At 37.3% G+C, this 144,179-nt stretch overlaps 3 protein-coding genes across 3 annotated transcripts; 1 reads left to right on the plus strand and 2 right to left on the minus strand.

The window, feature by feature from the left end:
- Window positions 1-4,898: 4,898 nt before the first annotated feature.
- On the minus strand, window positions 4,899-36,453 carry ASIC5 (acid sensing ion channel subunit family member 5). Its single transcript, XM_063336114.1, has 12 exons — window positions 35,361-36,453; window positions 21,629-21,667; window positions 21,453-21,502; window positions 17,483-17,789; window positions 15,817-16,048; window positions 14,556-14,675; window positions 13,464-13,613; window positions 12,725-12,872; window positions 11,135-11,191; window positions 8,679-8,847; window positions 5,768-5,859; window positions 4,899-5,098 (listed from the first exon to the last, which is right to left on the minus strand). The coding sequence occupies exons 3-12, from the start codon at window positions 21,490-21,492 to the stop codon at window positions 4,899-4,901; spliced, it is 1,515 nt and encodes a 504-aa protein (XP_063192184.1). The 5' UTR covers window positions 21,493-21,502; window positions 21,629-21,667; window positions 35,361-36,453.
- TDO2 (tryptophan 2,3-dioxygenase) lies at window positions 32,392-44,717 on the plus strand. The gene is made up of 12 exons (XM_063336115.1): window positions 32,392-32,544; window positions 32,905-33,004; window positions 34,144-34,234; window positions 35,066-35,136; window positions 36,809-36,936; window positions 38,574-38,760; window positions 39,964-40,071; window positions 41,046-41,157; window positions 41,271-41,328; window positions 41,856-41,935; window positions 42,551-42,641; window positions 43,846-44,717. The coding sequence occupies exons 1-12, from the start codon at window positions 32,510-32,512 to the stop codon at window positions 43,997-43,999; spliced, it is 1,215 nt and encodes a 404-aa protein (XP_063192185.1). The 5' UTR covers window positions 32,392-32,509; the 3' UTR covers window positions 44,000-44,717.
- A 203-nt stretch (window positions 44,718-44,920) lies between these two features.
- Window positions 44,921-56,025, minus strand: CTSO (cathepsin O). Its single transcript, XM_063336116.1, has 8 exons — window positions 55,614-56,025; window positions 54,481-54,586; window positions 53,366-53,499; window positions 52,019-52,186; window positions 50,399-50,520; window positions 49,029-49,192; window positions 48,479-48,571; window positions 44,921-46,631 (listed from the first exon to the last, which is right to left on the minus strand). The coding sequence occupies exons 1-8, from the start codon at window positions 55,824-55,826 to the stop codon at window positions 46,597-46,599; spliced, it is 1,035 nt and encodes a 344-aa protein (XP_063192186.1). The 5' UTR covers window positions 55,827-56,025; the 3' UTR covers window positions 44,921-46,596.
- Between the last annotated feature and the right edge of the window lie 88,154 nt (window positions 56,026-144,179).

The following is a 144,179-nucleotide window of genomic DNA, read 5'->3' on the forward strand; positions in this document are numbered from 1 at the left end:
TTTGGGAGTTTTTCTCTTCTAAAGAACCTTCCTTTCTTGTGGTAGCTTTGCTTCTAGTGAGGAGTCAGCAGAGGTGAGCTGCTTCTGGTGAATAAAAGGGACTTGCAGTGCCAAAGGGTTAACAGGACCAGGATGATCATAAGGAGCATCAACAAGATGTGATGCTAGCCCTGGATCTGTAGCAGTATCCCGTTCATACAGAGCTTGTCGTTTATAACCCAATCATGTTTCAATGTTGCAGTAACTAATTACTACAATATGAGGTTGGAGATATTTCCTGTATCCTGAGTTTAGTAACCACAGCTGTCAGCCTGAGAATGTGTTTAACTCGGGATACGGTTACAATAACTAGATGTATTGTTTATGGCGTAATAAGGGATAAACACGTCTAAAATACTGTGTACTTCGACAGGCAGTATAAGTGAACTGTTATGGTTTATCTTGGTCTGGGATTTTTTAGAATCATATGCTGATCTTTGGACTTCCAAAATTTGGAGCAACCCTGGAGCAGTGATAAACTGGAAAGGAGCCGTAAGAAACCCAGGGGCTGTGTCATGATGCCCTGGGGTACTACTTGGGTGAGGAAGACTGCTTTCCTGAAGCTTTGCCAGCACCAGATTCACACACAGTGCAAATACTTGTGTCTACATTCTAGCCCTAATACAACTAACTACCTTCAAACTTGAGTGATTGTATAGGGAAATTCCTTTTTTTCCTGTATAGCTTCAGCTTAAAGAATTGGTGAGGCTTAAGGAGAGTCTTATTTTACCTTAACCAACATTTTCTTAAGCAACAATAGATCTGCTGGCTTGTATAAGCTCCTTAAGAGATACTTCGATGAGCTTATTTTGATGCAGAATCGGGATGGCTGTGTATTTTTGTTTGCTTACCTCAGAAATGAATCTAAACCTTGTGTGGCAAAGATACTGTCGCTTAGCTCAGGATGAGTAAAGTCAGGTTTGCCAGCAACTCCTTTGTAATATTTCCCCAGCTCATTAACCATCATTAACCAGAGGCAAATAATCTGATTTAAGTTATACTGAGTAATTCTATAATAGGTGCTGAGAAATCAACTCCACCCACGAGAAGGCTTGTGAACAGAAGCCTGAGGTAAGTGGGGCATCTACTGGCGAGATGCTGCAATGAATTAGTCTACTGTGTAAAAGTCTGATCCAAATCCTTCTCCTGTACAGGATATTCTGTGTTCATTTTGCTTCGCCAAATAAGCAAGTGCCACGCCTGTGTCCTGAGTTCTTTAGCCAAAATTACATTTTCTTCTTGAATAAATCCTTACTTCCTGGCACTCCTTTAGAGATGTTTGCCACATACATTGCGATAGTAGTCCTGTGAAATATCTTAGAGTAAGAAAGGAAACGAGCTAAAGAAACTTGTCAAAAGATGTGATGCAAGTCTTTAACAACCTCCAACCTTTCCTCACCCCAGTCTGTCATGGCAGGTTCTCTGTCTGATAGATTATAAAGCGGTCTTCCTTGTACCAGGAGCTACTTTGATGCTCTGATCCACTGCCCAAGGGTGTGAAAATGAATACAATGCACAAGACAACGCAACAATACTCTACAGACATAAAATGCATGTTTTCACACACACAACCCAATTGCCTTCCTTTGTTCTTCAGAAAATGTATGCAACAGCATGATATTCTCTACAGTGCTAAATAAAGTTTAATGACTCCTGTGAAATGCATTTAAAAATATTTCCCATTTTTACCTTATTTGTTGTGCAAAACTTACTACTTTGGGCCAGTTGGAGGGTGTCATCTTCAGGCTGATGTGTTTCTAGCTACAAAATTCTGTGTTGGATCTCTGTACACATCAGACAAGGATTTGGAAGTAGCCCATGGGGTCACTAATTTAATTGTGAGGAGTAACATTTTAAAATCAAACAATTAGCATGGGAAAAGCTTGCTGATATCTGTACTTGGAGCATGGACGTGCATTTGTGAAAAGGAAAAGTGAACAAATCAGCAGCAGATTGATGCTAAACTGAGAGACAATATGATCAAACTGTTAAAGTATGTTCCTTCTGCTGCCCTTATAGGTACCTCATCTTTACCTACCCAGTAAAACCAAATATTTCCTGAAAACTTTTTAAAATTCAGTTGCCTTAATAGAACAGTAGTCATACATCAGAATATAAAAGCGCTCTTACTTCTGCTCTGCTGCACAGCACGCTTGCTATATTTAGCTGTGCTGAGCAATCAATTGCTTTATGTAATCTCATCACAAGCCATTGCTGAAAAAAAATAAAATGTCTGAGTCTGCCACTTGACCTTGGGCAAAACAGCAGTCTTGGTGCTTTCTCCAGAACTCCTTCTGCCACGTATGTTAGAAGAATCTGTAACCAAGCAGTGATTTCAGCTGTCCTTGTCCAAAGTCAGTGGAATAAGCAAAAGTCATTTTAGTCTTGTTAAACTAAGCAAAGATGCAAGAACCTTCCCTTTTTGAAAATTGGCTTTTTTTTTTTTTAGCTGATTCTTTAGCATGTGCTGTGTGTCATTTCACTTGAACTGTTGGCACAGCAGAAAGAATACCAGTTTTCTTTTGTTTAGTTCTTACAATGCTAATTTTCTTTTATTTAGCCCTTATTAGTAGAAGCAAACAAAAATAATCATTGTGATTGATAGCTACAAAACGCTTTGATCTCTGAAATACAAGGTGTGCTAGATCACTATGTTTAATCTTTCCCCTGCTTTTCTTTTTATCCAGAAGCCAGATAATACCCCAATTCCTACCTCCAAAAATGTAATTTCTTCTGGCTCCAGTCTTCCACAGCTACGAGCTGTTTGAGGCTGGGAGAAATCTTTAGAGAAATGTTGTAGTATGTTCACTCTGTTCTTTCCATTCTTCCTCTGTGTTGGCCAATACACACCTTGGAGAGTGGGGTTAGGTAGACCTTTTTGTATGGCTGTGGTTCCAAATGTGCTTGGTAATAGTAAGGGAGGGGAAGTCCCAGCAGAAATGACCAGTAAAAAAGAACAGAGCAAAAATCTTAACTTTAAGGTCTCTCAAGCCTGCAGTTACTGAGGAGTAAAATCAAGGTATCTCTTTCTAGAAAGCAAAAACATTTCCTGTATTTCCCAAATTGCTTATTTTAGGGTGTATGTTGAAGGGAAGCTGTTGCCAATAATGGTCAAACGATGGTCATTATCATTACTTTATATCTAACCTTAAGGACTTGGCTGCTTAGTAAATGCACTTACTACTGTCCTTGTAGAAACCGATTTATTATTAGTCCCTGAATTTGAGTGGAGGGTATGGAAGAGCAGTGTGAATTACCGAGGGTGGCTATGGCTGATTGCTCACCTGGAGTTTCAGGCGCAGCATTGACATTACTTCGGAGCACACAGGCATGCTCCTGGGCAGCCTGAGGGTGGCAGAGCCCAGGCACTGACTGGGCAGCAGTGGTTCAGAAGGTATAATGTTGTAGCCCTTGTGAGCTTTCTAATGTAAAAATGTTTTGATTAGCAAAGTCTAATATGGCACTAGAGAGAAGTCTAGACAACTGTCTCTAAGCTTTCAAATAAAGTGTTATCTATTACTATTATGTATAGTTAATTGAATAGAAGCGGATGTTTCAAATCAGGGTAATCCTTTACCATGTAGTCTTAAAATTAGTTATGGGTTCATCTCTTACAAGACTGCTTTGTGTCTACCTCCCCTAAAAGGGTTTCCATCCAGGCTCTGTTTGGCACCTCCAAATGCACCAAAAGCTGTGATTGATAGATTCTGGCAGGGGACTTGGGGAGGCATGGATTTGTTCAGAACTGTATTCAGAGACCTATTCTAGAGAAAGAAATGTACCATATAATTTCATTATAGAAAGTTAAATTATTCTATGAACTCTCGCATTTTAAAATGATTATGCTGTTTACTAAGAAGTTATACTTAAAAAGAACACAACACCCCCCTCCAGTGCACACTTCTTGTTCCGTGAGCTTGGGCAGGGGGAGAGTGTCTATTTACACTACACTATTACACATCTTTGGAAGTTTTTTAAAGAAGACTTTGGTGATTAAATACATAAGAGCATAAACCACTCCTGCTCCGTAGGCCCACACGGACATAGGAAAGCACAGAAGTTTTTCTGAACATTTTCAAATGAATAAATGTTTAGGAAGCCCGATTCAGCACCAAAGCCACGAAATTCTTATTCTCACTGATTTTTAGTAAGACTTAGATGAAGCCTTTATTCTTTATTATCAGCTTCCATGACATTAAATGCTGAACTTGGCCTATGTTTGCTCACTTGCCATCCCCTCAGATGCCCTACTGTTCTCTATAGTAGTTGGCAGACTCGTGAGATTTGGGGTTTTGATGTGTTTCAGACAAAGGGATAATACACTGTAGAAGTTACTGTTATTAGGCACACTCCTAGTTCTGATAGGCAAAGATGTGATATCCCTCACTGCAACATGTATTAGTGATAAACTACTAGCAAAGACTTCATCGTTAATAAGGAATCTTCTTTTTCAGCATAGCAATGCTCCACCTTTATGGTAGTTAAGAAACTTGTGTGTGTTAATTTGGCATGCATATTATTTCTCCTAACTCAAAATACAGAAGATAAAAACTGGGTCAGAAATGCTAAATTGCATTGTATGTCAGTATCACTTGCTATGCTATTTAAAAACATTGGTAGTTCTTTAAAATAAAATTTTAAGTAAAGATTACTTTTTTCTTTACATGAGAAAAAGAGCCAGACTTTCCAGAGTTCCCTCTTTAAAATGATTTAGTGCAGTTAAATAGTTCTAGGCAATAAAAGAAGCAGGAAGAATAAGGAGTGCAGGGAAGGAAGCAATGCAAAATATTACTGTCTCCTTTGTATCTTAAAAAGGACGGGAAGTTGCAGAAACAATTATTTTTTGCTTCTACAAGCCACTAACATTCTTGAATTCCCTTCTTTTTTTCCTTGTGTGTTGGTTGGTTCTGGGATGGATTGTTCCATTGAGGCATTTCAGGAGCTTTCAATAGAAGAAAGATGCACATCCAACAGAAGTTAGTAAAAATATACTCCAGCAGTTCTACAATTGTAATCATACTGGCACCACAAAACAATCCGAGCTGGCCACCTACATCAGCTGTGATACAAAGAAATAAACATATGTCATCCTAAGCATTTGGTTTAGGCTAGCAAGCAAACAAAACCCTGTTGGGTTCAAGTGTTAAATAAATTCAATATACATAACCCATCACTTTGAGAAAACAGAATTAATATTCTTAAGAATGTTTATTGGAGAAGACTAATGTGTTTCTTAAAATTCTAAATAAAGGAAGTACAACACAACACATCCTACTGTGAAACAGATACTTAAATTAATTCCTACTTCTATGCCTTTTAAACCATTCTCGTGCTTCTCCTCTCCATGTTCTCTGTCTCCCCTCCAAATCCTGTAAACTTCAGTATTCTTACAATCCTGTGTGTGATATAGCTGTAAAGTAGTGCCAAGCTTAATTCTTACACTTAGCTGCTGTCGATACCGGAGGTTCTTTAATGGACTGACAGGGGGCAGTATAAAAATGCCCATGAGGCAGACAGGATTATTACCATTATAATATAAAAGGTTTTGCTTTTTGCTTAGAATTCCACATAGGCTATGACTCAGGAGGGGAAATAATAATAATAAAAAAAAAAACAGGTTTGTTCGTGTGTTTGGTTTCGGTGTGTGTTTTGTGTTTTGTTTTGTGGGTTTTTTTAATTTTAGATTAATTATTAATAAGCAATAAATAAGTATTAAACATTCACTTACCAAGCAACTCAGATATAGTCAAAGCCTTCTGCTGCTGTGTTATTTTGTAGCTCAGGTCATGATATTTAATGTCAATACGCACAAGGTTCTGCCTAATGACAAATACATACAGCATTACTTGAGGCAGTCAGGACTGCTGTTCATTTTTACCAACGTTTATCAGCATGGACCAAGTTCAGGGAGAGTGATGGTGTCTTTTAAAGAACAATTAGATGAGAGTTAATAAAATTAGTTAGATGACTGAAGATTTAAAAAAAAAAAAAAGTGTCCTAATAACAGCAGTTATAACAGGACATTATCAGAGGAGTAGATTTTCAGGCTATGTTGAAAAAGTAATTCTAGCTCTGTACTATGAGATAGACGTGTACTATGAGGCAGACATATACTTTTTAAGGGTCACAGAGATAAGCTTGAGTGAAAGTGTTAGAGCATCCTGATCTACAGTGGATACAGTGCTTGGAAGTGTAGTCTACTACTCCTGTTTATGTGCAACTGCATATTTAATTGTGCTTATTTCAATGAGCATGTTAATGCAGAAGAGCCCTTGTCCTATACTTGGTTATTTAGTTCTATCCTCTGTTAGTAGCCTCGCTTACCTAATTATATTCTTGTCTGCTGCAAAAATAGGAGAGTAGGTAAATCTCAGTTGGAGCAAGACCTGTGGAATGATTCAGTGTGAGTAAAGAGCTCATCTTTATGATATCGTGTCTACAGAAAGATTCTGTGTAACTCCTAAATGGAATATAAACATAATGGTTGTGGAATAAAATAGACACAAAAACTGATTGCGCACATAATGTTGTGACCTTTAAGAATAAAAGTAGTAATTATTCTTCAGAAGTGTGAACAGTTACAGATTTTTGGGTTGACAGTAATAATGAGCTCATTAAGAATATTCACTGAAAATAAAGTATTTGATATACAAAATGATCACTTCTATCTCTTTAGGTGATAAGTCTAAAATTTCAAGTAGCACAGAGTAATAAAAATAACCTTATCCTCATGGCTTCTATTAAATAAGACTTCCCACCATTGTCATGGAGTTGCTAGCAGAACTGACCAGTAAATGTTTAACTTTTCCCTTCTTACATCTTCAGAAATCAATAGATCTCTACATTTTATAGTTCAGAATATGTACTCATTAATAAGTGGACAGGATTCCTATTGGTTAAGGCTTGGTAACAGGGGAATGTTCTGTATTTTCGCTTGCTTAATTGAGTAATTACTGGGTTACGTATGATGTTTACAGACAATAAAATAATCAACAAAGATAAAACTTCCTCAAAGGATTAATATCTTTTGCATACAACAACAGGTTTAATTGTCATAATCTTCACTGGGGACAAACTTTTAAATAGGGCCTGTAGTGATAGGACAAGGGGCGATGGTTTTAAACTAAAAGAGGTTAGATTTAAGGAAGAATTTTTTTTATACTGAGGGTGGTGAAACACTGGAACAGGTTGCCCAGAGAGGTGGTAGATGCCCCATCCCTGGAAACATTCCAGGTCAGGTTGAACAGGGCTCTGAGCAACCCGATCTAGTTGAAGACATCCCTGGTCACTGCAGGAGGGGTGGACTAGATGACCTTTAAAGGTCCCTTCCAACTCAAACTATTCTGTGATTCATATAGTTCCTGTTCTTGTATAAACATATGCAAACATTTGCAGACTGATGGCTTCAAGACTGAGAAAACTGAAGTCACTGAAACAATTAAATACTCATAGATGTTTCATTAGCCAAATTTTCTATGGTTTTTATAAACATAATTTGATGTTGTGGGTATAGTGAGTTCATGTAGCACCTGTCTTAATACTTATTTGTACTAGTAACATCTACATCTGTAAGGAAGAGGCAATTCAGTCTGTAACACTATTAAATGCTCTTTGGCAACTAGACTGTATCTTTCTAGCAAAAAAAATCTGGAAATCATTCTATTTTTGGATATATAATGCTTGTATTTGCAAGGAAATCTGTCATCAGTTTATTATATCGTAGCAGTAAGGCACATATGCTCTATTAAAGCATAAGCATATATGATATCTATTCTATGAATTTAGAGGTATGCAGATTATGTCAACTCAGCGCTACTACTAAGCGACACAGCTCTATGCATAACATAAGTTCAAACGTTATTTCCTGGATAAAATATGTAGTCAATACTGTTGAGATATGCTTTCACGGGTATAAACCTACTTTCTTTTGCTGTGTAGCATTTTCAGTCACGCAGATAGAACCATGCTATTTCACTCTTCTGCTACCTCATGAGATTTGATATTGTAACAAATATTGTCTAAATAACTCCTATAATGTAAACAGTATTAGTGAATTCTACTAACACTAGAAATGTTTATTAAACTTGTGACATTATTGCTACAATAAATCTCTTTAAATCTCTCTCTTAGTATTGCTACAATAACGCTCTTCAGTGCTTGTGAAGCTTCCTTTGGGAGTGGGTTGAGAGAAAGGAGAACAAGTTTGTATAGCACGTACTTGGGTTGTTCCTTGACTTCAGTTGTGAAAGGGTGAAGACTTGTGTTCTCTATTGGATGGGTTGCTCACGTGGATAGGTTTGATAACCCTGACTTTTCTTTACTCTTAATTGCAAAAGTGACTAAAAAACTTTGTTATAAGAGATCAATGATAGAAGGTAATTGAGAACATTACTTTTAAATTGCAGTATCTATTTTGATATCCACAGGTCTTAGCAGTATCTATGTATATTTTATATATATGAATATGTATAAATCTTAACCGATTTTGCCTCAGAGATTATTTTATCTCTCAAACAACATTATTAATACCACACATAAGAGTATTTTTTTAAAAGGTCACATTTACATCATACACTCTGTTAGCACACTTAGAAGTAATTGATCATTTCTTTATTAGACAAGGTGTAAAGCAAGATTACCTAATGTATTCTGGGCTTTTCTTCAGTTTTGTAGAAAAGTGTTTTATGGCTTTTTCTCCTCCAAAACTTGAATAGGTGATAGTGGTAGGATAATCCGTTTCTTCGCATGGGGTAGGGCAAGTGGAATTGTGAGTTCCTACTGTACATAATCCTTTTATCTCTATATCATCTGAAATTTCAGGAGAAAGAATTTGCATAATGTTGCTAGAAAAGCACATGGTTTTAAGATTATTTAAAAAAAAAAAAAACTCACAAAATTGCTTTTAACTGACATTGATAAAGATATGGGTTAATTATCCTTAGAAAACTGGATTCTTACCAGTTTTGAAGGAACAAATAAGTGTTTATAACTGGCATTCGGGAAGCTGGTGCACAGTAATAAGGGCTGAGATTTTTTGGGTCACTTTTCCCAAAGAAATTCAGCACCTCTAAGTTCTTCTGCCTTCATTAGAACTTTACGTGCCTATTATTCTCATCCACAGTTAAACAGTAGGACAACAGAAGATTTGATGTCTAAGACTAGTTACAGAAGATGTTCTGTGATAGCTTTCTGATTGCATACATATAATACATTTGTTATAAGTATATAATCCTTGATCTTGATACCTTGATGTTTGCCTAGCGCCTTTCAATGCACAGTAACAGCTTCCAGAGCAATGCCAGTTGTAGTTTACTGTCATCTGATAACCACATAAAAAATCTTGGTAAACTAAGTTTGCTTTGCCATAATCCCTGCCTGCCATTTGAAAATTAGGTTTAAGACAGCTAAGAGGGTTTAGGGACAGCTTTGTTTCTTCAAATACCAAAGAGAAGTCACAAAAGTCTGCAGGTCTGGCTGCTCATCAAAGTGGGGAGAAACAGAAGTCATTATAGAAATCTGTGGAAGTTGGAGAAAATTCATGTAGAAGAAAAATGGTAAGGCATAAATACTTCCTGAAGTAGAAACTATAACCCAAAGCCATCCGGTACTCTGTGATGAGTACCATAACCTCCTGCTTGTGATGCTCTATTTGCCCTGGTGTGGTGGTAGATGTTGTTTCTGCTCCCTCCGTGCTTGGACTTCTTGCTTTTGTAAACCACAGGGATGGCGATATCTCAGCCTGTTAGTTGATGATTTGAGGCACCCACCAGGTACGCTAGGGTTGTGGATTTCATTCTGGTTAGTCCACCTTTAGAGTTCCTAAAATAAATGCTCTTACCAGTGGTAGGTCCTGTGGATACTGAATCAGTGTGCTGTCATTTGAGGTTTTGTTATCGGGTGTCTATCCTCTCCTGTATTGTAAAAGGAGACTTGGCACTTAACTGGGGACCAGACACATACAAGCCAGGCTTTGTAGGTGGTTCACTGTGTACAGCACTGTGATGTTAGTTCCTTATGGGATCCAGCTCTGAATCCTATCCACCCTTGGTAGGACTTAGGGGTCATTTTTGTTTATTGCTCAGTTGTTTCTTTGAAACTTGATCACAGAATGTCCATTAAGTAAAAGAATATCTGTATTTCCACCACAACAGGCTGTCAAAGATCCTGATTATGTAAGAATGTGAACTTAGTGGAACTGATTTCAAAAAAGCCACAGGAAAAAGAAATAGTCATTGTTTATAGTAGCAGATGTTGCCTGAATGTTGCACACACCTAATCAAAACAGACATAAACCCTTGCACAGGTGCCCAAAACTTGTTAATCTACTTGGTATCTTAATCTTCCATTCCTTTGGAAAGGGAGAGTCATGTTACGTAGCAGAATCCAACACAATTTAAAAGGAGGCTTTCTAAAGTTCATGAGAAGTTACTTCCCATATTACCATTTGCAGTATTTCCCAGAAAGTCTGTTGTAGAGACTTAAAAATTTCATATCTACTGTGTGCAGATTACTTGCTTATGGAAATTAATTGTATTTGGAGCACTTTGACAAGATATAATCCATTTTACTTTTGTAAAGATAAAACCTTGAAGTCCAGTGATTTTTTTAATTATATTTTCTAGCAGTTAACAAACCTGTAATTACTGTGCTGTTCGCTTTTCTATGACAAACAAAAAGAATGCAACATTGGAGCTAGAAGGATTATACCATGAAGAAGCAAAACTGCGAGCCGGAGGCTTGATAATTGAAAACAGATTAATTGAGCATTCTTCCATTTTGAATCATTTCTGATTACTAAAATAAATGAATTCTTACTTTTTTTTCCTTTGTTTTGTTTTTTTTTTTTGTTGTTGTTTTTGGTTGCTTGGTTTTTGGTTTGGTTTTGTTGTGTTTTGGGGTTTTTTGTGTCTGTTTTTCTTATTTTTTTTAATTTTCATGCATTTAGTGGTCTGTCTGCTCTCTATTTTCAGAATGTTAAACGAACTGGGATGTACTGTATTTCACTATTACTTCCAGTATTTTTTTTTTTAACTGATAGATATTGTCTACTATTTGGAATTGGCTTAGACAAAATTAATATGAAGTTATTACTTACAGACTGCAGGATAAACACAATTGTAAAACTTCAGCAAATCACATTCTGTTCCATTTCCTTAAAAATAAACAAAAAACTTTAGGAACTTCAATTAACAATCTAACCCGTAGCTCTATTTGTACTAAATGAAATGCAGTGTCATCAAAGCCTTCTCACCACTTCATGTTTATCATTATACAACTGAGAAAACAATTCAGTTGGGCATAGTGCAGTTACCAACACCAAAAGGGGTACATAGTAAAAAAGAGACAACAGATCGAGCTGGGAGCCTTGCTGTTGGAGCAAATATCTTCATTATGTGTACCAGCCACTGCCTTTAAGCTTGTGGCTCGCTCTTTGTGTTAGCTTGCCAAGGCCAGGAATTTCTGGTTTTGCTAGTGGAAATGAAAAAAAACAGAGTAGGTAGATGAAATATATGATTATGCCTTGCATGCAGTTCAAAACTTTTGCTGAAAAATGTAAGAATGATTCAGAGACCTGATGGGTAAGATAGCACCCTGAGCTGAGAGGAAAATCTTCAGAGTTCAAATGGCCTCAGTTTCACTCCAGTTTATTTCCTTGAATGGAAATATTACTTAGCCTTTTAGCACATAGTTAGCGAAGGTGTTATCTAATTGCCAGTGGATGAAGCACTCACCCTGACTATGGGAGACCTAGACTTAATTTCCATCTCAAATCCCTTTCCACAAGAGTTTCCAGGAGATTGCCAACCTCCTTTCTAAGGAGTTGTCAGACAAACAGGCTGGAGATTATTCAGCGGGTGTCTCACAGTGAAAACGTTCTACCTTGCTTGAGGATATTTAAAAATACATTAAGTCAGAAAGTGCGGGCCTGACAGTGGTTTTCTTGCCCGCTAATTGTGAAAAGCAGATATTTGGGTTCCAGCTCTCGCTTCAGGGAGAGGTGACAGTGTAATCATTACCTTTAATGTTGAAAAGGTGGGAGGAATGAGAGTGGTCAGGGCTTAGAGTTACTGGTTTACATTTCTAGAGTGATTAAGATGCCTCGATTCTCAAGGGGAGTATTACAGCATGCACCTGTATGCAGCATTTCAAGTTCATTAGATGGCACCATGCAGCCTTTTGGCTTTTGCAGAGCCCTCTTCTAGTGACAGACTCTTTCCATGGTTTGTGTGGGGGACCTCGGTTTCTGTCTTCAGGCAATCAGTTCTGCTGTGGCTGCTGAACACCTGCAAAGTAGGTTTTCTGCAGTACAAGTGAAAATCTAGGACTTTTTATGGATTTATTCCAGCTCTTTAGGACATCAGGTTGAAGACTGCAGACTGGTCTTACAGCCCTGAGGCATAATCTTTTCTTTCAAGGTTTTTGGTCTGTATTCGAAGAACAGACATTGGCCAGATGTTAGATTTAGAGCTAATCGAATATCTTGCTTTTTTCTCTGAATTAAAAACAAAAAAACAAAACCACAAACAAACCCAGTGTATATATAATTTCAATTAATCACAGCTGTAGATATCCCTCAAGTACGTGCCCAATCTCTTTTGCTGTTCAATGAACAGGTGTTCAATAACATCCTAGCAAGTTGATCCTTAAATACAGTGTATGGTATTATGACATTCCTGTGAAATACCTGGAAGAATGAATGGCAAACAGCCACACCAGTCCTGTATGTACCGGGCTTTGCATTCCTGCAAACATCCATTAGTACTATAAATCTTGTGGTACTGAAGCTTTATATCAGGCTTGCACTCTCCCCATGGGTATTCTTGGATAATTGACTGTAGGGTAATAATAACAAAATATATAATTTTTTTTCTGTTTTTAAATTTAGACACTATTTTCTCACATTTTAAAGTGCTAAAGGAAGCCTGTGGAAGACATAAGCAGTAACGTTGTGATTTAGTTGGAGGCAATTACAGCGTGTGCTTTTGGGGTTATAAAACCATCTCCCCTCTCTTACAGCAAAACTAGGACACAATCAGACAGCCTAGCACAGAAGGGTAGTCCACTCCACTTGGATTCCACTAGGAATCTGAGACAACATTAATAGTAACAGAATGTGGTGGTGGAGAACTGCCGTGGTGTCCTTGTATCACTGCATGTCAGTGTGACTATAAGATGTTAGAAAAGAAAGGCTGACTTTAGTAAAAACAGATTTTGAAGACCAATTAATCCACCCCCCTCAAAAAAAAAAAAAAAAGCAGTAATCTTTTCTATATTGTTTGTGTCTGGAGGAAGTGTTATTTTTAGGCGTCACTTTGGCCTGATAAATACTTTAACTTCCAAAATTTCTGAAGCATGACAACGCATTAGACGAGTATTAGAGACAGTAAAGACCAGTATTTCCACTTGATTGACAAAGTACTTACCTTCAGCTGGCGGATTGCGACTTGTGCATGCGTGCCGACTGGTGTTAATAAACCTAAACCGTCAAAGCGTGGAAGCTCTTTGGGTGAATGGATAACAAAAGTTATACCAGCATCAGTATGACCAAGAGCAGGTTCATCAGTGAATTTTTCCTGATACAAAAAGAATAATGTAAAATAGTTTTGGCTTTGCTTACCCTTTGAAGCTTTATCTATATTTAAAATGGTACTATGCTTTTTTATTTGGTCTTGTATCTCTAGTTACGTTTTTTGGCAATTTAGACAAAAGTATAGAAGCAAACTGACTTCAATTTACTTTGTTGAGTTCCTCTGTGGGTATCTTTCCAGTTACTGTAAACTGTCAGGTTTTTTATTCCTTCTGTCGTCTCCCAATTTCAAAAGCAAGAAGGCAGAGATGAACTTTTACTCATAAATTGGATATTCCTTCCTTTCACTTGGAACTACCCATCACATTTCAGCAAACTTTCAATTACTCTCTCCAGAACCTGTCACTCCTGTCTCATAATTCCTATAGACCAAAAGTGCGTGTCTAAGGCATTTATCACGCTAGATTTTAGTATTCTTCTGTGATCTCGCATGGTGATATTCCCTAAGTTTTTGGGGTTTTGTTGGTCAAAGACAATTCTAATAAGGTCAGAGACTATTTACAGTGCAAAGACCAGATCTTAGCTGTCATTGAGCACTTACAGCCGCTCCAACTAAAATTCAGCACTACTTAGAAATTGGCACCATACAACATTCCCTACTGTGCCTTTTAATAAAATGAAATTATTTTATTCTGAAGTGCCTGATGATTTGTTTTGATTGTAGGTGAACTGTGTATATATACATATATCTGCTGATTCACAACTTTTAGAACCATTTAGCTGGGGACAGAGTCAATACTAATTCTGAGTTTTAAAATCTGTATTAGATCTTTCCTTTAAAATACCCTCTCCTTCAGAAATAGTCTTGATACAGAATTTTGTGCACGAAAGTCTGAAGGTCTGTGTAAAAACAAACCCAAACAAACACCTCTACTTATCTATAAGTTATTATATTATTTGTTGTTTATAATCATTAGGATAGCTGTACCTGTTGGACATCAAAAAGTAAATGTAAGCCTCTTCCAGACAAACTCACTCTTCTTGCTGGAAGGTCATTGTGATTAAAAGTAAAGCAGTTTCCGTATTCAGTGAAAACATGTTCAAAGTCCTTCAATAAATGGAAATAGGGAAGAAAGATCACTTGAAGTTTCATTAGCGAGTCACAATACAAGAGAGGGACTACTATTTTGGTTTGCTTTTTTCCCCAAAGGCAGGGCTAAATATTACAATAACAAAAGTGGTAATTGATGGAAATATTCAAAAGGATTTCATCCCTTTCTATAGGAAATGAAGTTTATAGGAGAAATTTCACGTTGTTTATTAATACCTATGAGCTGCTCAGAATCATTTAATGAGGTGTTGTTGCTTTTCTGTACCTGTTGCATTCTGTAGAAATTATACATTCAAAAAACACCTTGTTTAATTTTTCCAGTAGATGTTTAGTGAAGGCTGTTTCAAAACTAGATGTCGTGTTACATATGAAAGTACAATATTTGCATTTTTTCCCCAAAGCTACCTCATAATTTGACTGAAAACATTTGCTAATATAATTGCATCTCATTGCTTTAGTTTTAGTTATTAGCACTAGTGTCTTCCAGTTAAGAGAACTCTCCAATGCCTAATTTTAGAAGCTACAGCATATCTAAAAATTAGATTAATCTGAAAGAATATAGGGCTGACTTTTCTGTTCATGTTCTCTATTTAAGTTGGGAATTGCCGTATGGAGGAATCAACATATGTCCCAACAGAATATTATATTCTTCTGCTGTTGTCTGAAATTCCCAAAGATGGGCTATTTTAATCTCATTATTTAAAATTCCTGTGGGCTCTGCATATAGCTACCCTGGCTGTCTATATTCTTGCCTCAACAGTAAAACTATGCAACCATGCAAAAAACTCCATTCAAACTGACCTTCGTTATAGGCCATTTATGGAAAAGGTTGTTAGATACAGCCTGGAGGTTTGACAGCTTTCAAAGGCTGCTGTCTATGCAGAAGTGGTGCTAGGCAGAGAGCAATTTAGGCTGAAATCCCTTTTACACTTCAGAGAGTCCAGCAGGCTGACTCTGCAGGCAGTGGGAGAATTGGGGTCCTCAGGGTGATTTAAAGCAGGACTTTTTTTTCTCCATTGGCTGACTGTAAAGGGAAAACAGGGGGAGTGGCTGGCAAAACTAGATGTCCCGAGTTGAGTGGTAAGAATACATTCCCATCCCCTCTATGCTACTGTTTTAGTAAAATAAATATATTTACCTGTGGGTAACATGGCTTTCCAAAAAATTCACATTCTAGCAATGTGCTGCTGTTCAGGTAAAACCCATTTTTCCTTGTAAACTCTTTGATGCTGAAATTCTGGTTCCCATGGAGGAAATCATTTAGCTCTTGAGAATATTTATCTTCTGTAGCAAATTTTTGGAGAACTCCCGACACGATGTTCCAAATTACAAAAATGATTCTGAGGTTGCTTACTGCGTGAGTTTGAAACCTGTCAGCGGGAAGGAGAAAGAATTGCTTGGAGTTCTGCAGTTATAGGACTGATCTCAAGGCTGCTCTTGCCAAATCTGTGTCACAGTTTGTTGTCTGCTCACAAACTGTAAGTGATTCTTTGTCACCACTTTGCCCTTTGATCTCTACAACATGAATAAACAATATACTCTGCATTTCTAGGAAAGTATTTTCCATGCCTGAAAACAGACACCTTCCCAGGGCTATTCTGGCTGACTGTGTTAGAAACATTTCTATTGGGTGTTGTTGTTTATAAAAATAAAAAATAAAACAACCACAAAGCGAGCAGATTAGCCATCTGCATAAGCCAACAACCAGAGTTGTAGAACTGATGACAACCTGACCAATTGCATTTACATGCAGGAGACTAGCTGGGAGGAGCAGTTTCTTTCAAAAAAGCTGTCTTCCATTTAGAAAATTGATTTCTAAGCGCACTTGCAGTAGTCTCATGTGCCTGCTTTACTAAGGCACTACACCCAGCAAAGAGACAGTCTGCCTTCTCACGAGCTCTGTGGCTAGTGACACAGTGGTATAAACCAAGGGTGATCCTTACCCCTAGAATCCACTTGAAAATCTCAAACACATTGGTGCTGGGCTTGCTTTCCTAGATGTATAGCATTGAAGTCCTTGAAGTAAAGTGAGGGTTCACAGAACAGTTGTAAGAGAATAAAAATGAAACTGCAATACCATGTTCTTTAGAATTGCCATTTTATGAAATCTTATCTTTAAAAACATATCAGTGTATTTGTACAGTAGATCTTAATGCCCAAACTTAAGGAAGATTGGTAGGAACAACTCTGCACAACTCAATTTGAGTCAAAAACTAAAGACAAGGATAAATCTGTGCTCCTTTGTCCTGCCAATGAAAAAACTGGTTACCAAAACCGGGAGGGAAGGATAAGCACAGCATGAACGACTGATGGATATGACAGCAAACTGACACTTAAGCGGACAACTGCCATGGTCGGTAGCTGACTATTTACTCGCAATGTAGTTACAAGGAGAGAGAGATTTTTATAATACACAGCCTACTGTAATCAAGAGGGACGTCTGTCCGCAGTGCAGGATGACGCAGGATGACTTTATTCAGGGCACACATACACTTATACATAGAACAGCACCAGAGAGGTTTTTCTACTCAAAGTTATATTTTGAAACTTAAAAATCTGTAGTGCAATTGCTCATCTGAAGGAGGGAGAAGATTAAAAAAAAACAACCTCTCTTCCTTGATTCTCCTATTTTCTTCTTCATTTAAATGTCATATGGTGGTGTGGAAGACACACCCCTCAGAGCCATATTTTCCTTGATTTATGTGGGATCTTTTTTTCAAGAAAGTTGTGGAATCTTACTACTTTATATTATTCAAATAAAGAGGTGCTGTCTCTCAAGGGTGAATGACAAACATAACTTTTACCTGTTCAAGTTGCAAAAAGTCACAGCAGGGAATTTGACATTTTCCACATACTGCACTACCACTGTAGTTGTGGTTGGCCAGCTGAAGTAGTAGATGAATCGACAGCAGATTTGCCAAACAACAACAGCAAGACAGCCTGCCACTATTAACAGCCACAGCACTTTGCGAGTCTTGCTCCGTGTTTGGACAATATTATGCACTCCATGAAACGAAGTGGATGAGGCAAACTCCTGATGGTACTTCCTTCTGTCTTCCAAATGTGGCAGCAGTTTCTTTATTAAGTACAATCGTATCTTTTCCAATATTCCTTAATGGTGAACAAAGTGAAAACACTTTAGTTTTAAACTAGCATTTAAATGGTACTTAAGAAAGGAAAACATGTAATTATGATAGAGGAAAGCAATTGTAAAAATTCTCTTTAATTGCAAACTCTCTCTTTAAGTAGTGAACTTGCTTCTGAGGACGGTCTAGAGCCCTGGAAGAGTTGTGTGCTCAGAGACTAGCTCAGTGCTGGTCTGAGAACAGAATATACCGGGCAATATTTTAAGCACACAAATTTTTAAGCACATGAATATAAAAGAATAGTTCTACTTCTGTGGAAAAGATTGGGTTTTGACATACCTCAGTGATCTAAAACAACAGGTTGCTGTGAAACTACTGTAAAAGGCTAAGCGTCTGATTCTTACAGTAACGTACCGTTAAAGGCCTGGTCCTTCGTACTTGCTCTGAGAAATATGGTAGAAAGAGAATGATACGGAATTAGATGAAAGGGAATTTCACTCTTTCATCATTAAAAGTTTTTGGATAAAACTTGAAAGGTTACAGATTCAAAAGGAAATCTATTCTCTTTTCTTTAGGTTTGTACTAGCCCGATTCTATAACTTTGAAATGGGAATGATTTTAGTTTTCATTTTCCCCATGGTTTCTACAAACTGATATTAAAAAAAAATAGTCAACATTTTAAATTCTAAGCTTAAGAGCTATAATAGTAATGAATATAATCAATACCTGGAAATGTAGTAATTTTCTTACACTTTTTGCTGAATGATCTTTTGAGCATGGATTTGAACAGAACGTTCTCTCTCAAAACATCCAAATGAGGGAAACTCAGTAAGACCTTTCCTGCATCTAGTCATAAATGGACCAGTCTCTTTACAAAGTGCTTCATTTACAGATTGTTATCTGCTGCTTTATTCTGTCAATAAGGAAGCCCATAAGAACAGCAAATCAAAGAATGTTTGTGAGACAACAATAATTAGGATCTGAAAATACATTATTTAGATCAGTGTTTAACAGCAATTGAATGCTCCCCTAATTCCATTTTTAACCAAAAAAATAGATTTAATAGTGTGACATGTTGTAGGAAGAGAAGACTGTAAGACTGTAAGAAGTCCCTTTGTAAGACTGATTTACTTGAGGCTATTGCAGTTGGGCAAAGGAGCAAAGGGGTGTAAGAGTCATCTGCCAAAGCTATCGTGACCACATCAGCACTCTGGGATGTTGCTTTGGTCTCTGCACAGGCTCTGGACTAGGATAATGAAGTCCCAGATGGTCCTGGATTTCAAAATGTTTCTGAAGGGAAAGACTTTTCTTCATGCTGTTCTTTAAAGATCTACGTAAGAACTTTGATCAATACTGGTGTAATTTACTGTGACCCCTTTTTATCATGAAACAAGTTTCTGCTGGAAAACTTCAAAGTTTGTGTCCTAGCTCTAGTGACTATTGGATCCTTTTGTGAAGCTGTTCAGCCATGTGTGCTTTTGTACATCGCACTGGAATGGAGTGGATGTCTGGTTTTGCTGCACCTGAGATAGGTGGCATTCATAGGTTTCTCTCTCACCGGAGCATGTGCAGCAAGACAAGGACTTTGCGTGTTCCCTGAATAACAGGAGAACAAAGTACATTCCTGGCTTCTGTCTGCATCTGCTGCCCACAGACTCCAACAAGAGGCCACAAGCAGGTCAGAGCCTTTTCTCCTTTTCTGTGTGTGTTTATTCCTACTATACGCACTCTGCTAGGTAAGAGAACAGTAGCATGGCCCCACATGAAAGTCCACTGCCATCAAAAACCCCTAGTAAGCTTAATCAGCAGAAGTGTAACTTAGAATCTATGCAAATACGAAAATAAAATGTATTTTAGCTCTTGTGCGTGGCTACTATGGTAAATAGGAAATGATGTTTTATCTCACTGTGAAAATTTTGCTGTTAATACATAAGGTTATCTAATATCATACTGCTGTTTTCATACTGTCTTTCACCAGAGGAATTAAAACTGCTACTAGATGAGAATCTTTTAGTATCCTTACTCTTAGATTTTATTAGAGAATCTTTTAGTATCCTTACTCTTAGATTTTATTAGAAAATTATCTAATTAAAAAAAAATATTATTAACTACATAGGGTCAAGTAGTAAATTTCTAAGACGAAATTTCTCACATGGTGGACTGTAAAATAGTATGAAATGTGTAAGTCAGGACTAACCATTTACTTTGGCATTTGGTCTATTTATAAGGAATAGGCACCTTGCAGTTATATGATTAATAATAGAATGGTTATTTCAGATCTGAGTTAATAAAAAGTAAAATAATACACCAAAATAACATCAGTGAGTGTGAGATTATAAATTATTAACTCTTCATCCTATGCTCTGTAAAACTTGGGCTGTGCATATCTGGGCTAAGGCTGTATAATCAACAAAGCTGGAACAGCTGGGGGTGAGTGAGAGCATCCAAGCTGCTGCCAGATAGACGGTAAGGTCTTGCAAGACCTTAGACAGACATTAGGTCTTAGACATGCTAAACAATAAGGTCGTGAGAAAGCTATGTTCTTTTAGTAGCAACACAAGACACATTTAATGTGGGCACTACAGTAAAAAAATATTTTTGTCAAAGACGTTAACAAAAACAATATGCAAGATCCAATGATTAATGGATGGATAAGTAAAAAAGCAAGGATGTAACTAAATGAGAGGAATCTACGTCCAGGAGAAAACCAGGTGTTTGGAGCAAAATACAGAATGTTCAGGTAAGAACTACTAAGGTAGCTCATGTGTTCAGGATGAGCTGCAGATGCTTTTCCTCAGGAAACACTGTTTACTGGAGAAGTGCTAAGAACCATTGTGGTTAGTCAGATAAGCCTGATTTTTCTAGTCAATGCTGTTAAAGAAGAAATTACTTCCCTCCATATATAACCAGGAATACATGGCCAGGGGCATACTGTTATAAGCTTATCTAAAAACCTTAGAAATTCACAATATCTTTAATGTTAACACTGTATGCTAAATTTAAATTATTATTTAAAAAAAATCACAACACTTTAGTCAGCAGGTAATTGACCACAATCTATAACTACTTGTGCAGGAAAGTGAAAGATAATAATAATAGGCTCTTTGATCAAGCGAGGAAAAAGATGGCAACAGGACCCAGAAGGAAGAACTGAAGCTGGAAGCTAAACTCTTGCATAGCAGAAATACAGTACAACATTTTTATTTTTGCGTTCCTAAAGTTTAATTGTGATTGAATTTTCATTGATGAACATATTTAAAAATAATGCTTTAGCCAGAGCTCTTAACTGGAAGGAGTTACTTTAGGGAGGCTATATGTGGCCCCTGTGCAAGGATTAGTTAGTCTAGATAGATTTGTGATTTCCTTTTTGCCCTCATCTAAAAATCATTAAGTGTGGTATCATTCAGAGAAATAATTGCCTAGTTAAAACTGTTAACTTTATTCTAAATGCGTAAAGGACCAATAGCCAGAGACTTTTTCTCACTTTGTAAGTGTACAAATTTTTTTTCCACAAGCTTTTTTTCTCTCTCCCTTCTTTGTATCTTGAAAATGTATGCTGCTGCTATTTTTGGACAATATTACAAAAGAAAGGAGACAAATTTTTTCATTTGGTTGTCAATCCTGAGAAAAACTAACAAAATGTAACTAAAACTCTTGGTAAAGCGTTCTAATAAGTCTAGTTACATACCTTTAGCATCTGATTGAATGAATCTCCCAAGCTGGTCCATGAGGCTGTGCCTATTTCAGTAAGGAAGGAATGGGTAAGTAAGCTGCCTTATCACTGTGATCATTGCTAGGTAATGGCTTTTATAGAAAACTAAATGGGAGGCGATACTTGATGACACATAACACTGGGCAATTTACCTGCCAAGGTTGCTATGTTTTGCCTTTAAATAACATGGTCTGCAAAGTAAAAGAGAAGATTAGTTTTATGACAGGATCAGATGTAAGTATTTATGTATATTTCAAGTACATACTATACTAACAACAGCAAAAGTGCAGGCTTGTCTTCTGTGTTTCATCACCTTAAAAATTACTCCCTTTCATAATTTTTCCTTTTATTTTAGTAAGACCAGTCATCTTTGCTGCTCAGAACTGAATAGATTCTCTTTAAGTAGATAAGGAGCCCTTCCTGCTCTGGAGGGCAATAAATGTCTGCCACTAGGTTCCCACCAGCAGCAGGATGCACTTCATCCACACTTTGAATAGCTGTCTTCATAACCAGCTCCAGATTTCATGTTCTTGTGGGCTTTAGCAAAAACAAGCTGCTATTCCTGAGAATCAACCCTGTGGACAAGGATGAAAACATGTGCAGAGTCAATCACTCCAGTAACTCCTTATGAAAAAGGCCTACAGGAAGGATAGGGAGGGACTCTTTTTCAGGGAATGTAATGATAGGACACGGGGTAACGGCTTCAAACTGAAAGAGGGGAGATTTAGGTTGTATATCAGGAAGAAATTCTTTGCTGTAGGGGTGGTAAGACACTGGAACAGGTTGCCCGGGGAAGTTGTGGATGCCCCATCCCTGGAAGTGTTCAAGGCCAGGCTGGATGGGGCTTTGAGCAGCCTGGTCTAGTGGGAGATGTCCCTGCCCATGGCAGGGGGGTTGGAACTAGATGATCTTTAAGGTCCCTTCCAACCTGAACTATTCTGTGAAAAAGGAGAGAAACTGCTTTTGTGTTAGATGCATGGCATGATCTTGTTTGAAATTTGTTTCAAGGAAACAACTGAGCATCCAATAAACGGCAATAGAAAATACTGTGAAATTCAGACCTGGGACAGACTTGATTAATGCTTTAGGAAATAAATAAAAAAAGAAACCCTTCACATTCCCTCTCTGATCTGCGGGGATGGGAATGGCTGCTGTTTCTTCCATTCGCTCTCTTAGTAATGGTCCAGCTGACTGCCCACAGTGTTGTTGGGTTATCAGTTATATTGGCTTGCCGCCACAGTGCCTCCCTCTAGAGTTGTTTGCTGACTGTTTTCTGGCCATGTTGTTCGAGCTATGAACTGCGACGTAAAGCACTGAACTCCATTTAGTCGTTCCCGTGTGGCAAGCAGAAGATTTCTGTACTCAGCTTCTTGGAAATCTCTGCTCCGTCTGTCCCTTTTGCCTCACAGCTGAGGCTCTTTGCCAGGCCAAGCTTTGCGCAGCGCTTGTGCTCACTCAAGCAGCGAAGTGCTTAACAGAAAACTGGTTTTCAACATCTGTATGTAACTCAGCCCTATCTAATGCACTGCCTATTAATGCAAACCACTCTAATTCACAGTACCCAGACAACGCCTCTTGTTTGAGTTGTTTGAGTTCTTAAAGCAAATTATGTTGGTCTTTTATACTGCCATGTGCATACAATTAAGTACAAACTGTAAGTTGCTCTCTACACAGCAAATGTGATTCATCTTACTGTTTCGTTTTTTGTTGTTGGTTTTTGGGTTTTTTTTTAATTCTGTGAGTTGATGCCTTACAAAGAGTCTTTATACTTATGTAACACTTTAGATGAACACGAATTGTGTTCTCTGGTTGTGTTTTACAAAAGAAATTAATTTATACAATTTTCTTTCTTTTATGGTTGTTTTACATTAATTCTTAAGCTAACACTAGGGGGCGAGGACCAACCATCTTGTATTCATTTTTCCCAGTGTGTGTCTGGTTATCTAAGCGGCACATTCCCTAATACTTAATGCAGTAAATTTTAGGAAACCCAACCAATGACAGAGGTGGTCATGATTTTTTATACTCATACGTATTGTAAATTTTGTACTCAACCTCAGTGCTGTTCAATTCTTCTCTTTCAGTGCTAAATTAAACAAAAAATAATGCTGCAGCCAGCATAACTACATAGCTATTTGCTCAGACAAATAGCTAATGTGTTTCTGATAAAGTTATTTCTTTATAGTCTAGTTAGAATCATAGAATCGCTGAGGTTGGAAGGGACCTTTAAGATCATCGAGTCCAACCTTTAACCCACCCTGACAAAAACCACTTCTAAACCACGTCCCTAAGTACCACATCTACCCTTTTTTTAAACACCTCCAGGGTTGGTGAATCCACCACCTCCCTGGACAGCCTATTCCAATGTTTAATAACCCTTTCAGTGAAAAAATGTTTCCTAATATCCAATCTAAACCTCCCCTGACATAACTTGAACCCGTTTCCCCTCGTCCTATCACTTGTCACCAGGGAGAAGAGGTCAGCCCCCATCTCTCTACAACCTCCTTTCAGGTAGTTGTAGAGGGTGATAAGGTCTCCCCTCAGCCTCCTCTTCTCCAGGCTAAACAACCCCAGCTCCCTCAGTCGTTCTTCATAAGGTTTGTCCTCCAGACCCCTCACCAGCTTTGTAGCCCTTCTCTGAACACGCTCCAACACCTCAATGTCCCTCTTGTAGCGAGGGGCCCAAAACTGAACGCAGTACTCGAGGTGGGGCCTCACCAGTGCCGAGTACAGGGGGATGATCACTTCCCTAGTCCGTCTCACCACACTGTTCCTGATATAGGCTAGGATGCTGTTGGCCTTCTTGGCCACCTGGGCACACTGCTGGCTCATATTCAGCCGGCTGTCCACCAACACCCCCAGGTCCTTTTCTGCCCGGCAGCTTTCCAGCCACTCCGCCCCAATCCTGTAGCGCTGCATGGGGTTGTTGTGACCCAAGTGCAGGACCTGGCACTTGGCCTTGTTGAACTTCATACCATTGGCCTCAGCCAATCTGCAAAATATCTTGCAGGAATTCTTATGGGCTGCTGAGAGAAAATACATACATACATGCACACACACAGATATGGTGCATATTTAGCTTTCATTGGACAACTTTTTTTCCCAGAAATTGTTGAAGTGTTTTCTTCCAACTTGTGTTTCATTATATGAGGTTCTTTCTGGAAGTGCTGTATAGACATTAATGCTTCTTATAATGTTTTGTCTAGCTGTCTTTTTTAAGTAGAACCCTCTCAAATATTATCTCCTTTTAAGACAGAACAAGTAATGCATTTGCTAATATAGGGGAATGCAAAAACTTATACTCCATTCATGCAAAAATATTAGTGAAGAAGGAGAAACAGAGCAGGAGAACAAGGAAGTGACTACCATCTGGATTGTAATAATGCATTGTCATTGCCATTTCATGACAAATGCTGGGATATGTAGAAAATGGTAACTAATTGTAAATGCAAGCATCTGTCTCGTTCCTTCCTTCAAAGCACGTATGCCAATAGACAGCAATGGAAGGGGTTGCAGAAAAAGGGGCCCAAAGACAGTTTGAGGACTCATTTCGCCCGTCTCTGGCATCAAGGCAAAATCAGCTGTGCCTGGAGAAATTGAAAGGTCTCATGAATGTTTTCTAGTGCTCTGCAGATACTAGAAGTGTCTTTATTTTTTGTTTTCTTATGTCTGTCGTATCTTGCCATAATTTGAACTGGTTGCTCCTTTTTTCCATCCCGCTGTATATGGAAAATTATTTTTTATTCTTCCCTTTGAAGGATAAGTATTTATCACTTTTCCCCACAGTCTTCTATTAGTTACATAGGTCAAGTGTAATTCCCTTAATGGGCCATATTTTTTACACCAAACATTTGTTGTTCTTGCCATTCTTTTCTGATCTGTTTCCAAGTGGTCTTATCTTTCTTGAAGAGTGGTCCCCAGGACATAATACAACTGACAAATCCTTTCTGATGCTGGATGGAGAGGAGGGTTTCCATGCCATGTGGAAAACTTCCAGTATAAATTTTGTTCTTTTCACAGTTTTGCCTTTTGTTCCTTAACAGGTGATTTTTAAATATCTGAAATGCCCAGATAATTTCTAAAGAATGTCATATTTGCTGGTTTGGTTGTCACAGCTGAAGTTCAAAGAACTACCCTTTGCATCACTGAAGCTGCACATAATCTATTTCAGTGCATTAAGATAATTTTGAATTCTAGCCCCCATCTGCCAGCATGGTATTATACCTGCCAGGCTGTTCTCATTTGTCAATATAAGAAGTGTGCAACCTATTCCGTCATCCTAGCCATTAATGATAATACTGAATAGCATCAGATTAGCAAATTGTTATCAGCGTTTGTCCTGAACCAGCCCTTTGCACTTGCTAGCCAGCTGTGCCATGGGGTAAGCAGCAGCACGAATTGAGCCACGTGGAGGCATGGGGAGTAGCTTCTGGCTCCAGATTTTGATTTCACTGACTGGTACCTGACTGGTAACGAGGATCCAGGTGTTTAGGAGGGGAAAACCAACAGCCTTCCTATACTAAAGAATTGCAATTCTGTGGCTGCAAGGCATTAAAAGAGGATAGGTTGGCTTTGGGACAACTCTGTGGCATGTATTCAAGATTTTTTGTTTTTCCTGAGTTTATAGTTTTGGCTGATATTGATACATTTCATTGATGAAAGGAGGGAGTTTTGGCAATAACAGTGAAAGAACGTTTTATCCATAGTTGGGAAGTAATTATCAGTCAGAACATGAGGAAGATAAATTGTTTGTCTGGGACAATTCAGAGAGCAGGCTGCTTCACCGTTGGAGTACAGCTCGCAGGCAATCCGTGAAAGCACAATCAACATGAGTGCTGTATATTTAGAAAATACAGGTGTAGGAGGGACTGGTGGTAATCTAAGAAGAGTTCCTTTTTAAGCACAGGTTGGGGCAGGAGATTTGGTACCAGCATTAACAGGGCCAGATACCATGCAATGTGGTAGAAACTCTGCTGCATTCTGCCGAGCCACAAATGATAGATAGTAGGGGAGGGATTGTGCTGGGATGTGTGAAACGTAAATGGGAGTTAAAGGTATGCTGAGAAGTGACAACACAGTTATTTGTGTTTAAGAAGTAGAACAAATACAATATTAAAAAAAAATAAAATAAAATCCTTGCAGCACTATCTCTTCTCTTTGTTTGTAGTTTGCAAGACCTTGAGCTCTGTTCCTCCCCCAGATACAAATGTCTGATTGGATTATTAATATTGCATCAAGCTTAAGCTTGTTTGTTTTAGTCTTGAGTCACTAAATTTTATTTTTCTTAAAGCAGACTGTTAATTTCAAATGCTACTTAAATAGCAATTTCAGTTTTGAAAATAAGAAAACACTCATTTGAGCAGACGACATGTTCTGGTGACATATTTATCTTCTTCTCTTTACCTTCCTTTTATATGTATTTATTCACCTGTCTGTCTCTTGTTATATCATTAAATTGGCTGGGAAAGTGATTTTTGTTCAGTGTTTGTATAGCAGACAGCACAGTGAGGTTCTGGCTTAGGCTGGAAGTTCACCTGTGCAAATTGGGTGAACCTTGTCAACCAAAACCTACCAGTAGCTGCATTTCACTATTATAGTTGCAGTTTTATCCAAGAGACAAACACTTCATCAGTATAATATTATGGAAATAACTCATCTTGTATGCTCACATCTATAAATCAAAAAGATATTTGCCTTTTGAACTTTTCATCTCAAAAAGGTCGCAACAGAATCTGCACAAGTGCAGAAAAGGGTAACTGAGACTAAAAGGCATAGTACAGTTATTTCTCATAAGCCATGGCTTAGTAACTAATGGAAATTAAAATTATTTGATTACTTGGGAGGAAGTTTGAAACTAGCACAGGAAAATACTCATCCACATGATACATGCTTCAGTTATGGAACTCATTGCTGCAGGCTGTGGATTCACAGATGAAGGGTTATTAAATGCAAGGACACAAGTATTTTAGGAAGTCCTGGACTATCAGCATTGGAAAGTTAGGTGGAGATACGGGGGAGTTACCTCACTGTAAGCTTGCTTCTTAGTGGTTGGTTTTCTTGGTTGGGTTTTTTTTGTTTGTTTGTTGTGGTGTTTTTTTGGTTTTGTTTGTTGTGGTGGTTTTGCTTTTTTTTTTTTTAAATGTTTGATTCTTTGTTTTGTCCTAATAGCTCTTCCCAAGACACCTGCTACTTTCTACTAGAAAGTCTTCAGCATGGCATGACCTACTTGTATCTTTTATCCAACTCACTGCAGCCACTGTTATGTAGGTAGAAGCCATCTGTGCTGTAATTGTGGGACGACAGTGTTGGGAAGCTTCAAGCGTCATTTGTTTGTAGCCAGAAGGTCTCCAAGCTCTTTGTTCAAGTTAATGAACATTGGAAAAACAAATTTATCTGTGATGATTTTGTAATCAGAATGAAAGTTTGAGAAGAAGAATGTGTGACACCGTCCAAACCATTTATGTGTGCATTTTTAATTCTCCATAAGTGATTTCATGTAAGATAACTTGAGATTTGGCTTGGGTGAACAGGTCACTTCTAATTTAGCAGGAGGGAAGACTCTTGTTGGCTTCTCGATACTATGTAGGAGGTCATTCTTACCTACCTGTCCTCATCAGACTAATGTTTTAGACATAAAGCTCCACACAGTAAGAACATGCAGACTCTTGGTTCCATCTGTATCTACAAAATATGCTACAGGCTACCTCTGCCTTACATCAAACCTCTGCTTGGCCAGGCTAGAAGGACGCTCCTCTTTTTGCCCTTACAACTCACTTTTTCTGTCCAAGTAGGTTCAGTTATTCTCTGCTCTGTGACCTTATTACAGCCGAGATGAGCAAAGCTAGCCCAGCACCCCATGTCAACAACTGGGGAAGGGGAGGTAAACAAAATAAGAGGACGAGGGTGGATTAAGAAGGGTGCTTAACAATTCCCATACTTAGTTATGAAGGCCACGACAGTTCATTTGAAGGCCATGAAGTACAGTTCTGGGAAGCTGTGGAGTTTTTTTTCTGCTGTGTTTAACTTTTTGCCTTGTATTTGTCCCAGTCATGAAGCAGAATGTTCTCACTCTGCTGAAGGTTAGAGTTCTCTGATATATTTCTGGGATGAACAGAAGTCTCTCTGTCTTATTTTCAAGGATTAAAAGTAAATAAATAAATGAAAGCTCAAGGGTGTGCACACACTCTTGGTTTTCATAGCCTTGCTCAGTCATCCACAGCATGAACAGCAAGCTGCGTGTGTGGTTACATCTGCTCCTATGTGGTCTGAGCGTTCAGCATGAAAAAGAGAAATGGTGGCGCATTTTGAGAAAAAAGTAATACCATCAATTAAAACGAAGGCTATGTTTTGCTTTCAGATATATTCACATGGAAGAGTTGTTTCATCAAGACTCATTTATGATTATGTTACTATAAAGAGATGGCAAAGTAGCTGTAAAACTCCTGTCAGGACATAAAAGCCACTCAAACCACTCAAAGAAAACCCAGGTCCCTACAATGATGCCCAAATTTGAGCAGCACGGCAAAAGCACATCTATTTCTAAGGGTCTTTGCAGCCAAACCAGAGTTGAAGGCTCTGAGTTGACCCAAACCTGAGGGCTTCTTCAATCTGTGCTATCATCTACACTGCCAACAGGCAATTTCATAATCAGGTAGTACAAGTCACTCTTTAAAAATTCTTTTTAGTACCAAGTTCATTACACACTTGTGAAGCCTTACTGAGATCACATGAAGGTAGCCAGTAAGATCAATGAGTGATAGTTCTGTATTGTCTATGGGTTTATTTCAGGGGGTTTCAAGGTTTCTTTTTCCACTGCTCTTGGACAGTTTGAAGTCTGTTGTAGTTGGAATGGCCAGAGAGCAGAACTCAACTAGCATGAGATTATATTTCCTTAGATGAATGGTTGCAAGGATAATATTATCCATAATATTAGTCAGTTTTTCAGGAATGGTCAATCTACAGAGCTTGCCCCAGCTAGATGTGCAATGCAGGGCGGAGTTACCAACTTTCAGTCCCATACTTGCTTTTGCTTCTCTCTGTAAAAGATGAATACAGGGGTCTCATTTTGTTTGCTTGTTTTTGAGGCAGGGCAGGGGAGAGGTAAGGCTTTTACTCAAGAAGTTAACATGAAGCCACTTCCAACATTTCTAGTTTTCAAAATGAAACATGAACTGTTAAATTACTGCAGCATCAGACTGATTGAACTTATGCACATTTTATACTGAACATTTATTTCAGTCAGGGTTACCTATGAGAGGTAGAAAAGAGAGCAAATTATTTCTAGCTTGTGTGCAAAATCAAAGCCTTCATATGATTTGTCTGATAAACATGGTTTTGCATTCAATGAAAGAATGTAGTCTGTAGTATTCAATTTACAAAGTATATACAAAGTATATAGAGCATACACTTTAGATGCTAAAAACATTTTTAAACAAATTTACCAGATAGTCTTTTTTTTCTTAAACACATATTTGGTTTTGGCTTCTCATAAAAATACAGAACTTGAGCTTACCATCTTCATTCTGCATTGTGTATGAAAGTAAAAGCTTACTTATTTTTAATTATCTCTGCCATGGAAAGGAATTGTTAAGTTGTTGGGTTTTTTCCTAGGATCTGAGTGAACATTTTGGAAAGTGTTTCATGTATTGACAGTACTGCAAAAGATACTTTTGTGTCCTATTTTAAATCAAAGCATGGTGTTGTGGTTAGAAGAATGTATTGGTGGCCCAACTGTGGGCTTGAAACAAACTGCTCATGATTCTTTTTTCCAATGTCTTTGCAGTTTTCTGATGATTTGGAGAATGGTGTTTTTGAATCCTCTCATGTATATCATAAGATTCTTGGTTGCTGGTGAAATACAAGGGGAACTGATGGAAAGGCAGATATTGATGATAAGGGACTCAGAGACGCTTGGGAACGTCCCCTCAGCAGGAGGGTCCTGGGGACCGCCAAGCCTTCTATATGCACCCGTGCAAGAGAGTTTGACAGGAGAAAGTGAACATGGTCATCAAGCAAGAGCAATGAGTAGTGGATGTGTTTCATTTGCATTGTCAAGTTTCACAAGTGATACTAGGCTGGTGGTTTTTCGGATGGAGGTGCTTTGGGACCAATCAGCTATGAGGTCCCTAAACAGAGAGTTTGACCATGTTGGAAATACTGGAAACAACTTTCTAAATCATTGTATTCTGGCTGATTTATTTGATTGACTGAAGCGCGTCTGTTGCTGAATCAGAAGGGGGTTTGTATAGTGCTTGGTACAGATAGTATCTTCAGCTAGATTTTTGAGAGAGTTTGATAATGCTGAACCAATTAAGGGTAGTATTACTTCCCAAATAGGTAGTTAATGTTTTGTTAAGCACAGTTTAAAAGGGTTCTGAGACTTCAAAGTCCTTCTTCTACTGGGTAGGCAATACAAAGGCTGCAAGTCAGAGGCTGTTGCTCTGGAAGTTTTTTAATGCTCTGTGTCCCACAGAAGAAACTAAATCTGTGCAAGAAAACAGTCAGTAACTTCTTTGGTGAGGTTAAGAGTTCAATATTTTTCAACTGTCCTTATTTTTACTGGGTTCACACTCTTTCTTTGCTTGTGCCGTGAGAAAAGGCAACAGAAAGTTTGATTTCACTGTGGAGGCTCAATCTTGATGTTTCAGGTGAAGGTGTATAGAAATGATAAGGTAAACCTTCCTTGTCCATGCCTTGAGGTAATAGTATAGCGAGCAACTTTATTATTACATTTGTAATCAAGCTGTTTGAGTGCAAACGGGATGGTGAAAAGCACAGTTTTTAACATGTATGTGCCAGTGCACAGTCTTCACCTTCATCTCTACTTGCCCGTATGCTAAGCAGGTTTATAGATGTGTGTGGTGAGAGGATTATTTTACTCTGTCAGGTTTTACAGCATGAAGGAAGGACACCTTGACCTTGCTGACAGGTTGCCTCAGTGGGGTCCTACTTTTCTTGTGGCTTAGCTTAGTTTTAAGCTAATATTTGTCCAGCCTGACCTATGGCATCTGGCTTAGCAGGGTGTACATCCCATCACCCATGCACTGCGTATGACTTTTTTTATGAGCCAGCTACTCTTAAGTGACTAGAACAGCTGAAACCACCACACAGACATCGGTAAGCAGCGTAAGTCTTGCAGAGAGCAAATGGTCTGGGGTCACAGGGGCCCTGTAGCTTTGTTTGCAGTAAAACTGAGCATTAACTTTTTTCTTTTTTTTTTTCTTTTTTTTTTTTTTTTTGTTTTTTCGGAAAAGCCTGGCAAGCAAGAAAGAAGTGCACACTAGTTACATGTTAAACTGATGATTAAACAGAATTGGGTAACATTTGTCAACAAATGAGAGTGAAACTTTTCTGTGAGGAAATAAAAATTAAGAAATTTTCATGAATTAAACGACTGGAAAAATAGCATGGGATGTGCGTGATTATTTTTAGTTCTTTTACTTAATCTGTGTGCGTTTTTTGGAAGTATGTGTATTACTTGAGATCTCTTACAAGTATTATTCAGTCTGCCATAGAAATATGTTCTCCTTACCTTACCCTCCTCTTTCCATATGTTTCACTTTTTAAAACTAAAAGTATGTTGGTACAAAGGGCGGCAAATTAAAGACCGACTTTAACAATTGTTGAATTTATTAAATATTGCCTTTTTCTCAGACACAGACCTCTCATTGATTTACCCCTTACATCTGCCTCGGTCCCCAAAGAAGCAACCGACAGACACCTTGCAGTAAAAAGCACAAAAAGTGTGTGCCATAGGACAAAGCAAGTATGCCAGCCGTTCCCGTTTTGACTGTCTGGAAAAAAAACCAACACAAACCTGGAAAGCCAATGGCACATGGACTTATTGACCTTTGTGCCGCGATAGTTTCTGTAATTATTGAATAGCAGGGATGGGCTGAGGACTAAGGAGGAGAATCTGGGGGTTGGCCTAGGTGGTGAGATAAGGTTACATATAAGGCAACTGCAGCGGATTTGGGAACACTAACGGAGTACATTCCCTGGTGCGCAGCTCAGCGAGTTCAGGTCCTGGAATCATGAGCGGGTGCCCCTTCGCGGGGAACAGCTACCTGTGAGTCCCTCATCCCTGTATTTTGCTTCATAACTTTAGTTCAAATGATATAATGTTAAAATATGAAAGCTCAGAGAGGAATTAATGATAGACAGCTGTAGCTATCGCTAAAGGAAAGGAGATTGTACAAGGACTTGCCTGAGCACTTGTTATTTAATGAACTAGATGTAACACTACCAGCCATTACTGTGACAAGCTATATTTCTAAGTGAACTGTTTTTCTCAAAATCCTGCTTTAGTGGTTCATATTTTCAAAACAAATAATTGTTTGAATTGTAGATGCACCTGTTAGTAAAAAGGCAGGCATATTCATAGCCCTTTAATTAGATAGCTTATATATTTACTTAATTTTCTTCTTAGATTTAGCAAGCTATCTTTGGAAGATGAAAAAGATGATAAATCACAAGAAGGGATAAATAAAGCCAGCAGAGGTGGACTTGTCTATGGAGACTACCTACAAGTAAGTTTAAGAGTTGCATGTTTATCGCCCTGGTCTCTCTTAACACTTGAGCCAGGACCTGTGATTAATGCTTCTCCCAGCAGTCAGCCAGTCCCTAAGACAGGACCCCAAGAGCCCTTCGTCTACCTGAGCTCTCCATGTCTATTCATGGGCACAGGTGTCTGTCTCAACTGGGATGGTACAGGTAGACTGCGGGATGGCTTCTCAAACTGCAGGGAAGCTGGATATTTTGGGGGGGTTCGTAGGGAATTATTTATTTTGGTAAACCTAAAATGTGAAGTGGTGCACCACAAAAGGCTTTCTTTGGTCTGACAATCACCACTTGGCAATTTCTCCACGTCAGCAGGCCATGTGCAACTTCTCCGAATTATTGCGTGAAAGCCCAGAATGTTTGGCAGAAAAAATATATTGCAGAAATCTAGGGGGTGGGATGTTGACTAGGGGTGGACACAAAAAAACCTTAAACAAAGAACTGCAACAACTAGAAGTAATTAGAAAGAAGTAAAAATAAAACACCATAAGTAATAAAAGAATCTAGACCTTTTTTTTTCGGTGACAGCATGAACTGAAATGAGCGGAATTACTCTGTGCTTGTGAACAGAAGACTGATTTGTTGACATTCTACATGGAATCTTGCAAAGATTTATTTTTAAATGATTATGATTAGATTGTAAATTTGACTCAGTAAAAAAATCAGTAATACCAGAACTGAAATAACTGGTACAGCCTCAAATCAGAGCTCTTGTGTAGATGTTATTGCATGATTACCCAGACTTTTACTATAGGAACTCCATTGTCATGGAACACAACAATATAGATGCAAGATCTGGAAAACATGCTGGATATTTTATTTTCTCCTTTTTAGAAATAAAAATATAATTAAAATGATTTTCCAAACTTTATTACTTGAGGTACCTAAACTTTTCTTTTTAGGCAAGTTTTTTATTTTTTAAATTAAAAAGTAAAAATGACATCTGAGACCATTTAGTCTAACTTCTCATACAGCCTGGAATATGAGGCCTATATATGTTTGGGTTTTTTTAAATATTATCCTTAAATATTAGCTGTACACAGTAGGACTACCATTGCTATTAGCAGAATCGAGAGCTTTACAAAACAGTCCTGTCTTTATTTTTAAGCTGAACAAAATATTGAATGCTCAAGAACTTCAGAGTGAGAAGAAAGGAAAAAAAATCCATGATGAGCATCTTTTCATTGTGACGCATCAAGGTAGGTGGTTGGGAGAAGTTCGGGGTGGCTGACTGGTGTGTTTGCCACGGGGAGTTATTTGGTACTGAAACAAGCAATGCACAATTTGTTTCCAGTTTAGACACGATCACTACAATTGCTCTGTCTCTTATGTGCATTTATGTTTGTATGTATCCCTATATCGCTTGTAAGGCTGCAATCAACACTGCTTACGAAGCCATAAATATAAACTTTGGATTTGGTAAACTGTTCTGGTTCTGTTTCTAGAGAAATTAAGGTGGTGAAACACATTCTCTGTCTTAGTAACAAGCCACTGTGCAGCTTATTGTAGCCAAATTTTGTGTGTTGGCTTGTGCCCCCTCTGAAACTTCAATCAAGCTTTAACCATCCAAAGGCTGTCTAGAAGCCAGCATAGTGATTATGTGCTCCCTAATATCCACGTGTTTTGCAGGCACTGGCCTGATGACATTTTCCTGTTATTGACAGTAAACACGTAGGTGACATAAAGGTTGTAAGCAGCTCTGGGGTTAGCTTTTGTTGGAATATCAGATCTAGATTTTCTCTTCCCCCTTTTGTAGTGAACATTCTGTACATCAAATATCTGATGCGTAAGGCATGCTTTAAAAAATCTGTCAGCATTCTCAACATTAGATTATTTCATGTAACAATATAGGTAAAGGACAGCATACTGCAACAGGTAATTCATTTGTGTATCAGCATCTTTTTATACGCCAGCAGTGCAAATGTAGGCTACCCATTTCAAATCAAAATGTAAGTTTTACTTCTTAAACGCTATGAAAAAAAAACAAAGTAATGCTAAAGTTAATGCTAACAACTCCTTTTTTGTTGTAGCTTATGAACTTTGGTTTAAGCAGATTCTGTGGGAAATGGACTCTGTGCGGGTGATCTTTCAAAATGGCCACGTAAGTTAAGAGCAAATATTCATTTTAGGAAAAACCAGCCCTCTCTTGCCTCCTGCCTTCCAGCCTGATATATTTGGCTTTACTAAAGCAACATGTGCTCTTTTTTGAAAACGGCATTAAAAAAACCCAAAACCAGTGAAATCTGGCTGAGTGGCTCTTATATCCTAATTGTACAGACATTTGATCTGCAAAAACTGCAGATGCTGATAACTGGAAAAACTTACCTTGGGAATATTCTACTGCAGAAGAAGCATGCTCAGAGGCAAAACTGAAAACCAGAGGGCTAACAGATATTTTTATGTTGAAAAGTCACTCCTGCCTTTGTTCAACTTTTTGAAGTATATGACTATATCCTTCCATCCAATACCTGCTAAAGAAAAGGAAAACTCTTTTCAGTAGTTGTGTATCATGAAATCCAACAGAAAAGCAATAATCAAAATCAGAATGTACAATTGTATGATAATTTCTGAAAATTACAAATATAACAATAATACTTTGAACATCTCTAACCATCTCCCCAAAGCTAAACACACCTCATAACAACAGATAACAAAGAAAAACTCCTGACCTGATACTACATCCACAAAAAAAGGCTGACTGCATGTAATTTGAGGACTACCTTTAACGTCATGAGTGTGTGTATATGAAGAAAATTTGAAAATAGACCAGATTGAAAGAAGGGACCTTTTTATCATAATGTCCAATGAAAATGTTTTTTGTTGTCCTCCACATTCATAATTTTGTTGGCTTTTTAGTTGAACATTATATCAAATTATAACTGATCAAATAAGTTCCTCTTAAGTAGAATAATTTTTCATTATTTATTTTTGTGGAAAATGGAACATCGCTTATAATCAGATTTTGAAATGCCAATGTTAAGGCTAAGTAGACAGCAAAATGATTAAGGAAATGGTTATCATTTTTCATTTTTGTAGTTTGGTATTTTCTGGTTGCATGCCCTGATCTTAGAGAGAAATTTGATTCCAATTAAGCTAATAGGAATTTTAGCAGAATCCTCTGCAGGCAAAATGTTCAACTTTTGCCAGAAGAAAGCTTCTGAGTTTTCCATTTAATATTTTTAATATCCTACCAGATGCAGTGTTCTCTGTTTTCCTCTGCTTGCAAATGCACATCTCTGATGAACATCTTTTTAGATGCGCTCTCCTGACGTACCTCTCAGGAGCAGTATAATACCTCTTACTCTCTTTCTCAACCTGCTTTATAACTTCTTCTTTCACAGTAGTGGAAATGATTATAGAAGTGATTGGAATAGAAAGCATAATATAATTATCATATTATATCATATATCATTGAAAATAGCATTATAATCATTGGAACTGATAACGATATAAATGATTTTGGTGTAGAAGATAATTTCTTGAGGTGACTTTTGTTTCAGTCAAAAATGTTGAAAAGAAAAAAAAAATCCTATGTATTTGGCCTAGTTGTAATATATTATCAGTCAGAGAAAAACAGATTTCATTCTTTTAAAATTATAGCTTCACTTAAAAACAAGGCTCTCTATTCAATATGAGATTCTGCTGCTATGGATTTCATGTGGAAAGGACTTGTGAACTATAGTGATGTCCAACAATGAAAAGCCCTGAAATAAATAGGTAGAATATAAAGAGAACACCATTCTGTCTGGTTATGATCCTTATTTTTTCTACAGGTGAGAGATGAGAGGAACATGTTGAAGGTTATTACTCGAATGAACAGAATTTCAATGATTATGAAATTACTTGTGGAACAGTTCTCGGTTTTAGAAACTATGACTGCATTGGACTTCTTTGAATTCAGGTAAATATTTGTATTCCTCCATGGTAATCCACAAACTGGTATTTCCCATCCTTAGAACTGGTTGTGAATTTTGCATGTGCCTTGGCAGCTTCTAGTACGTGCATCATTCAGTAAGGTGAGAGCACACCTTAGAGAGGCAACCGTGACGTTAGAGTGCAAGGGTCAATTGAGAAGAAGCTGAGCTTGAGTGTGAGTCCAGAGTGCTCAGCAAAGAAGGACAAGTTAGTTGTTGATGTTTGTGTGGTGCTACTGAACGGTTTCAGAGTAAAAAGTTAAAACAATAGAAACAGCTCGTGGTTCCATTAACAATTTACTTTAAACTTACCTTTGCGCTGTTGCAGCCGTATTCTATAGCAAATCATAGAAGTGCTTGGGTGAGAGAATGCGCTCTCCCTAGATTATCAAAAACATATTTTGTCTGCCTTGGTTTGCATAGTGTTTCCTTGCATCGTCTTTTCAGTGTGTCTGCAGTGCTGGGGGCTTCAAGTGGATGAAGGAAGCATTGCTGACTCCTCTTCTTTCTCCTCAATAACCTCTGCTCTCCAGTAGCTGCCCAATGCATGGATGGGCCGGTGGTTGGTAGCTCTTCTGCCCAGGCTTTCTTTGGGATCCCTTGGCTTGCCTCACTTCTCCCATGGCATTTCTAACTCTTGCTTCAGCTATGACCTTCCACCACACTACCGTGTGTTACAGCTTTATCCGCTGTCTGCCTTCCTGTTCTTGTTCTGCTTGTGTCCCTGACCTGTCTGACTCGTGACCTCAGTGCCTTCCAGCATCCTATCCACTTCTGCATTGTTTTAGTACCCTTTCCTTTCTGCCTTTTAGTGTTTCCTAACTAAAAAGTACATGAAACTACAATTTTGCTTCTTGTGGAAGTCTGAAACACCTGTATCCTCTTACATTGCACTACAGCAGAGGAAATCCATGGGCTAATCCTCTGTTTTGGTGCATTCTTGCTTCTGCTTTTCAACAACATACTGTCATTCGATAAGAAAACATAAGATCAAACCAATGATTTGTTTCTGCCAAATATTACATTTCCAATTCAAAGTGCATTACAATTATCTAGGAATATGGGATTTCAGATTACTTTTATTAATAATTTTTTTCAGCATAGTCACGCTATTTAACTCTGAAAGAATCCCATTAATGAATCCCTCAAACGAAACCCACTAAATTTTTTTCTGAATGTTATTCTATTGTATACATAGCAATTATTCTGTATAACAAGCCTATTTAAAATGCATTCATTTTCACTTTAATGACAGAGAAAATTTTGTAATAGCTATTTGGGGTGAAGCTGCTTGTTCTGTCTGGAAAGGACCTGTTTCCTCCTTTACATCACACACACAAAGCTGCCATTTTAACACACAGTACAAACATAAGTGTGTGTATATATATCTGTGTATGCACAAACAATATATAGCTAGAAAATTAGAATATGTTATACATACATTCTAGTTGCATTAAAACAGCTTGGGTTTTTTTCTTAATTGCAACCATAAAAAATGCTCAGATATCTATTTGGTATTCTTCAAATGTGAAATATGCATTTTTTTATTTTGTTGAGAACCAGAAAACCCTATCATTGTAAAATAATATCCCATATTTTTGTATCTTTTCTTCTGTTCCCAAAGATACTACCTAAGCCCGGCCTCAGGTTTTCAGAGCCTGCAGTTCCGCTTGCTAGAGAACAAAATTGGTGTTCCCCAAAGTCTGAGAGTCCCCTATAACAGAAGGCATTATCGGGATAACTTCAAGGGACAGGACTATGAACTACTGCTTAAATCAGAGCAAGAACCAACACTACTGCAACTGGTGGAGGTAACAACGTCTGTCTTAGACTTTGCTTTGTTTTCCCCCATCTCCCAAGAATGTCCTTCATTGGTGTCGCTGACAAATTCTTCTTCCTTGAGAGAAGCAAGCATGCGGGCAATTTCCCAGTCAGTTGTGTTTTGGATTCTTACCAAATTTTGTATGAAAGAGACTTAGTCATTAGTAAACCAACTGATTTTTCACAGCATTTCCTCTTGTCTGACAAGTCTGACTGTTAACTAGTAAATTGCGTTGTGGAAATATGAGCTCAGAAAGTAAATGTACTGTTTCATTTGAATTGGTTTTCATGACTGTAAAGCCTTTTTAGAAGAAAACTTCAAAAATATTTCCACTGTTACTGATGGCTACTAGAGAGGTTAAAAAAAAGAAAAGGAAAAATGAAAACCCAAAATGGAAAGGAGAAAAGGTGTTTAACAAATGTTGATTTAATGACTTTTTCCTCAAAGTTACGAATGACTCACAGTAATTTCTCTAACTCCCTTATAATTTTCATACACAAAATTAACATAACTTTCTAAAGAATGATGCAGTATAAACCTCAGTAAAACCATCCACTCTTATTAGCCTTACCCATTTGTCTAATGACGCCTGATACAGAATATAAAAGAAATACCATACGAGAAGGAGCTAAATTAAGTGATCTCTAAAGTGAGAAAGATTCCTAATTTCTCCCCCCCCCCCCCCCCCCCAATTTCATTCCCAAAGGAAACCAAAGGGAAAGCTTTGCTAAGTGCCAAGTAAACTTGTGTCCTGTATCATCACATATTGTGGTGTAAGTTAATGACAGACTGCTTGATCACTATTCAGCCTGTCTGACATGATAAAAATGTGTTGTAGAGATGGTTCTGTATCCTCCTTCTGAGATTTATCTTAACAATGATCCTATATACGTGGAATAAGATTGTTTTCCTATACCTACAAGAGAGTTGATTTTAAAGATACTCTTAGAGTGAGACAGCTTTTGTCTTCCAACACCGGTCATTTAAACTGGAACCTGTGGGTGTGTTTGCAGCGCACCATTACACAGGTATAAGTCATCTCCATGGACATGCTCACTCCAGCAATAAGCACCTCTATGGGATATTAAACCAGAACAACTGCAGCAGTGTCATTTATGTTGTTAGAACTTGTAATTCTAGGGTAATGCGCTTGCATTGTTAATGTTTGAACACATCATTGTTATTATTGAAGGCATGGCTGGAAAGAACTCCAGGACTTGACGCAGAAGGATTTGATTTCTGGGGACAATTTGAAGTGAATGTTTCAAAAGGTCTAGAAGAGGAATTTGCCTTGGTGCAGGTATATATTATTCTCTTGATCTAGCTATAAGCAAAGACAGCTGGCAAAATGACATCCTGACATCAATTTGACTTTTGGCCCACTCAGTTTCTCACTGACTCCACTTAATCGTCAGCAGCCACTGTCTGCAAGAAGCAGAAAAAATTGCAAACTTTTCCAGGAAATCTGAATAAGTTTGGAATTTGATATCTAAGGTGGTTTAAAGCATGTGATACGTGGATTATTTTATTGCAAAAGGAAAGAGACAGTATCAATGGAAGGGCTGAAATTGATTTTACTGAAACTACAACTTTACTTTTAGTTAGAACTTGCATTTACAGTTCAGAGTAAAACTCCACAGAGTCTGTGCCCGTGAGCTGTGAGTATTCAGTGTCACTATGACCAGCCCGTTTCTATTTAACAGGATTTGGTGATTTGCTGCCATGTGATCATGTGAATTACACTAGCAAATAAGCACAAGAAAATCCTTGAATATTGTAAGACCTGTAGCTTTAGGTACATTTATAATGGGAAAAAAAGCACCATAACATAATAATTAATCGATTTCCTGAGAATATCTGTTTATAACTTTCTAATTTATCTAAACTTTTTTTATTTCAATTTTCTTACCCATAGCTGTGCAAGGATGTCATCTTTTTGCCTTGAAAAAAAAAATCAGACTTCAAACAAATGAAAATTAAGTGTTTTTAAGGCCTCTAGGCCTAAAGAAAAGTGATAAGCTGCCAGTCTGTTTGAACACTCATTCATGTGAATTATGTTGACAGCGATTTAATTGTACATTTTGTGGTAATTGTGTTTTTTAAAGGACAGTGACTCAATGACTCATCTACCTTGTTTGAAAATACAGTTCTTACATTTAAGATGTAAACTTAGAGAGTACTTACGATGAAAACAGAAATTACATCATGGGTCATTCAAGTGCTTAATTTTTCGTATTGAATACTAAAATCTGTTTTTTGTTTTAAATACCAAAGGCCAAACCAGAATCGGAAGAAAAAGATGACTTATTATCTGAATTCCAAAAACAGAAAGATGTATTACTTTCCTTATTTGATGAAAAACGCCATGAACATCTGCTCAGTAAAGGTAGATTTTTTTAATATACGTCAATATGCACTTTTTATACATGATACATGTTATCACATAATAGCATTAAATTTGTGGGAGAATCAGTAACTAAAGACACTTGTATTTTGCAGGAGAAAGACGACTGTCTTATAAAGCGCTGAAGGGTGCCTTAATGATCTACTTCTACAGGTAATGTTAGAGGATGTACCTTTAATGCTTACTGGCAGGAGGAGAGGTGAAGGTTAAGGACAGCAGCACAGGTTCATTTAGGTTAAAACGGGACTTGGAAAGTTACCTAGTCCAACCCTCCACGAAAACCCAGATCAGTTAGACCCAACTTGAAGGTCAGATCAGGCTGCTCAGGGCTGTGTCCAGTTGAGTTTTGAGTATCTTCACGGGTGGAGGTTACATGGCTTCCCTGGGCACACGCTTCATGCCTGACCAGATGCTGCTCCTCAGATTGAAACTAGCAAATGCCTTGTTCGAACTGCTCTACAAAATGTCCTAGAGAGATTTAGAGTATTTTTCCAAGTATGAGGGGAGAGGCACAGATCAAGACTTACGTGGCAGAAGCATTTGTTAGATTATTGACTGACATCTCAATACCAATTGAGGAAAAACATAGGTTAAGTCACTGTTATGCACTGGTGAAGTAAAACTTTGAAAAATACAGTGTATCAGAAGAGGTCTCACTGTTTTCCCTTTCATTTTCCAAGGGAGGAGCCTCGTTTCCAGGTTCCCTTTCAGCTCCTTACCTCCCTTATGGATCTCGATGTGCTCATGACCAAATGGAGGTGTAAGTTTCACTTTTTGATGGTGACACTCCCTCTTTTAGATGCAAGTCAACTGTTTTGTTTCATCCTCTTTGAGACAACTTATACGTAGAGTTTTAGAATTGAGCTTCTGAGTTTGTACTTGAGGAATGATGTTTTTTCGTTTGTACTTCAGCTGAGAGGAAAGATGAACAGCTGCTTCTGTGCTCGTTAGATACATAGGTGTAGCTATCACTTCTATGACATGCTTTAAGTTAGGTGAACAATTTTAAGGGACAGGTATGTATTTTTCCAATGTCTGCCAAAATGTCGTCATGACGACTTCATATGCAAACATTCCTTCTGCTCCTTCCCTATCTAGACATCCACAAACGAATTCATTCATTTCATATTCATTCTGTATTAACAGAGCATAATAATGGAAAATAATTAAGTGTATTCATTCTGTATTAAAAATAATTTTGTATTAGTTGACTGAAGAGTGGCACAATTAACTCCTGCATTGCTGAAGACCTAGTAGTTCAGTATCTCTGTAAAGCCTCCGTATGATCTTTAATATCCGTGACGCACCTTGATGTGACCCTTTGATTATGTCTTAACACCGAACATGCGCCATGTCCTTCTTTTGTATTACTCAGACAACCACGTCTGCATGGTGCACAGAATGATTGGCAGCAAGGCTGGCACCGGAGGCTCCTCAGGCTACCAGTATTTGCGCTCAACAGTGAGGTGAGAATAACGCGTTTCCCCCGTTACCTGCAATAATGCAGTCTGTAGATACTCTAACGCCAGGGGGCGGATTTCAGACGGCTCATCGGAGGCCAGAGGGCTGCTCTTTCTCTTCTGGGACTCCAGCGTTTCCTCCTGGCTGTTGTACACTTACTTATCAGGTTGACATGTATACATTTTAAGCCTTTTGAGGCAATAAGAACTCCTTTTGATCACTCATGCAAAGTGCCATTCATAACTCTCAGTCAAGGGATCTAGGCATTACTGTAATAGCAATAATATTAATCCTGCACTGTTTAGTTTGTGTGCAACCTAGCCCAAGCTAATGAGGGGATACGGGCTGGAAGTGAGCCCCGTCTACTGTGCAACTGATGACAATGTCTTTATTCCTTAGCGCCACCTCTAATCGTACAACCTACAGTACTTCAGAGTAGGATTGAATATATTCTTACAGCTGATAGTAATTAATACTCTCAAGCTGTGCAGGCAACAATCAGAAGCATGTTTCCTTCTGCTGAACGAAGCAAAAAAGGAACTTAAAAGGGATGGTTGGGGCCTGAGCACAGAACTCTCTGAACGGGTAGAACTTTCTTTACACCAAATGTGAGGATTCAGCTAGTTAAGACAATTCAAGCCTTATTCCTGCAACTATGTCCTGACAGTCCTGAACGACATCACGTCAAAAAGGCTGTTTAAAATATCATCTTCTAAGAGGACCTTCTTTGAGGTTTGTTTTCAAAGAGAAACCGCACATAGCTGGTGACTGCCGTGTATGGCTGTGGGCAACGATTCCCATCACAACCATCAGCACAGACAGTGGAAGAGAAAGCAGTCGGTTATACTGAATTTGAAGATTAAAGATTCACCATCTTTTTCAGCAAGGCTTCTCACTTCCTTAATTTCAGGTTAACGTTCTTCCTCGATAAACTCTGTTTCATACCTACCACAAGAGTGGAGGTCTGGAGATTATAGCCTCTCCATACTCCGCATTTTCAGAAGATGTGACTATAGCAATCGTATCTCCTTTAAGTCTAATCTGCTATGCCCTAGGAACAGTTAGGATTGGATTTTTTACTTCGGAATATTCAGGAGGAGGGTTAGTGCAGAAACCTCATTAAATAAATAAAAGAGATGGAATGATTCCTGAGGATTTTGAAATTCATGCTGGTATCACAGTATTAATTGCTCCAATTGTCTTTTTCAGTGACAGATACAAGGTGTTTGTGGATTTGTTCAATCTTTCAACGTTTCTAGTGCCAAGACACTGGATACCAAAGATGAACCCGACCATTCATAAATTCCTTTACACAGCAGAATACTGCGACAGCTCCTATTTCAGCAGCGAGGACTCTGACTAGCCTGCCTTTCTAGACTGGTTGCTGTAAGGAACTTCAGGACTTTCACCTTGAGTGGTACTGCCCCTCAAATACAACAGCCATTCTCACGCAGTGTGGGTGTGTAAATACGTATTTATGTATGACAGCTCTGTGAATAGTGTGAAGAAACTTAATTGTTCATAGAAAAAACAATCGAGTTATCATATATTAAGACTAAAATGATACCCCAATTCAACTTGATGACCAATTCAATTCTTAGTTGGGCTTCTTAAAACCGACACCGAGAGAGACATAGCAAATGATACAGAATTATCATGATCGTGTCTTATTTGTACACATTTTTGTATTTGTTTCTTTGCGTAATGGCTGTTATTAATTTACTTCTAGCTGAGGATGTAATTAGTCTCATCATCTTCAGAAGAATATTAGTTTCTGAGCTTCAGTGGAATTTCAAAAAAAATTTTGGGTTAAGAGTTTCAAAAGCTAGATTTAAAAAAATAAGTCAATAGAAACCCAAGCATCTCGAACTTTTATGTACATCAATAATCATGTTGCTATCTATGTGTTACATATAAATGTAAATCCCTTCCGTAGAAATATAAAGTAATGCAATGTTAAAGCTCATCTTTAGCTAAGTCGTCTTCTAAAGCACGCATAAAGTTCAAACAACAGTATGACAGGCATTTGAAGTGTTTTTTATTCAAAATATCGTTGAAATAAGGACAACATGGATATCTAATAAAAGTGAGGCAAATTTGGCCATGGAATATTGATAAGGCTGTGTCGTCTTCTCATTAGATGGACTCGTCTTTTTAAACGCTTCACTTGGAAATACACGGTAGGCCTTAACTTTTGGTGAGTTGCTCTGTGTCTTAGCACTTTAGATACTTACGCCTGGTAGCACCACCTCAAAAACACTGGTGGAACATCTGTGCATGATTCTACTATAACAATATTACTCTTATCAATGCTAATTAGGAACTTTGGCTATTGTTTTCCAGTTATGGAAGTGTGCTATTTGTTGTTTGTAAACTGCTAAGGGAAGGCCATACTACAGACAACTGTAAAACTATGGAAGACTTCCGCTTTTGTTCATCTGAAGTTTTCAGCCAGTAAATTCAGTAAGTAGCAGAACCTGAAGTAGTGAAACATAGCACTTGGTCTTCCTTCCGTTAAAAATATTAACACTTAAAAGTAGGAGGACTAAAATGACAATACTTACAATAGGCAATTATGATCACATTTGTGATAAAAAGATAATATCCTCATCTATTAACATGGTACAAATGAGTGCAATTGAGTAACTGACTGCAAAAATTACAGAATTGTTTCAATACTTTTCATGGTAGTGCTTCAGAAAGGATATAGGTAAGGCATTCCAGATAAAATATTCAGAGCATTCTAGAATGACACGTTCAGTTGTGAATTCTAGTTACATTTGCCTGCAAGTGCAGTTTTACAGGTCAGTGGGGCTGGAACGACCTTTTGATTCCCAGAGAGGTCCACCTATGAATTCAACTAATGGAGGGAAATTTAACATCCACTCTATTTGGAGTATTCTGTAATTGCTGACTTTCTGAAGGTGGCAAATACATATTAACAACCCCCACCCTCATAATTTTTTCTGTAATGCATAAAGTTTTTAATTTCTGCTTTGCAATGGGCTTCACTATTAGTTGTGAAGTAGAGAAGAGAGAAGGCATGGAACTAACACAGCTCTCAAAGCAGTGAAAGGCTGATTTGCAAATACATCCTGCCAGGTCACAGGTTGTAACTGCCTTGGTTTGTCTAACTACAGTTACTTCTTACTTTTCTGTACACCTAACAAATTAATGCAGAAGACTCTGATATTCCAGGCACTTTCCAAAATACCCTCCCTACTCTGAAGTCCTATTTACCCAAAAAAAGTCTGAAGACTGAAACTGGAAGGCTGCAGCCCTTCAGAGACAGCGGGTGCTCAGGAAACAACTCTGACGCTCCATTTCCCTCTTCTATTGCTCTAGCTCTACAGAAAAAGTAGGATTTCACAAAAAGGAGGAAGACAAAATGTGTGTGTCTGTCAGAGGTGCCAGAAAAGCCAAGACAAGGTATCAAAGGTATCAAAGCAAAGGTATCAATACAAGGTATCAAAGCAAAACAAAGGGAATATTTTCTTCCAACTGCCATTCCTCCCCTGCAATATAAGCAGACCTAATCATGGTGGTTCTTATATTCAAAGCACTTTGATTATATTCTGTCATACTATTGATTATTTGATCCAAATTCCTTATCATTTGTCATCACTTCTTTCCTTTTAAGATTTTTTTATGGACCAGTATTCAGACACCTGGATAAGGGTTCACATTCACAGTTTCAGTCCATCTTTGTAACTTCTTTTTACGTACTCTGCAGTTGATTCTGAGTCTTCTTAGTCCATGAGAGATTTGATATGCAACGCACATGCCAAATAAAAACACTTTTAAAAACTCAGGCCAACCCATTTCTACACTGCCTAAAAGCAGGAATTGCCCTTACAGTCATTTCTTACTTTAGAAAAGGTTGCTTTGAAGTATATCTTCACATAAAGTGTGTGCCAAACTATTATCCAAATGATAATCGTTGTCTTTGGCCAGCTAGTGTCAAACAAATACTGATGAAACCGTATCTGCTATACCTACAAATGAAACAAAAAAAACCATTTTAAATAAATACTGGAAGTGGAGACTTGCCAGAAATAAGATCCCAGAATTCACATTCATATAATTCCCTCTCTCCATGCCATAAGAGTACGGACATGCATGACTGCTGGGGTGGAGGAGCAGGGAATGAGCTGCAACCCTTTTATTTCTTCCTTGCCTGACGCTATTTTAGCTGTGCTCTACGCTCCTTCCCCCCTCTATTTTCATGTTCAAAACTTCAGATCCTTTTTGAGGATTCAACATTGGTCCAATCTGGGTGCTGAAAAGCCATCTAAACCTTGGTTTCATCTTTCCTTTTAAACACTTTGATTAGCAATGGATAGACAATATGAAGTTATGTAGCTGAAAGCTCACCAATAGACTGGACATCACTAATTTCATTACAAGACACGTTTCTGAACTCTCATATGCACACAAACACAGAGCAAACCAGGCTTTTATTCATGCTCAGTCCTTTTTGCATTGTTGTACTCCTTCCAGCACTAAAAGCGAAGTCTGACTACAGCCTGTGAAGGTGTCAAGGGGTGATGGCTCTCATACCCTCAAAAGTGGTGTCAGAGCACCTCTAAATCAGAAGACAATTTCTGTGGGGGAAACAGAGCAACTACTGACCTTTGCTGGATTGTTCCTGTCAGACACGCTACAGAAAACGTGACAGATTCTGCTTTTTGAGAGAATGGATTTTGAAAATAACACGGCTGTTCCTCCTGACCACTTCTACACTTGACTTGCTTTAATTATCACTACTTCTAAATTTCTCTTTCCAAACAGTTTGTTTATACAACAAGAATAAGAACAAAAGTTTCAGCAACATGGAAAAGCTATGATTGGATACGTTGTCCTGACCTTTACTGAGTGCCGGCAAACTGAATATTATCTATTCTTATTTGCAGAAGATTTACATCATCTAACACCTCTTACAAAGACTGAGAGAGCTACTGTGAAACATCCACGGAAGGGAAAGACAACAGAGGACCTACAGTGCTAATCTAACAGACAAAAATTCAATGGACGCACAACACTTACTATTTAGTAGTCCAATCCCAGCAGTTTGGCTCAGCAATCTTTGCTGGTAAACAGGAGCTTCCTCTGCCTTACCTCCATATCCAGTCACTCAGAAGAAACTGGGTATGTAACACTACAAAACCCCCTCAAACGCCAAGAAAAATCTCATGCAGACAGTAGTAGGGCAGGAGATGGAACTAGCAATAGAAGTATACACCTCTATCCTACAAGAAAAGCCACAAGCAGGGTACGCAATTCCCAAGCACAGGCAGATCCACTTTCCATATTTTTTTGCTAAACTGAGCTCAAAGATAATTGCATCCACCAGACAAGGACAGCAGCTGTTCTACATACAGAGTACAGCGATGGCACTAACCTAGTCCATGACTAGGTTTGTCCATGACTTGTGCAAAGTATTCAGCACTGTCCCGCATGGCAGGGGGGCTGGAACTAGATGATCTTTAAGGTCCCTTCTAACTCTAACCCTTCTACGATTCTATTATACATGACTGTATACTTTACAATGCCATTACCTCTACATGGTAAGGTACAATAGCACTTTAATTGTTATGCCTTATATGGCTTTACCATTGCATGGTGTTTTTCAATCATTCAACTATATGGCTTGGTTGAACTAGCAACCACTTTATTTACTTTTCCACCTGAACTCATCTAGCCTCTTTTGAAACATAGCAATGATTTGTATTTCCTCTCCGAGGATCCCATTATATTTGAATTATTATTATTATTACTTACGTGGAGAAACATATCCCAGCATGTGGCCTTTACCACTTTAATTATTTTTTGTCAGACTTACCACAGACGTTGCCGCCTATCTTAACACGAACATAGCCGTCTATTCCCCATGTAGGCCCCCACGAGTTCTGTACAATCCAGTAAGGGATACTACCTGGAAGAGACATTTTTGTCAACAAGAGACAACATAAGATGTGGGAAGCATAAAAACTTCTAACAACACTCTACAGAGTTACCGTTCTAGTACCTCATAGTTTCTGATGGTTTGATGATACAGTACAGTGAAACCTACTGCTGTTTGCATGGAGGACAGAGCTTATGCTCCAGTGTTGAACAGACTGGATATATCCTCTGCTAGCATAAAGACACATACAACTGTGTTTGTGATTTACAAGGACATGAAGTCCCACAGAACTGAAGAAGTACAGACAAGATGAGCTTTTCTCCTGGGATCAGGATGCAGTTCCAGAACTGATGTGACACCAAACCAAACAGGTCTCACCAGAACAACCAGTTCTGGATTTTAATCACCTGCCCCACAGGAGGCAAGTTTTAAGTAAGAGAAAAAACATAAAACCCACTGGGTTGAAGTTCAGTTGATGGAAACGTACCTGTTCTGTCAAAACCAGTGATTAGAACAGCGTGATTTGCTCGTCCACTGGAGCAGTGATATTGTATGATCCCACCAAGATAATCCTGCCAGCTAACCGCATCTACTGTTACTGCCAAAGGGCCCCAGTTAACGAGCATCCTCATCATTTCTTCTTCTTGACCGCTGTGAAAGAAGTGAGAATGACAAGTGACTTAAGTTAGCACACTAAAGCAATTGGAGAGTTAGTAATCTACCTGTTAAATACAATTTAAAAACCAAATAATTCAACTGTTTCCTATAAGTTCTATACACCACATAACATACATCAATGCATGTATATTTCATATGCTACAACACAATAATACAAATACAGGGCACACAGACTACGGGAAAGGTGCAGATCCAAAGATATGATGCTATTAAAAAGAAGCAGGTTTCTGGGTCAAGTCAGTGGGCAATGGTGAGCACTATGTACCTTTTATACATCACTCTTCTCAATTAAAAAAACAGCGTCGGACAAACCTCAGTCTATATTATTTCCCAGTAGTTTTTCAAACATGCAGAAGTACCTCTCATATCATAGATAATAACACGCTAAAATATGTATCAAAACAAAGGACATTACCCCTCTCGGACATTACCCCTCTCAGACATTACCTTTAGCGTCCTCATACAGTTTTACTTATGTAATATACTGGAACAGGAAATCTTTATCGCTGGCAAATACAGACTGGGAAAGCTGTAATTGATTTTAGTTACTTCTATCTGGCAGTAATTCAATTCTAGTCAAAATTATATTTCTTGTCTTGAAATTCAGTATGCAGCTGTATTGTACTGATAAAAATTAGAAAAAAAACTTTCTTGCTACAGAAACCTTAAAAACTACCAGCTGCCTCGGCAAAATTCAGTTGACAACACTGTTTGCTAAGTCATGGACTGGAGGACGATGCGGGCAGGTATGTAAACAGATGAATACTGAAATAATTGAATACTTCCTAAATTTTTCAACAAATTCCAATTACTATTGGTAGGATTCACCTTTTCTGATACTTAAGCAATGTAATGTGAACTTAGCATACATTTAAAATTGTAACTGACTCAACGTTCCAACTGTAACACAGCCAACTGAAAAGACCTAATTGCAAGACACTGACTTAAGCTTTCTAATTTGAACAAGTTTAGTGATGGCAGGGTTGAGTGGATTCATTGAGGCAAGCCATAATCCTAAAAAATGTTATGTATTCATTCTTATCCAGTACACAGCTACAGAACTGATGCAATCAACCTCATAACCTTTGGTTGGTCAATGCACTATTGGCTCTGTCTGACTCCACCGTTAGCGAACAGAAGGAAAAGTACAGCAAATAGAAAAGAATCAATAGCAGCTACCTGAAGTCATATGCAGCAAATCCTGTTATTGAAACTCCAAAATCTGAGTGACCAAAATAATGGCACAGTCCTGTCTGAGCTTTAAAAGTGTATTCTGAATCTCTCACAAGTTTTACTTTTGTCTGCAAGAAGATAAATGAATGAGAATTTAACGCATTTGACTTTAACACTATGCAGATCAAAACACATTGAAAATGACCACAAAACTCACTCAAAATTCATTGTATTCTTGGTGTGATTAGAAATTAGCATGAGAATGTCATGTTGGGAAGTAAGTTATATACTATCTTTAGTTTCCTTGTTCGCAGAGAAAGCTTCAGAAGGCATTCAGAATTCCTTAAATAATGAACAGAATTTAAAAGGTATCTCTGGTTTAAACTAGTCTCATAAGCAATCTCATCAATTTAAAGACACAGAGACTGCGCATTCATTTAACGAATGACTATTCATTCTCTTCATATGACAGCCACACAGAAAATTATCCTTCCTTTGGGACAGTTCAAAAACCACAAACATCCCAAGAATAATTACATAAAATATTGAAATTAAGTCCAATTCTGCTATTAGCATCAAATCCTCATGCCAGTATATAATGTATTATAATGGCTGCAACAGTTCAAAGTCCAGCTACAAAGCTATTGCATCAACCTTCTATACTTCTCGTCTTCTGTAGTATGGTACATTTATAGTACATGTTGCCAAGCAAGAGGGAATTTTGCTTCAGAGGAATCCAGATGAATATCCTCTGTCTTTCTTGAAATGCAAACTTAAACGAGTTATCTAGACTGTTATTAGATGGGGTTACGTGAATCTTCATCGATTACAGAGTTTCTTAAAAAGGATAATCAGCTTTTTCTGAGAACTTAAAAAAACTAAGGAATTCTTTTTATATTCTTGTAAATCAAACTGTTACCCTAGAGAGTACTTTTTATTTCAGAGATATTAAAATGTTTCTGCTTACATATGTTGTTAATACACAGTTTGCATTTCCCATGAATGAAATATGTTAACTACAACTAAAGTAGAAACTATGTCTGCATTTTCATTGTTTTGGGTTGCAAGTGAAGCAAAGGTATTTATTCTGAGGTTCTCCTCACTCCTCTTTGATTTTACAGCATTTGCAACAGAAACCACAGAAATTTGAAAGTTGAGTATCTCAATATCCCTCATTTTCCCTAGATGCTGGTGCCTAAACTGGAAACTCAAATCCACAAAATGACATATAGATAAATGGGTCCTTCTACACTGGTACTGCATATTTGCAGTTCCAACTGAATTCAGTGGAAGTACTGTAGCTTTCAAGGAACATTATTTCAGCCCCTGTGGGATGACTTGTTACATTCGCAATAACACATAGAGACTATAAAATTCCAGTCAAGTTTCAGGTCTCTCTGGACAAGCTTTCTCTTGATTCCAGACTAAATAAATACGCTTACATATGTACACACACACGTATGTGCATGCATACATGCATATACACACCTACATAAAAAAAACCACAAATCAGCTGTACACTCCACCTTCCCCACCACTTTTCCCCAGTAAAAAAAAAAAAAAAAAAAAAAAAAAAGTTAATATGAAAGCTAAGGAAGGCTTCAAGATTTATGAAAAGTTTCAAACCTGGTTCAGCCAGTTCAAAGCACTAACAGTGGATCCCCCGCTGCATCCGTAATTATTGTATGAACAGTCAATAACCTGCTGTACGCTAAGTTCTTCCAGGTTATTTCCTTTAATTGCATAGGCAGACTCTATACTACCCACAACGCTGAAAGCCCAGCAGCCTCCACACTGGTACAAAGGGAAGGGAAATGGGAGAAAGAAGTCAGCTTTGTTTTTGAAGCCTGATATGAGAAGAAAAAAAGCATCAAAAAGCTCTTCTAATGCTCTTCATTTACTACATCATCCTTGAACTTCATTTTTAAGGCAATTATCAAAGAAATTTGATGAGCCATTTAAAATACTGAACTTTTTTTCCCCCTGTGCTGCTCTCTGAAAGCTAGAAATGCATTATGGGTATCTTATTTCAGGGATTCCTTCCTGATTCATTTTTGCCCTTTACAGATAGGTCTGAGGATGCTTTTTACTGTGAGATATCTATTTTCTTAAAGAAAGATTAGGCCTCAGGATGAAATTATTTTTTAACCACATTAGTTAGTAAGTTTTTGAAAGGATGCACTTAAGGAGACAGTCTACAACTTCCTACAGTCCGAGAATTTAATATAATAGATTCCAGTTTAAGAAAGAGTAAACTGAAATTAAACACAATAGAAAATTTCTTAGACAGTAACGGAATCTATACTGTAGTTCTAGGTTCTTTAAATTGCCACATTTAAAATAGGAATCAGAATTTATTTCTAGGCAAGGTCCAGGTTACACAACATGAAGCACAGAAAGGAAAGACACTGTGGATTTAACAGCTTGTTTGTTTCTCACCAGAGACCATAACCACTCTGTGATAAACTATAATCATGTGGAGTCTGGTTATCTTCCTATCATGAATGTATGCCCTGAGTTGTTCAATGGTAAAGATATGGGTGTTGACCAGCCAAGGGGATTCAATCATGAGAGAAAAAAACAGCAAAGGATCTATACCCATCCAGGTGAAACTGGGGAATGAGGTCGGGTACTGAACTTACCTCAGTCTCTTCAGAAAAATACAAAATACACATGGTGCAAAATATTTGCAGATTTAGTTAACTAGATCAAAAAATGTATTTCACAGATTATAACTGCATGATTTCTAAATGCACAACTTTTACGTCTCATGCTTTTAAGTCTAATACCGCTTCATATAAAATGCTACATGACTTTGTGTATGTTCAACTGTCCATACTTGTGCCAGCGCTCCTTCGAGTCTTGAGGCAGTGCTGGTCCCTTCCAAAACCTTTACTGTGCCCTACAACGTACCTGCTGGAACTGTTTCTGAGCAGTGCTTGAGAACCAGGAAAGGAAAACACCAAGACTTACTGTTTGCTGATTTCTCACTTCTGCAATGACTTTCTTGTCTCTCCAGTCAAACTTCTTGGGCAAAGGTTTTTCCTTTCCCTTTAGCACTTTTACGTATCTGGGAAGTTTGTGAGGTATGCTTCTTAAGTAAATAGCTAAACACAGAATACAAACATCTATAAATCTACTAACTAAAAAAAAAAAACCAACCAAAAAACCACAAACAACTGTTTCACTAGAAGCTATACAGGCAACTTTGATCAGCAGTTACAACCATTAGACTACATCTCATTCTCAAATCCATAGAAAATTCATTTATTTTAAAATAATCATTATACTCCAGAACGAATGTAAGTACCCCTACAGTCCTAGAAAGAACAGAAATATTCCATGGAGGGAATATGGGTATAATAACTATTCCATAAAACAGGTTTTGTTTGAAAATTTTCACATTTTACTTACTAGGAAAATATTACTTTATTTTAGTCGGGAAAAAGGGGAAGAATAAAGAGGAGAATAATGTAAAGATTCTGAAACACTCAAATTGCTAGCTTTTCACTAAAAAAAGCTGCTTAATTACTTAAAATAAGAGAGGTGTGAAATCCCCCAATGAATAGAACGTATAACAGCAGACTTTAATGGCAGGAAGGGAAGGTTAGGTTAGGTATCAGACAAATTTTCTTAGTAAAAAAAATTAAGCGTGTCATATTGCTCCTGAAAGTCACAGCTATCATTGTACAGCCTTGGATCTCCTAGCATTGTTTGGATTGTAGTAAATTTTGTCTTGGAGTAGGGAATAGGAGCCTGGAGTACCCAAGAACCTTGTGTATTTTCCAATTTTACAACTGTTGAAACTGAAGAAGTCTTTAAGACCCAATGACTTCTCAGGCAAGAAGGCGGCCAGAAGAGTCTGCATACTAAATCATATTCAGGCTCTGGGCAATTCAACCTTGCAAGACTAAAGAAACATGAAGAGGACTGTTGCATCCTTCAGAAGTACTTACAGTTTGGTACCAGGCATTGTAAACTAGCTGACTACCAGCACTGGAAGAATCTGTAAATGTGAAAGATACGAGGTTCTGGGAAAGAATAAGAAAAATAACAGAAAAGGTATTGGCAGCAGCCAGAAAATGTACCTTTGAACTCTTCAGGAAACAGGTGAGAAAACTGATTTATTCCATAGAGGGCAGTTGCATTATCTTTCGATGGTGAATTCAGTAATCTAATTCTTTTAGCACTTTCCTGACGGGAAAAAAATAATATTGTGGACATTATTAGGTTAGCAGTAGTCACAAAACCCTAAGAGCAGAAAAATAAAAGGTTAGCAACAGTAAACATGAATTTAGATAACAAGACAGCTGTTCACCTCAGATTCATCGTGGATTCCTATCGAACCAATATGAAAGCCATTAGACTAATTTCAACTACAAGAAAGATACCAAAAAAGCATTTGTAAAGGGCATGAAGGGTAAAAAATTGATATGAGACAGACAAAACAGGCAAGCTGAGAACAGTGTCAAACTCATCTGATGCCCTTCTTTGACAGCACAACAAACCATGCGGTTCAGAGATACATAAAAATACCTTCAGATAAGAGTTACCCCTATCTTGCTTTATGTCCAAAAAACCCAGTATAATGGCCTAAAGACATTAAAAAAACCCCTTAGGTTTTAAATTACCAGTAATCCTAGGTCTGTGAAAAAATGTTTTTAACCTACAAAAGGAAGACGGCCTGACACGCTCACAACATCATCTGCCGGCGCCGGCCCTCAGCCCCCCGCCGCCCCCTCAGACGGTCACCCCTCGCCGGGCACGACGCGGAAAGGGGGGCACCGCAGCGGGCAGTGGGGGGGCGCCCTGCCAGACCTTCCCAGTCGCCCCATTTCCCTGCAGAGACACAAGCAGAGCCGGAGCCGTGAGGCGCAGGGGGGGGGCGTGTGTGTGAAAACCGCCTCCGACCAAGCCGGGGTGCGAGGCTCCTCGGTGCGAGGCTGACACCTGCCGTCAGAAACCGGGAAGGGGAGAAAAAGCAGCGACACCCCAGCCCCAGCCACTCGAGGGGAAGCCGAGCAGGCAAGGGCTGAGGAAAACGGAGCCGCGAAGGATGGCGGAGCGGGTTTCGCCACCTTCCTCCACCTCTCGCCCCCCAGTCAGCCGGGGAGCAGCGGCAGAGCGGCACCTCGCCATCCCTCCGCCTCCGGCGGAGCCCGCAGCCAGGGCCCGCTGTGTAGCGCGGACGGCGAGTGTAAGCGCGGGGAGGGACGCCTACCCGGAGGGCCGCTGCCATCGCTTCTTTCTCCCCGCCGCCTCCATCCCACGGAGGGCGGCCCGGGCCACCGGCGCCGCCGCCGCCGCCCTCCTCCCCAAGCCGGGTGCCTGCAGGTGCCAGGAGGGCAGCGCTGCCCGCCTGCAGCAGGCAGCAGAGAAGTGCCAGCACCAGCACCCCCATCGAGCGGCTGGGGCAAGCACCGGGTCGCGCCATGCCGCGCCGGGCAGCGGGACCCGCTCCCTACCGGGTCCCCATCCGCCGCCCCTCCCCTGGCCGCCATGTCATAGCGGGGTGGGGCCTGGGAGGCGAGCCTCCACCCCGCCGAACTGTACGGCCGGGCTGTTTTCGAAAGGGGAGAGGGGCCTGAAATCACCTTTCTTTCAAACCGCTGCTGGGAGGCAGCCGCCCCCCCTTCCCCCTGTAGCTGGCCTGGGGGCTGCCCCGCCCTGGGCCGGGCGGGGCATGAAATGGTGGCTGCACCGCCCACCCTCAGGGGTTGCGTTTGCTACTGCTGGCGGCCGGCCCGCCCGTCCCGGGATAGCGGCTGCCTCCGGGTGTCCCGCTGCCGGTTTTGCAGTGTTTCGGGCTGTCGGCAGCGCGTGGTGAAAGCCCGCGTTTCTGGCGGTGTTTCCCCGTGAGGGAGATGCACGGCGAGGCGCGCAGGGCTGCAGATGGGGGGAGAAGAGGCGCTGAGCGTTAACTATGAGGTTTGAAGTTAGTGCCAGGCCTTTGTTGAGAGGAAAGTTAGTTGGTACTTGCAAACCGGGCTGCCAGTAGGAAAGAGAAGGCGTAGTTTCTTCTTTGGGGCAGCAGAAATACGTTTTATAGGCTTTAGCAAGGGAAGGCGTCGGTGGGGAGAGAAGAGCACCCTGTGCTGCAAAGCCAGCGTCTGCAGCCTTTGGAGTCCAGTGCGATTCGGTTATGCTAGAAGAAAATATTTGAGAGAAACCTGTGTGTGGTTATGGTGGCTCATTGGTGACCTTAGAGACTAGTCAGGTGCTGGTACTCAAACAAGCAGGTTAGTGTTTGGCATTTAAAACCTCATTAGGCTGGTGTAAGTTAACCTTTTTGTTAATTTCCATCACTGTATTTTTACATGGTGCTTGTAAGTAGAATACTTGTATGTTTAAACCTGCTCTGTGTTTCAGTTCTTTCTGTTGCTTTTCCCCCCACTGCCATCTTGTTACCACAGCACAAAAGCGCAGGGGCCCTGCCCAGCGCTGCCCTTGGGAAGCAAGAGGCTTTCCTCAAACTGAAATGTTAAGTTATGGGGTATGAAGTTTTGCTGCCATCACTGTGTGGTGTAACAGCAAGCTTGTGTCGGAGAGTGCTTCGTAAAGGGTGAGGTGCGGAATTGTGCCCATGCATGTTCTCTTGGTGGCACGCAGCATTTTATCCGATAAAACAAGTTCGAAAGAGAAATTGTGATGTATGAAGTGCAACAGACCAATGTATTCTTAATTTCTAGATGAGTAGGTATGTACAGACCTGGCAAGTGAAAGACAAAGGATTAAACTATGGCCTGGGGAGGGTGGCTCGGGGCGGCTGTGGGTCAGTGAGCTGTGCCTCTCCCTGCCCTGTCAGCGCCAGTTCAGACCCGGGCTTGCTGACTTTTGAGAACTAGCTTTTTTGTAGCGTTCCTCTCTGGGATGGTGATCCCTCTTTGAGGGTAGCTTTGGCAATCCGAGTGCTTGACCGGTGTCTGGCATGTCCCCGCTGGTGACTGGAGAAGGATTTAAATAACTTTAATTAGCAGCACTGTGGAGTCCACTGCATTACATAAACATTCAACCCACTCCCCCCTTTCACATAAAAAGGCCTTTTGCTATTTTCTGTGACTAGAATGGCAAAAGTATTTTGATGTTGGCAGTACTTATGCTGCATTTGCTAGTTAAAAGAAACAACTAAACAGCAATGGCAAAAAGCTTTTCTACAGTGAGACCACAGGACTGGAGTTTTCATCTGTCAGAGGAAGAGAGAACAAAACCCAGTACTTTATTTTGCATGTAGACTTCAAGAGCTACTTTTCCTGTGAAACACATGAGGGCAGCAAAGGACTTTTGGAAAGCTGATTGCAAATCATGCAGTTTTAATTTTTATTTTAATTAAAATAAATAAACCCCCAGATAAGCAAAAAAAAAAATTAAAAACATATATATATATCCCAGATTGATGCGCATTAAAAACTCCGTACAGCCTATCAAGAGGAAAAAGCGTATTTCTCCTGGATTTGCCCTCTCTGTGTGCTAAGGAGATGTGTCAATTTATCTTGTTCAAGAGGAGCATTAGAAAAGTCAGTCTCTGATGACTGGCTCAGGGAGAAGCGTAACAAACAGCAAAACATAGGCGACTGACAGCCAAAGTGTTTCAGAACGCTTTATTTTTCCACTAAACTGCCATGCTATTAAAGCATTTTGTACTTGTGCTTAGATGAACAAAACCCCACCGAAGTACATAAAGAGAGCTCCGTCTATAGGCACGTAGTCCTTGCTCTGTTTTGAATTACCCCAGTGTAAATCTAGCTTTGCTTCATTAAGATAAAAGAAAATACGCTTGTAAAAATAATATAAGAACCAGACCTATAAAAAGGAATACGGTATTATAAGTTTGTGGGGTTGTTTTTTCTTTTTTTTTTTTTTAAAGCTTTTATTGATACCAATTCTATTGCTTCATTGACACACATAAGTCATATATTAGTTACACAGGTCACACTGGTGATTAAAATCTTTTAATGCAAATGTATGCTTTGCTTGTGTTGCAAGATATTTTTTTTTCAGAAAGTCTGATTTAGAATTTTATAACTGTAAATCCTTATTTTAAAATATATTTTAATAGCATTTTACATATCTCTATGCTATTCTGGCTATTCATTAGAAGTATTTCATGAGCCCAAACAATGCATACTAAAGGAAGAAGCAATAATGAATATATATTTAAGAACCTCCAAACTCATTGTAAGATGTTTTCTTTAAATGAAGATACATCTTTATAAAGAGAATTTGTGTCTCACCAGGTGCAAAACACCCATTACTATAAGTTACAAATTACTTGTAACTTACAAGAGTGTAATTAGTGGGTGGATTTTCCCGGTATTACAGGGTCAGATTGAGAGAGCATGCTCATACTCAGTAGACTGGCTTTTTTTTTTTTTCTTCCGAGTGATTTTTGTGAAGCTGTTTGAAATAGTTAATTGAGTCTTGTTAGGCTGCCTAGCTTCAGTGCCCATTGGCCTCTCTGTTTATAATTATTGTAGCAAACAAGGGCAAAATACAATAAATTACTTTTGAGTTGAAGACAGGTCTTACAAGGATGGGTACAGCTGCTGCTAATGTCAGTAATGAGATGCGTTAATGGCCCTGGGGGGAGGAGGGATGCCTTTGACTTTGATAGGTGTCTACATAGCAGCAGTTTGAACTTTTGCATATGTATAAAATGTTTAAGAAATGAAAAATAAATCCCTTTGTATTGTGCAGTCCTCAGCCCCAGAGAGAAATAATCTAAATCCGGCAGCAGATGGAGCTGATCGCCTTTTCATAGAAAAACTTGGGGAAAAATTATTTCAGGATAAATTGGAGGATTTATTTATTTTAAGACCTTGCAGTGATGGTGTTTGCTAATATAGTTGCACTGGTAACAATTATTAAATGTAAGCAAAGCAAGTGAGAATTGCAATCTTGGGATGAAATCTGGTCCCTTTTAAGCCAATGCGAGGGTAAATAAGCAGCATTACTGCAGCTTAATGTTCAGAAGTCATTGTTTTTGAGCCTCAAGGTACACTTTGAAGTTTGTGAGAAGCAGAGAAAATTATGCACGGTAATAGTTGGGTTTTCAGGAATAACCAAGCTGTGCAAGGAATTGGCTTAGCTAGATCATGATAAATATCTGCGTTGACCATGTAGTCTCTCCTGGTAGAGCTATCTTCCTTTGCAAATAATGAAATAACTGTAGGATCTGCTTCTCAAACCTGACTCTTCTGTATCTCAGGTGAGTCTCCTGAACACCAGTAGGTCTCTAGCTCTTTTTAAAAAAAATTTCTGCAGCCTTTTCAGTAGAGGGTGAATTATGAATAAAGAAGTCTAGCAGCAGAGCTAATAATTCAAACCAAATGGTGAACCAAAATTTGAAAATGCAGAAAGATGTGGTTAGGCATTACACTTTCACAAAAGGAGCAACACCTGTTTTGAGTGAGACTGAAGTGAGAAGTCTTGACAGTTTTAGGGATTTGAGAATTGGCTTTTAAGATGGTGACTGTGCCAGTTGTTATTTTCTCTGTCCTTGTAGCCAGTACAACTTGACAGTGTATGTAATAGCTTGACATTAAGTATTCTCAGCTGAGAAAACTTCACAGATCCAGATCACTCAAATCTTATTTTTCTGTTGACTTTTTCTTTTTTTTTTTTTTTAAATATATAATTATCCTCAGAAAGTGAGGTAGCGGTTAGCTTTTCAGGAAGAAATTCAGGCAGTATTGGGTGCAGCCTGATTTAAGGGCACAAGCATTGATAAACATTTATTCACTTTAATTGTTCTTATTTCTTCCATCAGACTGTTTGATTATGGGAGGTGTACACAGTGTTCATCAGTAGAAGTAATGCTGTTTTGCAGAATCTCCTTTGCAAATTTCTGTAAATCCTCCAGTTAATTCATTTATGCATTCTTCATGAATTCATCAGTGACTCTGTTGGTAGAGGAATCTAGCAAGAGGGTAGGAGGACTTGCCAAATTCAAAGAAAAGGAAAAAACAAAATTAAAGAAAAGAAGTATCATTCAGGAATCCTGATATTTCTTTTCTACAGGGATTTTTGCACTCGTTTTTGTAGGATTTGTTTACTGACTTTCTCCACTGGTGATTATAACTCAAAAATGCTGTTGAACCATCCTAACCTTGTATGCTTTCTGTTCTGTGTACAATGCTTCTACTTTTGTTTTACTGTGGAAGTTAAAAGGACTGATTTTTCCAGTCACTTTGATGTGAATCAGTTGTTACCATTACTGCTATGATTATAATACTGTGAAATTATACCTTGTCCCTGTAGTGCTTTATATCAGTAGATTTCCAGTGCTCTGTGGGAAGGTCAGCAACGTAAAACCTATGTCAAATTTGCACCTCAAGCATGAGGTCTGTGGCCATGACTAACCTGCACACAGGAGTAGGGGGTCTGTTTTGCATCAGTGGCCGACTTCAGTCTTCCTCAGATTTTGTTGTTTATGTGCCACATGCTGTTAAGGTCTGGCATAAAATAAAATCCTCACAAGAAGTTATACTATTTTTATTGTGTAAAGTTTTTGTGGAAGGTTAACTTTTATTTTTTGTTGTTGCTTTAGGCTTTGTTCTAACAGCAGGCTTTTATGCAAGAGGAGAGACTGTCCTGTCTTCCCTACTGCTGCTTGTGCAAAATTCACCCCGGTGTTGTCACCGTTCCCATACGAGTTGCTGAAAGTGCTGAGCTTTCTGAAGACTTGCAGCTCTTATAAGGTAGGAGGGTAGGACTCAGCTGCCTGTTGTGAATGGGAGGATTAGTATGCAGGAAAATAGATTTAGGGAAAAAGTGAGGAATAGGACTGTGTCCTTGGTTTCCTCTTTTGTTATCATGGGGAGCCCATAACCTGGCATGGCTGTTGTCTTGTTCAGTCAGAATCTACAGCCAGTATATCAGTCCCATGTCCTTGTCGCACTATTTTAGTTCTCTGATCCTGAGTGGTGTGCAAATACACCTAGAGAATTTCCATCTTTGTCTCATTCCAGTTTGCCTGCGTATGCAGTATTTAATGAGAAGAGCAATGCTTGAGCTATTGCATTTTGATCCATTTTACTTCTGTCCATTTTAACCTTTCCTGTGTATTCTTATATCTGTTTGTTTGCTGGCTTTATTTCTTGATTATGAAACCTTCTATGGGCTTTGGTTAGAATGCGTATGTCCATTTGCATATATGAACTTGTTCAGACAGTAAATATTAATCAATATTGAAGACTTTACAAATATTTTAAGTTAAAATAGAATGCACTTACAGCATGGAGCTCCTAATGAAGAAGATGCCCACTGGATATTTATAAATGATATGTTGGAAAAAGTCCACTTACTGAAGGGCAAGGAAATTAACTGGATGACAGACAAGGACCCTTGGCTTCTATTTCTGTGATCCAATGGTTGTTTTTCCACTGGAATCCTTTACTTATTCTGGGTTATACACAGTTATTTTGCTGATTAAGAATCTGGAGCCAAGGAAAAGGCAAAATGCTTTTATTATGCGGAAAGGCAAAATGCTTTAGTGTTCATATAGGTTTCCTTTCCCTGAAATTAATGCAATAATTTTATGAATCAGAATTTGAGCATATTTGGAAGTTAGGGGGTTATAGGAAAATAAATTATGCATATGTAAATTAAATGTCAGTCAGTAAATAAATTCTGGGCTTATAGTTGTTTATATGTTACCTGATTTTTGGACTTAGAAAGTTATTTTAACATAATTTCAAATAAATGTCGATTGATGTATTAAGCTGATGCTTTATTTAAGACTGTAAACAAAAGTATAGTTCCACTATTATGCTGTGGTCCTAGTGGTGGCTTTAGGTGGTGTAAACCAGGAGGAGTTCTGTTTAAGTGAGTGTGGAATTATACTGATGCAAAACTAATGCCATGGTGAGCGCAGCTGTGTGTTGTATATTTATCTTAGTTATGGACCTTGAACTTGCATCTACAGCTTGTGAGGGAGAAGGAAGAAATCCCATTAGAGCTTCTAGTTTTCTTCTTGCAAATCAGTACTGTCATCTCTCTCAAAGACCATACATGGCAGTGCAAGTAGAGTTTCCCAGACGATTAAATTACATTGTTTTGAAAAATTTAGATGATGTCAGGAACTGTTGCACAAAGAAACAAATTTCCATTAATGACTCAAATATTTATTGTATTGGGGGTAATTTAAAACATAATGACAGCTTACTTCATTCTTTCTCTGTTAGCAAAACTTAATCCTAGTTTTCGAAAGGATACTGCCAATTTTGAGTCTTAAATTCTGACTTGTTTTGGTTCATGAGGATACTGCACTGCTCTTCTAATTTTCCCAGGAAGTAGAAGCTTTATAGGTCATATTTTTATACAGCAGTTTCTTAATGATACGGTTAGCATTCCCTGTTCTATATCTCATGGTTTGTTATATGTAACTGAGCACAAAGAAGAACTGGAGAGGCAATTTCTTTTGAAAATCCTGATAATGGCAAGCGTTACGTGTTACCTTCTAGAGAGGAAAACTTTCATTTAGCTCAGCTTTTCCCTGGGACATTGAGAATTCATGCAATTTGAAGACCTTCATCCCAGAGATCATTGAAAATGTCATTCTTTAAAAAGGATTTGAAATACATTGTGCTTTTACAGAAATCATTTGACATTTTAATTTTTCTCATGTGCTTTTTTTAGTGCATTTTAATTACCAGGCTAGCCATGAACACAGCGTTTATAGTGCATTTGTTGCCATAGCTAAGTATCCAAAGAGTATAAAAACACAATGTAGAAGAATTTGAGGGAAAGTATTACTTAATATTAGATCTAAAGGATTTAACATCAAATTTAACATCTACGTTTAAGTCTCAGTTAAGGTAAACAACATTACTGTAATACTTTTTTTAAAAAACTTTTCTTAAATAGATTGAGGTAATTCTTAAGAGAACATATTGTCTGAAGAAATAAATATGTATTTAGAAGGTGTTCAAGCTAAAACTACATGAAAGCTACATCGTAGCTTTTTATACTTTGAGCCTATCAGCCTCATCTAGATGTCTGTGTGAAGTAACCAGTGTGTCTCTGGGTTGTAATACTGCTGGTGAAATGTAGCATCTTAACTCTGTTTTTTGTTGTTGTGGGGTCATTTGTGGAGAATACAGGTATGATATTCATGGACAGATGTGAATGTGTGGCTGCGATCAGTACATGCTCTGGATTCTTTGACTAAGAGAAGCAACTAGTTCTGCTAGTTGTTCATGGCATGCTGCCATTTGTTCTGGGGTAGAGAACTGCTCTTTATTGACAGGTTATTCTGTACACATACATAGCATTTTTATTTTGTGGCTGAGATGCTTATCCTTCCATTTAACTTGAACAGAATTTCTTTTTGGGGTGGTTAAAGAAGTTGGAGTAGCCTTGCTAGCAGGCTAGAGCCAGCACCCGACACATATATTCATTTGTTTGACCATGAACGTACAACAAAAATGTTAGTATTTTCTGTGCTCAGAGACAGTTTGTCTCATTGAGTTATTCATACGTAAGTATTGTGAGATGACTGAAAGCTTCGTGAAATTGACTGATGTATAGTTTGAGCTGAGGAGAATTGCAGGTGTGTTTGGAGTATGTTTCTTAAATCACTTAATTTTGATAAAAAAAAAGAGAGTATTTTTTTCAGTTACCACCACCATTTATTCCTAGCCAAAGTGAATGCAAAGAGAGTATAAAGTGCTACTGAATTAGATTTCACGTTTGTAGACTGCAGAAGGAAATGAGCACTAATGAGTGCTTAGGAGTTTGTTATTATGTACCTTTGTGGCCCAGTATTGGGAAGAATACGCATCACCTGAAATGTGGTCCATATTTAAAGCACAGACTGGCTTGCCCTAGCAATTAAATAGCTGAGATGTTATTTGCCTTAACAGTTTATTGTAATTTGGAGCCAATGTTATGGTGAAGTGTGTGCAATTAAAATGGGAAACTAACTGCTGTGGCAGGAGATGCTTACCTAAGTCCAGCTTCAAGCGTTCTTGGGAACTCATTCTACCCAGCAGCCCTGCCAGATTACACTCTAGCCTAGCTAATTATACAGGCAATCTGCCTTCAATTGTGCTGGGCAGGGTTCAGCGCTGAGCTTAAATTACCAGAGGAGTTTCTCTTTCTATATAAAGAGGAGTGTATTAGGTTGGAGCCCGCAACCACAGTGCCTCAGCTGTAACCTGTGAATTCTTCTTTGCCATGTGGTAGGCAGGCTATGAAGCAGAAATAGAATGCTTACCAGCAAGGCAAAGGCTTGGAGTACACTTCTCTTTCAGGCTGGTCTCATAGCAGTGGGAGAACTTTATTCAGACATCCTTGGGTTTGAGTTTGTGTAGACTTGGGTTAATTTTGCTCCTTTGCTTGAACTTTATTAAAGGGAATTTAATAATTCTCATGCTTCTGTTCTGAGTGTGATGCTGCATAGTCAAAGATATCCTCTGGGTCATGGAGCAGGTGGGGAGCAACAGAGGTAGCCAGCTGGGCAGGGAGGCATTGCAGGGAAGCATGGCTGGGGAAATGGTCACAAAGCCATGATTTCCAGGTAGGCCTGGCCTGGCTGTTTCTCCAGTGCATTCCAGGAAAGGAATTCTCATTAGGGTGGGTTGAATTTATCCCTTTATATGCATTAAAAAATACTTTCTTGATGGAGGGAAATGCATTGAAGGGAGAGAGATTTCTGCCTGCCCAGACAGGATATGGCCCCTTCAAGAGTCTCGGTTATGTCCTGCAGCAGACTTGGCAGCCACCTGTGTCACTGGTGAGCAGCTGGTGCAGCCATCCCATGCTCAAGAGATATCAGGTGACACACAGACAAAAATGGAGACATTCATTGTTTTGTTTGGATGTTAGGACAAATAGCTGATACTTTATCATTTTTCTAATAGATTTTCCTTTTTATCAGTGTTGACCCTTTTAAGGACTGCAAAATTAAGGCTTAAGCTTAATGCCATCTCACTTGAAAGCCAAGTATGCAGTGTACTATGTTTTCCTTGCTAATTAGAAGAATATACCATCGGTCTGCAGTGTTTTGAACACCTCTATTTCTAATAATCTTGGAAAGGGGAACCTCTTGCAAATTAAAATATGAAGACAAAGACCAGCATCAGGTCTTTTTGCTATAATCTAAGCATGGCTCTTTCTGAAATTGTGGATATAGTGTCTAGCCAAAATAGCAAGAACTACTGCACCATGAAAACTTGTTAAGTCATTGATAAGTTGCACACCCTTCTGTCTTGCCTGGTTAGCCTTCCTTAAATTCATTAAAAACCCCTCAAGTGGCTTTAGCCTCTGACTTTTTTTTTGTTCTTCTGGATTAATCCTGCAGTTATTGAATTACCACCTCTGGGGACTAGGAAGAGAGTATAACAAGATGATAAAAATCTAAAAATGTCTCCATTGCTCGCCAAGTGAAATATCGCTACAAATGCATTTGGTTCATTGAAGTATCAAACTACAGATTGTTGAAGTAGCTTTCAGTAATTGTGAAGAAGAAAGATGAAGTGGTTTGAATACGAGTTTAGCACTTGAATACTCGTTAGTCATCAGAGATGACAAAGTTTGACTTCACAACTTAGTCCTTTATAGTTCAATTTGATTCTTGTAACCATTCTGAAGACTGAAAATGTCAGGGCAGCAGCTGTATCGCTAACCAAAACGTGGTACTAAATTGGATGCTCAGTGGACTGCAGTCTTATGTAGTCCTTGTAGGAACAAAATCTTGAAGATAAGCAGTCCCACTAAGTTGGGTAAGAAATAATTGAAAAGGATGATTAATTTGTGATTTCTTTTCACTTTCATTTTAAATAAATTACAGTGGAGGCAATTAAAAAATTCTTCCCATGTAATAAGTTAAGTTGATGAATTGTGGTGGAGCAGAAATGGCTTAGATTTATTCTGGGTAAGTACAGTCTGTCAAATTAAAGTTAGTCGTATATTTTCTAATAGGCTTTCAGTAAACAAAGAAGCCTCACTGGGACTGGTTTTATAAACGCTGTTTGTAAGTGATTTATCTTCACCTCACTCTTTGAGGGTCTTGTCCAAGAATTAAGCGCAACTTTTACCTGATATTATTTCAGGAAGGAGAACCGTCAATACCTATTAGTCAGTGAGTTACAGACAAAAGACATTCCTTTGCTGAATAGTTTTAATCTAATTAAAAGCTATTTAATGAACTGTTTATAATATCTCAGTTACCACTTTTGAAAGTACTATGAGCAATGTTACTTTTCTGCACTGCAGGTACTTAGCAATAGTCATGTGGTGTGCTAAAATCCCATGGAGGTATATAAAGAATTACAATAGCTTCATTGTGTTAATTTACAGGAGAAACTAAAAAAAATTTTTTCACGGAGGATCATTTGAGAAGGATATTAGAGCGGGGACTGAATAAAAAAATTTGACCTTAAAGAGTCTCCATATGTAGCTGTTTGGGTGGCACTTTTGGAAATTCTGATTTGAAGCCTCTGGAGACTCTCTATCTCTTATCACGAATTTCTAGTCCTGAGGACTTTTGCATCTTTACTAAACACAAAGACAAACTAATGGTATACTATGGAATTAATTTACTATAGATTAATGGAACTATAAAACAAGAAGGATCAAAAGTAAGGTTCTTACAAGAGGACTTAAAACAGTGTATAATTTCATCAAATGTCAGCAAATTCTCATTAACTGGTAGCTAAAGGAGGACTGAGGTGCCGCAGCCAATAGCATAGTGTCTTGGGTATTATGGACACATTCAGGTCTGTTCCTGCTGTGAGCAAGGAGAGAAATCCTCCAGGAAAGCCAGTGGCATAGAAGAGGGCAGTGCAGAGTCAGCAACTCTGGTTTCATTGCTTTTCAGTACTCTACCACTATGGAGCAAAAATTTACTTTTTCACAAATTTCTCTGTTTTAAAAGCTTAGCTTGATCAACCAGGAAAAAAGAAATCAAACCCCAACAACCAAACTAAACCCCCAAGGCCTTTTATTTTTAGTTCTTATCTGGTGGGGTTCCCACTCTTCCCCTCATCCCTCCCCACCCTGTCCCTAGTCCTACAAAACTTGATTTTACCCAGTTTCTGTGAACAGCAAGTGAGCTTTGTGACAGTGTTTTTTATATTGTGTCAAGCTTAATATCTGAATTTCAGATTTAACTAAAATTGACTTTTTCTTTCCTGTCCTAGGTCTATACTGTACCTATTTCCAGAAGAAAAGTCTTAAGTTTAGAGTGGCAACTCAAATTTTCATCTCCAGTTTCTTCCCTGTGAAGTGGGCATAGATTTCAAAGAGACCAGTGCGCCTAGAAATATGTACAGACTAAGAACTGACAGAAGGCAATATTTCCATTTGCACTTCCTCAGTCTCACAGGTAAGTCTGACTATTGGAGAGATTTATCTAACTCTGTAACTTCTTAACGTGCCATGTGCCAAGAACTATCAGTTGTGACTGCTACTTTTGTTATTCCTTGTGCTGCCTGCTGACCTAGAGTTCTGTGTGGGTTAGGACTCTGAAGACTCTCCTGGCTCAGCAGTCTGGAGTATCGCATCTCAGATGCTGCCCAGTTATCCCTTTCCATATTCCTCTTATTCTGCTGTTATTCTAATGTGCCTGTGAAGAGAGTTCCTAAGCCTATACCTCCCTCCATAAGGGCAACTGTCCCAGTCAGGCTGGCAGTACTGCAGTGTCTGCACAAATAAATGTTTTGCATTATCTTTTCAGTGCTGCAGTTCTTAAAATGGATTCTTCTTATTAAATCAACACCATAGAAATAAGTGCTTTAACCACTGCCATAATCTCATTAACTTTTCTTGCCACTGGAATAGACATATATATTTACAGTGTTCTGAAATAGATAAGAAAGTTAACAGAAGGTGAAAGTAACAAGAAAACCATAGAGACGAGTAGTATTTAACTTCCTTAAAGTGTGATTATCTGTAGAACCCTGTTAGCTAGAGCAGATATTGAAACAGAAACACCTGGTATTAAGTAGGTGCTTTATAATATATAAAACGGATGTAATGAGCGTGTTTGTAAAAATGGTAGGTGAGGGAATGGCTTAAAGCTGTATTAGGGGAAGTTCAGATTGGCTATTAGGAAAAAGATCTTGAGGGTGGTCAAGCATTGGAACAAGCTCCCTAGGGCAGGGGTCATGGCCCCAAGCATGTTGGCGTTAAAGAAGTGTTTGGACAATGCTCTTTTTAGGGTGCCCTGTGTGGTTTCAGGAGTTGGACTCGATGATCCTTGTGGGTCCCTTCCAACTCAGGATATTCTATGATTCTGTATGTGCATACTGTTGAATTTTCTCCTGGAACCCTCTCTTCTCAAATCTTTATGCATATGTCACCAGTCTGTAATACATTTCAGAGTATTCAATGCAGGAATTTTCTGCCGTCCTATTTGTGATTCTGTAACATATCACAGTTAATGCAGAGCTTATATTAATTTATACACTTATATATAAAATGGCAATTAAGAAAATGATGTGTTTTACCTTTTTAAATGCATTAGTAGAAGAGGAGGTAAGAAGTAGGAGTCAGCGCCATGTGACTGTTCTGCTGTCTTTCAATAGCTGATGTGTGCATAGTTTATTGCAATTATTTCCCAGTGCTGTGTTAGGATCATTTTACTATGTCTTCATGGAAGTCTTGCCCTTCACTAAAATAATAGAAGATCTGTTCTTCTCTGTTGTCAGCCCCTGACTGCGAATTGGACAACATACTTGTTCTGCCTAGCAGGGACTCCCTCAAACACGTAGCACGTAGCTGTATAAGAAATTAAAGGTTTATTGCCCCCAAACTAGGGCCATATATTTGTACTGTTGAAGTCGACCTATTTTCTGGGAGTACAACAGACCAGTTGGAGTTTATTCCTATGTTTTGCCTTAAAATTTGTGATAGTCTTTTCTATCAGACAAGATGTTCTATTGTTAGTGGGTTTTTTGAGGTAATAAGGTATTAATAGCGCTGAAGAAATTTGTAGAGTTCTTCAAAACTTTCTCCATTTTGTGGATTAAAATGTGAGGTTTGAATTAGAATACATGGGTTATTTGTCCTTTTTTAGACTGGCAAGGACAGAAGTAAATCACACTTCTTGTGAATTAATTCAATAGTGGACTGAGAGATGCATGACACAAGTAGGCTGATATTGAAAACTGTCTTGTAACTTCCTGCTGTGCTTCAGCCCATCAGAAGCTTCTCCTGTTGTGTTCGCTGCCTCCTCTCAGGGGAGGAGAACTTTTGTGCAGGTACCTGTCTTGGTGAAGACTCCAGTCTCAGTGGAAAAAGGTTACCAGATTCTTATGTTAGAAAGCGATGAATTTCTTGCATACAAAGTCAACTTAATACTTTCGAATGCTTATCTGATTAGTAACAGTACATTTTGACAATAATAGGATTATTTAAATTGTAGTTTAAAGCTCCAGAGGTTAAATCCTCTGATTTGTTTATTCACCATTCACATGCACATCTTAGGTTTCAGTTATTATTTTTTTCACAACAGTTAAAATCAGGGCAGGGCATAGGATCAGGGCAGGGCATAGGTAAAAGGCAACTGTTTCTTTTTTTTTTTTCCGAATTATTTGCTTACATAATTTTCTGAAGAGAGTTGAAGGTACTGGTATTCATCATAGAGATGACAGTCATGCCCACATCATTTGTACTTGTTATGGTAGATCTAACAAAGATGAGGAAGACTAAATGAGAAAAGGGACAAAATCTATTAACTTACCGTAGCAAAGTAATTAAAGCTGTGTAAGTGAACAGGTTATCACAGTGTCATCTGATGTAATGGACAATTTATCTTGTAACCATGATGAATGCTAATACTATATTCCTTTTGTCCTTGTTTGTGTTGACAGGAAAAGAGATGCTATTGTAATTAAGGGGAACTCTTCATCTTGAGCTGCTCAGAGAGCAGTAGAGTTTTTATATATGAAACGTGTGTCCATCTGGTGATTCCAGCCTCCCCATTCCGTTTGTTTGCTTGTGTGTTTTCACTAGCTTGTTTATATATCTAGGAATGAAATACTACTAAAATTCTCAGTGTCCTTGTTTCTAAGCTGTCAGAAATCGATAACATTTTCATTCCTTTGCATATTATAAAATATTTTTATGGATATTTAACTGAGAATTTGTTGTTTCCAAGAACTTCAGTCTCTATTGTTGCAAAGAAAATTGGCAAAAAGAGCTCTTTTTGCCAAATAATGCTCCAGGCTGTATTGATTTATTTGGAAATGTAAAATTGTTTAAAGTATGCCTACATTTAATTCATAATGTTGTAGAACAGCGTGAACCAAATTTATGTTGTTGTGCTACAATTTGTGCAAATATATATATACACTAGAGAAGAATTTGGCTTTCAAGAGTAACTTATGTGAAAGGAGTATAAAGAAATTAAGTTACTTATGGCCATTAAGTATAGATCCCATAATATTTTTCACATATTAGTAATTATTTTGTTTTAGTATTTTCTACAATATTCATCAAACACAAGAGGGAAGCTGTGGATTGCAACTTCACAGTCTTAGGCCCAGTTTTGTAACTTTCCACATATCTAAATTTATTTGCTCTCAGTTGTTCATTAATAATTTTGTTAAATTTGAAAGGTTTCATAGTCTATAAAGCACTATACGCTTTGGAGTTATTAATACTATCAGCACTAGACGATTTTAATCGGCTATCTTAATCACTTGTTGGGTACAATAACTTTACAGTGTTGACTGATTGTTTAGTAGCTGAGAGTAGGTGGTATGAATGTTTCATGGTTTCTTGAGATATTTATCTAATTTTTTCAGATTCTGAATTATATCTTCATCCATGCCCTTTAAACAGCAATGAATGTGACATTTCTATTCCCTTTTATTTAACATAACGTGTCTTCTTTATTCAAAATTCCCAAATGTAAAAAGAAACACGGGGGGGTGATTGTGAAAACAGCGTATTTGAGTGTGCCAAGGTGTAATGGGTTGACTCTAGCCAGCAGCTAGCTTACTTCCTCCCCAGTGGGATGGGGGAGAGAACTGGAAAGGCAAAAGCTGAGAACTCCTGGGTTGAGATGAAGCAGCGAAGCTGCGTGCACAAGCAGAGCAAAATAAGGAATTTGTTCACTGTTTGGCATTGGCAGGCAGATGTCTGGCCACTTCCTGGAAAGCAAGGCCTCAGCATGCATAATGGTTACTTGGGAAGATGAAAGCCATAACCACAAACCCTTTCCTCCTCCTTTCCCCGAGCTCTTATTGCTGAGCACAATGTCGTGTCGGAGGGAATGTCCCTTTGGTCAGTTTGGGTCTGCTGTCCCAGCCGTGTCCCCTCCCAGCTTCTGGCACGCCTCTGGCCTATTCGCTGAGGTAGGCAGAGTGGCAAAAAGGAAACCACAATGCTGTGCAAGCCAAAACACTGGTGTGTTATCAACACTGGTTTAATCGCAAGTCCAAAATACGGCACCATATGGGCTGTACAGGATTAACTCCATCCCAGCAAGAGCCAGTACATCAGGGAAGGCGTTATTCAGAGTAGTTTGCTTTCTCCCTGTAATAAAGTTATTAACAACAGAAAATGTGAAGATCTGTATGTTATAAATATGACATCTGCTTAAAACTCTGCCGCCTCCTTGCTAAAAACGTGTTAGACTAAAAGGAGGGAACTGTAAAAACAGGTATGCACTTTTTTAAGAAAAAATTAACTGATGGATTGTCTTGAGCTCCGTGGCTGTGCCACCATTAAGGAACTTAGACTGTTTTCAGCCTTGCTGTTGTTTACTTCTTTCACATCAAAATCAATATTAGTTGTCAATGTTGAATTAGCGTGATTTGTAAACATGCATTTCACATTATGTTGGCCTTCTGTTAATTTCATTTGTGATTATGTGTAATATTATATTGCTTTGTATGGAATTTTTTAAAACAACAGATGGAGGTTAAAAAAAAAAAAAGAAAGGATTTATTAATAAATATTTTCCTAAAACTAACCCACTGAAGAATTTCTGGCTTCATGTGAGTACTAGAACCAAAGGAGGAAGAGGGAGAAAATAATGGATCAAATGCTGTGCTTCTGTGCATACAGTTTTGTTTTTACCTGAATATCTACTTTATGGTAGAATGAAGTTTTGCTTGGTTTGAAGGAGCAGGAAAATGCAAGGATGTATATAGCTCTGACTTTGGACTCTTTCTTTGCTAGTTGTTTTTAAGTCCTGGCAGGAGGTTGCCATGCATGAGTTCTGTTGATACACAGCCACCTTTCATGCCTGTGGATATTTTGTGTTCTGAAAAAGGTGGCTAAGTCAGATGGTTTTAAAATTCCATGGAAAAAAAATTATCATCTTGGTGATGTAAAGGCCATAATGCAGAGAACAGACTCTTAGGTCCCACAAACACACTTTCCCACATCAGTAAACCATTGTGTGGTTTGAGTGGTGAGATTTGCCTGCTGCTTATAGCATGAATGTACAGGGAAACAATTATTTTATTAATCTATAACTTTGACTTTGCAAGAGGTCTAGTAGTAAAGTAAAGGGTACATATAGTCCAGTATTGTTGACTTCAGTATTCATGTTTTTGCTTATTGGCTGAATTTCTGTCTGTGGCAGTCTTCTGTCTCTGTGATCAGGATGTAATTCAAGATTTATTCATCCTGTCCCTCTCCAGATTGTTGCATGCAAACCAACAAAGAAACCTAAATCAGCTAAAATGTCTCATTTTGCTAATAAGAGTCCTTGTTAGGTTTCATCAAAAGTAGTGCAGTATTTGTCCAAGATCAATGTAATAACTTTCTAATTATAACTTAAATGACAATTCCCTGAGATGGTGAAAACTAATGCCAAAGCCATCCAAATGACATCCAAATCCAAATGACATCCAAATGCAACACCATATCTTGCTACTTTGGTATTAGGTTATGTTTAACTTTATAAACCCATAAAATAACAAATAAATACATAGCCCTCCATCTGCTGTTCGCCATCTCAAAAGACTTGTTGCATTGCAAATAGGATGATGAAGCAGCACAGCGTCATATTAAGAGGAATAGAGATGTTTTACTTTTGGTTATGTTTGATGCTGTCTTTGGTTTCAGTTCAGTGAGAAATGTTTAAATCTACCTTCTTCATGCAGTCACTTGTGTCAGCAGGTAGGGATGGCTTGCAGAATCTGGGCCCTTGTTTGAAAGAAGAGTTTCTGTGAGATTGGGTTGTAGTAAACTTATGTTTAACCCTTTTGACTTGCCTATGTCATGGTAAGAAAAAAATATTCTTAAAGGCTTGAATTTTGAGCATTACAAGGAAATTCTGTATTACATGCCATGTAGTCTATTTGATAATCTCTATTACTGCTGTTAAAGCATTGGTTTTTTCTTTTCTTTCCCTTAAGCAGTTATAATATCTCTTGATTTTCTCTTAGCATTATCATCAAGGCCGTAAACTAGGGCTCTATCAGGCCAGGCAAATAAAATGTGCTATTGCACACTGTCACAAAGAGATGAAGTGTCATTAAGCTTGGCCAAATGCATTTTTCCCAGAAGAGAGGATTAACAAAGAAATGAACCATATATGAGAGATGTTGGTTACGCTGCTCGTTTTATTTTTTAGAAAGTTTTTAGATGATGATATTTTGACAAACTGAATAGAACCTGTATAGCTTTTAACAAATGATAGGAGAACAAGCTTATAAGCGATTTTTCTATTGTTTTTAAAAACTCTTAATCTCTTTAATTGTAGCTAAACATTGCCTTTTTCATAAAGGACCACATGCCTTGTCCCGCACATGTGGAATTCAATTTAAATCATGTTTCTTTTAACCTATAATTAAAAAAAATATTGTTTTAGACAGAGCCTTAAAATTTTCACAAAACCACCGAGAGTATATCTTACTGAAGTTTACTTATGAGACATTATAATATGTTCTATTTTGAGTTCCGTTAAATCAAGTAAGTGTACAGGAGGAATAAGCTGTTGCCCCAGGTGGAGAATTGGCCCTTACTGTCTTGCTGCATATGCTCATTTGTCTGTCTAGAAATAAAAATATTTGTATACTGTAAATATGATTACTTTATTTCCTATTTTACTTTCCAACAAAATGTTTTTGTTATATTTTTCTTCTGTTCTTAGCAAAATTATGAAATTGCTGGCTCATAAGGCTGCTAGAGCTGTGTGCTGGTGAAATTATATATATTACTCTTCCCACTTTCTTTTCATTGTAGAACATAAAGGACGCATTTCAGGTGGCCATGCTTAATTAAGCCTTCAGTATTTGAGCAAAGAGTTGATTTGCACACTTGAATATATTTTGCACCTTATTTGATCACTAACTAATCAGCACATACAGATGGCAATCAGATTTCTGATCTGAATACACAAATAGTAGCTTATGAATGCAAGCAAGGGCTATGAAGCTGCAGATTGGGAACACTACTCAGTTGGAATTAAAAATTATTAATATATCTCCTGTGATTATGAAAGTGGAGGAAATGAGGGTTTTTTCATTAGTACTTTGAAAGGACTTGCTAATTTATTCATATGTGGAAGATGTTGGTGAGAAAGTAAAAATTGGCCGAGGACTGACTCCAACTCTGTATCCTAATTTTTTATTTTTAAACTTTATCTACAAGAGCGATATACATCTTATCACTTACTGAGGAGCAAGTGAATGGAATGAGTACTTTCAAAGTATGTTTACCCTTTCTCAGTCTTTCACCTTCCCTGTGAAAAGGAAAAGTTTGTGTGCACACTACGTGAAGGGGCCCACGTGGTCTTGTATATTCCATAGATCATTGAGGTTCTAACATTGTAATGGATTCTTGCTTCCTAATTGCTGTAACTTTTGTTAGCAGTTAAACAATCTGTATGGATGGGTCTGAATCCCATCTTCAGACAAAATGGCTCATTCCATTTGCCATTTTCCTCTTTCTCCTTATTTTTTTCTGTGTTAATAGATGAGCTGGTAAATTGTAACTGAAAAGCATGCCATTTTTTCTAGGGTACTCTGTTGTGCTGTACCTTCTTATACGTGTTCAGTCTCTTAAAATAATTAGTAAGCTAAAAGCTCTTCGTATTTTCAAATTTGAGTATGTAGAGCAGCCGCACCACAGTGTAATGTACGCAGGTTCAAAATAGTGAGATTGTAGGAAAAATTGATCTTGATTCTTTATAATGTAAGTTATTGGTGACACCTTGATTTCAGGTTTAGTTCCTTTGCTTACTGGACCTGAAGAGTCCAGCTTATTGCTCTGATTAAAACGTTCAAAGTAAAATTCTTTGACTCCTGAATTGGACAGTCAGGAATATCTAGAACATCTAAATAATTTTATATGATCTTAAGAACAAACTTTAGAACTATATGAAAAAGTCTGTTAACTGTTATCCTGGGAGAAAGGTCAAGCTCTGTGTTTTTACGCACTGTAACACTTACATTTCTTTTTACATTTCTTCTAAAGGATTATAGGCTTTGAAGGCAGTAAGGAGGGGGGAATTAAGTACAATAGAGGTGAGGTCCAACAGCAGTTTGTGTGAGAAAAGCATGGATCAGTGGATATTTTATAATCCAAGTACCTTGTCCAGCCCATTACAATACGGATTTGAAGGGGCAGAGGAAGCTCTAATCATTCTGCCAGTGAGACGAAGTTGAACTTTTAGATTACTGTTGCTGTCAATATTTCTTCAAATATTTCTATATTGTCTTGTAAAACATTGTATTTTTGCTGTCTATTTCAACAGCTTTTGAGAGTGAGGAGCATTAGGCTGCTTTACTTGTCAGTCATGCAAGTAGCATTTTTTGAAAGTTTCTAAACAGCGAGCCTAAAAATGTCTTGACTTCTAGAGTTACTTTTTTTTCATCTTGTTGTTCAGTGGTCCATAGCCACTTCAGCCAAGGAAGTGATTTCTTTCCATGAATGTTGTCAGCTATAAAACTCGGGCTATTGACCTATCAGCAGAGTTCTCCCTGAAAATAATTAAACTTCAGAACTCTGTTCTTTCAAGGAACTTGACCTGTAACTGGCTTGACCTTTGATTGACTCCCCAGCCTGCTTTGCACTTAACTGAAGTTTTTGTGATGGTAACATCATTAAGGATACAATTTCCTTTCCTTCTGAAATATCATCTACATTGGCAAAAGCCTTCCTACAAGCATTTTCATATGTGCGAAAAGCCACTTTGTTAAGGGAAAACACTGATGTTGCTTGTTGCATTAGGGTATTCATTAGATATGCTGCAGTGATAAAATGAAACGGTCCCTGCGTTAGGTGAATCTACTGGGCATATTTCTTATGACTAGTGAGGTAGTAATCCAGCATTGTAATCTGGCCAGCATTTTAATACTTGTGTACTTTACTGTAAAGGTTCCTTTGATATGCAAACTATGTTTTAGTAATCCTTTATATTGCAAAACAAGCTGCTGATGATTTTTAACAGAAACAACTGCATAGCTGTTTCATTACTAGAAGTTCACTCAGCAGCAGCCTATAACACAAGATTGTTTCTCATGTAAAAATTGTAAGATAAATGGGTTTTATATGGTATATTATTCAATTTACTTTCCTATTAAATGGGGTAATCAAGCAGAATAAGGCAGCTTTTCAAAATAACAAGATTCTTTCATCAGAATAGACATTTGTTTTAAATAAGTCATTAATCATGTAATTAAAGCACTTATTAAGAATATTCTTCGATTTGCTTTCCTTTGTCTAAATTCAATTTAGGAGAGAGGCTATGATAAGAGATTGATAAAGCTATTTATTATAAAGGAATAAATATTGCTGGTATTTTGTATATCTCTTGCTATTCATCATCTGTGTTCCATTTTACTTATTGGACCAAACCTTTCAAGCTCTGGGGTAGATTGGTTTAATATTTTCTTTTTTGCTAACTCAAATACTATGGGACTAGTCAAATTCATTTAAAATACTCACACCTGCATCTTTAAACAGAGGTGTGAGTGAGTGCTCAGAGCTCCAGGGCTCTGGGGTTCTCCAAAGGCCTTTGCTGTTCCCCATTAGCTTTGCTGTGGTGACCACATTATATACAGCCTGTGTAAGTGCACACGTAGTCTCCAGTGCCTGTACCAGAGCACTGAATCTGCCCACAGTTTAGACTCTGTGTTGTTTTTTGGGTGGGGGGAAGCACCTTCTGCATGTGAACCTCCTGCTGCCTGGAGCACGACCTGCTTTTTCACAGGCCACGGAGTAGGAGGCTTGAAGTTCAGAGATGTGAAACTTAAATTATGGCGACGCTGTAGAAAATGAAATCTAGAAATAAGAATAGTTCCAATAAATTGTCTTTTAGATGATTAATTAAAAGACTGGGGTACTGGTATCAGCACACATTTCTATACCCTGCTGTTTGAACTGCTTTTTGTCTCTCAAATTTGAGCACGTAGGGAATTGGGGAAGAAGTGCAGTGAGTCACCACTACAGCACACAGAAGCTTCATGTGAGCATCCTGCAATGGGCTATGCCTGGTCACTAATTCTACGCTGTCCATCTCTCAGCCTTCTTTAACTGATGCTAGGATGCTAGGTGTTTACATTTTCAGGATCGAGGCTTCTGCTTATATGCAAAAGCATATGACTTTTCTTGTTTGCCCTTTTTCTTTCTCACTTGCAAGCAAACCACACTATTTTTCTCTTTGCTTGAATAAAATAAAAGATCTAATAATACACTCCACCCTCTTAATTCTGGGGACAGGTACGAATGAGAAGTTTGCAAAATATCTCCCTTCCTCTATCCCTACTTCCACAGACACACTTCAGAACTGGAGCTTCTGCTTTCATAAATTTTAGAAAAATTGATTTCTTTTCACTAAAACTTAAAGGCTCAAAATATAACAAATAGTTCCCATATGAAATCTCACAAAGCCACTGCAGGGTGAGAAGATTTTCATGTGACTGTAAACATATCTTATTTTTCCGTGGCTGAGCAGCACAGAAGTATAAAATATTTATTTTATCTCTTAAGCTGTTATCAGCTAAAAAGGACAAAAAAATTTAAATCTTTGTAGTAGGTTTTCAGACTCTAATTGTATTTCAGAAGCATAACTCTTAAATGGAATTCTTGTCTAAGAGTCTTAAGCTCAACATTTTAAAATCTAAATGTAAACCAACACTTCATAGATGTAAATTGTGAAAGGGTTTTTTGTTACTTTCTTGCTTTCCCAGCTTTGAAATTTTACCTCGAGGTCAAGTTAGAAAAGGGCTGTACATGGACAGGAGTAAGTTGCTGGAATCCAGTGTAAATTTAAAACAGACAGCCCCTGCACAATTAAATGGTGTTTACAGACAGGGTTACTAACATCACTTTATAAAAGCTTCTGATAAAAAGAATGTGACACTCCAACACTACAGACCAGAGGAGGATAAAGAACAGAAATTTGTCTGAAAGGCAAAACAGCTCCTTGGTGCAAAACTGGACAGTGGTGCGTCATAAGTCAAGGTCTTGCAGGTGTTGACACTCCCTCTTCTCTTCCTCATGAACACAGAGACCAATTCACAATAACCACAGATACTCTCTGCAGGAATCTATGGCTGTAGGCCGTTTTTTCCTTTGCTTATCCCTGGTATATGTTGTCTCAATTTTGGTAAGTTGCATTGATAGATCTGACAGTGACATGTGTTCCACAGGGCTGTTTTAGTTCAGCAGGTGTATGCTAGAGTGGATTAAGTTTTCTTATATGCCCAGCTAATCAGATCTAAAAAACAGTAAAAATGGGATTCCAAGTCAAATGGTCAATAAGTATTTTCTAAGGTAATTTAATATTTTTTTTTTAAGGCTATCCTGTTTTGTGATAAAGGTGATACCATTACAATTAGGTGGCAATATTTATTAAAATAACTTTCAGAGCCACACAAACCTGTAGGAGAGCTGTAGCTCACCACTCCTTGGGATGCCTCCCTTGTGGTGGCTGCCTCTGAGCTCCTCGTCCGGATCCATGCACTGGATTAGGGTAGTTGTGCACCTTGGCTGTACTTGAGGCTTTGGCTTGTGTACAGGCTGCTAGTTATGACTGGACTTGATGATTTGCCTATTATTATGTTATTCTGCTTTTATTGGTATTGTCCAGTATTACAGTCAAAGCTTAGAACTGGATTCCTTTTGTTTGTTAGGTGAGATTTTTTTTTGAAACTCTTCACTGTTGCTTTCATGTCAGGCAGTGATTCTTGCTGATGCTTGAACATCTCGCGTGCAGAATGACATAAATGGCAGTGCTAAAGCCTTGTTCTGGTACTATTTGTTGGAGATGGAAGCTGTGTGATGTGTCTATGAATCTAAGAACTCCCTTGAAAGCACAGAAGTGAAAAGAAACAGGTTGGTGATGGCTCTGCATGTGTATTTGTAGAGGGCTGCCCTAGGGAAGCATGATGAAGCCACAGAGTCTCTTAACTAGGGGAGATGAGGCCATTAGCTATGTCAGGGCACACTGATAATTCCTCAGAATTCATACTGGTAGCAATGCACTGTTTATCAACTGCTGATGGCCCAGCTGTCACCCTCATGGCGGAGCGTATTTGCTCTCCAGACAGAAACTTGTCCTATTAACTTAGCCTTGGATTTCAGTTTACAGCACACTGGTCTTCAAAGATGGCAGTAAATTCTGTTGATGGAGCGCAGAGACTGTGTTCCAGAGACCAAACTCGCATCTAACCCCTCCCAAGGGACCTTACTGTGGCTCAGAGCTTCATGCTGATGCAATGCACAGCCCAATTCACGTTTTAAAAATGATTGGTTTATTATTGCTGTGCTGAAACAATTTGACTGGTTTAAAAGGAAAAAAATGAAATAAATCTGCAGCCAGCATTTTAAAATTGCAGGAAAAAATGGTCTAAAAATATGAGGACTTGTAATTCTTTTATATTTTTCTATTTTTCTGTGGTCACTTTCCATACACTCACGGGGAATTATTTCTCCCTACAGCTGTTTTGTGATATAGAAACAATTTTTTCTGTAACAGCATCTTTATACTTTCCCATAAAATAGTTATAACCAATATTTTGGTACTTTTCTACATAAGCTAGATATGATTCTGGTGCATTGTGGATTTCTTTTTAGAGTGACCTTTAGAAAAATGATACCTGTGACTCAGATTCCAGGCAAGATAGCAAATTTGCAGCAGGGGTGGCAGCTTTTTAAATTGTTGCAGTGGGTATCTCAAATCTATAAATGTGTTTGGAGCAAAAAGGATAATAAAATTAGAGAGGGGGAAAAAAAAAAGCAACAGATACTGGTGGAAATACTGTTCTTTGGGAAGAAAGAAAAGAAACATGGGGTAGGAGAGGGAGACAAGTTTTGAGGAGTGATAGGGTATTTAAGCCCTCAGTATTTGATCTGGGATAGATTGGGGCAAGCGGATAAAGGAAGAAAAGTAGTGTTGCAGAACAGAGGTTCTGGAGAGAGATCTGAGGATTTAGAGCACTCGGTGCCATGAAGCATCACTGTCTTGGCGCCTGTAAATAAAATTCTGCTTTTGGAAAGAATGGGTTGGGTGACTTGGTTTAGAGCTACTGCTGTTAAGAGTTCTTTGCAGAATAACAGGTAAGGAGGGGATCCACAGGGGGGTGAAAAACTCATGAGCTGGATCAATGGTCTTTGATCCTTAAGGATAAGTTCCTAGGCCAAACCTGAAAAACTGGAGGCAACAACTGCCTTCCTGAAAATACAGGTGTAAGAGCAAGAAATGCCCCATAAGCCACCTGCAAGGTTTCTAATGTCTAGGTTTGAACTGTACTGGAAAGAGATGGTCTCCTGAAGGACCTGTGGAGAGAGTGTCATTCTGATGAATGCCATGTCAGTCTTGCTGCAGTCTTGGATACTTCTGCAGTTCTATCAAAATTATATTTGTTGCTGATTACCTGGTTCCTTTTTGTAAATAAGTGAAAATAAATTAAAAATTTACACTGGAATGCAGGATATATAGCCATTTCTTGAGAAACAAGGTTAAAGAGAAAAAAGATTTAACTTAAGATGTTGTTTCATACCTTACTAAATTGCTTCTAGTGTATGTATCCTTCTTCTTGCAAGAAATATTGTAGAATAGGAACGGTTCATTAATATGCTGAGCAATGTCTTACACAGACTAATGTTACCATGCTGATTATTATTCTAAAAATCATCCATGGTGCCTGATTTCCTTCAGTATACTTGACAGTGGATGTGATTGCAGGGAATATTTGCATTTGTAACAGTGTTTGGAGTATAGTTCAAACATCCTAACTCTTTTACATAATCTGCAAATTGGGTAGGTTTGATGTATCACTTAAATGTCACATCTGTATTTATTACACAATATCCCAAATTTACTCTGAAGTTGTGAGATTATGGAGCTATTTAGGATCTCTGTATTTATGTTCCTTTAAACCTAGCTGTCCATGCAGAAATGTTTGTGCCTTTCAGAGTGAATGCTTTTTCTTTTGCTTATCTTTGCTTTGTGGAACCCAGTCTCTGGGATTTTTGGAAGTTGTGAAAAACATCTTCATTTCGGTGGTACAGCACAGTTTCACTCCAATCCGTCTGTGAATTAGTATGTTTCATCCTTCTCTCGTGGTGAGAAGGAAAAATAGTTCTTTATGGCAAAACATGCAATTCAAATGTAAACAATTAATTTTCATTATTTATTCCTTCAAGTGAAAATTTCCTTTCCTCAAGGATCTTTGTACAGGTCAGGAAAATGCAGACATCCATGAATAATACTTGATCTAATTGTGTGTATTCATTACTGGAGCAACATCGTGTAGGAAAAGTGAGAGTTCTGTGGTGGTTTTTTTTTTTAATGAATAATCAGATTTTTATCCTTAGGCCACTGTTTTCTCCCTTTAGTCCAAGATAAGTCCAGGATATTAGTATATAAATAGTCTATTAATAACATTCTTCACTTTCTAGGAAAATACTCTGCATTTGCAGTGGGCACAAAATTCCTCAGTAATTGTACAACTAGGTGTGCTATTACTATTTTCACTCATAAATCCAGACCAGCCAATATTTTATCTGCTAGTACAATCCTAAAATGAAATTTCTAACATCAAGCCTGCATAGAACAAAACTTTGGCTGCCAATTATGAACAGGCACACTGAGAAGCCAGAGGGCTATGGCAGGAAAGCGCTGGTTATCCATTTGGTGGCCAGTCTTCTGCAGCTGGAGTCCTGGGCAATCATTCCAGCGGAAGATGTCAGTCAGCTTGCATGAAATGATGCCGTGTAATCACACAACCACATGTCAAGTGAAAATGCACATTACTGATGTATTAGTGATGATAATGCAATAGGTGCAATGTCTGGATTGATGGTGGGATGATGGAAGAACGATCAGAGCAGGCTCACAATACCAGTATGTCGGTGAGGAATTTTTCAAGCAAATTTGACACGTGGGCCCAGAACTCCCATCAGGCGTAATGCATTGTGGGATCCCTTTTGGAGAACTGTCTGAGAGGTTGCGTGCTGAAACAGCTTTTGTAGTTCATAGATATTATGTGCAAATCGAGCTGTCGTAGTGGTGAATACTGACCTCCTCACGTGGCAAAGATAATAATTCTGTTATTGACAGAAGACTATAGATGCAGAACTTCTTGAGAACAAATAGATTCTTATTGAAAGACTACTTGGGATATTTGATCTCATAAAACCAACCTTAGATCATTACTTATCTTGTGTGCAGTTCTCTATATTTAGTCAAAAATATGTTTTCCTTATTAGCAAAATCCTTTAATTCCTCTTGAAAACATAGTGAATTAGGGGATGACATGAGACTGTTTTACAATAATCAGTAACTCAGTTTTCTGTTGTTTGTAATTGAAGAAACCATCGTGATTGTTTTCAGAAAGCATTTCTTAATAACTTAAAGTTAGCATGAAAAAGCCGTGTGATTATGATGAAGTGGAAAGTTCAGGTAAGACATCACCTGCAAATGTTTTGTTTTCATCTGGCTTATAGCTGGCTTATAGCTGCTGTTCCCCATTTATCCCATGATATATTTTGTATGTGTGTGGGAGAGGAAAGGAAATGTGCTGTAAAGCAAACTATTATACAAGCTCCAGTTGAGCAGGTATTTTGAATGCCAGTCACTCGAGCACATGGGTGTCTGCTAAAGCTAAATAGAACATTGACTCACTGCTGAGAAAGAGAAGTATAATGGCCGTATACTTTGATGCTAGCAAGTCAGATTTCAAAAATCCTTTATCCCATGTAGAAAAAACCCATGTGATTAAGGAATTTAGTGAATTTCTACTTATTTTCTAGTGTTATTCTGTATGCATTTCAAGATCACTGTCCTCTATCCATGTCCCTTTTTTGAAACCAGAACATAGCACTTCTGTTTTCAGTTTTTGTTAATGTTTTTTTTTAACTTTACTCCATTGAACAATAACATGAATATGTAGTACTCCATTTTTAAGGTTACCTCTTATTATTCAGATAGCATTCTTTACATAGAAAGTAAGACTAAGTGGGCCATTAAGCAATTATCAGGATCAGGTAAAAATGCTAAAATAAAAATGTTTATTATTTGCAGAAGGGTTGTGCTGTTGTCTAAGCTTTTTCTTACTTCCCTGGCTTCCCTGCTATACACGAGGGTCATGCACACAGGATCACACAAGATTTGAGCTTTTCTTTACTGCGCTCGGTTATCGAAGTCCTTTATATTCTCCCCTATTGGCTGATGTAGAGATGGTTTTTTGCATTCCAGTACTGGTATTTTCTGGAGTTGCTTAATTTGTCCCTGTATAATTTTCTCTTTGATGGAAGTTAAGAATTCTACTTTATTATCAGTGAAGTATATTAAGTAGAAAATAGTTCTGTACTGAAACAGAACAGTTCAAAGATATTTGGATAGGACAACCACAGCAGTGTCGCTAAGAAATAAAATGTGAATTGAATTCAGGGAGTGAGAATTGCTCCCTTTGTGTCATGTTGTAACATGACAAGTGTCAGGTTGCTAGTGCATTGATCTCCTTGTTTCCATGGTTTCAGATTTACAGAGGCTCAAAAACATTGGTTATCTCTTATCTTGTATTTGGACAGGACACTTTTCAGTGCAGATACTGACACTTCATTCTCTGTTGGCCCTACGCCAAGCCTGAGCATGTGACTGTCCTAAACGGTGAAGTCTGTGAGTCAATGCTAATTTATGGAACTGATGTGGAAATTAGTAGAAGGTTGAAAATTGGAGGGTGGGTGGGGATTTTGTTGTTGTCATTTTGGTTTTTTAGCTTACTGCAAAGGAAGGTTGTTTGGCTTCTGAAATAGGTGAAATAAGCATTCAGAAAACACTAGTCGCTCCATTATTCTTAATAAATACAGTAATGCATCAGAAATATGCTGAATTATGTTGTTTTGACTTAAATTGTCATAGGAAAATTTAGATATTAATTTAAGGGTGAAAATTAAAAGTGGAACAGTACTCAGTTTGTTTGTAGTATGAGTGGCTGAGAGTTGCACGGCAGTTAAATTCTGCAACTACTAGGAACAGGTTCACACAAGCTCATTTGTTTTATGAACATAAGGATTTGATTACTCAGGGAGTCTCCTGGGAGATTAGACTTGGCCACAACAATAGCCTTGGAGAGTGTTTTCTTGATCTCCTTGCATCTGGTAAGTATTAATGCAGATCAAAATAAAGACTTGTTTACACTGTACATGTGTATTTGTATCTTACTTTAAAAATGAAAGCAGAGGTTACAGCAGCTTCTGCTATCCCCAGATTCCTAGAGCACGTGCTAGCCTAATGCCCTTCCGTAGTGCATTTTCTTTACTCATTCATCTATTCCACCTTGCAGGAAAATCTAGTGGAGAGGCATGCACACATTTCAAGTGCAAAGTTCATATAAAGTGACAGTACAAAGCTTAGAATAAATCTAAACACCATTGTAAAATACCACCTTTGCATTTAAAAATTCCGTCATAAGTATGTGGCTCTAACTCTCCTGACAAATCTCTTATGTTTGTTACTAGTGATGTGTCGTTGTCTTTGCAGCATGTGTGCACACAGACGCGTATCTCCCGTGTTCACCCTACCTGCCACCCACTCAGTCCTTGCAGCACTCCTGTGCTCTCAGTACTCGATAGATTCCCAGAGCTCTGACTCCACTGACAAAGGCCATGGCAAATGGTGACTTTTAAGTGTGACTCATGTCTCTAGTCCTTTTAATATTAGGACTATGTAGATTGAATGAATTACTGATTATTTGGAATTCTGATACTAATTATTTGGGAAAGTACTCAGTGCAGTTTGGACGTACAAGAGGCATAGTATCTCGCTTGCAGTCCTAAAGTCCAAGTTCAGAGAAGTGCCCAGCATATTAAATATATTTTTTTGAAGAACTTGAAAGCTCTGTAGAGTGGGCACATGATTAATTTTCTACATATGAATAATCTCAGCGCTTTCAATTAGATTTTAAACGTATACTTAAAGTAAATGCCTGAATACTTAAATGGGTTGAGCACCATATAATGTTTCTAGTAATCAATGATAAGTCTGTCAAAAAGCAATGTATTTTCCTTAATCTCTGCAAGTGTGACTATTTCATTACTGTGTTTAAGCACTGGCAGATTTCATGTGAGATGTGTTTTTAAGGTGAGATTTATGACCTATTCACTTTACCTTAGTATGAAGTTACATTTTCTACATGTAAGGATTGAACGTAATGCAACTTATTTGTTCTAAATAAGCAGCAAATGTTATTGTTGCCCAGGTACCAGGGAGGAGAAACTTTTGCATGTTTAACGCTCCACCCCACCTCCTGCTCCTTTACTGCAATGTTCAACTGTTGTTTTCTGTAGCCAGTAAAACTAAGGATTGATATCTATAAAACAGCATTCCTTCAAAGTGTTCCATAGTTCATATTCACACTCCTTGCTATAATTACAGATTAAAGGCAAATTCTCCCTCCCCTCTCACAGATTTATAAAACTTTGCCTTGTATTACTTGTAATTTTGAATGGAAATAAATTTGATGGGTTTTATACCTAAGGGAATGGTTTAAAGAGGCAGTGAATGGTAATGAGCTGATAGCTCCACCAGACATAAAGTAAGTGAGAACATAGCATATAGTTCCAGTCACAAGAGCATTAGAACAAAATGTTGCAGTGGTAGTACCATGAGCAACATGCCTTCATCCTGTTAACTATTAAAGATACAGTGCATCCCCTAAGCATCCTCTGAATTAATTTAGTGACAAAGGATAACTCTGGTTTTGGTTATAACTTTAAAACACTACTATACAACAAGAACTCATAAAAAGGCTTTGAAAGGGCAACGATTATTTATATTTCCACAGGCTTTGCTGAGGAAATTCAGTAATTCTGTGTGCATTCCCATAAAGGCTTTTGTGATTGGATTTATTGTTTTTATAAAACTTTCTTCATTATGATGTCACACTGGATCACTTTGAATACTGGTGTTTAACTTATGCAGCATTCACTACCTCAATTGATACTGTAATTTTGAGAGTACCCATTCCCAGTTTTCAGGTAATGAGTGCTGCCTCGTTTCAACAGCTTTTAATTGCCATGTGGTATCAAATATAAAGAAGTTACTTTTTTTTTTCTTTTTTCAAATTGTCTTCACTAATTATAGATCACTGTGCGTGTCATGATTCAGTAGGAGTAAATGGATGTCTATAGGATAATTACACACTTTTCTTCTTTTTTTAAATTTCTCTAGAGGATGTTGTCCTGATACTTTTAGAGAAATGTCTGTATAGAAGAATAAATAATTATGCCATGTTTTCCTAGGCAGAACTGCAGGTGTATAGTTTTTTTACTAATTTCATATGAATATTTATACTTTTTAACTAATATAATGTAAATGGAGCTGGGATCTGACTTGCAGTCAAAATGATGTCTACACTGTTATTTAAGTAAATGCTGCTGAACGTGTATGCATGAGAGCTTTAATTTCGTTCCTTTTCTAAAGATTGTTTTTGTTTTGTTAGCTAAGAGAAATATTTTCCTCTGAGAAATAGATTGTAGTTGTCTTTCTGGACTACAGCATCTTGGTTTGTATGTCCAGTAAAGTACCTTTTACATTGTTGTGTCAGTGAAATGAAGGCTTAGGAAAAAGTAAACCTCACTGAATTTTACATTTTTATTCTTCTCAATACTAAAATAATATAAAGTGGCTATCACAGAAATGTAAATTAGGATTATTTTTGTTGTTGTTGTTCTGTGCTAATGATGATAGAGAATCACGGAATCACAGAACCACAGAACTCCGGAGGTCATCCTGTCCAACCCCTCTGCTCGAGCAGGGTGCCCAGGACCATGTCCAGATGGCTTTTGAGTATCTCCAAGGAGGGTGACTCCACAACATCCCTGGGCACACAGATTTCATCTGTGTTTCCACATTTGTTGAGATTATCATAGAATGATAATGTATTGCATAATTTATAAACTTTAGGAATCTTAAGTGCTTTCTTGCGGTGAATCTGTATCAACCTAAATACTTTGAATGTATGTTATCATAAATAATTGCTTTTTTCCCCCTGTCCTGGTTCCGGTGGGGATAGGGTTAATTCTCCCCAGTCTCTGGCAGGGACACAGGTATTCCATGCCATGTGAGCCATGCCCACTTGGAGCTGCGGGGGGGAGGGGGAAGGAAGTCGCTGCTTGGAGAGGGCTGGGGCATCCTGGGTCCAGTGGGTGAGCGGTGGTTCCGTAATCGTGTTTATATATTACTCTGTCCCTGTTATTGTCGTTGTTCCCTTGTTCCTTTTGCTGTTCTGTTAAATTGCCTTTGTCTCAACCCACGAGTTTTGCCTTTTTCTTCTGATTCTTTCCCGTATTGGGAAGGCTCGAGAGAGCGGCATGTGGTTCTTTGTTGCCATCTGAGGCCAAACCACGACACCCCAATTTGTTAAATTATTAGATGCACTGTGCAATAATAGTTTATTACTGTTTTCTAATGGTTTATTACTGGTTTGCACTAAAAGCTGTCTTAGATATATATTTTTTTTTTTTGGTTATGGTGTCTTCAAATACGTGTTGGTATATTTCATGTTTTACTCCATGATTTCATTGAGTCTGTCACTAATTCATCCTTTTCACCTTGTTTTACTTCTGGTAGTGTCAATAGCATCAGTAGCGTTGTTTTACCTCACCTCATATCGTTTTGCTAAAGCTTGCAAAGGATGAACTATTTCATGTTTTTATATTAAAAAAAAAAAATCCATCTGTTAGCCTGATTCTGTCACTTACTAAGGTTTTTGGGGTTTGTTTTCATTTTTGAAAATGTCAAAAATTTTGGTGGACTAATGTGCAGGAAAAAATACTATGCAGGGATTCCTGCTATCACTTGTGCTTGGTAGAAGTTCACCATATAAATGTGGTGTGGAATATTGAGCATGCAATAATTTATTCAAATTTATGATGAGCACACAGTGCCAGTGAGCAAAAACAAATAAAAAGTTTGAGGTCTAAGTCAATACTACTGAGGCCAATGGGAAAGTTTCAGTCGATTTCTTAGATTAGTCTGAATGGAAATGCAGCACTCGAATATTAGCTATTTTGACATTTCACCTGATGTATGGGAACATATCATTCATTACCATAATTTTGCACAGGCTTGTAAAAGCAAATCCTCAGAGATTTGGGAATGCCTTATGTGAGTTACTGAGGACATGGTTGCTTTTCTTGTTCTGTTCAGGTCCAGATTGCATATGAATCACAGGGGAAATTCCGTGTGATTGTCCAGATGAGGTGGATTTTGCTCACTAAAATGTTCAGTATTTTTCTTAAATACTTCATTGCAATGGGACTTATTACATTATTTGCTATATGTGATACAATCATCTTTTGGCTCAAAATGGTTATTTTTGTACTATTTTGTTCTAAAATTTAAAAAAAGCAGCTAAATGATATGCAAAGTGTAAAACTATTACAATTGCTATGATTTGTGTGGTATTCTACTTCACAGAAGGTGATTCAGCACAGAAAGAATATTTAAATGATTTGCAAAACTTCATATAAGAGCTTTGTATTAAGTGTAGACTGCAGTTTTCCAGGTCATTGTTCAAAGACCATTCCCATTTGGTCATCTTTTTCTTTTAAGTTTTCAGAGAATGCAGTCCATTGCATTCTCAACCTTTGCAGAAAATAAAGCCAGGGATCTTAGATTTTTATTTATTATACATCCCTGTTTCATTCCTTAAGCACCACTTACACTTTCTGTGCATCAAACAGTGTTTTTTGTGATAATAAATTATTCGAGCTGCTGAAGAGGTTTTTTTGACAAATTGTTGGGTAGTCTGATTTCCTCCCCCCATCCTGGAAAATGCACAGACCTTGTGTGGAAATTCAGCAGTAGCTGAAAACACTATTTCAACTCAGGAAACAGAAAACGACACTTGAGGAATCATAGGCTGATTGCTCAAGTGTCCCATGAGTGACCAGTAAGAAGTATCTGAAAGTCAAAATAAGGGCCCTATTGCCTGTCTAGGTAGATATAAATGATGTTAAAATGGGCATACAGGCAAGGAGTCATTTCTGTCTGGCTGTTCTTGTATTTTGTTCGCTGCACGAAAATGTCAAAATGTCTTAGGTCCATTATGGAATAGTGTAGGAATTGCTTACATTTCAAAATACATCATGGGTCGTGAAAGCCAGTCTCTTCAAGCTCTATGAAATGCAACCATGTTTCAGTGTTTTCGTGTACAGAACCATGTTGACCTGTCAGAGCAGGTAAGTGTTCTGTGAAAGTTTTTGTTCAGTAGGACAAGAACTGACCAGTAGGAACTTGATTTATTGCCTTATCCAGGTTGTACAGAGTAGTGTCACCTGTGTCTGGAGTCTGGAACTTCTGTCAAGGTAAGAGCTTTGAAATGCAAACAATCCATTTTAGTAATGCGCGAAGGCACCTTAGTTATATAGCGCAATCCTTGTATGATATAGTTATGGAAGTGTAAAGTGCAGTTGTTATACTAACATTGTGCAGCTGGTTAAATATCAACTTCATAAAAAAGGTAAAAGCCTGTTCTTTGAATCTAAATTGTGAAAACAGAGATATAATATCATTGCTGAACTCTGACGGATACATTATTCATTTGGGGATCTGTTTTTGTAATTAGCAAGACACATTTGCGTTGATAGTGATGTTGTTTTGGAGAATTTATGATTAACTGGGAAAGTCGGTTTTGTTTTTAGTGTTTTCTGGGTTAATTTTTTTGGTTGTTTGTTATGGGATATTTCCCTTTAACATAAGTCAAATAAATGCATTATATAGGGAATGAGAATACAGAACCTTTAGAGGCTCTATAGGTCACTAGTGCTATTTTAATAGAAATAAAATGGCTAAATGAAGCAGTTGATACAGAAGTGTCATACTGATGTTGAGATCTGTAGGAATCTCTTGTGTTTTCCTGTTATGGGATATACTAGATTATATTGCTATTTCAGAAAAAAAAGAAAAGTCATCTGATTGTTAAACAGCTTGGATTTATGGGCTTTTCCTAAAGGAAGGCTCCTGTGGATGTCCTGCATTCCCTGTCTGAGCCCTATGTCAGGCATTTTGCAAACAGATGCAACACGTGAGACCTTCCAAGACTTGCTGCTGCCCCCAATACTCTTTATTTAAGAAAAAAGTGTAGTTAATCTCTGAGAACCCTTCAGCAATGAATTGAGAATGATTTGGTGAGGTAGGGGGAGAGGAGGGAGGGCCAAGCTGACCTCTAATTGTTTCAGTCTGTTGGAAAGTCTTGTACTTCCCAGCAGGCGTTTAGTGTATTATAGTTATGGTTAGATGACAAAACTAAGTTTTTATAGCAGCTCTGAACCTTTATTTTCTGTTTAAAAAGGGGAAAAATCATTTCATTAAACAGTAGAAAGTAGAACTTGGGATATAAACTTTAAGCACCCTTTTTAATTTTTCATGGTGACTCATTAAAAATGAATGGGTACAGAAAAACTGGAGTTCAGAATTTTTCCCCTCTGGCAGTCTCTTTTCCAGCTTCTCTTGTTATTCTTTATAGCAGATTCTAAGAAATCTAAAATGCTCTGAGATCTGCTTTGTCTGTGTTATGCCTTGTGGTATATCAATACCTGATTTATATTCATACTGGTAATTGATTCTTATTCATCTGTAGGGCATTTTGTAAGCTGTCACCTCTAATGGAAAATGTGTACAAGTGATAGACTGAATATTAATTTAGTAGAATCACAGAATAATTCAGTTTGTAAGGGATCTCAGGAGGTTTTTAGTCCAACCTGCTATTTAAAGCAGGGTCAGTCCTTAGGTCAGCCCAGGCTGCTCAGGGCTTGATCCAGCTGGATCCTGAAAGCCTCCGAGGCTGGAGACTGCACAGCCTCTTTGGGCAGCCTGTTCCACCATATGACTGTTTTAATAGTAAAAAAGTGTCTTTCCTTATAACCAGTGGGTCCTCTTCAGTTTGCCTGGTATCTTTTGCCCTCCTGCCATGGATTGTTGTAGATATGTCTTCTTGGTAACCTCGCCATGGGCACTGGGGTGCTGCTGTTGGGTATCCCCAAAGCCATCCCTTCTCCCAGCTGAACAAGTCCTGGACCCTCAGCCTCTCCTTGCAGGACAGTGTCTCTAATGCCTATCAGCCAGGGGTGCCCCCTCAGTTTTGTGCCATCTAAAAACTTAATGAGCAAGCACCCTGCCTCTTCCAGGCCATCGGCAAAGTTGTTAAACATAACAGGTCCTGGGAGGGAACATTGCGGGAGACAGTGCTGAAAGCCTCGTTGGGTTAAAGGACATCCACTGCTCTCCCCTCATTCACAAATCCAGTCATTCTACCATAAAAGGCAATCACATTGGTCAGGCATGATTTACCAGTGGTAAATCCATGCTGACTGTTTTCAGTCACCAAGCTTGGCACCTAATAAGCAATATGAAGGCTGAATAACTTCTGAAGAGCATGAAATGTGACAGTTTTGTCAAGTTATTATACTAGGGAGTCATTTCAGAGGAACTGTGGTGTACATTGGAAACACAAATGAAAGCGTTTTGAAGGTCTGGAGGGTATTGTTGACCTTGTACCCTTTATCTCAGATTCATAGTTTCTTCATATCTTTGAATTTAATTTCTATTCCTGATGTAAGGTCGTAGGCACAAGGGAAAATGGGAAAATTTGCTATAGATTTTTTTACTGCAGAATGTGAATACTGATTTTTGTAGTTAAATTTAAAATTTCTATCAGTGTCTTGTCATTCTGAATGTCTCTGAGGCACTGAGAATTTTTTACTTGGCACTGCAGTAAAATTAATGGATGTTTTAGGAAGGTCACAGTCATGCATCTGATAAGCCTATGTAAAAGAGTGAATCTTCTTTGCTGTTAAGCAAGAAGTAGTTGCCTGTAAAAGCAGAAATACTTTTAAATCTCTCATCTGTGTCTTTCATGTTTACCTATTTAACTGTATTTAACTATATTACTGATCTAGAATCAGCTTGTATGTTCTGTTACAGTGTTTGTATGTGAAACATCCCTTTTCTACTACCTTTTTTGCAGTGTTCTGAATACTAGTACTTGAACTGCATTTTGCAGTATGATGTAACTAAAGTCAAGGTGGTAATATAAACGATTAACCACACACTAGTGGAAGGGATTGTGAGTAAAGGAAATGTACTAATAATTCAATTGGAAAAAATTGCACTCTAGTGGATTATTACATATTAATTATCCAGAGGTGGTTTCATTTACTTGGATTATACTAGTGCTTCATGAGGCCTGCATGTATGAAATCCCTAGAGCAAGCACTGCAAGAACTGCGTTATTATTTCTCTTCTAATGCCGATGTATGTTTAGAGTCTCCAATGAGAGTATCTTAGTTTAACCAGCTTTCAGTGAGGTTTTATTGAAAGAAATATTAGAATGGCGAAAGAAATATTAGAATGGCTTAATAGCACAATGCCTGCACTGTCTTATTTTTAATGTCACACTCCTTCCTATTACTTTTAGTTTTATGTCATGACTAGACCCAAGCTGCAAGAAAATGACATATTCCATTTTCTAGTGAGAATGTTTAAGCCTTATGTCTCAACTGGGACAGAAACTGGAATGCTGAATATAGATATACTTTAAAGCTTGACTGTCACAGATATATGGCCCATAGGTAAATCAACTATTTTTTTGGCACGTCTGAGGAAAGAATTAATGAAACCACATTTTAAAACCAATTTGGCAATGGATTCTGTTAGCTATGGGCAGAAATGAGAAGATAAAGGAACAAGGTCTTGGATATGTTTATTTCTTTGCCATTTGAATTAAATATTATATAGATGATAAATTAAGCTAAATAACATCTGAGAAAAGGTGTGGCATAGAGGATTTGAATATAGTAGATCAATTGTAGCTGCTAAATCAATTCTACATGTAGTAGACTTTAAGTGTTTCAGTCTAGCTCTCAAGTATGTTTGTTGGATGCATTAAGGAGCAGTTAAGCAAGACATACAAATATTTCTTAATCTAGTGCAATATAGTGGTACCTGAACTGTGGTAAACAAGTGGTTCCTGGAGTCAATCTTCATTCATTAACATGAAGACAATGAGCTAAGTTTTATTACACCAGTATAAATATCCTAGTTTAAGAAACAATTTATATTTTATATGAAATATAGAATATGACCCATATGTTGTATATGCTTAATGATCAACATATAAATTTTGATAAAGAATTATTTTCCCCTTCCTTTTTTTGGGCAGAGCAGTTAGCAGAGTCTCGCAAGCACATTCAGGGTTAGTGAGTTATTCTGTTGCTTATTGTGCAGTAAAATGAAATAACTGAAGAACACAGGAGTTACAGGCTGGTGACAGTGCTATTACTGTGCCTAATATATCTTAGAAGGCACTCAATTGCTGCCTGTGGGGGTTATTTCTTAGAACACATTTTCACAGGTGTAATTGCACCTCTCTTTCTTACGTGTGTCTTGCTAATCTTAGCTTTAAAATCTGTAGTAGGTTTTCAATTTCATTTGTTCATTTCAAAAATGCAATAAATTATACATAAAAAAAGGTGAGAATGAAGGTGATGCTAGTGAACAGAAACGAAGCTCGATAAATTACAAAGGCAACAGTCGTTGTAAGTCACCAAGCTGTTTGGACACTGAAGAATATTTAATAGTAATGGACATGACTAGTCAGAGGCTCATCATGCAACCCTTATTCCTATTAATTGTTCTTATTTAGCCAACTCTGCAAGATTTGCAGAATGAGAACGAGTGACTTGCCTTATATGGTGTTTGGAATTACTCTGTTTTAGAGTAAAATCACCAAAATTGGAGGTAAAGGTTGAAAAAAATCAAGAGCCTGTACGTTTTCTTTGTATGAATAAATATATTTGGACAAGGAAAAAAAAATATGATTTGCATAATCCTCCATCACATGGATGTTACAATGCAAGATAGTATCTAAAGTTCCTTAACTTCTTTAGGATTAAAGTTGTAACTTAATTTGGAGGGTTATGTCTAATGATCTGTCATTAATAATGAGCGTTTGAGCAGCCTTAAGGGTTTGATTTTAAATTGTGATGAAAATAAACTGTTAAAAAGATAAACTGTAAAAAGCGAATTCAAGTCATATAAAATTGTTCTCAGATCTATATAATAATTTTATTCTAGCCTTTTAAATATTTGATTTGTGTATTACATCACTCTTTTTCCATTTCAGAAGTAACTGAAATGAACCAGAAAGAAGAGTGCTATTTAACTGTTGTCTTAATTATGAATGTTCTAGGTCATTCAAATCATGCAGTAGTGAATTTTTTTTTTCCTCTTTCTTACTAACTTGTGACCCACTTCCAAGGTTATAAATGCACATCTTATCAGTCAGCTATTAGCTAAAGATACCAAGAATGCAAAATTTCTTACATATTTGTATGTCAGGTTAGGCAACAGAAATCATCTGTAGTAGGACCGCACTTACAGTCAGTCTTGAAGAATACAAATACATATACCAACTTTTATTCTTTTTTTATGCAAGAAGAAACCACTATCTCTTAAAAACAAATAAAAACTCCCCAAATGCTTAACTGATGTTACCACTGGCACTTCTTTAGGTCTTTTCGCTCTGATGTGCAGCTGATGTCTTTTCTCAAGGTACTGCTGCTCTCATTATGAATCTTCTAGGGAAATCGTGAGAAAGAAATTAAAAAAGGAGCAATGCTGTTGTCTGATTTGGTTTGGCTGCTCTTCTTTGAGAGATGCGTTGAGATGGATCCAGATGCCTGTTACCTTGCCAACCATAAAGTAAGTGTATGTGAGTTCTTTTATTAGTGTAGATGAATAGCTATTCTGTCAGTCCAGATCTCTGGTGGAGACGTGCAGCCCCAAGGTATGCATGATATAACAGAAACAACTATATAAAGCCTATAGCAAAGCTTTTTCAAAGACAGAAAACTGGCAAACTTCAGCAGAGGAAGTCACAGGAATTACAGATAAATGAACAAAGGAAGGCTATCTGTCAAGAAGAAAGGATGAGTTGGTCAACCTAAAAATAAATTACTTGGAAATACATGAGACATGCTATGCACTTACATATCTGAAGCAATTTAATCCAGATATGGTTTAAATGTCCCAAATTGAAGCCTTTTGTGCAAAATCAGATCATTTTTTGCTAAAATACAAAATCAAACTCCTGTGAATAAGGGCTTATAATAGAAACTCTGACAGACTACAGAAATGTAAGCAGGCATCATTATAATGAAAATTTTATTCTGATTAGTAAGAAAGTTCAGCTAGATCAAGAATAGAGATTTATTTTTTTTTTCTGTTGAGGAATTGAAACTATGCTAAGTTGAACCTGTCATTCACTTAGAAGAATCAAATTTATTTTTAAATCCTTTTTTTAACACCTTTGTAATTGAGTGGGTGCAGTTCTTTTTATGAGATTTTTTTCCTTTCTCATCACAAGTCTTTTGAGGCGGCAGTGTTTTGTTGTGTTTTTTTTGTTTGGTTTCCCCCGCTATTTATGTGAGAATATGACCTTGCTGTGGGTCATGATTCTGTTTAATCTTTTAGTGTGATTTTTATCACAGAAGAAAGGACAATATGCAATAGATTACAACATGAACAAGGTTATTTCTTGAAGATTATTTGCTGTGATTTTTCAGTAGCACTCTGGCACAGAATCTTGATGGTTGCCATTAGCCTTGAATACAGGGTTATTTTATCCTTCCTGAGCTGCTGAAAGACCTTTTAATGAAAATACAAAAGCCTTTTGCGAGGAGAAGGTCGAAATGTCTGATGAAAGCAAATGTTTAAAGGGCTGATAAACTCTCAAACTAAGATAGATTAAATATAATATTTATTGTTATAATGTTGTTGTAATTTATTGAGAATATGTAGAGAGGTTGATGGAAAACCTAGTTCTCTGTTTTGCGTGAATCCTAAATCTGGCCTTGCAGAACTCTACATTAACCTCTAAAGCACAAACCTACTTATTGAGGCAGGCAGGTGTAAGAGAACTAATGGTCTTATCAGATAGCCATAAATTTCAAGAACTCTACCTTAGAAGTCCAGGCTCTAGGTCTATCTGTGTATACTGAAGTATGGTGTAAGTGTAGGAGCATCACTTTAACATGTATGTCTTGTGCTGGTTTTCCTGATTTATCTTTCCAATATTCCTAGCTTCAATAACTTGCACAAGAATTTGAAGTCTTTTAGTCTGCTGAATGCATGCTAGAAAATTGAATGTAAAGTAATGACTTTATGAAGGTCAGAAAATGTTTAAAATGGCAGATCACTTCAGCTGAAAAATTTGAACTCTTTTTTTTTTTTTTTTTTTCTTCCTCCAGAAAGTAAATCAATTGCAGCTGACAATTGGCGGGGGGGGAAAAGAGGCAGTCTATTAATGATAAAAAATTCAGAAAATTTAAATTAATCTATAATGATTTGCATTGCAGACTTATATTTGCTTTTTATGTGTAATAAATGATAAGTAGGTTTAGAGAATCACATTCCAGAAAGTAAAGGAATAAAAATAAATGATAAAAAAACCCAGGAAATACTAAAATTATTTAGAAACTGGATGCTTACCAAGAGGAAATATCTGTTGTACATAATTTTCTAACTTAACTTTTTATGTCTTCCCTGTTGTCCTGAATGGTGTTGGGTTTTTTTTTATATTTTTATAAATATATATATGTGGTCACTGTTTTAATATATATGTACACGTGCTGTATAAAGCAGATGACTGTCAACAAGATGATGACACCAATTGTAAAACAATGTAACAGTACTTGAGAATAGAAACTAGTTTATATAAATATATTAATATACCTTATAATTTTTTAAGTTTTGTAGGCATATCTTCGTAAGTGATCTTTTGTTAGATTTCCCTTATACAATTTATTGTAGTGTCAATTCTATGAAAATATTCTGCTCCACCAGAAGCAGCATTTCCTTAAGCATTTCAAGATGTAGAGGTATTTTTAATAATTAACAGAAGGTTTGTTAGAAAAATGAGAAATGTGAACTTCGTAGGCTTTTTCACTTATTGACAACCCAGATGTTAAGGGAAATTGGTCTGCTCTGATCCATCAAAATCCATGCAGAGGAAATTTATGTTGATTAGAAGTCTAATTATCAGTCCTTTTTTGAAATGTAATTGCTTGTAAAAAGTACAAGAATGAACAAATAGGAGGTTGTTACCCTCTGTATAGGTTGGGTAAAATGCTAGCCAGTGGGGCATTGCTTTCCGGGTCTCATTTTTTCTCTGTGCTTTAGCCTTGATGTGGATATAATGGTATCTTCTTTTATTTCCAGCGTGATTTGGGTTCCACATTCTCTGAAAATTATTCCGGGTCTACAGAGATGTAAGGGAGAGAAAAATAGAACTGTCAGTCTCTTAAGAGAGAATCAGGATATTTTGGAACTTAATATATATTAACAAAATAAAAATTGGCAGCTAGTTCATATTCATCAGAGGTGTTTTTTTTTTTCCTTCTGATCTTCGGTCATGCCCAAGTGAAAATGTTTAGGAAAAAAAAAATCTGCAGGTGTTGACAACAATGCAGGTGTATGGGGGAGATAGCCCAAGGTTACTTGTTTCTCAAATACGTAATTGTGAATGGGGTTGTTCATTTTTATGTAGCAGGGTCTTTTAGCAAAACTGAGATGTCACTGAAGATTCAAGGGAACAACAGAAAAATCTGTGAATTCTGCCAGAACTGAGATTAGTACAATAGTTTATAGAACCACATTATGACAGTAAGACCTCTCTTTCTCAGAAGAGCCTGTAAGTGTACAGCTTACTGGGGAAAATGGGCAAAAAAATTTGGGACAAAAGTAGTGGCATAAGTATTATTTGTAGATCTTAGGCCTTACCTGTCTCACAGACAGTGCCCTCAGTTGAACCTTAACCTGAGACCAACCGGCATCGGCCAGAGGAAGCTGTCAGGGGAGGTTTCCTTTGGCAGCCTCCCCTTACTCTGGCAGCCCCTTTCTGGCCCTATACAGGATGTAACTCTGGGATCTCTCTGCCAACCTCTTTCTGCCAGCCCTAACCCTTGATTGTCAGATAAGTCTTTACCCAGGACCAACAGCCATGACCCAGAGAGAGAGGCTTTCAGGGGAAATTTCTTTTGGCAGCCTTCTCCTTTGTTTGGCAGGCCTTTTAGTCCTACTTATGCTGCAGCTCTAGGATCTACCTTTCTTCTCAACCCTAATTCTAGGCCCTCATCTGAGCCTTAATCCAAGACCAAGAGCTATAAGGAGAATTTTCTGCAGCCCACCCCTTGCTCTGACAACCCCTTTTCAGCCTTACTTAGTAGCATTAGGCTTGCTTTGTTTCCAAATCCTAATCCTAAGAATAATTGCAGGCCTTAATGATATTTTTATGAGAGCCTGTTTGGCAACTTTTAATCTTTTTGGAGAATGTGTCGGTCTTTTGTCCTTAGTCTGAATGTGCCGTAAATTCATATGCTCTATTCTGAAAAGACAGGCTGTTAGTATTCTCAGATAGTTGTTCTTACATATTTTGGTTTACACTAAAATTCATACCAAAGGGAGATAGTTAATTTTATGGTATGGAACAGATGGAAAGATCTGTCTAAACTCAGATTTGTTCATTCCAAAGTCTGTGTAAAGACTGTGTGTAAAGAGGATTTTCCTCCATTCTCCAACTGCTATAATCTTTCAATCCCCCAAAGTAATTGAAATACCTAATCTTGTAGATGTTGCATTTATGATGTATACAGAACTGTGTGCGTAACAAGGATGTAAACGCTTCTACGTTTCACTTCAAGGAAGAAGTGGTCTCATGTGACTTCAGTGAATATTGGTGTCACACTTATTTTAAAAACAAGTTCAACTACCTCTTTAACTTGAAGATAAAACTTTAACATATAATAATATCTTTCATTATAGCATCTGGCATAGAAACAAATTTATTTTCTTCTCTGTGTGGAGGGGAAAAAAATCACCTTTGTTTATTTAGCAAATGTGGAGTGTAATTTCACATGGTGTGTCTGTTTTACTGGCAGATTTTATAGAATCACGGAATGGTTAGAGTTGGAAGGGACCTTAAAGATCATCTAGTTCCAACCCCTCTGTCATGGGCAGGGACACCTCCCACTAGACCAGGTTGCTCAAAGCCCCATCCGGCCTGGCCTTCAACACTTCCAGGGATGGGGCAGCCACACCTTCTCTGGGCAACCTGTTCTAGTGTCTCACCACCCTCACAGTCAAGAATTTCTTCCTGATATTTAATCTAAATCTCCCCTCTTTCAGTTTAAAACTGTTACCCCTCATCCTATCTCTACAATCCCTGATAAAGAGTCCCTCTCTGGCTTTCTTGTAGGCTCCCTTTAGGTACTGGAAGGCGATATAAGGTCTCCCCGGAGCCTTCTCTTCTCCAGGCTGAACAACCCCAACTCTCTCAGCCTGTCTTCATAGGAGAGGTGTTCCAGCCCTTTGATCATCTTCATTGCCCTCCTCTGAACTCACTTCAAGTGGTCCATGTCCTTCTTATGTTGGGGGTCCCTGAGTTGGACGCGGTACTTCGGGTGGGGTCTCATCAGAGTGGAACAGAGGGCAAGAATCCCCTCCCTTGACCTGCTGGCCATACTTCTTTTAATGCAGCCAAAGATATGGTTGTCTTTCTAGTCTGCAGGCGCATATTGACAGCTCATGTTGAGCATCTCGTCAGTCAGCCCCCCCAAGTCCTTCTCCTCAGGGCTGCTCTCAGTCCATTTTCTGCCCAGCCTGTATTTGTGCTTGAGATTGCCCTGACCCTTGTTAAAGGAAACAACCTGCTTTCAACACTTGTTTCTTCATGGGCAGATTGTCTAGGTTGTAGTTAACTATGCAGGCTGCAGAGACGCTGGCGCTGCCTTTGCATTAAATAACTTGTGCCTGGAACACTTAACAGACACTGTTGCAGTCGTGACACAATTTAATGGCTTATGCCGGTATTATCTCACTTATCTCCTCCTGTTTAGTGTTCATCATAAGCTGATAGAGTTTTTTGGTTGGGTAATTATCTCGTCCATCAGTCATTGTTTTACTTCACTCAGGTTCTCCCTCTTCTTCATTTCCAGGAACAACTGTTAATGAGCTGTAGTTGGTGACATCTTGCCCTTGTACAAGGTGCACGGAATTTTCTTGTGTGCTTAGCGCTACTGCGCCCTGCTGCTACAGCAAGCGCAATTTTGCTTAGGAACAATGGGGTGTCCGTGTAATGGAAGGAGACACTAACGCTTCATTTAGAAAATGTGTACTGCAGTAAATAAGCTTTAAGCCAAATAACTGAACTATTTCTCAGTATTTTTCCTTCATTAATATTCACTTTCAAAAGGAAACTATTATTGTGGAGAGAGATTAATTTAGATGGTAAGACATACATATCTTCTAGAAGGATGCTAATTGCTGAGTGATGACCCTGGTGACAGCATACTGATTTGTTGTCTTTTTGTAGGCTTAAATTAAATATTTGTTTCAGAAAAGATCATGCTTGTTACTTAATTGTGAATTATTAAAAATAATCGAGCATTTGTTTACATCCTAGAAAACAGGATATAATATAAATTTGTCTTCTCAAACTGTGGTACTTTTTTAAGGTTCTTCCGTTGTTTATATAGCAATTGCTTTCAGATTGTCCATGTATTTTCCAGTAGGTTGTCCCTGATGATAACTTTCAGATTCTTTTCACACAAAATGTCCATCTTTGAATTAATATACATAATTTCCTTCTAGTAATGCTTACCTTTTTGGAAAATGTAAGAGAGAAATTCATATGCCAGATTGAGACAGAAAATGAGAATTTTAATTTTTAATTATTTGGGCTTTGGCCAGTTCTCCCTAAAATACTGGAATTGGGGTTTGATCCGAGTAGACATTTGTGTTTGATCCCAAATAGGTTTAAAATAATCTTTTCCTGTAGAACAGGTAGAACACATGGTTTAATATATTATTGCTGCATGCCATGGAAAGCTTAATCTTGTACATTAAGTTAGCATGCAGTGGAATAGCACACTTTCTTAGATCCAGAGCTTCAAAAGGACTTGGGTCCCAGCTGTGGGGTGGAATGCCCAACTGTAATTACTCCCTTGCATTGTGGAGCCTAACTTGCCTTCAGTTAAAGTTTTCTAGTCATCCAAGCATATATTGAAAGTTTGCCTCCATTGTATCACAGTTAAATGACTCAGCACCTATTTTGTGCCCAAGTCTACCTCAGGTTCTCTGAAAAGGGTACTCCAACAGTTTATTGAGAGGCTACATTCAATAAGCCTGTTCTTGGATCCAGCACAGGCATGGGCTTGAATATATTTCATTCAATAATGTAGCTCCATTTCGTTAAGGTATGGTAATCTAACATCCACTGTCTTTCTGAGCATGAAGGACTTTCCCCTATGTTTTCTACATAGGTGAATTTCAGAGCTGGAGGCTTTGGCTAATTTGTTTAGAGGCACTTTCTATCCTTTTACTGAAACTGTTCCACTGTGCCTTGAGCAACCAAATAATTCTTGCAGCAGAAAAAAGTGAGCAAAACTGTATGAAGGGAACTGGGAATTCTGAAAAGGCCTGTTCTTCAACTTGTACTTCAAGACAAAGTCCATTTAGACTAGGCATATGTTTGATTGAAAGCACAAACTAAGTCTTCAGAGCAGGAATCCTTTTACTTTTTTTTTTTTTTTTTATTTTTTAACCATATTCTTGCCACTCTTCCCCTGCTCACATTCCCTCCCACATGGTTGGGAGATTTTGGGCTGCTGCAGTGATTAATGTTCTTCCTGCCTGCCAAAAACTGTTACGAATATCCAATACATAGCTTTTATTCTAGATTAGTTGCTTTCAAATTTTTCTTTAGTGTGTGGACCTCTTTAGAAAATACATTAGTAGTGCTGTACAGCATATAAGAGCTTGCTTTTCTTTCTGTACAGTGAACTCTTTTAGAGGCAGTAAGTGGGATGGATTGTATTGTTTACAGAAGAAGCAGATTTGTTGCATCTCCATGGTTCCTGTCTGAGAACACCAATTCTTTTCAGATAGAAAACTGTATTTAGTGCTTGTTTGCTGCTTCACGTGACCTAGATTTAGATTAATGACCTCTAAATAAGAAACTTTATCAATTACAAGTAATTACGTTTAAATCCCGCGGTTCTTTTCACCAGAGGATCTCCAGAGCTAATGGTTACTCCAGAGTAAATGATTTACCTTGAGTATATAATGTATACATTGTAATATCTCGTTCTAGTTCTTCAAATGCTCTTACTGTTAGCCTGACAGATTCAATAAAAGCAGTAGACTTAAGTTTAGAATAGCTTTAGTCTTATTCATAAAGACAAGCCATCTTTTAAGCATGTGTATGTACATGCATTGTGGGAGTGGGGCATTTAGAGATTATATCTCTAGGGGTCTGGTTCACTTGAAGTTAATTTATTTTCTTATGCAACTTGATTCCTTTTCACTGAAGCTGAAAAAAAAAAAAATATCAATTTCTATGAGATGCTGCCCCTTCAAAGTCATAACCAACACTGCTGATTCATGAGGAGATTACCATGCCTTCAAAAGTTCAATTAGCTCAATCTGAAATAGAATTTCCAAAGGCAGTGTTGTCCTTTGAGGTAATATAAATGTCAGGAAAAAATGTACTAGCAGAATAAATATCATCCACTTACAGTTAAATACTAAGACTGCAGATGGATTCTACCTATGGCACTTAAACAAATAGTGCCATATTGTAGAAAAGGTTGCAAATATGCTTTTTAACCCTGAACATTCTTTTCAAGAAGAATTGATGGTAATAAAAATAGGCTTGCAGAATTCTAAAGTAAGGCACTTCTTACTTCTCCGAGGTGTGTATTTATTTCTGAAACTTTCTGCTTTGTTTGAAATTGAACGCACTAATTCCATTTCTTTGCTGTCACTGTTATTTGTGTATTGGTGGTATTTTAAGTTCTTCAGTTTCACTAAATTCTGAATTTAACTTCACATAGAGTTAAGGTGAGAGAAACAACAACTTTTCAGTTTCATGAGAGTTTAGCTGTTTTGGTGCATAGAATTTTTGGTGTCCAGTGCGGCATCTGTGGACCTGTTCTTTGGAAAGGCGACAATTGCATGCTTTGGGCAGACTTCACTTCGGTTAACCTGGTAATGTGAAAAATGTATTTAGGATAAAAGTAGTAATTGGAAAGGGAGACTGAGAGACAAAGTGGTTGAAACTAGTCCAAGGTAACTGTTTTTCTTCCTTCTTTTTTTTATTTTTTTTAAGGGAGAAACACCCCCACCCCCACCCCCCCCCCCCCCAAACCTTTGAGCTATGGTGACAACCTTAATAAGCTCAGGTGGTTGTGCTTGATTGGCAGGTTTATTTATTTGAATGGTTTAGTAAAGTCTTTTATTGTGCAGTAAGTATTATGTAAGAACAGTGGTGTTAATGGCTTGCCTGCATGGTCCCAAAGACTTTCAATCAGTTGTCACAATGAGAATTTTGTTTCAGAATCTGTTGGTACTGCTCCTTCTCTTCATGTTGCTGGGGAACTTTTGTGTTATGTGGTGTATACAGCTTACTGTTACAGATCTAAGGCTTAAATATAGTATAGGCTTAAGGCTTTCACATAAGCGTATGAGCAGTGGAAAAGAGACAGGGGAAGTCCTCACAAACATTGCAAAAGCAGTGTTGTAATTTGCGCATGGATTTTGGGGGGGTTTGTGGTTCACTGACACGAGATTCTCTAGATTCAGTATACTTCATAAATATTCTTCGGAATGCTGCCTAGGTACACAATGGTACTCCCTGTCCAGATGTTGTCAACATCTTGGCATCCTTTCTATAGAACACCTTGAAGTAAGACAACATAGAAAGATTTAAGGAGGCAGTAAGTGGAGTAAAAGCACTGTGCTTTGTAAATTAAATTCCTTTTGAGAACTCCTTGTTTCAACTGCGGCCTGAAAATTGTGGAAAATATGCAGAAAATAAGTAACAATTTTTGCTTCAGCCAGACTATGATAGGAGGGAATAGATTGGGATTCCAGTGTTACACGTGCACAGCTGCAATACACGGGGCAAGGAGAAATAATTTAGTAGGAATGCTTCTTTTTCTTACAGTAAAGCAATTAACAGACTGGGTTCAGCATTCTGATCAGCAGCAATTCCTCAATGAGCCCAAATGGAGAATGGGACAACCTGTCTGTTTTCAGTTCTTGGGCAGTGAAAATGTTGGTGGCATTATGAATCGATTACTGAAAGCTGATAGAACTATCAGGCATAATCTGAGCCTTGCAGTCTATTTTGAAACATTATTTTCAAAATGGCAGATTTTAATATCGCTTGCCATCTTTTTTCTACTGCTGGTTAATGTTTCCAAGATGCAGAGCTGTGATAATGACCTACAGAATCTGGTGTAATAGCTCAAGCATTTTTCCAGAGAGTAATGGAGGGATTTCATATGAACAGCTCGGTTTTAGGTTTAGTGTTGAGAGAAGTAATTACTACAAAGTAATTGCACTGCTGCTGTTTTCATTTAGAACATGAAGTGACTATTCCAGCACCATTTAGGATGAAATCTGGTCAGATTTTGAAAAAAAATCCCATGTAAGTATTCATGTGTGAGAATCGTGCTCTATCTGATAAACATCCTGGATCCATAAGTGAAAGTGATAGTGGAAAACAAGCAACACTTCGGATTTCTTACACTGGTCAAATGACCCTAATGCTGCACAAGACCTGGGTATTGAAGGAAAAGAGCTAGATGCTGGTTGAAAGTTTCATTTTTCCATGACATGTCAGCTTTGAACTTTGTGTGGTATTTGCCTTCATATATATTTGATTTTTTCTTGCTTAAAATATTAACTGAACAAGATTTATGGCTATTATATTTTGTTCTCAGTGGCATCAGTTTTGATTTTTTTTGTTTTGTTTTAAACCTGAGTGAGAATCCCAGCAGGCCAGTGCACAATCAGCATAAATCAGAACCTCTGGCAGTGTTCCTTTGTATCCCAGCACTGTGCTGAACATGGGGTTTCTAAGCACAGGTAAAATAACTCTCAGTTGCTCTGCAATGAGGGTGAATACCAACTCAACTAGCAGTGTTTGTGTCAGAAACATGGAAAATGCCCTATGAAGTAGGAAGTGGCTTTTTGACTGTCTTTTGTAATTACCAGAAATATTAGAATGAGCACAGGACTGTATTAGCTTAAATAGACTGCTTTATTATTCACTAAAAAGTTACACCTTTGTGATATTATAATTGGCTACTGTGGAAATGATTACAGTGTCCCAGCCAGAATTGTGACTTTAAGTGTTGAGTAAGAGAAGAAACTAAGTAATACTTGAGCAGGAAATGTTCTCACTTTTTGAGCAATCTCAGCAAGAGAGAAATAACTACCTTGAGTTTTTCCTAAAGTAATGTTCTCTAGATTTTTGAAAACTGTCAAAGTTAGAGTAAGCCGTTTATTCTTGCTAAGAGATGACTTCAAAGTGTGTCACATGATTTTATGCAAAATATATGCTGTACAAATATATATACTTGGAAGAGCCTGTGGGACAGGGGAAGAAAAAGTATTTGAAAAGAAAATATTCTGCATCAAATTTCGGAAGTATTAGCATAAGTAAGATTAATATGGGGTTTGAACAATGGCATATTTTTCAAGCTGCAAATAGCCTGAAAATAATGAACTTACTTTAAACCAATCAAAAATATTCATAACCTTGCTTCAGGTTTAGAAATATACTTTTCTGCAGTTTAGAAGTTTATTTTTAATTGAATTGTGACATCAGAGAGTGTTCACACTGATATTTGTGTAAGAGACAGGGAAATTTGAGAATGCTGTAAGACTGATTGAAGTTCAAAACTGTTCTAATTCATAGGTTTATCCAGAAACAACTATTTTGTTTTATAAGGAAAAAGAGCTTTTTTTCTGTTGATGATTTTGAAGCACTGCTGCCACCAAGGGTGGACTACTTTCTTGATAGACCTGTGCTATTTAAAGAGCACACAAAAAGCTATCAAAGGAAATACACAAAGAAAGGACATGCATTTGACTTTTTACTAGAGGTGACGAATAACAGACGTAGTTTATCTGAAGCGTGTAAAGAATGTGATCATTTTAGGAGATCGGGCATGGGAAAGGAAAATAGAAACACCTGAATCTGGTAATACTTTGTGTTTAATAAGCACTTTGTGCGTAATAAGCAGCATTTTGAATTGTGAAGTCATATTCTGAAGCTGTTGACTTGAGATAGTTAGATGGGAGTTTCAAAGAGTCAAAGATAAAGGATGTGGAAACAGAAATATACGCCATGGCAGAGGTTGATTGTAGGCTTTAAGATATGCAAGCTGTGAAATGGGTTTGATAAGTTTTATAAAATGTATAAATTGGTAGAAGGACCAGTTTGATACTAGGGTAATAGCAAGACTAGAGAAGGATGACTGGGAAACATACAGCATGAAATAACTAAAAGAATGTTGAATGACTTGTAGTTAACCAAATCATATTTTCCAAAATTAGTAGTTATTAGATTCTTGTTAAAACCAAAACAAAACTCTTAAAAAAAATAAATTGTTATAGTTTGCTAGTTGATCATAACTTACCATGTACAGGTACTATATGTTTCATTGGTTGCTAGAATTATTTCAGAACTTACTGAAAGTATTCAGGAACTAGTAATAATATTGTGCTGTCCTTGCTCTATGCTGTGGTAAAAAAGGACTTAATTTTTCTCTTTTAAATGCTGCTTATCATTCCATGTACTCTTAATCATGTTCTTTCAGCCTTCAACACTTATATTTTACTTAATTTCATGATTTATTGTTTACTTTTTAGTTCTGCAGTTTTACATTTCAGTGTTCTTAGGTCTTGTCAGCACTGGAGATATCTATATCCTTCACCGACTACATTAATATAGCAGCAGTCCTAAGGCTGGATTTCTGATTATTTATTTCATGTGTTTTCTGAGATTGAGACACATCAGACTGAATGGCTCCAGTTGTTGGCTATTTTCTTGCTTTAATGAAGTTAAAATTGAGGTTTGTGGTACTGTTTCTATATAATGAATTTAGATTTGATTTTGAATCCTCTAGCATCAGTGATTGTGTGAAATGGAGCACCTAATAATATTGCAATCAGAGGAACTATGGCTAAGTAAAGTATCAGATTGGAATGTAGGGTGTAGGTTCTCTTCATTCTTAGTCTAATGACAGAGCAGTGATGAGACAGAGGCTTCATCTCTGTGTGCTGTAGTTAACCTGTCTGTAAAATAGGCATAACTATGGTAATGTGTGTAAAATGCATGCAATAGACTTCTAGAGCACCGTAGAAGAAAAGTTACTATTAAAGGCATGATTCCTGTATTATCTCTCTTCAGTCTAGTTTGGGAAATCCCAATCTGTTAGACAACTACAGTATTTTGAATAATCTAAATTATTGGTACATTGTTTTTTCTGTGCATGACGGTCTTGATTTATTTCAAAACCAAGAAGTAGGTGTGTTCTTCCAAAGAATGAAAAAACACGTAGTATAAAGAAAAGGTAATGTACTTGAAAAACCTTATGAAATAAGTCATATCAGTAATCTAAATTCGGTATGGAAATAAACAGTCCTTTCTAATTTAAAAGTATAGAAAGATTAAATATACAAACGTTAACTCGCATCCCTAATTTTTAATCCTTGTGAAAATAACCCCCTTTCTCTGAAGTTCTGTCTGTGTACTAGGAGCGCGCTTATGGAGTTAGGAGGGTTGTACAACTAGAAATTAGTGAAATACTGATAACATCCTTTCTGAGTAAAAGCATTAATATGAACTAATATGGTCCTAGTAAGTAGTAGTAATATGAAATTAATCTGTTGTTAATAATACTCTCAAATATAGCTCTTCTGTTACAAGTAGTGCAAAGCTATTCCTGCATCCTCCTAGTTTGTCACATGCAGAATATCTACTCAAATTCTAGCATGCAATAAGTATTTGTTGGAAATAGCAGTTCGAAAAGTCTGCTTTTGACCTCACTTCATGATGATTTGGCCTCCTGTGGCAGCTGCCAGCACACCAAGGCTCCAGCAAAGATTGACAGGACAGTAAAAAAGATACTAAACTCTCTAACCACACTAGAGCACAAGGCTGAAGGATGATAAATAATAACGTAATGAGAAATTATTTCTGTTCACAGGCTATAAAATCTTTGATTTTCTGTTTTGTGTCTCACCAACTGTCTCCAACTACATTACTGGGTGGCACTACTGTAAAACAGAGTGGGTGCTGCTTTCAGGGACTTGTCTAGTATAAACAGAAGACTAAAGCCAGTGTAAGAGTAATAATAAAAGTAGTATGCAATAACACTGAAAATTACCTCCCTATTCAAGGAATTGCATGAATCATAAATTTCTGTGGTACTTTATCCGTAGAGTAAAAGTAAACCAGAAAAACAACACTAATGATAAACCATAGCAAACATAATAAGAGTATTTTTTCTGAATAAAAGCATAATATTTGAACGGTGCTATTTATACAAAGTAGAACGAGTCTAGACACAGAAGGAACAAAGCTTTACTTACAAATATCCAAAATGCAGGTCCATAACTTGGGATGTAGGATACCCATGTCCTTATTTCAAATCAGTGGGAATCAAATAAACAGAATTTCTGCCATCTTGGCAAGATCTTAAAAGATGATGATACACTGACTTGTGACAGTTCCCTGGAAAATTTTATTTCTGACTCTCTTTTTTAAGGTCCTGTGTAGTGGTCAGATAATGAAAATGTGCAATTCTGTTAGGAAGGTGAGAGAAGCCTTACTTTAGACTAGGTTACATATGGCTTCAGAGAGGCTTAGATGATTATGTTATACTGTATAAATGAAAAATAGTAGTTAAAGTCTCTGGATCTAAAATGTATATATGCAAGATGATGTCTAAGATGAGACAAAACCATTCAGATTCATGCTCTATCTCTAGTTTTTGCTATATTCATATGGTGAAAGGGTTGAGGGAGGTGAGGGGGTTTTGGTTTTGTTGTTGGTTTGTGTTTTTTTTTTTTCCGTAAGATGAGTTTAAATAGTTTCAGGCTAAGCTTCTTATTAACTAGGAAAACATTAGAATGAAATAACTTGAATAGCACCGATGTAACCTGTCAAATGAATAGATACACAGAAACAATTACTGAAAGGCTTTCATGTGCAAAGTGTATCCTCAAGCCTTAAACAGAAAGTGTTTCAAATCACATCCATCTGATAAAGACTCAGCTGACAGCATTGACAGGTTGCAGGTACAAAAGCTATTTTCTGTGTCATCAAGAAATGACGAATCGTTGGTCATTAAGTGGAAGAACAGTAACCCAAAAATTTGACTACATGATTTTGTAGTATTATTCTCCATATACCACATCCTCATTGTCTTAACAATTCTGCTTTAAATAGCCTGTACCTGCCTTTATAAGGTGGGGTTTCTTTTCCTTCTTGTTTTGAAAAAGGTCAATATATAAGCACGCTTATTTGTATAGAAATAGAAGCAGCCACTGTTCTCCATACTTTTTAGGAATTGTTATTTTAATCAAACTCTATGAAAATGTCAAATTCTTGCCTTCAAGGTTGGAATGGAAATTTTAATTAGGCTTCTGGATCCTAGTGTTGTAGCGTAATGCACAGTATACATAGAAGTACAGAGGCTTCCCATGCCAAAACCATTAAATTGTTTTTTCATGATAGTTGTGACCTTTTAAAGACCATTTTAAAATGAGCTTCATAGTTTCTTATTTTTATATCAGACCCTATATATTCTTAATTCTGTATCAGACTCTATGTATTGTAATCCTTTGGGAAAAATCCTGCATCATTTAGTATTAAAGCAAATATGTTTTGTAAAACTCCTTAAAATCTCAGCAGTTTGTGCTCATACGTGATATACGTGTGTGATGCTGTCAGCAAGTGATGCCACAGTTAGTGTCCTGTAGTACATTTGATAAGATAGAAGCTGTAAAATACATATTAACTATCTATATTTTTGATAAAATATGGGTGGTATTACATGAATCTTTGGAGGAATCTGATTAATAGTTTTTCTCAATATAAATTACATTTGAGAGGGATTACTCTGCTGTAATCAGGCAAAAGAAGCATAGGTGATTTGAGCTAACTGTAGTTGGTATGATGTTTCACAATTCATGTTCGGGCATGTAGGTAGTGATTGAAGAACATCTGTAAATGCATCAGCAGAAAAAAATTATTAATAAGCCATGAAGCTTGAGTTCGGATCAGCCTGGTTTATTTCCTCTTTTTAGAAGCATCAGTACTTCAATTTTGTATTTCAAGTGCACATGGTAAAGCAACATCTGTCAAAAACAGTGGCTATAGTTGAGAAAGTTGAACTTTTCATGTAGTGCCTACAAATGTAAGTCTCTGATAAGAGCTGCTGAACGTTTGTTGTGAAAATGGCTAGAATACCTAACGTGGTTGAAAAGCTCAGTGGTTACTGTAGGTAATTGGGATGCAGGCAGTGGAAGGAGCAAGGTGGTAGGAGGACCTCAAGCTGGTCAAGGTTCCTTGTGGACACCCTGGAGTGTGTCAGGAAGGTGCTGGCTGCAGGAAGGGCAGAGCTGGTTAAACTTTAGTTCGCAGCCTGGAAAACATGTTGGAAGTTTCTGCAGCTACAAAGCAGGCCAAGGAAGCAGGTATATTCTGCCTGTGTACAAGTAAGTAATGCCAAGAACATCTTCAGTCCTTGGAACACTGCTGAGTGTGGAAGGCACATGTCCTGAAGTCACTGAACTTCCCTTCTTTCTATGGATTGTTTTTGCTATATAGCGTATAGTTGTATATTTTTAATACTAAGGTAACAAAATTATCCCTACAAATTTTATGGGCCTAAGATGGAGACTATATCTAGATGTCATTTCATTTTATATAATGAAAATGCATTTATTTTTCTGTCTAATTGAGAATTAGGATAGCTTTATAAGTCTGCTGTGGTGTCCCTGAGCACATTGCCAATGAAAATGTAAAAGCCACATGGCCTCCACAACTCTCTCCTAAGACCATGTTTCTGTCTTGGAAGTAACACAGTGTAATATGAGATACGGCAGTTGCCAAGGTAACTGTTCTTTTTTAGTTTGATAGCAGCAGGTGAATGATTGCCTGGATATCCACAGTAATTTGCTGGGGCTCTAGTAATTCAGTAAGGATGTACACATTTTTCTTTAGGCTTCTTTTTCTCTTACAGAGGCTTTAACTAAAATCCTAAGGTACATGATAATTATTAAAATATTATTCAATACTCTTCAATAATTATTCTTCCTGTAGCAATGTGTTATTAATATTTTATTAAGATTTTAAATGCAGAATATTAGAGCAAGGTCTTCCTATATTATGATGGTTCTTTTCAGATAAATTTATTTTCTGATTATTTTTCTTTTAAACTTAGTTTACTGTTTCAAGACCCTTCAGAAACTTACCTGAGTAACTCCACATTTAAATCTGGAACTAATGAGACAAAAGCTGGAAGCAGAATTTCTGGTGGTTTTTTTTTTTTTTTTATTGTACCATCCTTTAGTGAAATTGGTAAGATGTTTGAAAATAAGACTAATCTCCCATTCTAACTCTGCTGCAACATTCTCCTGGATTTAAAAGAAAATACACTTAGCAAAGAGGCGTTCAGATTTTATCCATGGGAAGGTTCTCAAGAAATGTGACAAAATTATTATTTTCTTCACCACAGGCATGGCTTTTTTAAGTTGCTGTTGGTCTGAATCCCATCTGTATAATTAAATACTCGAATGTAGTAATAAGATTTATAGCTTTAGTCAGTCTGTTGGCAGACACAGAAAGAGAACCTGTTGCATCATCTAGACCCCAGTTTGTTAGCTTATTACATAAGCATAATCAGAAAGTGAATTTCGTTAGTTTTCTGTGAAGAAAGTCTTAAATTTGGGACAATCTAAGTAGGTTTTAAAGTTTTTACCTGTGTATAAAGTTGACCATATAAGCCTTGGGGCATGTGATATATCTGTGGCCTGAATTCGAGCTGCTAAAATACCTCAGAATTGAGCAATCCTCTCATAGTCTCTGAATTTTAGCTCTGTAGCATTTCTTAAAGGAAAAGGAATCTTTCTTCCTAATTCTGTTACTATTATGAATAATATCAACATCCCCAAAAGGACATTACAAGTAAGCTGGTGGTACATAGGTAACATTGCTAAATAAAACCATCAGCTATATTTATGGAGAGATGGACAAGACTGGGTCAAAGCTGTTCCACCTGAGAATCAAATCCATATTTTCAGTGGAATTATTCTGTAAACTGACAACGATGACACTCTGAAAGATTTGCTGGAAATCTTGTATGTATTTATTTTCTGTAGTTTTTTTTCTGAACACTTGATTTCTGAAAAAGAGGATTTGTGCTGCAAACAAATCTTTCAAAGCTGACAGTGAAACTGCTTTATAACAAAAGTGTAGTCTGCTTTCTCTCAGTTACTGAAATAAAATGCAAGGGATGACATTGTTGTGTGGGATGGGCCGTTCTTGGCTCAGAAGTAGATTGTTTTGTCCCCCAGAAAAGGGTTGGGGAACAAGTAGATTTGTTTAAAGCATCCGTCTTATCCAGGACTACCATCTGACAGGTAGACTCAACATCTTGACACTATTGTAAATATTAATGTTAGCTCTGCCTTTGTTTTGATAGCCTTGTCAGACACTTATTCATCAATAGCACTTATTTAAGTAGATCAGACTTCTAAAATTAACAAAACTACTGTAATTCCCTGTCCGAGGACACATTTCTTTGACTGAGGTGTGTAAGTCCAAACAGCTGTGATAGTTGTTTTCTTTTCCTTTTATGACTTGACATTAAATCATGTAGCTCAAGTGAGTGACCAGCAGTGACCAGAGCGCAGCTCTAAGACTCTGGGTCAATTTAGGAATTACATGAAGTGCATCAGCTGGTAACAAATAAACCTCTAAAAGACTTCTGGAGGAACTTTTTTAAAAATTATTTTTAATGCTTAATTATTTCAATAAATATCCTCTGTCTACCTATAGTGATTTCCACATTAAAGTCTGCTATTAAACAAATGCAAACAAAAAGAATGTCACTTTAGCTGCTAGTCATTTCTGAACAATAGAAAGAAAATGCCTTATTAATACATATTTACTACCTCTGCTTCTACATATCATGCTTTTGATTAATAGTCTCCCATTAGTAGAGCAGGATGGAAAATAAAGTCCTTTTAAAGTGAAAATCTAGTACTCCTGGTTATTTCAGTAGTGTAAAATTGACTCTCCAGTATGATACAATTAATGGACTAGCCTTGAAGGTTTTGACTTCAGTAAAGTTAGTTGTTAAAAACAAACAAACAAAAGCCAAAAAACAATCAAGAAAACTGTGGGTATACAGATCCTCCTGAAGTTGTGATTCTCTGTGGTAATTGTGTTATTACCCACCAGAGGTGGAATATGGCTCCTAGAAACTGCAAGTTCCAAGCATGTGTTTCCTTCAAAATAGACTATTATTGCAGAGGTGAATCATTCAATCATCCATATTTTGTGGTTTTAAATTTTTTTTAGCTTATAAAAATAAAGGTAGGTACTTTCTGAGAATTTTAACAATTTGAAATACAGACCTGTGAGTCCAGATAACATATTTGAAATGATGCAGTATTACATCTGAATAGAAGAACCACTTAATTTTTTTTTTAAATTATGATGTTTAAAGTTTGGCTTTTTTACGTCTGCAGAAGCTGCAGAACAGATGCAATGTTTACAAAAAGGTAAACAACATTGTAATGCTTCAAGACATGGTAATATTTTGTGAAATGAGTGATCTTTATTAGTTGTCAGAAAACAGTATGTTCTGCAGCAAACTTCACATCTTGCTTCATCTACTCTTCTTGGTGGAGATTTTTGATAGGTAAAATGATAGTGTGAATGGCACGTGAACAACTGCTTAACCTGTTTGAAGGAGTAGGGGTAAAATTGTATGTATATATATCTATAGCAGATTTTCTTAGGTAAGATGTTTAAAATATCAGTAAAGCAGCTTTCAGGCTACAGATTAGTTTAAAGATTCAACTTCTGTCTCTTGATCAATAACAAATCAATATCATATCAATAAAAATATGTCTGAATGTCTGTTAAATTTTGTGTAGCGTTTTGGTGCAACTGCTTCTATAAACACTTTTTTCCATATTTAAATGATACAGAAGCAATTTTACTGGCTATACAGTTTGACAAAGTAAAGTAGTTTTGAGGGAAAAAAAAGCTGAATATTTGTGAGCAAGCAAGTGCTTGGGCTCATGCAGTCAAGAAGTATAAATGCATTATTTAATCTGTTTTAGTTAGAAGAGCTGAAGTAGTTAACAGAAGTGAGTACTGTGAGTGGAGAGGTAAGTTGAAATAGATATATTAGTATGTTTTGGCTAACTGGCTGTATTACTGAAACAGTTGCATGTTTAATGGTGGAGTTAATTGAGTCTTGTGAGAATCAGAGCTCTACAACCTATTTCTAGAAATAAGTTCTGAATGCTGTTTGCCAGGCAGTGGGAACCCAGTGTGTGGGTCAGGGCTTCGCTGCACTGTGGCAACAGAAATAACGTTACAGACTTCATGTGTGAATTACTACAGTCTTATTAACAGGAGAATTTATCAATGTAATTGTTTAAAAAAATATAAATTGAATTTTAAGAAGGTAGGCTTCATCCTTTTGCTTATGAATACTATAGCGATGTACTCTTTAGAAAAAGCAAGCTATGCTGGTTAGAAAAAATGGTTAATCATAGGTTGAACGTGTGTTGGGCCAAATGTCCACCACAAAACAAATGTTGGTAAAATCCTACTTTGACTTATTTTGACAGCATAAACAGTATTTAGGGACTTAACTGTTGAATGTGTGCAAATGTCATCTAGTATAATGTAAAACTTCATCTCCAGCTTTCAGTAGGCATTCTCAAGTTCTGTATAGTGTTGCAAAACACAATCCAGGCATTTATGAGTGCAGATGGTGTTTTTAACCAGCTGTACCACTGTGATGTAAAAGGAATTCCTTGTAACATAGAAGGGCACCTCATCAGCTGAGGGGAATGTAAGGAGAAATGGTCTAAATGAGCCAGTAGAAACATCTGTTGCACTCATAAATTTATATGAGGCTGTTCAGCTGTATAGAATTAAAATTATGTTTCACTAACACTTATTTTAATAAACCATAAAAGGGATTGCATTGCAAATTATAGATGCTGACTGAATTTTAAAATCAAACTAAATGCTTATTTTTGTACTACATTTTCACATCACGATAACGTTGTGTCTCCCTTAATAAAGTTAGAAATTAAGTAATTTGGCAAAGAACATTAATAGGCTTAACCTGCAGCTTTTGAAAAGAGTCATAGTTTGGGCTATCAATGATTAAGAGATTTGGAATACATTTTGTATGTTAATCTTCACTTAAAAGAACATTAGTGAACAATCTCCTGTTTATCCAAATTGAAAGTTTCTTTCATATTCCTGCATCTTGGAACTAGTTAAATGGCATTTTAATTAAGCTCCTCATTGGCTTCAATGATTATTAGATGCAAGTCATTTATAAATTATGTCAATTATTTTACAATGCTTACTTACAGTGTTAGAGAGCTCTTATCAATGCTGGTAAGGTCATGACAAGAGTTTCTATACACTTGAGGGTATAGAGAATGAGTCATACATGTATCCCTAAATGTGAGATGTTTTCCTTAAATCTTGATGGCAGAGCTCTCATTCACTTAAATAAGACAGAATTTGAGCCTTTTTTCATCTCTTTTGTTTCTTACCTGCAAATTAACTTTCTTAATGTGTTTTCAAAGTTGTCCTGCTGTCAGTTCCCATTAATTTTTTTTCCCTTTTTTTCCCGGAATGGTTAATTCCACTCTACTCATGTTGACTACTCGTGTGCCCTCCTTCCTTTATAGCTGTGAACTGCATTGATGATGGATCTTTTCAACTTTTCTGTCATCATTTTCTTTTACAGGTATAGCTCATTCTGCTTTGCTGCTGCAAATACTGTTTACACTTATCGTTAGTCTTCAACCAAATCTATCTCAGTATCCTAATGACCACTCATTTAAATGCGACAGAGGTTTTGTTATGTCTGTCTTGATTTGCCAATCTAACTGACATAATTTGGATTTATTAGAAAAGTTCTAAATGCTGTTACATTGTAATTTAAAAATAAAAGTCCTGAAGTAGAGTGAAGAACATGCAAGTTGATATTTTGCACGTCAGTTTTTAAAATAACCCATTTAAAAATAAGCAATTTCATTAATACTTGAAGAGCAGATTACTTACTGGCAATGCTTAACAACATATTGAAATTGTCAATTATCTCAAAATATTTGAATATTGATTCAAATGAAACATTGACATATATTAATCTCTTCTGATTTAGGAAGAATACAATAATGAAGAAATTAATGGTCTGAAATTTGATTGTGTCCACTACTCAGAGAGAAACTCGAATACTTCCAGCTCCTGAAGGAGTACTTCTGTCAGGCCTTGTTACGCTTGACTTGTATCATCCTTGGGAGCTGCACTTTAAAGTTGGTGTTTATTTGATGTATATTTAATTTTTGACTGTAAATTTGTCCAAACACGTGCACACATGTACACACATGCCTTCTTTTATGCTAAGAAGATAAGCAGAAAGGGACATTGGGAGGATGTCAATCTAAGTTTTAGATGGTTGTGGCTGACTGCGTATGCTGTAATGCATCTTCAGCTTGACTGCACCTTCTACTGACATTCACTGCGTCCTGCCTCAAGGTGGAGCTGTTATATTTTCAATGGAAATGAAGATGTGAAAAGCATGTTCTTTTCTTCCCCCAAATCCTGTTTCTGATTTGAATAGATGTGCGGGTTGTGTTGGTAAAGAAAAATGGCAAGCAGTCATCCTCCCCCTCAGCAAAAGCTGGAGTCAGCAATGTGTCACACAGGTGGATGGGCCTACAACACTGACTGATTTTTATTCAATCTGACATTACCTTTCAGAGGTTCAGGAAGATGCATACCTTTCACTTAGAGTAGATATCCAGCAGGATTTTGACAATATGTGCATACCGGCTGTCAAAAGCAGTGCTATTCTTCTTGTGGCTTTTTGTAATTGGGAACGTTTTCCCAGAAGAGAGTATATGTGTGTGTGTGTGTGTATTGTGTTCTAATTAAGACTACAAGAGACAGTTATGGCAGGCTGTCAAATCAATGGGATGCTGGGTATATTTTGGTCTCCATGCTATAGTCTAAATAACCTTTTAAGGACTCTTTTCCCTCAATGGTAAATAAATGCTGAATGTTTTATACTTAATAGGCCTTTGAGTAATGCATTCCACATGGCTTTATTGCTGGAATGAGACCTTCTTATCACTAAATACACAATAGTGACATGAGGTCATTTCAGCACGATGAAATGCATACATCTCATAGATGAACAAAGTCAGTTTATTGTGAAGTTTAGTTAAACGGGAATACTCTAAAGTAAACATTGGTGGCAAATTTAAGAAAAATTAGGGAAACCTAAAAGTACTTTCTTATTTTAGTCATCTTTCACCTCTCAGTTTAAATATTGTGAACATTATTGTAGCTGGATTTGTGAAAGTGACACTCATTTCCCTCTTGTTTTTGCTCTTTGATTTAGAGTCTATCTTCATTCTGGTTACTTTAAAAGTTAACTATATCACACATTTCAAAAGCTTCTTGCTCCAGACTGAGTGAGAGATCTGGCCAAGCCTCTCTCTTAACACGGGCAACAAATGACCTGTCTGTAGTTCATTTTGGGTTAAAAAAAGAATAAATAAATTGCAAGTGGTCTCAATTTCAACTAGGGATGGCATTTACCAGAAGTAAGAAGAAATTAAATCAGGCCCTCAACAGCATGTAAAGATCTGAATTGGGAGCAAGACTGGGGAGCTGTCTGATGGGCTGCATACATAGTGCCACGCTGGTGCCCGGTGAACTATTGAAGAGGTTCACATTTTGAAGCCAGTATTCTATATGGAGTTGGGTGACATCTGTTTTGGCAAGACATTTATTCACCTAAAAATGCAGCTTCTAATTGCTAGCAGTATTTGTAAAATTGGGTCAAATTAGCTTTGGCTGGCACAAAAATGGAAAAAGAAACATTCTTGAATGGTGAAGCATTTCAGCATTTTAAAACAACATTTTGATCATTTGAGGGTAGGACTGGTCCCTATAATCCCATTGCCTCCAAAGCATTTTATTTTTTTTACCTCTTTCTTAGAAATTTTTTGTAGGAGATGCTTCTGATATATGTATTGATTCAGGCAAGGAGAAATTAACTTCCAGTAAGTACCCTTAGCCACTGGAATATATAGGTCAAAACCACCAACAAAGCTGATTCATATCTCAGTGATGTAAATGATAATTCTGTTTTAATTCTAAATCTAGTCCTTATTATTAAAAGTCACTGGAATAAAAGTATTTCCAGCTGGATGAAATCACTTATTTTTCCCATAGCCTATATTATATTTTACTTTATTTGAAAAAAATGAAAAGTTCTGACATAATATTTTGAAAAAAATTCTTATTCTGTTTGTTTACGGAAACTTTGTTCTCCCTCTTCCCAGGTTACTCCTGGACTATCAGAGTAATGGTTAAACATATCCAATACTTAGCTAATTTAGATCTTATCCTTAGAAAGAAAATAAGTAATGGGAATTCTGTACTCTCTATTCTCATCAAAAAACAAACTATAAATGTCATAAAAATGATCTCTAACTTCTGCTTTCTCAGCATTTAGAAGAAATAATTTGATTGCATGATAAGAGTTTTATAGGTTTATCTATCAAGGAGTTAAAGAAAATTAAGTTAAATCTGCTTTGTACTGGAAGGTTTATGTTTATTATTATTCCTTTGATTTAAAACTTGTCCATTTGTGTCCAGCTTCTTGAATGGTGAGGTGAATTTCACAATCCTACACTTCTGCTTGATAGAAAAGGTAGAAAAGGTTGTAGACCTTTTTTTACCTTTTTTTTTTTTTCCAATGAGCTTGCTCAGAGGAGGAGTTAAACCTTGGGTTGTAGAATTAGTCTGTTTACCTTAGTCAGTGTGTTGGTTGTCTTACCTAGTGTTTTCCAGAGTATTTAGGGGCATGTTTAATATCCTTGATGAAAACAGATGTTGAACTTGTCTGCTAATTGGAGTCCCAGGTGTTTTCTATTATTTGGCTGTGCAGTCAGTACTGCAGCTGTGGTCCTGTTTACCCCCAAGTTTTCGATGACTTTGAGGCCCTCTGAGTCTAGTTTTTGAGGAGTAGTTTTGGTTCTGGTCTCATGTGCTGTTGACGATTCTTGGATTTTTCAGGTCTGTTCTGAGAAAGAGCAAGATAATTCCTGATAGCAGTATGCAAAATTATCTGAAACTGTTTGGAGGCTAGCTGTAACTCGGAGTGCAGTTTTGTCAGTTCATCCTAAATTGATGAGAATGAACTTGGGCTTGCTATCAGACTAAGAAGCGACTGGACATAGACTTGCCAATTGTCAGGACTGGGCTGCATGGGGCTTTATTGCAGGACCATTTAGGATGCCTGTATGGTTGCTTCCCCTTTGTTTTACAGGTAAGTTTCTAAATTTCAGGGCTTGAGTTCAGGAGAATTAAAATAGGTACAGAATAAGCTGTCTGTCCCTGTCCCATCTTTCTTCTCAGTTTGTGCTGTAGAACTGAACTTTCTGTCTTTCTGCTCAGCTTTTTATAAGTACTGCAGATAGCAGCGTTTAAAAATCAAACAGCCAGTTTCGGTCCACACTCTTGCTCCTCCACACCAGTTCTAGTTGGCAGCTTCAGCTCAGCTTGGATTGGAGTGGCCGGTGTTTTCAGAAGCAACTTTTATTATCCTCTCAGCAAAAGTTATCAGAAAAGCATGGCAGAAGGAAGAAGAGGAGCTGAATAAGCTTCTAACAGGCTATTAAGGGTAAATTCATAAATCCAGAAGGGTCTGAATATCTGAAAAGCATACTAATGTTCACATTTCCTGAGAAGGGCTTGCTTCAGTCTTTCTGCCAGAAATATGTAGGTGGATTTCACAAAGATATTGCTCCTCTTCTGTCAGGCAAAGATATGTCATCAGGAAAAAATCCCTAAAATTTATGAACTGCAGACTCACTTGCATTTTTTCAGTCTTTACTGGTATTTTATAAGTACAGATAAAGTAACAAATAGCATATTAAAAACATAGGCCCCTTTTTTTTTTAATCTGTATGTCACATATTATTAGAGCAACATTGGTTTCCAGCGCTGTTGTATGGTGGTCTAAAGAAATCTCAAAGAGAATAATTTAATAATGTTAAGAGACTGACTGGATTGGAAAAGTGAAATATAAATGACAGCTAACGTTTCCTGGACTTGTCCTATGCTTCCTCTCTTTCGATCCCATGATCCCAATCCCCAGCCTCCTCCAAATAATTTTCAGACAGAATGGACTTGGAATGTTTCCTTGGGATTTTGGCATGTTGTGACAACCTACAAATATCAGCTGTACTTGTTTAGATGGATCTGTGCTGGATGAGTAATTATATTGTTTGCAGAAAGTACAATATCTAAGAGTACTGGACTTTGTGCCCATAGAATGGGCACAGTTAATTTGACATGGGCTGAACAGGTACCACCTGTATAGAAGAAGAGATCCTATACAGAATACTGTTCTGTGAACTCATTTTCTAGAATAAATGTCTTTGCCATAGCGGTCTGAAGGAAGGAGAACCTTTGGAAAAAACCTGTGTAAAATGTATTCTCTAACAAAAGTTTTTTAATACATCTGTAAATGTTTATTTGTGCATAACACAAATCGTGAGGGTTTTTAAAGTAATTCTGAAAAAAAAAATCAAACTCATGAGTTATTTTTTCTATCAGTCAGGCTGTTCTCATAATATCTTTGTGCTATTTAAAAGTGCTGGAAACCTTGCCCTTATAACCAAGATAACATTTCTTGAGCATTGAGTTACTTGGTTCTGTTCATGCTCTTTTGTTTTGCCCATCACCAAATTATTTGTTTGCCTGATCTGTTCCTATGGGAACCATGTGGTTTTAATTACATGCTATGACATGGGATTATCTTTTTGCTTTGATAAGATTGCATAATATCATTCCATCCCTGCAATGAAAAAAAAAAAAACAAACAGTATTTTTCAGTTGGCATAAAAATATTGTCAGAGGATAAAGTAATGATGATACTTCCCCTAAGTTCTGTTAGAGTGGTATTTTGGGGCTTTTTATTTGTTCTATATTTTTGTCCAGGTGTTTCTTGCATGGTTTTAGTCACGTACGCTGCCATGGGCAGTGTCAGAGCAAGAGTTCTGTGAGTGCAGCGCTTGAAAAAATAGTTATGACCAGCATTATTCTGGAATGTGCTGTCTGAGAAAAACATTAAAGCCTACAGAATCTGAAATCCTTAATGGAACTTGTCTGAGCCTTTTAGTAATGAAAAATTTTCAAGGTATAACACAATATATTAAGGTGAAAGTTGATATAATTTCAGGGCTATTTCTCTTTATGTTGAGAGGACTCTGCTAAGGGTAGACTGCCGAGTAAATTCCGTAAATTACTGCAGGTTCTGAAGTGAATTCTAGTCCCCCACTTTTTTTTTCCCCTCTCTCGTTTGAAAGATTTTATGGGAGCTCAGCATAAATCTCTTGCAATAGAAGCCAGGGAACTGTAGTTAGTTTCTAAAGTTTAACTCCTTGAATTAAGAAAGATGTCATGGATTTTGGTTTGTGTTAAGAAATTACTATAGTCTTTGTGATAAAGCAGCAAGCTTACTTTTTTCTGGCCCTCTTAATGACAGCTTCCAGACAAAGTAACCTTACTGTTACAATACACAGGGGCAAGGTAAGATGGGCGTCGGGGGGGGGGCAGGGAGGAATCCTATTTTTAGTGGGTTTAGTGCATTCCTTTGTGCTACATGTTTTTCTAACCTGACATAAACAGAAATTTATAACTGTTTGTAACATAATGCCAATACATGTGGTGTTATCTAGTTAGTGAGAAGAGAATGACCACTTGGTTCGCATTTTATGTCAGAAAACTTAAACTGTAGTTGTATAGTTTCATATTTCTGACTATTTGTTTAACTTGCAGAGTAGAAAATGCTAACACTGTATGCAGGTTGAACCCAATAGCCTTATGATTTCATGTCAATCTTTAGTGTGTTCATTAGGATATAGATTGAAAAGTCAGTATGTTGTTGCACAGTATTCACAAGTGGATGAAATGGTTAATCTATTTTATTTTGCGTTTCTATTAGTCAAGTTGGACCTAATTACAAAACATCATGGATCATGACTTAAAATGACTTGTGTGTTTGTATAGTTGCTTTTCAAAACCAAAATATTTCTGTTTAGACTTGCCATGAGTCTTCAGACAGAACAGTCAATGGCTTGGAATACAGTGATTTCTGTGTTATCAGTCACACTTGATTTCTCAGCGTTACTGATCTTTTACTAAAGTGTATACTTTCTAGAGATGAAAGTTATGTATGAATAAAGTGGGATTGTTTTATAATTACAGTGCGTTAGGCAACCAAACAAATAATCTAAGTCTGTGGTGTTCATACACACACTTGCTCTGCAAACAGAGCTCTTTAATTGATATGGACTTGTTGAGTACTTGTAACTGCATTTGCAGGAATTAATAATTATTTTCTGATATTGCATAATCCTAAACTTCACTGACTTCAGTTGTAATCAAGGGTGTTCAGAATCTCAAAAACCAGACTCATTGTAATTTATTTGTGTACATTTATGCACAACAATGAGTATTCCAGTACTCTTTGTTGATTTTAACAGTAAGCAGCAGCCAAATCTGACCTAACAGTTTCAGGACAATAATATGTTATACTTTTGCTAATCTTATGTTATTATAGAAATTGGTTTTGCCCATGCATGTGTTATGAAGAGAACTAATTTCTCTCTTAACCTCAACTTTGTTACTCAATATGTACAAAAAATAACGCCCCTGCTGGTAGTTTGTATTTTTGAATCGCATTCAAAAAGAGAAAGTTTAAAGAAAAGTAACTGCGTTATCCCAAAGCCCTGTCCCTCACCTTTCAGAGTAAGGCCAATGGCAGTTGTTTGTATTGCAGGTGTTAAAGGAGCCTCTGAGAAGAATTTCCTGCTGAATCATGAGGTTCGGACTGGACCTTTGGTTGTTATTTTCTAACACACGACAAGGAAAAGTAGGCTGCTTTCATTCATGACTGGTAGCTTTCCTTTCCCGATATAATTAATCGTAGTATTGCAACATGAACCAGCAAACAACCTTATTTTTAATTAAATGTATGTGTGTTTATGGGAATAGCATTCCTCTGCCTCTTTCATTGTTTTTGAACATTTTTGTAAGTAGAGTGAAGTGTCTTCTAACAGCTTGAATATAATAAGTTTGCGTTCATCCTCTTCAATAAGTCAGAGTTAATGTCGTCACAAACACCACCTGAAAAAGTCTTCTAAGCTAGGCTTCTTGTGTGGTTTTTGGTCATTTGCCTTGTTTTTGCTAATTGCATTTGGTTTTTGATTGGTTTGTAATTTTTTTTTTTTTGGAAGATTTTTCAAAACACTGCAGACGTAACAATCTGTTGTACAAAGCTGTTCTATGCTTAGCGTTTTAAGTTTTTTAATTTCGCTTTTTAAAAAAAATCAACTTTAAGTGCAGTGTTGTTCACACAGTGAAATATTTCTTTCTGGATCGTGTCATTTCACTGTGTTACTGTCTCACTGCCTAAAGCAGTTGAACAGCTGTCCTTAATAGTTTAATGACATCATTGCTCAAGTATTTGCTGTATTTAATTCTGAATTTCCACTCAGAATATAACCTTCCTTTGGAATAATGCTTAACACTTTATATGTATTTTATCTGGATCAGTATTTTAAGTCTATTTTCATTTTTCTCTAAGGAATATCCTAGTGTATGAGAGTACCAACTTTACTTTAGGACAGCATTCACACAGTATGAATTGAACAAACTTCAGAATCTGTAAAGTGCAAGATGCAAACTGTCAGACTTGACAGAAACTTCTTTTTATCACAAACCTGACAAAAATGCATCAAGTAAAAAATGTTTAACTTGTTAATTTCTCCCTTATTATTACACTAGGGTGGCCTTTTTATTTTTTTATTTTTCCAGAATTCGATTATTACAAACCCTGAACTGAAGCTTTTCCATTGTAATATTATTAGATATGATGATCTATATTAGTTTGGGTTTTGTTTTTTTTTTTTTTTTTTTTTTAGTCAGGAGCAGTCTAATTGGTCATTTTATAACAGTAGTTACAATAGTATCATTCCTAGTACCATAAATTATTTAGTTATGCATGAATACACTTAACTTTTTCCTCATGTTGGTAGGGTTGTACCCAGTTAATCCAAACTCAGGATTGCATTGCACTAGCATCTCTTGTAAATACAGCTTTTTTTCAGTCTTAAGAAAAGCAACAAAGGAAAGCAAAGGCACTAGCAAAAGAAGCAACTTGCTCAAGGAGTTCTGAATTCCTATGAAACTAGTTATGCTGATGGATCTTGGAGCTTTCAGCTCTTATTTTCTATAGAAATTCTCAGTCTTCCTGGGTTTTTTTTTGTTGTGTTTTTGTTGGTTGGTTGGTTTTGTTTGTTCGGGTTTTGATAGTGAGGTTGCTTTTTTCTATGATTAACATCATTGTCTTTTACCTGCATGTAGAAATAATTCCAGCAGTTTGAATTCTGTACAGGTCAACTAATCTCCTTTTGGTTTTAAGTTCTGTTTTTAATGCAGATAGGACTTTTGCTTTGTTCTCTGGATTCTTTGGTAACCTTTTCTGTCTTCAAAAAAATCCAGTATCCATACTCTTTAAGTTTATGAATTTTTAGATATTAGTAAGTTTTTGCAGGTTCAATGTTTTCTGTTTTGGCTTAATCAGTACTTCTTTTTATTTTATTTCATCATGGGAATAAATGCAGTGGTCTATTGTTACATGTATTGTACTTAAACCGTTACCCTTGTTAGTACTGGGTAGGGGTAGTAGTACTTACTAACCCTTACTGGTTAGTAAGGGATAGATGATGTTTTGGATGTAAAGTGACCCCTTTAGTGTTTTTGTGTTAATATTTAAATGCTGTTATTGCTAAAGAAAAGTCCTGTCGTCATTTCTTCATTTCACAATTTCAAGTAACACTTGGTTAGAAATACTGTAGTCCCAGTATGCATATATATGTGTGTATATGTGTGTTTGCTTATGTATATGATATGTATATATATGTCTTGTTACATTTATAGCAGAGAGAGTTTTGTCTTGTCTGCCTATCTTGGTATTGTGTTCCCTTATGCCATTTATGAAACGGCCAAAACGACAACCATCAGAAAAGCTTCCATCAAATTACACATTGATTCGCCTTATGGAAAAAGTACAGAAGAGTTATGTGGCTTTTAATTGGGGGAGTGTTCTAAGAGATGCATTTTGCTGTTGAAATGTGAAGCAACTCCATCAAAATCTCAGTATGCCAGCATGGTCACGTGCAATAAACCTCTAAAACTTCTAAGTATAACGCATGCAATTCCTGCACTAGCATTGTTAATTATTTTAGTAAACTGCTTGGAAAAGTTTCTTTTTGAAACAGAAAATGCAAGTTTTCAATTCAAAGCTCTGCTGTGAGCAAATTCAGAACCCATGACATAAAAGTTCAAGTGAAATTTGATTACCAATTAATATTTATATTACTAGGTTGTGGTTTTTTCCCAGATTCAGAATCCAGCCTGACATAGGTTTTATTTTCAAATTCTCCTTTTGTGTTGCTTAAATAAATTTTCATCATTCAGGCCACTAAAAAATCTTTATCATTTCTTCACTTCAAATCTGATTGAACGTGATTGTATATCAGTGGAAATACAAGATACAGGACACATAAATGCAAGTAATTGGTTTTCTGACAATGTTCTTTAGATTTTGTTATATGAATTTTGCACCTCTGAATACAAGAGCAGAGGTAGAATTATCAGATGGTGGGTTGATGTTTAAGGAAACAAGAGAAAAGGCAGATAAAAACTGAAATGATCCCATGTTAAGATTCCTGCTGTTCTGAATCTCTGTAGTGCACACTTTATTTCAAGTGTAATTTTTTTTTCTTCAGAATCAAGTTAATTAAATAGGCATTTCCTGTAGGGCTGCATATTCTTTGAAAGCTGTGTATGCATGATACTTTGGGCTGCTCTCACACTTCCAGAACATCTTATTTGCTTTTTGTCTCATGTAAAAGTTTCTGACTCTTAAATCCCGAATCATCCGCTTGAGCTGTGATGGTTACAAGTTATTGTAGCAATAATCAAGAAGATACTGGAACTTCAGTGAATTAAACCTTTTGCAGGTAATGCTTCCTTTTTCCTACCTTCACTCCCAAGTGCCTGGCTGGGATTGGCTCGGGCAGAGAGGGAGAGTGGTACACGCTTTTCGCCAATACTAGGAATTCTCTAGGTGTTTAAGTAATACATATATGAAAATTCATCCCTTCGGCACTTCCAACAAACTTGTTACTTTCCTGTGGCTGTAGAAGGAGGAAGCAAAGAATATTGATTTCTTACTGATTGGATTGGACATATATTAAGATTTAAGGTTTGAATTTAAATTTGTAGTATTTGATATTAGAGCTTAAGCTCGGTTGATGAAGGTATGTCTGTTCTATGTGGGGATAAAACAGAATTGTGGCTTTCAGCAGTAATCACTCAAAATAGTTATGTGGCAAAAATCTTAGAGCAGGAATAAAGGAATTAAACATTACTTAACCTGTAATGAATATCAGTGCTGTAGATGAAACGGCTTTGGAAGACCTCTATATTTTTTGTTGGAAATATTCAACATCCAATCTGCATTCAGAAATGGAACCACAATTATCATGACAGGATGAGATGATTTATTATTTTTTTTCAGATTAGGAAGAAACGCTGTCAGAAAGAAAGTCTGTCAGAAATCATACCATAATAATTAAATGTGTTCTAGCTTATAATCATCCTTTCATGGCACTGAAATAGTTCTGCTTTGTCTGCTTTCTTAGAAACTTGATTTCATTGATGAGATGCTAGAATTGAAGGGAAACTATAAGAACTCATCTTTTTGTTTTTTATTTTCGTAGGGGCTTTTTGGGAAGTAATCTGCTTTTCTATGTGGGTACTTAAAATCCACACATAAGAAGAAAAAACATCTTTTATATGGTTACTCAGAAGCATGCAGACGAAGGTTTAAGGGAGGGGGAGGAAAAGAAAAGCCTTTCATACAATCACCTCTTCAAATACTATACAACGAAACGTGACTCATCAGTAACGGGCCCAGTCCTGCTCATCTGAAAAGAAATAGCTTGCATTCAATTGAGAATTTTTTTTTCTTTGTCTAACAGCAAGGAGACTGTGTATTTACAAGGCCAACATACTTAGGAATAGTTGAGTTTCTTAGTCCAGCTTTCAGTTACTGGCCTTTATAAAGGTGATATTCATTCCTCTCATCTTCTTTTCTTTAAGGCGAAGTCACATACATCTCTGGCTACTATGGCTGTCTCTCAACAGCAGTACCTGGAAGCATTTCCCTGACACAGGTGCATTGCACTTTGCATCCCTCTTCCATGTAAGGGAGGATTGTAAATGTGCATCATTCTCTCACAGTCGCTTTCCCTCCAGATCCTGATACCACATGAAGGATGTGAGGATTTGGCTGGAAGGAAGCATCACGTGTCTCAGGCAGGTTGCCCCCCTGGGAGTTAGGGGACCAAGGCTGGGGAATGTCCCACAGCGTACACTTTCCTTGAAATCAAGGTGTAGTGGTTGGCTTTGGGGTTTCTTAGGTGTGGCTTTTGGTTTTGCTTTTTCTGGTGGGTGTAGACAAAGTTTTGACAGTTGTTGCCCGAAGCCTAAGATCTAATAAGAAGCACAAGGAAAATATCTTTATGTCTCTGGCACAACCAATACGGTGTGCTCAGAACAAACTTACCTGCCAAAACAGCAGGCAGTATGTTGATGTTTCTGGGTGTTGCCTCTCACGTATTAGCAGTAGCTGTGGAAAGGTGGACAGTCTTAAAATATTTCACAAAGCATCTAGCTACAAAGTGACATTCTCACAGGACAAGTAAATACTAAAATATCATGAAAATGATGCGTTCAGAATCTCATATGCTGTGAATAGGACATCCAGAATTTTATGCCTTGATTTAAGGAATTGGAGCATCCCACCCTACACTGTCAAAGGACAAGAAGTATCGGTGGTTTGGGATATGATGCTGCACTTTGGATCTCATCTGGAAACATTTTCTTTCTTAGTTTGTGCAGCTGGACTTCATAATTAAACTGTTAAGATCTTCCTCTGAGTTTGACAGGACTTAAACAAACTAACAGCTTTTTATTAGTAGTATTTTCACCAAAATAACTAATTCTGAGCTCTTGTGCAGTTAATTCAACAAGAGTTATGGCTTTAAATCTTAAGCATGACCATTGTTTTCCAGAAGAGCATAAAACAAACTTCTAGTACATAAAAATTCTTTATAGGTATCTTTCTATTCTCTTATTAAAAAAAAAAAAGGCAATTTATTGTTTTTGCAAGAAAGTAAAAGTCTTCAAGTTAAAATTTACACTGCAATTTCTTAGTGAAAACTTTGTGTGTAGCCATCAAATTTCTCACCTCCCTTATACATTTCATTATATGAATTATAGTTAGTTCAGAGGTACAGAAGAGTAAATTTACATAATAGGTTTTCTATATGATTTTTAATTATTATTTCTAAAGGGGTTTGGGATTCTTGGATGAAAAAGTTCGTTAAAGGGCTAATACTGTTTTTTGTACTGTCTTATGGAAATAACTATTTTTAGGCAGTCTTAATGCAGAACACACTGTTGTAGCAATAACAAAAAAAGTTCAAAGCCTGTTAAAGTCAGTCTTTTTCACGGAATGAAGATGTTAAAAGCTAAAGCCAGAAGAAAATTAACAGCCTGGTTTAAGGTGCTAAATCTGCCTTGCTCACCTGCTGCCCTGTTGCAGAGGCAGTTGCTGTCCTTTTTATCATTGTTCCCTGGAATTATATTTGCTCTCATGTAGCTAGCTCATGGCCACAGCTTCGTAAGCTAGGGTGCAGTTCTCTTTGATCCCTGCTTGACAAAAAAGGCAGAGTCCTGTGGTTTGAGTTAATATTCTGTGGATTATTTCTATTTTCATCTATATAGACTCCTGCTTTTTTTTTTTTTTTTCCCCTCCTCTATTTCTACATACTGTGCTATGTAAGATATGCCAGCCAGCCTGGGAATGTAGAACGTTGGCTTTCTTCTCCCTCCTGGCCACCAGGCAGTGGTACGAGGATTCCTCTTACCTGTCATTCTGGTCTCCTGAGTTTTAGACTGCTGGATGCCTGGCAGACTGGTTTCAACTGAAGGAAACACCCCATAATTTCATAGTTGTGTTATTCTTTGGGATTGTGGGAAAAGTGGGTTTATCTCCACATGCTGAAGAAATCTAGAATTTCAGACTTGTACTTTTTGGCTAGATTATTAGAAGGTGATCACTACCTCATTTTCCAGCATCTTTTGGTTTGAACTTTATACGCTATGTAAGCTCAGAGCGTGGCTAGAAAATTAGGCCCTTCAGGAGATATAGGTAAGGATTTCCAAGTTTTGGGATACCAAGTGGGTTTGGGCAGAAAAGAGTAGCTGCCAGATCCACCAAAGAAGCGTTCTATGAGGTATTGATGCAAGGGTAGATTTTTAAATGGGTAAAAAAGATTTCAGAAATCTCCGATGCGTGGGGGGTCTTGAGTGCTTATACACACTGTAAGACCTTGAAGTTCCAAGGTGTTCACTGCTGCTTCAGACTTGGCTGTGACTGCTCAGCTACTTTGTCATAACTGCAAGTTTTCAAATATGTACGTGGGAATAAGAAGAAGAAAAAGGAGGGGGGAGTCCCATTAAAACCAAACTGGAAATCTGGCCCATAAAATGTCAATTGGACACTGATTGCTCTTCCCCAACGTATAGTTAAGTAGAACAGTTCCCTGCTGTCACCCCTCAATAACATTACGTTGTTTCCATTAATTTACTGGCTGGCACGTGCTCCTTTCTCATTGTAGGTGTGATCCAGCATTGTGACATGGACAGCTGCTGGGTTGGCTCATGCAGGGCTGTGGGTGGTCTAGCGTGGCTTCTAGTTAGACTAGCGATCCAGTCTTGTAATTTGTCACCTTCTGCTGGCAATTGTAGTGAGGAGGTGAAGAAACGCTAGATAGACTTTAAAAAAAAAAAAAAAAAAAAAAAAGTCCTCTTCATCTTGCTGGCAGCTCTTCTTGAACAGCTGAGGTGCACTCGCAGCTCAGCGAGAGGCTGGGCTGCCGTTATTGCTCCCTGCTCTGTGGGAAGTAAGCCCAAGGCTTTAGTTACTGTTAGTTTGGCACTGTTGCCGAAGAGTTTACTGAATTTCTAAACCTGAAGGAAGCTCACATCACTTTGCCTATTTATCTGTACCTCGTATCAATTTGTATTTGGTCTACCTAAGTAAACAGGCTAACTTGATAGTATGTTGTATTGCACAATAGTCTGTTTGTTTGGGTTTTTTTTTTTTGTTTTGGTTTTGTCGGTTTAGCAGACTCTGCCATATTTGCTGGTTTACCTGATTCTATTTGTCACACAAGCTCTAGGAGACTTAAAACAGAACACAGCTTAACATCAGATGGGAGCACATACATTCCTAGTTCTGTTTGGATTAGGATATTTTTTGAAGACTACAGCCATTATCAGCTTTCTATTAATACACTGGTCTAAACAGTGTGAAAAAAAAATTCTAAGTCATTAGCTATCGAGGTCTTGTTGTTAATCATATCTTTTAAACCATAAAAGTATGTATGATTGAATATAGAAACCTTAACATAGATGCTTCAAACTCTGGATAAAGGAACACTACCAAAATTACTTTTGGGCAACTTTTATTTGTCTGCTGTCTGCTAGGTGAGGACTAGTTCTTGAAGGTAGCACCAATGGCATGGTGGAAACAGATTTTTTTTTTTTAAATTTTTTTTTTTTTTGGTATTTACAGCTGGTACTCCTGATGTATGACTTGTGGACCTCACTGACATGAGCCTGGAAGCAGTACTTGCCTTCTCTGAGACAAATAAAAGTTCAACCTTCTTAATGTTATGTTATGTTATTTTCTGTAGTGTCATGAGATATTGAATATGCTTTTGGCTGGACCACTTGATTATATGGCTGTGGGTGAGAGATCTAGTCCAACTGTCCCTTGCTGCCAGAGATAAAAACTGTGCTCATTTCTGGAGAGCTGGTTATCAATTTGACTACAAGAGTAGCCTTACAGTATTTTCGGGGTTTTTTTTACTACATTCTCTTATTTTTTCATTTATACATCTTCATAAATATGTCTATAAAAACAGCTGCTTAATAGATGTGGTTTTAATGTAAAGCAAGATTACAGTTTAATATAACAATTTACTGTAATGAAGTAAATATCAAGTACTAAATAGAAGGCAGTTTCAAACATGTTCAGAAATAGCTGGATATTATTTTGCCAGAATGCTTTGCAATAGAAAGTTGTTCTTTTAACTGAACTAAATAGGTTTTTTTAAAGTGACTATTTCCCACTTGAAAATTTTTTAAAAAACAGATACAGAATTTTTTTCTGGTGCTTCTCTCCCTTTCCTTCTTCTGCCCCCACCAGTCGAAAGGAAACTGAGAAACTACTATCAAGTATCTCTTGTGAATTAGTTCAGATGCCTCATGTCCCGCACACTTATCCCTAAAGGCTGAGTTGTCAGTTTAGATGATTGCTTCCCATGACACGCTGCAGCAATCCCATAAGATCAGAGGGTTTTTTCAGTGTTTTAGCAAGGATGAAAAGCTGAAGAACAGTTTTTGTAAGGGGCCATGGGACTGTTTCTTAACTAAACGTGCTAGAAGTAAGAGGCATTAGTTGCACTGTGTACTACAAAGCCTTTTATAATTGTCAGAATATTAGTGTTAAAATCGGGCAAGAGCGCTTGTCAGAGAACGCTTGGGTCAGAGAGCACTCGTCTTCCTGATTTTTGACTTCAGGCCAGATCTAAAGAATTTCTGGTGGAAATGTTAAGTTTTGCTCCCAAATCCACACTGTTGTGCAGGTTGGCCAAAATTTAAAATGGCAATAATCTTGTCTCAGAACAGAAAGAGCTTGGAAAAAGTAGTTTTTGTAGTTTGCTATGTTACAGGTGAGCACAGGATATTTGATTGCCTTTCTGGGAGAGAGGAGCTACTGAGGAAAAGACAAAAAATAAAAGAATTTTAAACCCCCTAAAACACCTGAATGAATGCCATTTAAATTGTGTTGGTTTATTGACACTTAAATTTTGAGATGTTAGTTCTGCACTTAGCTTCATCGAGCAAAAGTAGTTTTTCCTTCTCCTCTCTGTGATTCGTAGCTTGTCTGATTCATATCTGTCTTTGAAAGAACTGATGTGTTGTCTTACTATTCCTGCCATGGTGCCAAAGTCAGTTCTCTCAGAATATCTGATCAAGAGGCTCCCTGAATACTACCGTTCATCCTTAAATTAGAAAAAGAAGTGTACTATCAAAAAAGAATTGTGTAACTTAGAATAAAAATCCAAATTCTTAATAAGTGACTGACAGAGGATAGAGAGGAACAACGTAAAACGTGTTTAGTAGAAATATAAATATAAACACATGCTAACTCTTTATTGCATTAAGTATCTCACCCTTTTTAACTTTCCCATTGCTTTTGCACTACTGAAATGCCACAAACCATTTATTTTTAACTTTTCTGATGATCAGAGAAAATAAGCAGACTGAGAAAGAGCTGTTTGTCAAAGCATGTCATAATTATTTTGATAACTTGCGTACCAGGTGTCAGCTTTTTACTTTCCTAAGTAAGTTCAACAATTGTACAGCAGCTCTTAATTTTTTAATTTTTAATTTTTAAAACTATTTTAAAGAGAAAAGAATTGGGAAGGGGGGAACCTAGCAACTGGTCATAACGAGATGTTAGTGTTGATTTGGAAGCCAGTTGATAAAAATACCACTGTATTTTGGGGCAGTGCAAGGATGCTTCTCAATATAGAAGTTTTCACAGTAATTGTACTCCTGGAAATTACAGAATACAAAGAATTCCGGAACACAAAAATGTGCATCTGTATTATGATACCGGCAGCTGAAATAGCAGTCCCTAAACTCTGTTAAGAATATATAATGCTGAAATTTTTGAAAGAAAAAAGGAATCACTATTTATATTTGTGCCATATAACATTAAGGACTAAAATTTCTAACTGAAACAAGTAAATTTCCTGTTTAAAATTAATTAATTCTGTTTAAAATTAATTAATTCACACCAATCTGCACCTCCCTTGTACTGTTCTTAAACTAAAAAGCGCTATAAAATATAATATGTTCAAAGCATTAGGTTCAGATCTGGAAGATCTTGCTACTGCTAAGGAATGCTTAGGTATGGTATGGCTTTTTTAAATTTTTCAAATGACATTTAAAATTTGTCAGAAGTGTGAAACAGACTATTTTGATGAGAAAATATAGATTGCACAAGAAAGATTTATGTAGGAAGTTTCTGCTCCTACTCCACATTTTATTCTTAGTAAAAATAAGATAAAATCTCCTAGCAAGAACTTTAAAATTTAAAGAGAGAAAAGAGAGCGCTCTCATTTTTTCTGTGTTTTTTTCCTTTCATGCTTGTTTTGCTTAGAAGGAAGTACAGCTCAATGTGAGAGGGGAAAATATAGAAGGCCTTATTAAGTGTCACGTCCTGTGAACCCATGCTAGTAAAGAACATAATTTATGTGTTATTACTGGAAGTATCTGGAAGTTGTTGAGTCAACAGGTGAAACGTTTTATATTGCAGGTGCATGTGCGAAACAGCAGTTACAGTGACTCACTGCTGGGAATAAGTTAAAACTGTACATCAAAGAAGAGCACAAGGTGCAAGCAGTTGTACATTCAGGAGGAGAGTGAAGCCCCCAACCGTTCATTCAGCTACTTCTTGCCACTTGGATTCCACCTCTCATTTATTCCTCTTTGTGGTGAGTAACCATGCACTGGTGTGCCAGCATTATCACCTGAATAGCACCCATAAGCAGAAACATAGCCTTGACATTTCTGGTCACAACTGAGTCAGGGGGCAAAATGTTGAAAGTTAGAACTGACATATGGCAATATTGGAAGTATCAGACCACCAGGAATACTAGTCAAACATAAGATTTTTGCTATTGCAAAAATATCAATTCAGATTGCACTACAGCTAATGAAAGCAAAATTTGCATTCTACTAAAGCCAACAGCATCTTCCTGAAAACTGAAAAAGTACACTAAAACAAAATCAATCTTTAAAATGACATTGCTTAGAGCTAATATATAGTAAGAGGGTTTTGTTGATGTTTGAGCAAAAGGAGAGAATAAAATTAGAATTGAATGAGAGGAGCAGGAAGTTAGAAAACAATCCTTGTCTCTGCAAAACTGAAGCAGAATATTTGCTTCCAGTTTTACAATGTAGGGAGAAAACTGATGTGGATTATTTTGCTGTATACTTTTGCATCACATTGCTCCTGATACTGTTTATTGCATCTGAAAAGAGATTTCTTCTAGTGGAAAAAAAGGGGGAGGGCGGAAGGGAAGGGAAATTACTGGTGTTCTAGTATGAGCTTAATATGTATTCCCTTCAGACATTTGTAAGATTAAAGCTTTTTTTTTCCCTTTTTTGTTTTCTTCCCACAGACCTACATAAGAGTTTATGTGGAACAGGCCTACCAAGTCCAAAATCTATGTCTCCAAAGCACTTGTTCAGTTACTGTCAAATTTTGGAAGCACCTAAATGTCATATTCTCTGAAGTTATTAAGACTAAATATCTCTGGGTGCCCTACAGAAGCTGGTAAGCATATCAACATTTAACTTGATGCTGTGACAAGAAACTGCACTGAGCCTTTATACTCAGGTATTTTGATAAATTGAATTTGTGCCCATTTTAAGGCCTTCTTACCTTGTTAGAGAACAAATGAAAATCAGGATTTAGAGTTTATTGTTGTGAGATATCAGTAACTTTAAAAAAAAAAGTTTCAGCTTCTCCACAAAAAGGGGAAAAATATTTAGTGTTACATAAAAGATTAAATGTTGAAACTTGAATTCCTTAGTAGACCAGCGGGATTCAAAATAAATCTCAGCAAAAAATACTCCTGCTGATACAATTTATCTCATTTCATCTGATTTCCTTTTAGTCTGTAGTGAGCTTCATTATTTCAATAGATTGATTTATTTTTATAAATTTTTTTAGGTGTTGTTTATGTTAATGCACCACAGGAACTATGGCAAAATGGGAGCAGATAAACCAAAAGTTCTATTAGCCAGTGCAGACTGGAAATTAGATTTATTCTAGATTATGCAGGTACTGGAGCAGCATGACATTAATAAGCTAACTCATTCAGAACATGCCTTGAACTCCAGTTTGTGTTTTTGGAGTAAGGTAAGGTTTGCTCAGCTGCAAGCTTGCTGTATTACCAAGAGATGACCTGTTACTGTTTCATTCACTAGACACCCTTTCAGAAATGTTAAAAAACGCTTAAAAGCAGGAAGATGGGAAATACCAGTGTTTGCTGAAAATGAAAGCAAAGCAATTCCAGCTATATTGGCCTATTTACAATAACCAATTCAGTAAAGGTCATTGAGCTTGAAGTTTGAAGAACTCAAACCTTTCAGAAAGCCTGTGGTGAGGATCATTTGAAATCCAGTAACATGCAGCATCATGGCTGCACTTTTTGAAAAATAGTCTCATAAATAGAAACAGAAAATGAATGAGAGAGGGGGTTTTGTTTTGTTTTTCTTCCATGAAGTACTCTTTCCCTTTCTGTCAGCAGAATCATTTTTCTTTAATAATAAGTTAAAGTTATAAATCTTGGAACCTAAATTACTCTCATTACCCTGCATTTTGACAGTTGTCAGAAGTTTCTATGCCACATATTACAACATAGCTCATACGGAAACTTCTATAGAAAATGAGAGAAACTCTTTTTATTGGAGCCATCTTAGTGGGATTTACTTACAATTTGAGTTATTTTAAGAAGTGTTTTAAATACATATAGTTAAATGTACATCATCTCACTCAAGACTTATTTGGGGTCTTACGTGCTTATTTTTCTTCATTTCTATTTGGTTTGAAAAACAGAACGTAAGTATGCACCATTTAATTAATTAATAAATGCATGTGTTAGAGCAATTTTGTAGCTATCTACTGTGTTTGTTATGCTCATTATCGAAACATATGTTTCACTATGCTCAGGGCTGAGTGATGGTTAACAAGAGTCACTCACAGCAGTCTTCAAGGTTTGGAAGTTTTTCATTCTACGTTGTCACGGAGGGCAGCACAGAGAATATTTCTGAGGTTTTATCGTACAATGTTCCAAGTGCTGCCCTCTGGTATAGAACAATATGGTTCAAGTCTCTGATTTAAAGTTTTTCATCCTAGATCACCTCACATCAGACAGTCTCTAAGAGTAAGAGATCTAAACGTTATCTCCATTTCATGCACGTTTCAGGTTGAATCATTCAGTTATAAACAGTATGTGATGTTGTGTTATGAAAGGTGTTTCATGTTTCTTATGAAGTTTTCCATACATTATCTGAACTTTCATCCTCAGGATGCTAATGTATTAGATTAGTCAACAACGGATTAGAGAGATCAACATGAAAGTTACTTTGCCATCTAGATAAGAAAATAGAATTTGTAAGCACTGAAGTGCAAACATTGACAAAAATCATGAAAGCTGCATTTTTATACAGTACTAGTTTAGTATGTAATTATAATTAGTATAGTTAAGTATAGTTTTGCAGGTGAAAAAGAGCTCTTCATATATGATTATTTTCAAGACAAGTAAGCATGATAAAGATGAATATGAGGTCCATTTGAAAGATGAAGGAATCTCAAATCTTCATCTTGTGGAAAAATGGAATTGAATTACAAATGTTATGGAACTACACCAACACAGGGGAGCTTTCAAAGCATTTTCCTCTAGCAAACATGGTCCTGATGCCCTACAAAACTAAATGGGGGTCCTGTGCTTCCAGATATAACCCTTCCGCTCTGTTAGACTTAAGAGGAAGCTAAGGATTTGATATTTTTAGAAAAACAAAACCCATTGTAGAATATTGTAATGCCTATTAGATTTAAGGTGCGACTACAGTAATCATTTATAATTTTCTTCCACCACATGTTTTCCCTGCTTCATTTCAGTAATGGTCATTCATAGCCTCTTATTACTCTGAAATGGAAAAAAAAAAACCTACTAGATCTAATTACATCCCTCTTACTTTCTTAGTTATTATACAACATAGTTTTCTAACTGGAGTGGAAAAAACAGGGCTACAACTTCAGTTATTCTAGAAGATGCATTGTAGATGTGATTATAAAGTAGGGGAAGACCATGAAAAAGAAAAGCTAAAAGCTTCCCAAAGCTAAGATGCATTTTGTCTCTTCTAAGTATTTATGGATAACTTTAAGTTCCCTTATATATTCGTATGCTGTCAGGTATGCTTCAAAAGAAAAGAAGTAGAGTTCCAAGTTTCCTTAAGATATATTTCTTTGTTTCCCTTAAAACCAAGAACAACTGTGTTGCCAACCTAATTTCTGTTGTGAAATTGCTTCTGTGATATATAAGAAACAAAAGAAGCATTTTACAGTCCAGGGAATTTCAGTGGTTCTTCCATGGCATGCTGCATTAAAAAAAAAAAAAAAAAAAAAAAAACCCAAACAAAAGGAGAAAACAGCGCACTTACTTTTCCCCTTAAAGCTATTGCATTGAGAATCATTTATGCAGGCCTTATGGACTTTCATGGAATTTTAATAGCTGTATTGTTGCATATGCATGAAAGTTCTCCATCATTCTGCACTAAACTAGATACCTACACTTTAAATACTAGCTTATTGATAAGCCTAAAATGAATCAGTTTTAATATGGAAAAAATATCAGAACACTCTATAGTTACCACTTTCCACTAATCAATTTAATAGTGTTGGTATTTTATTGTATTTAAACAAATCTTCTATTCCATTATATGTGATAACAAAGGAGATATAACCAGTGGTTATTCACATAAATTCTAAACGTGACAGGGCATTCTTAAGTTGTAGTTTCAAAAGGTTTTTATTTTCTGAATTCATCTATGTAGTACTGGTAGTAAGCACGTAAATTTATAGTGTTGAGGCTACTGAAACACTATTCCTTTAGAACATACAGCTTCGTGCATGTATGTCTAATCATTTTCCAACATAATTATGTTTAAAATAGTGTGAGTGACTAACCATGCCTATACATGCTCCTGATAATGTAGTTGATGTCAAATGAGGCAAGACTTTGGGCTGGGGAGACCAGCCGTGTCTCATTCAGAATGGTGGCATGTCATCTTTCCTGAAGACACGTTAGTATCTGTATGTCCTAGAATTCAGGGACATTACTTTACCTTGATCGCAACTCCGGGTTTTACTCAAGGGCTTCCCACTCTGTATCTCACAGATGCAATTCCAGCGGAAAAGAACAAAGGAAAGGTCTGGGAGTAGGTTAACGGGAGGGCTGAAGAGTACAGAGGTCCAAACACATACAAAACTAGGTGTAATGAATTTGTTCAGAGCCTTTGTGTATTGTTTGTGGCTCAGTTCTAGTCCTATAGATGTTATATCAATGTGAAGGAGAAGTATTAACAAGGCAGATGACATCTTAATGGTTTGCATTGAAGACTATTGAGCAGTCACTCCATCATTTCAAAGGATAGAAAAGATATTGATCTTACTGACAGAGGTTCCTCCTACAGAAGTTAATAAGAACACTTACTTGCAGACATTCTTTAAATGTCTGTCCAAACATGTTCCTATGTAAGTCTACTTTTAGTATTCTGGTTTTCTTCTTTACGCATTAGTCAATACCAGGAGAAAGACAAGCTTCATATACCTAGTTGAATAAGAGTATTCACCTTTCTTTTTTTTATTTTTTTTTCCAATGGAAAGAAATTGTATAGTTGTGAGTCAGCCTGTTTAGTTTCATCTAGTTAACTTTGTAGGTAGAATTTTGTAGTAGAATTTTGTACTTTGACTCAGGTGACCTCTGTGACTTTTGAAAAAATTGTTCCTGTTTCCAAAAATTGTGAAGCCTCTATATTTGATCTATTTTGTTTTAAAGAAATTAATGAGGAGGATAGATACCCAGGTTCAGTGCCTGGTTTTACTGAGTTGCCCTGTAGTCTTTGCTTAAATTGGACTTCCACTAATTATCTCAAAAAGAAACAGCTGTTTCTTAGTTATCTGTAGTTGTGTAGTTGAATCCATGTAGATAAGTGTTATGGTGAAGAGAGAACTGCCTGGCAATGGCAGTGGGTTTTGAAATGCTTTGTTTACAACTATGGAGTCCTATTCATCTTGAGTTAAATTTTTGAGAGAAAGCTGAAGGTTATTTTGTTTATTAATTCATATATACCTACTATATGCCCATAGGCACAGCTGCAACAGATACTTCTTGTCAAAAGAATTTAATCTACGTGTGCATTTATATTAACAGAACATATCAAAGTATTGCATTTGCTGTGAGATATGATCCTTCTGTGCATGAAAATATTTTATTTCCTAACTAGTCATGCTGGAGGCTCTGAAATGAAAGTTCTCTTTGTCTAAAGAAAAAGGCCAATGGATTTATCATCTTTGGTCTTCTTTAAGATTTAATCTAGATTCCGTTTCAATCTATATTTAGTTTAAATCTAAAGAAAAAATGAACACAGTTCAGTTCTGCATTGACCAGAATTTATAGATCTGAAAAAAATGGGGACTCATTATTGTCAAGTGTCATTTTTTTTGCATTTCAGGTGTCAAGTTTTTCCTTATATCTTATAAATAATATAAATAATTTCTTACCCTTTGTAGTTATCACAGTGGTTTATTTTTTTACCCTGTATTAATAATGAACATCTTTTTGGCCATAGCCATAGTAAGTATGTAAACCAAAATATTTTTCTCTTACTACGGCTGTTTTCCCTATGTATGCTTGAAGCACAGTAGCAGTGGAATGTAAAGGAGACATAATGCTTATTGTCCATTAGCCACCTTTCATATAGTACTAAATCGAGTTTCAAATGAGGGAAACAGCTTGTGAGTAATTTCCTGGCAAAATCTAATCTTTCTGCCTATATTTCTGAAATTCCTACCTTATTGAAATGTAACAGTATTTTACAAAAAGACAAAGAAAACACCGCTGTAGAAAGGAGAAAAGTAAGTGTGTTAGGAAATAAATATTAATGCTGACCTTCTAATGAAAAGTGCATACGAACAAAAAGAAATTGGTAGGACATTCTAGTGTATATTTCCTTGTATTCCTCATACCATTCATTGCTGAATCTTTTTCTGTTTTGATTTCATGCAATAGCTTTATAAATGAAAATGCCCAGTCTAACCATTTCTGTTCATCAAGTTAGCCTGTTAGAATACTATCAGAAGAAGGGAGTAATGATGCATAAAAAGATTGAATTGATAACACAACAGTAATATTTTTTCGGATACAGGGCAACTACAAAATGGGGAAAAGGTTTTGTTTCTATTATTAAAAGCTTGCTGAGTCAGCGAGTGCTTCAGGGAAGAGTAGAAAACTTCAGTCATCCATTTCAGTATTATTTGAGTACCCAGAAGTGCTATAAGAGCTGCTGGAGACCCTGGGTTTCAGATCACAATTGCAGCCCTTCACGACAGCTTTCAATTAAAATGGTAGATGTTTGTGTGTTTTCCCACCCACCCCCTGAGCCCAGTACTGTGAATGGAAGCCTGTTCCTAAACCTGACTTTTTGATGGTTAGAAATCTTTTAGTAGGCAGTTTGCATCCACTCTTTCTTGTTCCAGTGTTGTTCCCTATAGTTACTGTTCCTGCTCTGAATCTGTTTATGGAGAACTTTCATAGCTCTTTTCTCAACCTTTATCTTGCTCTCTCAATGTCTATTTGATAAATCTGCTACCTATTGTATTCAGGATTATTCTACAGTCTGTCTCTGGCAAGTCAGTCTCCTATAATGATGTGATTCTTCATAGTATCAATTTTTGTAATAGAATTACATAGATCTCTAATATATCCAGCGTATCTAACATATCTATGCAGGGTACAGGCAGGAGGGAAGTGGACCCCACTAAACTTCCTTTACTACCTTTGCCAATTTTCTTTATTTAAATTTCCTTCCTGAAACTGATTCTTTTTTTACTATTTAGTTGATCACCAGCAAAAGGTTGGATGTTTCGTGTCTTCACAATGCAGAAGATATGTTTTCTTATTGCCATTTTTTGCCTTTATCAGGTGGCAGCATCTTTTAATTTCAATCCATGTCATTATATTAAAATGGGTAATATCACTGCCATGGATAGATACTGTAGAAAATCAGATACTACTGAGTGGGTGAAAAATGTCTAGAAAGAAAAAAGTCATATGCTGATAGAAAACTTGCTATCTAAATACCATATTGAAAACATGGTGGAAAGCAAAAACTTCTTGCTCTACATTTAATATGGTCGTAGATGTCCTTCTAATGTTGTTATCAGGCCTCTTGTGTCTGGATGAACCTGATGAGGATATGCTGAGAGAATTGAAAATGGGCAAGACAATAAAAAAATCAGATCTTTAAGAACTGATATCTTAGCTAAATATGAACATTTGTTAATTAGCAATTTTCATCAGTTTAAAAGTATATGTTGAGTCCTGTATTAGGGAGTAATTGGGGTAGAGGAATGACAGCTGTATTTTTGTTAAGGACTACCACATAAAAATGTGTAATATTTCTGTAGTGACGTAAATGTAGTTCTCCATAATTAAGCTGATTCGTAGCAATCTAAGAATACAAAGGCCAATGCAAAGGCGTCAAAGCAGCTGCTTTAGGTTTTATCAGGAGAGGAGACAACCTGGAGAATCAGTTATAATAGGTTCCCTCATGGACCCCAATTACGAAGTCAATGAGGCAGAGAGAAAAGGTTTTTGCTATTCGCCTTTCTAACAGACTTTAGAATAGAAAGTGTTAGTGCTATGGGAAAAATACTATGGGGTTTTTCTCATGCTGTACTGCTCCACGGGAGAATGAAATTTGATGGATGAGGAAGGGATTGATTTTGTGCAATTTAAGATGATATGATTATGTTTGTTGCTATTGAAAATTTAGTGCTCTGTCAGAACCACCAGAGAATGTAGCTTGCGAATTGAGACAGTTCCTCCTCCCACACTTACCTTAACCACTTGGCTAAAAACTGCAGTTTCACTTCTCATTCTTACCTGGTGAGAAATAGATCTTAATTTCTGAACTAAACAAAATTTCATAGGTGGTATTTTTATTGTTGGTATTAGGTATAATTACTTCGAAATGTTTTCAGATGCTTTAAGGTGGTGACTTTTAGTCCACTTTCAGAGAAAATGCAAATAATTTCATAAAAACAGGATGAATATTTTTACCAGAGCTCTGTAACATCAAACAGAAGATCATTTAAACCTATATAGCCTGGAAGATGAGAATAAGATATAAACTAGTTTTTAAGTGGGTATATCAAATGTGTGCTACTTTAATGGCAAGTACACATGATACAATACAAGGAGAGAGTTATTTTATCACTATGAATGTCTCTTCATCGTTACAGACAAGCATTTCTTCATGACGGGGAGGACTTCAGTTTTGCCTGCTCATTTGTTCTAGGCCCTCACACAGGGCTGCTACTTATCTCTGTGTTAGAAAACCTTCCATTGGAAACTGATACAGTAGCAAAGATCCAAATTGTTTTCATGCATTTTCTTGCCTGTCTCCCTTTTCAAATGTATAACTGTTTGCATTTGAAGTTTTGTTTTGTCTTTTGTTTTAAGAGATGCTAATGACTTGGGGATAATTTAAAATCACAGTAAAAAAAAAATCAGAAAAAGTGATTCAGATGGAAAAAAAAAAGTACATCACGTGAAGAAGGTTGTAAAGTAGCTAGCTATAGAAACGTACAATATAGTTATTGGCAGGAAAGTGTTCTTTTTTTAGTGTTTTTAGAACAAGGTAACTTAAATCTCTTAATATCTGCTCCATCTTCAGCTTTTAAATTATTCATGTAATTTGCAATCTTTAAACGTAGTTTGCAGATGACTTTAGCTGCATTCTGTTTCTCTCTCTGTGCTGTAATGCATATTGCTATTGCTGTTATTAATAACTATTAATAATAAATTCCTATAAGCATTGCTGTTTAGGGCAGGGTAAGGAAAGGACTCTGAAATTTATGTCATCCTATATAGTTAAATATTTTTGTCATGCGAGTAGAAAAATAATTGTAAAGCAAGAAAACAAAAGGTGTAGGCACTCTGCTTCGCGTCATGTGCCCCCATCCCCTGCAATGTTCCCTGGACAAAATCCAGGGTAATGACTACCCATGTGGTAATCTAATGTCAGATATTTTGTGCCAGAATGTCCTGATTCTGATGAGGAAAACTTAAAATGTAGAGCAAATA

The sequence above is a fragment of the Chroicocephalus ridibundus genome, chromosome 5 (assembly GCF_963924245.1).
Source record: "Chroicocephalus ridibundus chromosome 5, bChrRid1.1, whole genome shotgun sequence".
In the NCBI taxonomy this organism is placed as follows: Eukaryota; Metazoa; Chordata; class Aves; order Charadriiformes; family Laridae; genus Chroicocephalus; species Chroicocephalus ridibundus.

What these genes read in the sequence shown, in the direction of transcription:
- TDO2 (XM_063336115.1), top strand. Translation starts at nt 32,510, where the DNA reads ATGAGCGGGTGCCCCTTCGCGGGGAACAGCTACCT. An exon ending in TCTATGGAGACTACCTACAA is followed by an intron (nt 33,005 to 34,143) that starts GTAAGTTTAAGA and finishes TTTATTTTTAAG; the next exon opens with CTGAACAAAATATTGAATGC. An exon ending in TTAATGATCTACTTCTACAG is followed by an intron (nt 41,329 to 41,855) that starts GTAATGTTAGAG and finishes TCATTTTCCAAG; the next exon opens with GGAGGAGCCTCGTTTCCAGG.
- ASIC5 (XM_063336114.1), bottom strand. Translation starts at nt 21,492, where the DNA reads ATGGACCAGCTTGGGAGATTCATTCAATCAGATGCTAAAG. An exon ending in TCGCAATCCGCCAGCTGAAG is followed by an intron (nt 12,873 to 13,463) that starts GTAAGTACTTTG and finishes ATTACCCTACAG; the next exon opens with TCAATTATCCAAGAATACCC. An exon ending in TTTGCCATTCATTCTTCCAG is followed by an intron (nt 11,192 to 12,724) that starts GTATTTCACAGG and finishes TTTATTTTTAAG; the next exon opens with GAAATGGAACAGAATGTGAT.
- CTSO (XM_063336116.1), bottom strand. Translation starts at nt 55,826, where the DNA reads ATGGCGCGACCCGGTGCTTGCCCCAGCCGCTCGATGGGGGTGCTGGTG. An exon ending in GTTTCCTGAAGAGTTCAAAG is followed by an intron (nt 53,500 to 54,480) that starts GTACATTTTCTG and finishes TTCTGTGTTTAG; the next exon opens with CTATTTACTTAAGAAGCATA. An exon ending in CACTGGTTTTGACAGAACAG is followed by an intron (nt 48,572 to 49,028) that starts GTACGTTTCCAT and finishes TGTCTCTTCCAG; the next exon opens with GTAGTATCCCTTACTGGATT.